The sequence below is a fragment of the Leucopleurus acutus genome, assembly GCF_964270905.1.
Source record: "Leucopleurus acutus genome assembly, chromosome: 1".
Taxonomy (NCBI): Eukaryota; Metazoa; Chordata; class Mammalia; order Artiodactyla; family Delphinidae; genus Leucopleurus; species Leucopleurus acutus.
The window spans coordinates 199,372,458-199,491,498 of record NC_139142.1 but is presented as its reverse complement, the minus strand read 5'-3'; the positions used below and the strand labels follow the sequence as shown (position 1 = coordinate 199,491,498).

Genomic DNA, 119,041 nt, shown 5'->3' with positions numbered 1-119,041 from the left:
TTGAGTACAGTTCCCTGTGCTATATAGTAGGTCCCTGCTGTTTACCTATTTTATGTATAGTGGTGTGTATACATTCAGCCCAAACTCCTAATTTATCTCTCCACCCCCGCCAACAGGAAACGCCCTCATTTTATCCCATTGATTTATGGGCCTCATCAGTGAAGTAAGTAAATAAAAGTAAACAGAAAATACATTTGAATAAATTACAGCTATCATGTTGAGTTAGAAGATTTTTCGATAAGGAAGGGACTAAAAGAAAATAGTAACATCGAGAACATACTGGTTACTTTTTAGTTTTCAGTTGATTAAAAGTATGAACTATCTTGGAAAAACAAGAGAGTTTCAAGGCCACAGGAGCCATGATAAATCCACATATTCAGGCCTCAGCAAAGAAGTGAAAGGACAGCTTGAGAACCAATCAGCTTTCTGGAAAAAAATTAATATCTTCAACCGATTGCTTAAGGAATGCAAAATGTTAACAGCATCTCATGGCAGATCTTGGCCCAGAGATGAGCTAATAATGACTGTGAGGTAGTGAGAAAAATACTTTCATGGTTTAAAAAGAAAAAAGAGAGAGAGAGTTTAAGATTCTTATGTTAGCATTTAAAAAATGACAGACGATGATACAAACATTTCTAAACCCTGTGCTTACTTTCAGACAAAAGACAAATGATTATTTATCTGGAGCTCTGTGGCCTTTTAAACCTCAGAGAGTATTTCATGGTTACAAAGTCCTCTGTTTTTAAAATTCCTTGACTGTGTGCTGGGAGCTAGAGAGGATTATTTCAGCCCAGAACACTTTTCAGTTGCTATGGAGAATAACAATGAAGGTGGATAAAAGTGAGAACTTTCTGTCTGGCCGATTTTCAGGAAAACCAAATTAGTGTCGCTAATGAACCTGACTTTTTATATCAATATTGACCAACTGTCTTAGAATTCTGAGAAGAACCTTAGAATCTCCTACAGCCACTTGTCCTTTAAAGGACTGAGCTAGGTCAAAAAAGTTCCCCTTGTAGAATGGAAAGGCTTTTGTGTTAGGTCAAGACATTTTTTCCCCCAGAGGATTCTGTGACAATTGTTTTATCCACATCTCAAACCAACGATTTGTTGAAAAGATAGGCTCATTAGAATTTTATTTTATAAGGTGCAGAGGTTTAAACGATTTCAGGCATTCGTGAATTCATAAATAGATTTTTCAAAGAAAAAGTGTTTGCTGGAGGAATAAAGTTCTTACCTGGGACGTAAGTGGGAAACTTTAAGTAGCTATATACATTCTGATCCCAGAGCCTGCGGTAGAGGTCATTGCATAAGGCCCTCGGGTCCTGTGAAAAGAGCTCTCACTAAGTTATTGGGGAATAAATGACTGGAAGAACAAATGAAGTGGTGAATTTTATAGGAGGTAAGAGACGTCAAGACCCAAGATTTCAAAGTGGACAGTGTACGTGGAAACAGCACACAGGCTATAGACACACCGAGTGAACCTGAAGAGCGGAGGAAATGGAGAGAGGCTTGAGTGTGCTGCTAAGGTGCTAGCTGAGTGAGGAGGGGAAGGAAATACAGAGAGAAGGAAGGCGACATCACGAGTGTCCTCAGCTGCTCATTGGATATGAAAATTGGGAACAACCGGGTGAGAGAATCCCAGGCCCACACTGATAACCCTGTCAGAAATACGGAAGGCTGACACTCCCAGAAGATGGCCGGCTGCTCTGAATTACACAGCACGGAGCCCTCGGGTTTAGCTAAACTGTCAAGGGAAGGGCCTTGGCCTGTTTCTCAGGAGCTCTGCGCGGAGATTACCTGGAGTTAGAGTCCAGAACCAGCGGTCCAACAGAAGAGCGAGGAGGCGGTCAGGCCCGTCAGGCCCTTCCGGCCGTGGATCCGGAGCACGCAGAGAAGCAAAGGGACTGAGGACCGGAGCGCGGCACTGCGAAGCTCGCTGCAGGCTCCCGCCCCTGGCCTGTTGCCCCGCCCCCCGTTCCCAGGCTCCACCCTAGCTAAGTCTCGGGCACTTGGTTAGGAGGCAACTAAGGGAAAGCGGCCCAAAACCCACTGAGCAAATTATCCAGTCCTGCCATCACCTGCTACTATTAAGAACCTCCACTTTGCCTTATTTCCGGAACTAAGCCCTTGCTTCCTGGCCCACCTCCAATTAGCAGGTCCCCAAATGGGCCCTCCCTGCCCGAGTCCCACTACATAACCTTCTCGGTTTCGGCAGAACTGGATCTTGATTGGCTGTGACCAGTGGTCCCAGGACAGTCCTCTGCTGGGACTTTGGTATCCTTTACCTGATTCCCTGATGGATGTCCAGGCTGGAAGTCCCGTATTTCCTAGTCTGAGATGCCCTGTGCCTGACCCTCCTCATAGGGTCCCAGCGAGTTATCTCCTGCAGAAATTCTTAAACACCCATCCCTAGGCTCAGCTGATCCCAGCGCCTCCACCAGCCCAGCCACAAGCCAGGAGGCTCCCAACTACGCGAACTTCTCCCCCAGGTCACAGCCTGTATCATTTGCCCCCCAAGGCTTGCTCTCCTCTCACAGTCATACCTAAGTCAGCTAACAACCAGGTTCCTCGTCCTGTCCCAGGGTGAGACAGCCATTGAGGTGGGGGGTTGGGTGGGGGAAGGAGAAGCCTGGAAGGCAGGCTGGAAGGCAGGCAGATCCCAGGGAAGAAGCAGGAAGCGAACACGGCGGTGCGGCTTCCTTAGCCTGGTGTGGGTGGGAGCCGTAACTCTACATCCCCAGCCTGCCTGCTTCCCCAGCAAGCCTGAAATCAACCTTCCTTAAACACCATTATACTTGCAATCCAAACCGACCTCTAGGGGTAATGAGTTTCAGGTGTGAACTAACCCACTGTACAAAGAAGGAGCTCATTGACTTCTGATTGACATTTACAAGGATTTAACCCGCATGTGGGACCAGTCTCACCTGATGCAGTATCTCCTGATACACAGACCCTTTTTTTGTGCTAACGCGGGAAGATGTAGTGGATGGGAGGTGGGAGGGAAGCAGGAAGACTGATTAATCCATCCTTCCTTCAGCTCGGATTCTTTGCCTTTTGGGGTGGCCTGAGTTTCAAACTTCTACCTCATGTCAGTATAACGTATTTACATGTGTACTCTGCCTTGACCTGGAAAGAATTTAAAGGGGCCACCAGGTAAAAAGAAATACAAGATGGCAGCTGCTTAAGAAGAGACCGAAACAAGAGTAGAACCATCTTGTATCGTTCAGGGCTGCCATGTACAGTTTTGCAGGTTGCATACTGTACGACTCTAGGGCTCATCATTCACTTCCGTAATCACCACAGATTTATAGATTTATTAAAACACTTTTCCAGCAAATGTTCTGAGGAAAGGAGGCTTTGAGCTTGTGGTAGGACTGCATGTGTTCCTCTTCCTCCGCATCCAGCCTACCCCTGGTGGGGCCATCTCTGGCTGTAAGATGCGGTCCTACAATCTGAGCTACCTCTGGGCCTCACTTCTCCCCACGTCCTCCCTTTATGCTGTCTTCTTCCCTCTTTTCCAAGACTCTAATCTCTCTAAATCATAATTATAATAATGTTTATTAACATTTTGGAGTGTCTTTAATGCCTAGGCACTGGGCTAAGAAACCTTACATGTATTTTCTCATGTAATTTCAACTGAACCTAATGAATTTCTCACTGTACATTTCAGAAATCCCCGGGGTCACACAGCTAGTAGATGCCACCAGAAATCCAGGCCTGTCCACATCAAACTCGGTGCTTATACCACCAGGCAGCTGTCTGTTGCGATGTGATCCCATGTTTTTATTTGTAAGTCCAAGCTTCTTTTTACAATGAAACCTGGGATACACAAAAGAAGCAGGCAAGAGTACATCATAAAGAATCCTTTTCCATATACGTCATTACATAGTATCGAGTAGAGTTTAAAAATTTTTTTTAATTAAAAAAATTTTTAAATAAAAAATTCATGTGATAGAGCTAGATTAGAAAAAATAATAATAATCTGCTACATTGTGATTTTTGCATACTCACCAAACCCCCTTCAGCCCAAAAGTTCTCAGGAAAAAAATTTTTCAGAAAAAAAGTAGAACTTTAAAATAAATAGGTCCTCAGGCTCTCCTTTTCTGTATTACTTAACAGGACTACCCACTAGGCATCTGAAACAATGCTACTCCTTCTTCAACTGCTCTCTCAGAGGAAAAACAGAATATTCAATTAACAAGGCAGCATCTACAGAGTAAATACTAGTTTTATTTCTCTCCTGATTCTACATCAATGTATTTCCAACAATTAGAAAATGTCAACTGTTTTAAATGTAGACATTTAGATTATCTTTGATTTGGAAACTGATAGTAAACATGATTTTTTACAAAACACACATCTCATGTGCAACTTTCAAACAACATCTCTTTCTCCTTATGAAAAACCATGTATGATTACTAATAGAAAAAAAAACTGTAGAAAATACCTAAGAGCATTAAAAAAAAAGAGGGTGGTCTCTCCACCAGAGATAACAGATGGATTATGTTGTGTGAATGGTTTTAAAGCTCACTGTTTGTACTCATTATACAGTGTCGGTCCTGCTAGAAATGGATATTATTTTATTAGTCATTTCAAAAATTCACCTTTCAGTTTGGTTTTGATGATCCTCATAGCTGGCTTTCCACATCCTTAATTTCCACTCTTTTTATTTCCTGTCTCTCCATAGTTCTTTCTGTGGGAAAGGAGCTTTGAGTGCAGACGTTGCTAGAGGTCTACCCGATATCCATTCCTCCTGCCTTCATTTGTTGGGCAGCAAAGTGCCCAGCTAAAAACTCTCGCTTCTGCAGACTCTTTAGAAGAAGACACGTGACACAGCTTGGAGATGACGTGAGTGGCAGGCTGCTGGGGGCATCAGAGAGGCCCTCCTGCCTGAGGTGCAGAAGTGACATCACATGTGGCCCAGGGTGAGGTAAAGAGAAAGAGAACAAGAGCCTCCCCCTTCAAGTGGAAGCAGGAAGACAGAAGAAGGGGAGCCTGGGCCCTAGAAGTATCATCCAGGTCACCCCAGGAGCCCTGGTTGCCTATCCTTGGAGCGTTGGTTGAGTGAAATCCACAAACCCCTATCTGTGAAATCCTTTTTGTCACATTCTCTGTTGATCTGCACCAAATGCAAACACTGGTACCCCTTGAGACAACAATGATACGTCTTGCCATCTTTTTCTGCCTCTTGAAATGACATTTGCAGACATGGAGAGAGCTCATGGAAATGGAGAGTTGGAATGAGGAGGCCTGGTGGCCAATTAATTTCCCAGCTACTTCCTGAGTCACTCTGGGTGAATCACTGTATAAACAGATATATGAGTCATCCATTTCTGTACCGCAGGTTACCACAAGCTTGGGCTATGAACAGGACACGTTTATTATTGCACAGTTTCTGGGGTCAGGAGTCCAGGCGTGGCTCACGTGGGTCGTCCACTCCCAGCCTGGTTTCATCAGGCTGCAATGCAGGTGGCAGCCAGGGCTGGGGTTTCTTTTGAAGACCGGACTGCAGAGGATCCCCTATCAAGCTCACGTGGCCCTTGGCAATCTAATGAATTCTAATCACAGGGTGACACCCCCTCATTGAACTGGTCAGAAGTAAATTACAGGTTCAGCCCACACCCGAGGGGAGGGGATACCCTAAGGGTGTGAATACCAAGAGGTGGGGATGACTGGGGCCCACAAGGTATCAAAGGGAGCAGAGCAGAATCGCTGTGCTGTACACCTGAAACTAACACAACATTGTAAATCAACTCTAGTCCATTTACAGAGCGAGAAGCGTGGGAAATGATGTGGGTGAATATGATAATTAACATTCCAGAGGCTGTGGTTTGCATCTGTAGTCTTTTCTGAGGGGGTAGGGAAGATGGAGCTTCTGACATCTTTCTTCATCTCCTAATCACTCTCCAACTGGTTTCGAAGTCCTCCTGGAGTTAGCTACAGATATTACCAATCAAAGGCTGTACTTAACATTTCATATTTACTCAGAATCTTGAGTAACAGTCTAAAACACTGGGAATTGTGTTGTTGTTTTTTTTTAATTTAACTTCACATTTGTTTGATTCTAAAATTGAGAACTTATCCTTTGTCATTTGAAAAAGATATTTCATAAAGTATATAACCATCAAACATATTTTTTTACTCCACACACTAGAAACATTGCAGTTTCTAGAATATTTTTAGGAAAACAGCAGAATCCTTATTGAACACTTTATTCTGCTTTTAAGATTGAGACTTTGGCATTCATTGTCAAACATGTCAAATTATGTGACTTGGGCTGAAATTTCTATCTTTTGATTATCCTTTAACATGATGACATTTTAAAAAAATTTCAACTCAAATATTGCCAAGAAAAAGTGATTCAACATTTATGTTGATTAAACTAATGCCATTCAAGAGCATTGTGTAAACTAAATTGTTCAGTGCTTATTACTCAATGGATTTTAGTCTCAGCATGAAAAATATCTCATATTTCTAATACTTGTGCAATCTTTAGGCACATGATATAACTTAAAAAGTTATTATTTAAGCATTTATGTACAATGTTATATAGATCATAACTATGTCAAACATATTCATGGCAAAAATACTGACTATAAAGTATTAATAGTAGTTCCCCACTGGTGGTAGGAGTATAGGTGATTTTTCTTTCCATTTCCAATATTTTCCAAAGTTTCTATAATAAACATGTATAATTTTGCGCAACAGGGAAAAAAAGCATCACTTTTAAAAGAGACGATTTGACTAAATCCATGGTTTTCCTTTTTAAATTATTTGTTTAGGCAGCAAAACTCTTCTTTTAAAAGAAATTCTTAGAAGTAACCACATATGTGAATCTGAGAAGAGTGATGATTGTGTTTTGGAGGTGTTCTTTCTTGTTTCTGGAACTCCACAACATCCAAGCGTTCTTCAGAACACATTTTTAAAACCACTAGACCAGACAGTTTCTAGAATTCCTTAGAGCTGGCTGCAGTGGTAATAGGAGCCTAACAGACCTGGGGGAAAGGCCCCACGTAGGACTTCTGATGGGATCTCTGAGCCATTTTCTCTTCATTTTTAAGATGGATATATCATCTGCCCTCAGGGCATTGGGTACAACGGCACATTGATGAGCTCAGTAAATGGACTATTGTCACACTGCAATCATTATCTAAGCCCTATGGTGTAATTCCATGAAAAGTCACTCTCCGGCCCCTCTCTCTGGCTCTTTCTCCAGGCCACTGAATTTCCCCAGGTTCTAGGATTCATGATATTCTCTCAGGCTGAAATGGTCCTTTCTCCCCTCAGCTGATTAACCTAGAGTTAGTTTTAAGACCCAACTCAAATACCACTACTTTCGAAAAGCCTTCCATGAGTCCCATGTGTGGTAGAACCCCCATCATCTGCACCTTGTGATACTCTTCTATCCTACTTGTCCAATGGTGCGTTAATTCACATGTTTATATCTTGTTTATGCCTCAGCTCACCCATTAATGGGGCACGGGTCTTAATCATTTTTATATTGCTAGCATTACACACTGTATCTGATAAGTAGTGAGGGCCCATCAACAGAAAATAGTGGCCACAAGCAGTGAACAGTAATACAGCCATTTTGCTCCACTAGATATAAGATTATTAGCAGTTGAAAACAAAGAGAGGAATCTACTGATCAATGTAGTATCAGAGTAGGTCTATGATTGAATGGACTTCCTACTGTTATGGACACAGGGCAGGAACTGGCAGTGGAAGATGCCAGCATAGGCAAGATACGAAAGTACAGAAGTGCACTTGAGTCCTGAAGGTGGGCCAAAGTCCCACCCTTTGGAAATACACCTCAAATCAATCCAGCGAGCAGTTTTCCCTACAAGGTGTTAAAATGTAAGTCATCGAGGCACGAGAACACACCGTCCAGTTAGTTTGTTAAGCTTACCTATCCAATATTGAGGAAAACCATTACTTTTCCAAATGGTTTAAATTGTTCAGTCGCTAATTACTCACAAAGCTACTGAAAGTCCGAGTAGCATACACGTGTGTGAAAAATATGGCTTTTCTTTATCTTCTTATGTCAACTTCAGTCTGACTCTCAGCCTCCACGTCGACTGGCTGCAGAGAAATTCTATCCTCAGCTGGGGCAAAAGTGCCAGGTCAAACACCCGGGAAACCCTCTAATCAGTGGTACACTCTGGTGATTGTTAAGAATCTTCTCGTCCCAATTCCTGCGGTCTGCTTTTGTTCACTGCCTCTCCTGTTTCCATTCTGCATCTGGGACTCAGAAACTTTGCTCAGACTGAAGCCTCTCTGTCTCAGTTTGAGGCACTCCTCTGATGTCTTGTCACCCCAAGAGAGCAAATTCTCCCTTCCTTTGCCTTTTTGTCAACAGATTGAACGATGATCCCTACCCGCGTTAAGGAGGGCAACCTGCTTAACTCAGCCTACAGATTCAAGTGCTGATCTCACCCAGAAACATCTTCACAGACACACCCAGAATAACGTTGAACCGATTATCTGGGTACCCTGCGGCCCCATCAAGTTGAGGCATAATATAATAGTAACTACCAGATTGACATCTGATAGTTTATTATTGAAACCCAGCTTCCTATTATGTTAGAACTTCTGGAAACTCAGCTTCCCTTGGGGGCTATGTAGCGTTTCCCATGTGAACTTCTTTATACTTTAGAGTTTAAGAGAGTGTAAATCTCAATCTATTGAGGGCCTGAATAAAACAAAAGGCAAAGGAAGGGAGAATTTGCTCTCTCTATGTGACAATCTCTGAGCCGGGCCATTGGTTCTTAGATATCCTGAGGCTTGGCACTGTGGAATATGCCTGGTTGAAGACAGTCCAAAAGAACACAGTGGCTTGGATTCTCTGAAGATCAGCTTCAGGAGAGGCTACCTGATACTGTCTGGCCTCCCCAGACTTGTATTCCTCGCTCCTCTCTGCCTGCATGGAAACCCCAGAGGATCGAGATTTTGCTGCTTGTCAAGAAAGAGACGTGGCTTTGAAACGTGAGCCAGGAGGAAGCGAAACAAGCCCGGTGCCTCTACACATCTTGATGTTGAGCTCCGAGGAAAACAGCAGCTTCCCAGGCTCCAGTTGGCCAAGGCCTCTCGGACGCTGTCCCAGATTCTCCGTCGCTTGGCAGTGGAGTCCGCATCAGCTGCTCAGGCTGAGGTCCCAAACTGGGTCTGCTTCCTTCATGCTCTGCAAGTTTGGCTTGGGTGTCCTCATTGGGTGGGGAGTGGCCCTGTGGATAGTCAAAGCAGGAGTCCCAGTTCCTGCTTTGTGACACACCCACCGTAGGTGCTTGAGACCAGCACAGGTGTATCTGGCCAGGCTGCAGTCCATATGGGGAGGTGGCTCACGGCACAGGTAGGGGGCTGGCGGGGTACGTAGGATATGGAGAAAGACTCCCAACAAAAGCAATTCTTATGTAATCCATCTCTAGTTACAGCCTACCGACACATGGCAGCAAAGGCCCAGACAGAAGCCTGGACATACCCAGAGAAAATTGCAACATTTTATTATAAGACCCAAGATCAATAACACAAACACAGAGAGACTGTAGAGGTTTAGCCCATCTTGCAAGCTGGTGTCTCCTGGACGGAGTCAAACCTTGCCAGGTAAAGGGAACGTCATATGCAGAGAAGTAGGTCCCTGGAGACTATCAATCCCACACCCTCTTTTCTTCTTCATTGGATACGTCAAATTCCCCTCCTGTGTCCCCAGTTCAAGAGCCAGGGCCTTTGAGTTTTGGAGATAAGCCCCAGGGTGGCACATGGCAGCGAGCAGAACACATTCCAGGACAAGCTGGAACTGATTTGATAACCTGTCTCTGTGCCTGACATTTGATAGGTACTTAATCAGTTTTCCTACTAGAGCCTTATTATTATTATTTCCTTTAGAGCCAAGGGTTACTCTGATTTCCAGAAAACTTGAGCAAAATAAGAGACAAATTCCTCTTTGAAAGATTTATGGCAAGTTTTCTCAAAGAAGCAGATGAAGTTTCTTTCGCTCTTTCACTTCTCAAGAGAACAAAGCTGGATTACAGAGTTAAGATGGTCACGAGCATGAGAAGGTTTCCATTTACTTCCTTTTATAAGCTGAGCAAACTCTGACCCAAGGAAACTGACATTTCCATGAGGTGAGAGTCTTTATGGTGATAAACAATTCTCTGTTGTCACCAACAGTGTAGAGAAATGGTTCTTTCCACAAAGATCTAGGGTTCTGCCCAGGACAACATAATGTCTGGCTTTTCCCCTCCTTGAGTTTATGTTCTAAGATTGGATAAGAGGGACAAATTGTCAACTCACACATCTTCATTCGTGGTGATTGTGAAGGGAATGTATAAACACTACAGCATTGGGAGAATGTCTTAATCCATTGGGGCTTCTATAACAAGATATATGGTGGTTTATAAACAACAGAAATTTATTTCTCACCATTCTGGAGGCTGGGAAATCCAAGATCAAGGCACCAGCAGATTCAGTGTCTGCTGACAACCTGCTTCCTGGTTCATAGATGGCCATCTTCTCTCTGTGTGCTCACATAATGGAAGGGGCAGGAAGCTCTGTGGGGTCTCTTTTATTTTATTTTTTAAAATTTATTTATTTACTTACTTATTTATTTTGGCTGCTTTGGGTCTTCGTTGCTGCACACAGGCTTTCTCTAGTTGAGGCGAGCAGGGGCTACTCTTCCTTGCGGTGTGCAGGCTTCTCCTTGCGGTGGCTTCTCTTGTTGCGGAGCACGGGCTCTAGGTGCACAGGCTTCAGTAGTTGCAGCACACAGGCTCAGTAGTTGTGGCACACAGGCCCTAGAGCACACGGGCTTCAGTAGTTGTGGCTCGCAGGCTTAGTTGCTCCATGGCATGTGGGATCTTCCTGCCCCAGGGATCAAACCTGTGTCCCCTGCATTGGCAGGCGTATTCTTAACCACTGCACTACCAGGGAAGTCCCCGTGGGGTCTCTTTTACAAGGGCACTAATCCCATTCATGGGGGTTCCACTCTCATGACCTAATCACCTCCCAAAGACCTCACCAATACCATCACCTTGGGGGTTAGGTCTCACATATGGATTTTGGGGGACACAAACATTCAGACAATAGCAGAGGATATAAGGGAGTTCAGAAAAGAAGTGAAGAAGTGGATTTTAGCACCTACAGTTCCTGATTAAGTAACAGAAAGAATAGAAAAACTGCAGCTTTCGTTAACTCCCATGCTGTTTGGCTATAAGGCTTTGACCTCACGGATTATGTGAGATTTCTAATAGCTTTGGGGAAAATGAAACCTCAATGTAAAGTGATTCCAGAATGGAGTGCTCATCAAAATCACAGCCTGAGGGCATCAGAATCCCTTGGGATGCTTGTTGAAATGCAGATTCCAGGATTGGACCCAGGTCTACTTAATCAGAATTGCAAGCATGGGCCCAGAGGAACTGGTATTTTGAATAAGCTCTCCACGTGACTCTTATCCCCATCAAAGTTTGAGAACCCCTGCCTAAACTCCAAATCAGGACCAAGCCCAGGCAGTCTTGCACTTTTTTGCCCTTAAAGAAAACAAATTAAGTCAACAGAAAAGAGAACATGGTAGCTTCGTAGGTTTCTTGAAAATGAGGGAACTGTATGTACATGAGCTGTAACAAGACCCATAAGGAGAAAGGTTTTCTCAACCCGCAGAGCGAGTTGAATGAGATCAGTAGTTTTTGCCAAAACCTAATCCTGCAGACCTGCCATGAATAACTTTAATATTTTAAAGCCCTCACAGCATAGCCAGGATCCCCAACCAATTCAGAAAGCCTTTCCAATGTTAGTGTCGCCTTTTGCTGAAAGAAGTTGCCGTCAGGGGTCCCTTCTAAATGAAAAACATTATTTACAGAACGCTAAAGAAATTCTAATACCAAAATATGTGCTCCTGGTATGTTGTTGAGAGGTTTGGGCAACGTTTCCAGCAGAAGTCTTCTAAAACATTTTTATGATAACATTTAAAATCCAAAACAATGTTTTAAGGAAATTGTCTTATTTGATAGTTGGAGACAATAAGAAAAACCAGAAGTATGAAGAAACAAATTATAATGTTACTATTTGGGGTCATATCTTCTCTTTGGTAACAAATTAAAAAGTAATTTAAAAAAATGAAATGATATTAAGGGTAGCTTTTCTACATCAGAAAATTCACCAACTGCTCTCCCATAACTGTGAGTCATACTACTGTATTCATGTTGTCAAGAATTTTGAACTAATAAGGAATCCTGAATAATTAACCTTCTCAGTAGTACTATTTAACATCATTTCTTCATCACCAAATTCATGGCAAGTTCTTATCTGTTTGCTCTGTTCTGTTTTGCTAGTCAAGCCAATGCCTGAGTACCACACCTAGATTCTAGTTTCATGCGTCTGGGGTGAGGTTCAGGTGATTCCAATGTATAACCAGTGTTGAGACACCCATTTATAGCCAATGCAATAGGTTTTCCTTAAGTCATTAGAAGACAACTTCTCAGCAATATAGGTGCTTTACATTCCCAATAATACAAAGGTTTCTAAATTCAGATAGGACTCTCCACCTCCAATTTTGTTATGGAGACAAGCCAATAATTGTTCTATGCATCCCACAGTTATATGACCTAAGTCTCGGGGGGAGGTGGGTCTCTGAGCCTAATTCTTACCAAGTTTACTGGAGTAACTTAAAACTCCAAATTTGAGTGTCTCGGTAAAAAAGAGTGTTATTTCTGAGGGCCTCTCTAAATGAAGCCAAGTCACACATGCAGCTTTGATTTTGTGGGTTTTAAGGCAAAGAAGTAGTTAGACATGTCATCAGGTCAAGTGGGCAGAGCCTGACATGACATCAGGATGCTGTGAAAGCAGGTCAAGCAGAGGGAGGACCAAAGAGAAGATGACTTCCTGTCAGTAGCTGAGCCAGTTCCTAAACTCCAGCCCCTGCCCACATGCATCTCACTTTCCTCCCTAATGACAATGAGCTGCTTCTCATCTCAGTGGCTTTGCTCAAGTTTTTCCTGTCTCTGGCATCCATTCCTACCTTCCCTCCTTACCCCTCGAGATACTTTCTATCATCCTGTCAGACTCTGCTCAGTCTCTACTCAGATGCCACCTCTCAGCAGCTGTTCCTGACACTCAGACTGGTTCCATAGGGAAGCGAATAAAACTTAAGCTTTGGGGCCCCTGGGAGGGGCCCCAGAAGTGCTTTCATGTGGTCATGTTTCTTAAATAAAATCTGCAGAAGTAAGACGTTTTAACCATAATTGTTTCAGACTCTCCACTTCAACTACCCTTCTGTCAAACTTCCTCTTGGGTTAAGTCCTGTTAGAGTGACCATGGGAAATTTTGAGAATCGGGGTAACCCCAAATTCCTACTCCATGCCTCTCCCATCTGGGGTTAGCAGATGCAAACTATTATATATAGAATGGATAAACAACAAGGTCTTACTGTATAGCACAGGGAACTGTATTCAATATTCTGTGATAAACCATAATGGAAAAGAATATAAAAAAAGAATGTAGATATATGTATAACTGAATCACTTTGCTGTACAGTAGAAATTAACACATTGTAAATCAACTATATTTAAATTAAAAAATAATTTAAAAAAGAGAGAATCATGGTAAATGGACATTGAATTTGGAATACACGCAGTTTAGGTTTAGTGGAATAATATGTTTACTAATAATATAACTAGTGGTATCAGTATAAGAATAGCATGTCAGTCAGGATTCAGAGAAATAGAACCAGTAGAAAATATTAACACAGACAGACTGATGGTACGTAATTGATAGATAGATGATAGATAAATGATAGATAGATAGATAGAAAGAAAGATAGATAGATGGTTAGAGGCAGGAAGATGTATATAGAGAAACTACAAGAAATTGCTTTATGCAATTGTGCCAGACTGGCCCAGCAAGTTCAGAGGGCAGCCCATCAGAAAGGGAAGGTCAGGAGCAAGGTGAAACCTCATGGGCCAAAGCTGTTAGCTACAGCAGTAGTCTCTCCCGCCAAAAAAAAAAAAAAAAAAAGCTTAAGCCCAATTTTAAGACCATTTAACTGATTAAGTCTGGCCCACCCAGAATAATCTCCCTAATTTAAAGTCAGTTGATTAGGGATTTTAATTCCTTCTGCAAAATCCTTTCCCAGAGCTCCTTGCTTCATGTTTGATTAACTGAATACTGTAGTTCAGCCTAGTAAAATTGACACACCAAAAAGTCACCTCACAAATAGCTTCTAGTAATATACCTAATCCACTGTACCAAATTATCCAGCCTTGACTGAAAGGTTGAGGACCAGGGTTTACACAGCAATATAAGTGTATTGTAATGTACATGGGACCAAAGTAAGTTGCAATTAGAGGAGAAACAATGAAATACATGAAACCAGAAGCTATAGAAATTCAATTTCCAGAGTGTAAAAATGTAAGTAGAAATTTCAGTTATCATCAATGCCTAGTCAAAATGGAAGATCTAAGTAACATAGTATATACAATGATAAAAGAACTACACTTATTTTCTTTTTTGATAGGACTGTGATATTGGAGCTTTACCAAATATACGACTTGGAATATGTAACTAGGAAAACATTTTTGGAACATTTCAATGAAACAGCAAATTCTTCCATAGATACTGGCAGACTGCAGATTTGGATGTATAGAAAATATACTTTATTTTGTCATTTTAAAATTTATTTATTAAATAATTAGGAGAAAATGCAAGTAAATTAAAGGTAATATGAAATAAAGCAAAAACCTAGCCACAAAACCAATAGAAATTATTCTGAGATCAGGATAGAAACAGGAACAAGAGAATTTTCAGATAACTCCAAAAGGAAGGAAGAGTTAAATTTCAAGTTGAAGTAGGGAAGAGACTCATAGGTTTTATGGCAACTTAGTTAATGAAGGGAATGAAGAAAAGTGAATCATATGAACATATTAGAAAAAGATTTCAATTTTTACTGATTTGACACAAAATACCAACCTCACCAAAACAATCATAATATGCCATTAGAAAAACAATATCAACAAACTGATTAGTGAGTATCATCAAATTCAAAGGTATCTGAGATTACTCATCGCACAAAAAAGAAAAAAAAGACTCAAAATGAGTGCCCTGAAATTTAGCATATGAATATTTAGAAATATTAGAATATGAATATGTATATGAATGAAATTTAATAGAAATGTTCCTATATTTGACCATAATCCTAAAAATTTATATCATGTTATCAATAGCAAGTTGTATGGTTAAAAGAACCTTTTCTAAACTATTAAATATTTTTAAAAATTCTGATCAATTGTACTAAAGACTGCATCATCTTTCTTTTCCCTTTATAAATAAAAATGACAAAACCATTGCCATATAAAGTGGTGTGATGGTTAACTTTATGTGTCCCCTTGGCTGGGCCCTGGTGGACTTTTAGTAAAGCAGATTACCCTCCACAGTGTGGATAAGCCTCACCTAATCAGCTGAAGGCCTGAAGAGAACAGAGAGCCAGAAGAGTTCTGCTACCAGACTGCCTTTGGACTCAAACCATAACTCTTCCCTGGGTCTTCAGCCTGCTGACCTCTCCTGTATATCTGGGACTTACCAAGCTCTACAGTTGCATGAGCCAATTCTTTAAATAAATCTATAGAGTATGTAGGTAAGTAGATTAAAATATGATAGATGATAGATAGATAGATAGATGATAGATAGATGACAGACAGACACAGATAACTGATGGATAGATGTATAGAACCCTTTGGTTCCACTTCTCTGGAGAACCCTACAAATATAAGGGACAATCAAAAAAAGCATTATAGAAGTATGTTATGGGCTGAATTGTGTCCCCCCCAAAATTCATATGTTGAAGCCCTAACACATAGAACCTCAGAATGTGACTGAATTCAGAGGTAGTGTCTTTAAAGACTCCATTACGTTAAAAATGAGGTTTTGGAAGCTCATATAATTCAACATCAGAAAAACAAACAACCTGATTTAAAAAAATGGGCAAAAGGCCTGAACAGACATTTTTCCAAAGAGGAAATACAGATGGCCAACAGGCGTATGAAAAGATGTTCAGTGTTGCTAATCATCAGGGAAACGCAAATCAAAACCACAATGAGCTATCACCTCACACCTGTCAGAATGGCCACCATCAAAAAGAACACAAATTGCAAACGCTGGAGAGGATGTGGAGAAAAGGGAATCCTTACACACTGTTGTTGGGAATGTAAACTGGTGCAGCCAGTGTGGAAAACAGTATGGAGGTTTCTCAAAAAACTGAAATAGAACTACCATAAGACCCAGCAATTCCACTCCTGGGTATATATCCCAAAAAAGAGAGAAAACACTAATTCTAAAAGATACCTGCACCCCAATGTTCAAACCACCATTATTTACAATTGCCAAGATACAGAAGCAACCTAAGTGCCTGTCAACAGATGAATTCATAAAGAAGATATGGTATATATACACAATGGAATATTATTCAGCCATAAAAAAGAATGAAATTTTGCCATCTGCAACAACACAGATGGACTCGGAGGGCATTAGTCTAAGTAATAAGTCAGACAGAGAAAGAAAAACACTGTATGGTATTACTTACCAGTGGAATCTAAAATATACAACAAACTAGTGAACATAACAAAAAAGAAGCAGACTCACAGATATCGAGAACAAACTAGTGGTTACAGGCTGGGGGGCAATATAAGGGTAGGGGATTAAGAGGTACAAACAGTTAGGTATAAAATAAGCTACAGGGATATCCTGTACAACATTGGGAATATAGCCAACATTTTATAACTATAAATGGAGTATAATTTTTAAAAATTGTGAATCACTATATTGAACACCTATAATTTATATAATAGTGTACATCAAGTATACATCCGTAAAAATTTCCCCCAAAATGATCTTTTGTGTCTGGATGTCCACTAGACTGTGCAGTTCTTGTGGACAAGCAATGCTTCTCACCCATATTTGAATCTCCAGGACCTAGCTCAATGCCTGGCATATGTATTAGGTGCTCATGGAATACTTCCTGAACTAATGGGTAAATGTACAAACAGATGGCTGAGTGAACACTGAAAATGGATGAAGCAAGATATTACCAGTCTCTCGAGATATCATCTTTAATTTTAGAGTTCAAGTTACAGACTATTCACATTGTTTTGAGTTCACCTGGGGAAAAAATATCCTTAAGAATCTTCTGGCTGCGGAATTCTGATGAAAACAAGTGCAAAGCCACTGAGGAGAGCACTTAAACATTTAATCCCCAGAAAGAATTTCCAGTTAAAAAACAAAAACAGGGCCTTCCCTGGTGGCGCAGTGGTGAAGAATCCGCCTGCCAATGCAGGGGACACACGTTCGAGCCCTGGTCCAGGAAGACCCCCACATGCTGCGAAGCAACTAAGCTCGTGAGCCACAACTACTGAGCCCATGTACCACAACTACTGAAGCCTGCGCACCTAGAGCCCGTGCTCCACAACAACAGAAGCCACTGCAAGGAGAAGCCCGCACACCATAATGAAAGAGTAGCCCCCGCTCGCCGCAACTGGAGAAAGCCTGAGTGCAGCAATGAAGACCCAACGCAGCCAAAAATAAATAAATTAAATAAATAAATTTATTTAAACAGAAACAAAAACAGATCAACTACAACAACCAAAACCAAAAAGAAATGCAAAGAAGCAAACAAAACAAAAACTGCTCTTCTCTGCTTTATAAAACTTCCCCCCTCCAAAAAAAATGCTTATTAATATGTTACTACTTAATTTGGGTACATATATAGATACAGGTGACTTATCTATTTGATTGTATGTTTGAGTGGATAATGTGAGGGTGTGAAGCATAAAACTCAGCACCCTGCCGAATACAGTTTCTTGAAAGGATAAGACATTTAAGTCTGAGATATATGTTGTTTGAAGTCCAAAATATTTTCTGCAAAAACGCAGCTCTGAGTTATGATGAAAATGACTTGTGTAAAGAATTTGTAAATCGTGCCCACTCATACACTCCTCTTTCACATCTTTCTCTTGTAACTTAAAAGAAAAAAGTATGTATATATGAAGATTTTTTTCAGTATAATTAACCACATGCTCCTTTGACACCATAGCCATTGTTTCCACTGGAACTTCCTCTAATGGAATATGTTGTGTTCTTACCAGGAAAATAAAAGCAATTGGTTTTCTATTGTCTGAAGCATGAGAGTTGTTTGTTCTCAGCAAGCTTTCCCACAATTGCCCACCTCTCTCATCCTGTTTCTTTCTACCTGTCACCTATCTAAGGTGGGGTATTGCAAACCTCACCTTACCTCCTACACAGTACACTACTTCTTAGTCCTTTTTGAATTACAGACTCTCTTGAAAATCTAGCTATTTTCTTCCCAGAAAAAAAAAAAGGCATAAACACAAATAGAGACATTTTGCATACAATTTGGGGGGGCCTTCATAGACCCCTTAATGCCATCTAAGGAGTCCTGTTTAGGGACCTCAGGTAAGGAATTTCTGCCCCTGAGCAACCCCTTGGAAAAGGCAAGAATGAGCTGGGAGCGTGGTGCCCATGCAAGATGTGACACCTCCAATGTACTTCACAATGTACATAAAGCTTTATCTAAGGCAAAACCTTTTAAGCAAAAAAGAATTGTTAAAGTGAGAAAATGATATTAAAGACCTAATTCCCAATGACAGCGCCTTTGATTGTTGAATTCTGAAATAAGTCAGTGTTACAGGGGAAAGATCCAGGGAAACTGGCCAAGTCATTACAGTAAAAAATTCATTTTATGCACAGTGTTTTAACAGTCTTTTTTTTTCCCAAACAGATGAAGAGTTTAAAGAATTCCTCTACTAATAATATCATTTATTTTCAGAGTACAGTGAAGTGTAAAGTAAATGGATAAATAAATCTCAGTTAAAAGAAAATTTACACTTACCAAGATCACCAAAATACAAATCCATTAAAAATAGACCTTGTTTTTTTTTTTTTTGCGGTACGCGGGCCTCTCACTGTCGTGGCCTCTCCCGTTGCGGAGCACAGGCTCCGGACGCGCAGGCTCAGCGGCCATGGCTCACGGGCCCACCCGCTCCGCGGCATGTGGGATCTTCCCGGACCGGGGCACGAACCCGTGTCCCCTGCATCGGCAGGCGGACTCTCAACCACTGCGCCACCAGGGAAGCCCTAGACCTTGTTTTTGATGTCTATTTCACATTATCTAAATACATCCAGTTATGCAAATTTATATTTTTATTTCACATCTTTGCATTCTTGATATACATAAAACAGGACAAAGAACACATTTGCAATATTCAGCCTGGAAAATCCTGCTTGGGGCAAACAAGATTCTCAGCTGCCTTATTCTTTCCGCACGTGTAAAAATAGAATTCTAAATCATTGGGGTAGAATCAAGATGGGTGTAAGAAACAAAGTGACTAAATTGCTGTGTCACCCCAGGTTCTTTGTACTTGGCTTTTGAAATGCTCATCTAATTACTGAATAACTGTTCAATGGGTAACAGCTCTTTGGGAGCTCCTTAAACGATTTCAAGAAGCTTAGCCGGTTGTTTCTGGGCTTCTTGTAATCTGTATGCAGTTGACACTAGCTACACACCAGTGCTGTATATTCACCTAAGATCTTTTTAAACATAGTAGTCAATGTTGCTATCCCTTTTTTGTGAAAATATCTTGCCAGGCTAGAAAATGAACAGTTATTTTTTCCATGAGGCAAAGGAAAAGGACAGACCAGTGTAATACAGCACTAATTTGAAAGGAAATAATCACATTGAATGAAAGACTTTACCATTTTAGTTATAATCTTATGAAATTCAAATATACCTAAATCGCACCGCGATTCTAGATGACTGCGTGTTCATTCTGTTCAATGTTGCCCATGAGATCTTTTGTATCACTAGTTCCTGGACTCGATCCACTATTAAAATAGAGAGTGTTCTCAAAAGTGTCCTCTCGAGGGAAAGGCACACGTCTTTTCTTATAAAAGAAATACGCAGCGAAGCCAGCACCCGTTATGATCAGGAGGACCACTATGACTACCACTCCTGCCACGTTGGAAGATGGTTTGGAAGGGCCCATCTTCCTTGGGTCAGCTGTAAATAAATAAACATGTTAGGAAACGAGTTAAGGGGAGGCAGAGAGTAGAATGCTATGGAAACAATACAACTTTCTTCTTAGGAAGACTAAAATTCACAAATTTTCTTTCCAGTGACATTTGCCAAACAGAATGCAGGACATGAAAACAGAAGTCCATGTGATACAGAAGATTATTTTACATGTTAAGATGATTATGCAGTTGCAAGAATATTTCATGTATCTACGTAGCCCTGAACTGGTATAATATTTTATTTTATTTATTTTGTGTGTGTGTGTTCATGTGACCCTTATTTTATTTAAAAATGGCCCCAAAGCCCAAGAGTAGTGATGCTGGCAACTCCAATATGCCTAAGAGAAGCCATAAGGTGCTTCCTTTAAGTGAAACGGTAAAAGTTCTCAACTTAATAAGGAAAGAAAAACAGTTTGCTGAGGTTGCTGAGATCTACAGTGGGAATGAATCTTCCATCTACGAAACTGTGAAACAGCAAGAAAGTCGTGCTAGTTTTACAGTTGCGCCTTAAACTGCAAAAGTTACGGTCACGGTGCAACATTTTATCATTTTAAAATATTTACACCTGTTTCAAAATAATTCGGGGGAAAAAAGAAAGTGAGTGGTGGAAATCTGAACACACGAGTATTAGTTCACAGACAGCACTTACGAAGTTAATAAGGGGGCTTTAGGCAAGCTATAAATCTCACTTTGAGTGTTTTTGGCAGCAAACAACATGAGTGAAAGAGGATCAGTTCCTTATTCAAGCTGTCCATAAAATTAAAACTTAAAACATTGCTTAAAAAAAAAAGAAAAGAAAAAAATCACAGGGATTTCTAAGAGAAATTTCCTCGGTGGATTCTCATAGGGCAACCCTTGGTAACAGAGCAATCAATGTCCTCTGTAAGATCTATGATAAGAACACCCACCTGACGCCAAGGCCTGCTCTCCTAGGGCATCACTTAAGGAAGGTCGATGTCATAATGACAAAGGCTAGTATAGCTCAAGAAATGCGACTGAGAGTGCAGGGCGGATAGGAAGGGATTACTGTGGTTTTTAAAACAAACAAATTTGATTGATATATTACTGATATGGAAATTAAAATTTCAAAATGGTCTTACCTTTTGTTGTAATTAATGTATGAGTAGGTTCAGCATCAACAACTGTTTGTAAAATAAGAAAATAATTAAATACTGTTTGTAAAATAAGAAAATAAATACTTATGAAAAACCCATAATAGTTGCATGTAGATAGTGAGCATTATTTGGTTTACAAATACATCAAACCATCCGTGTTGGATTGATGGTGATATATGATATAGACAGACAATAAATAGATGATAGGTAGGTAGATAGATAGATGGATGATTGATTGATAGATAAAATCAGCATATTTATACAGATTGATCTATCTATCCATCCTATAACAGCATCCTATAGCTGCATGATGAGTTTGAATACATTGGAAGATCTGAAAATATGATCTCCCCGGTTGCATTTGAGCCACTGATACTCACCCTCAAAATATACCCAATCTACCCATAAATAATGTATCCTAGGCTAGCAGTTTTGAAAATGGCTCACTGAAGCATAAGGTACTACAAGGCATTTGAATGAAAAATAAAATAAGATTCCAACATTGCACCAAAGGGTGTGGTATCTTAGAACAGAGCTTTCAAAGAATGAAGAACTACGCAATTCTAAAATAAAATAAAAATCTACTGGGGATGGAGTGTTAATTTATCCAACTCATTTATTTAAATCTCTTATCTAATTTATAATTTTGTCTCTTGGGAAAGATATTACATGAAGTAGAATAGCATAAAACATTATGGAAGTCCAGAGAGTATCACAGCATGGGCATATAATATTATTAATTCCCCCAGCCCCTGTCCTGACATGGTCTGTCATTCAATCTCCGAAGGAAACTTAATTGGTGTTACATGATTTATTCCCTAATAAATTCTCATTCCTCCTCACCGTCCACTTTGGTTTGGCCAGGGTAAGTATTTCACCCCTTCTTCTCGCACGCCATAGGCCTGGCTCTCCAAACTGCTCACAACTTCGCAAATCCATATGCATGGATATCCCATTATAAATGTATTGATATACCAAAATCATTATGTCAGTTACGCAGAAAGAGAGTGTTTTGTGCTCACTCAAAACTGCAGACAGCAACTGATCACCACGGCAGATTGGATTTCTCACTTATAAAGAGGGAGATGGACTTCCCTGGTGGCGCAGTGGTTGAGAGTCCACCTGCCAATGCAGGGGACACAGGTTCGTGCCCCGGTCCGGGAAGATCCCACATGCCGCAGAGCGGCTGGGCCCGTGAGCCATGGCCGCTGAGCCTGCGCGTCCGGAGCCTGTGCTCCGCAACGGGAGAGGCCACAACAGTGAGAGGTCCGTGTACCACAAAAAAAAAAAAAAAAAAAACCAGGGAGAGGTTTCAAGGAACCTGTAATGGCATTATATTGATAATTACACACCTGATATCAATATGTGAAAGAGATGGGAGCCTGGAAACACACATACCATAGGACAAATTCTAACTTACATTTTGGTCTTTTACAAATGTATCCTTTGTAGGAAGAACAGTGAATATTACTCCAAAATCCAGAAGATGCATATAAAGCGACACAATCATTTCTTTCTCCAGAGGGATCTCCTGTCTTCCAGTTGACAAAGGAGAGTGGGTTGTTGTTTATCCATAGCCACATTCCTGATTATCAGAGAAAGCCAATAAAAATAGAAGTTAAAAATAACTTACCTTAAAATAAATTCAACTTATTCATGTAAAATTTCTAAGCATGTTATTTTATACTGCAATCAACAGCTGTTTTACAACCAAACTTTTCACAGGCAAGATAATAGTAACTAGTTGTTACAGGGAAACTAAGAATGTGTTTCTCATGTAGTTTTAGTTGAAAATTTATTCCTAATTAGTATAAATATGTAAACTTATCCTCCCCTAATTGTTTTTTTCCTGGCAAGAGATAGAAAATATTTTTTAAAACTTCTTTAACTTAGCTACAGTAGATATTCTTTAATTAGCAACTTTCAAGATAGCCTAATATGTGAGTCATTTAAATTTTCACTTCTTACCTCAAATGAAAATATGAGTTTGAATTTCCAAACTCTTCACAAATTAATCATTACTTAAGGCAAGACTTTCTAGGACTGAAAACTTGTTTTACCTACAACATTTTGAAATGTTTGTGATTCAGTAATCATGGTGCAAAGATTACCTTCAACGTTTCTATACAATCCTATCCAAAAGTTGGCTTTGCTTTGAAGCGGCTCAACTCGATATGACAGGAAACTCGATTCAGCAGCACTTTCAATGGTAACCAGAGAGGAACCTGCAGAGTACAAAAGGGCAAATATGATGGCAGTATATTTAAGTAGTTGAAAATATTTTTATCATGATAGTATTGATATTAAGAGCAATAAAAATCATCCCACTATCTCCACTTAAGGAGAAGAATTGCAAAGAGTGGCCATTTGGCTTCTAAGAATTTGTTTCCATTCTGAAAATATTATTTTTTTAAGCATCATTTGTGTAAGCACTTAACGACTCACTGCAGGATATACAATGATGAGTAAGACACAGAATGTTTAAGAAGGTTATGGTTCAGTGGGTAGTAATGAGTTGAGAGTACAAAGAAATGTATTAGGAGAATATTTGTTTTAGGGGAAGAAACTAAAAGGGAGCATGGAGGAGACAGAATTTAAGATACTAGGGAGCATAATATTTCAAGTAGAAAGGATAGAAAATAATTCCAGGAAGAGGAAGAATAAGAGAAAAGATGAAGAGAAAGGGAAGCATAGAGCTTCTTCATGAACAGAGATCGCTCACAGATGCATGGAATTCTCCATATTTAGTTTTTAGTAACAGGATTTGAAATAGATAGGTAGGTAGGTAGGTAGATAGACAGATAGACAGATAAGGCAATTATTGGGGTAAATGAATAGTGTTAATAGATAGTTCAGTTTGGCTGGATGAATCTGGTCAATGGGTGAAAAAAGACTTGGGTTAGGTCTCACTGCAGATGGTAGGAGACTGGTATTTAGGGTAATGTGGTGATTAAAAAACAGTTTTTTTCAGGCAGCAGAATGATGCAATGCACTCTGGAAGTATTAATCCAGCTGCACAAAAAGGAGAGAGGAAACAGAAAGACTGCTTACATGACTATGGCATTGACAACCCAGTCAAAGATTGATTCAGAGCCAGCACTGTATTTTATAGTTAAATTACAGAATTTTAAATAATAACAACTTAAAATATAATTTAAGCAGTTTATGCCAGACATTTTGCTTTGGGCTTTATAAGCACGATGTCACTAAAATTTTACAACAATCTTATTAAATTAGTACTACTGGTACTCCATTTTACAGATAAGGAACCTAAAGTCCAGAGGGTAAGTAATTTACCAAGATCCTAATGATAGAGGAGGGCAAAGTCATGGCATGATCCAGGCATCTGGACCTTGAGGACCTATATTTAACCATATGCTTGCACCCCATGTTACTGGGTCCTGGATTATTCTCTTGATGACTGTTTTCATTGCATAATTTCATAATCCACTATTAAACATATTTTATAGACAATAGCCATTTCAATATATTTGTGACATATTTTGATGAATGTGAATCATTCATTAACAGGAAAATATAGTTATCTAAAGTTGAAAACGAAGTTTCTACACATTCACTGCAAGATTTTTTTAAAAAAATACTCAGCAACATGAAAGAAGAACATTTTTTTAATTAAGAGAAAGCAGGTTTCAAGTGACATCATAAGGACTGGCAGAGTAAGTACCCCTGAAATTCCTCTCCTCTACAAAAGCAATAAGAACACTAACAAATTTTTCAAAATCAACTTTTTCAGAACCCTGAAAGTTAACCAGCAGCTTGTAACAATCCAGGAAGCATTTATTCAAGAAAATGCTTGACTCTCAGTAAGAAAAGTAAGCTACATGGTGTTTTAACTTGTCCTAATCCCATAGCTTTATCCCTAGCTCTGTGACTGCGTTAAAAACCAACGGCCTCAAAATCACAGTGAAAACCAGAAGCCAGGAAGACACTGGGAAAGTCAGAATGGGATTGGGGTTCTTTATAAGTCACATTCTCAAAGAATTTCCATTATTTGATCTCTCTGACATTTCCCTGGAAAACCTCACTTGCCTTGATTTGACCTGACTCAGAGCTCATCCAATGTAAACAGCCTTTTCCTTGGGGGTATTTGTCGAAAACTAACCGTGGCAAGTACCTAATATCACAGCTGCCTGAAGCAGTGTGGGAAACAATTTTAGGTTAACAACAAGGTAACCAAAAAACTAAAAGGAAAAACTATGGAGTAAAATGTCCATAGGGAGCTTTAAGAAGCATTGACCTATTCCTGGGAGCCTAGAAGGCCACAGACACACATTGGGGTGTGTACACGCCCAGGACTATATGCATGCCCATGAAAGATCTGAAAAGTCCCTACGCTCTCACCTCTGGCTGACCCTGAGGGTCTGCACAAGCAGGAAGTGAAGGCTAAGGCAGAGTTTTTAACTGCCTATATGAGTGTTGAAGGCATGTCTTCAGACCGAGCCCTTCAGTAAAACGTGGGGAACTTTCTGGTTCTAGGCACTAAGGAAATACGTTCCCAATCATTAGCTGACCACTAAACTAAGCAGGCAAGAGACTTCAGTAACCGCACTTGAAAAAGAATACAAAACTTTACAGAATTCATGAGGGAAAGTTACTAAACAAGCAAATAACAACAAACAGCAACAAAAACAAACCTGGTGGAGTGGAAAGAAACTTATTTCCAGAGTTAAATATTCATTTTTCAACAAAAAATTATAAGAAATGTAAAGAAACACGGAAATATGACCCATACCAGCAAAAGCAGCAGTCAATACAAACTGTTCCTGAAACAGCCACACCTCTGACTTACTGGACAAAGACTTTTTAAATCAGCTATTTTAAAGATGTTTAAAGAACTAGAGGAAAAAATGTCTAAAGAACTAAAAGAAAGTATGAGACAGTTGCTCACCAAATAGAGACTATTAATAAAAAGGTAGAAATTGTTTTTTATGAAATAAAACTCTGGAGTTAAAAAGTATAATAATTGAAAGGAAAACTTCACTGGAGAGGCCTAACAGTGAGTTTGACTAAGCAAAAGAAATAATCAACAAACTTGAGATTATCCAGTCTGAATAATGAGGGAAAAAAAGAAGAAAAATTTACAGAGTCTCAAAGATATTTGGAACATCACCAGTCAAATCAAGATACACATAATGGGAGTCCTAGGAGAGGAATGAGATAAAGAGGCAGAAAGAATACTTGAAGAAATAATGGCCAATGGCTTCCCAATGTTGATGAAAAACATTAATGTAAACATGCGGGAAGCTCAACAACATCCAAGTAAGATAATCTCGAGAAGCTCCACATCATAATCAAACTATCCAAAGATAGAGAATCTCAAAAGTAATAAGAGAGAAGTGATTCATCATGTCCAAGAAGTACTCCAATCAAAAGACAGAGATTGGCAAAATGAATAAAAAATAAAAATAAATTTTAAAATAATACAACTATATTTTATCTACAAAACACACATTTGAGATTCAAAAACATAAACATGTTAAAAGTAAAAGCATGGAAAAAGATATTCCATGCAAATAGTAAATAAAGAAGAGCTGGAGTGGCTATACTGATACTAGACAAAAGACTTTTAGACAAAAATTGTTACTAGAGACAAATAAGGATGTTTTATAATGATTAAAGTTTTAATTCATCAAGAAGATATGACAAATATAGACATATACGCACCGAACAATAAGGCCTTGAAATACATGAAGCAAAAACTGACAAAGTAGACTTCTCCTGACTTCAAATTTAAAGGAAAAACTCATAGGGAGTTTTTAAACTCCCTGTGGCAACATATAAGTCTCCTGAAATTCCCTTCTCCCACATACACACCAGTGAACACCTACACATAGAGCAATTCTACCAGTAAAATCCAGAAACTCAGTGACTCCTACATATAGGGCAACTGAGAAAACACAAACATCTAAATGAGTAGGAAAGGCTGAGACACACTCTCTTCATAAACCCCACCCATGGCACAGTGCCGTATAATCAGGAGGGAGCCCCTAATGGCCAGCTTCTCCCTGAATAGAGAAGGGTTTCAACCATACATCTAGCACCCCAAATTTTTAGGCTCTTGTTCCTCTATTTGAAGGAATAGGCCCCCCAAATGCCTAACTCTGGAAGCTAATGGGGTTTGCAGCCACGAGACCCGTAGGACCACAGAAAATAAAGCAGCCGTTGTTAATGGGCTACGAACACCTGCCATGGCTATTCTCCCAGGGCTCAGCTAAGAGGGAACAGATAAAACGCCCGTCCCTCAGTCTTTCCCTAGAAGGGGACTGCCTGCATACTTTACAGCCTGCTGCCTGGGGGGTCCAGCTGCTAATGTGCACGCAGCAAGGGGCTAGCTGTGATCCTCCTGGGGGGGCTGGTGGGCCCTTCTGCCACCTTCTTTCTCCGACTTGCTGCAATGATAAAATCAGGTCACCAACAGGTCTCTGGAAGGAGCTTAGACACACACCTGGCTTATATACTTTCCCAGGTGCCCGAGGGTCCAGTTTCTAATCAGTCTGCTTTTATGTGCTAACTGTGATCCTCTCCTTTGGGATATTATCAGGTATTGGCACACCCTCAACCACTGGGAGCCACTAAAAACAAAGACAACAGCTGGTATAACCACAAAGTTTTGAGTGACAAACAGGAACTTGGGCTGGATTGACTGATGAGGTTCATCTCCCACACAAGACCACTCAAGACTGGGAGAGGTGCCTCTTTTATCTAATGTGCAGAAACCAACACAGAGAGTCAAGGAAAATAAAGCAAAAGCAAAATATCTTCCAAGCAAAAGAACAAGATACATCTCCAAACTGATATTAATAAAACAGAGACAAGTAATTTACCCAATAGAGAGTTCAGAATAACAGCTATAAAGATACTCAGTGAGGTCAGGAAAGTAATGCATGAGCAAAGTAAGAATTTCAACAAAGAGAGAGAAAATATTAAAAAGTACCAAAGAGAAATCACAAAGCTGAAGAACACAATAACTTAAATGAAAAGTTCAGTAGAGGTGTTCAACAGCAGACTAGAAAACTGGAAGAAAGAAACAGTAAACTCAAAGAAAGGGCAGTCAAATATATCCTGAAGCAAAAAGAAAAAAAGAATCAAAAAGAGTCAAGCTAGCTTAAAGGACTTATGAGACAACAGCAAGAGGATCAATCTACACATTACAGGAATTCAAGGAGAAGAGAGAGATGGGGGCAGAAAGCTTATTCAAAGAACTAATGGCTGATAATTTCCCTAACCTTGGGGAAAGAAACAGACATCTAGATCCAGGAAGCATACATAAGGAGTGCCAAATATAATGAATATAAAGAGACAAACACTGAGACACATTATATTAAATTGTCAAAAATTAAAGACAAAAAGAGATTCTTAAAAACAGCAAAAGAAAAGCAACTTGTTACATAAAAGGGAACCCTTGTAAGACAAAACAAATTTTTCAGGAGAAACTTTGCAGGCTGGAAGGGAGTGAGAAGATATATTTAAAGTGCTTAGAGATAAAAGCTTCCAGCCAAGAATACTCTACCTAGCAAAGCTGTCATTCAGAATTAAATGAGAGATAAAGAGTTTTCAAGACAAACAAAAGCTGAAAGAGTTCATCACCAATAGACCAGACTTATAAGAAATGTCAAGGGGAATTCTTCAAGCTAAAATGAAAGGACACTAATTAGTAATATGAAAATGTTTGAAAATATAAAACTCAATGGTAAAGGTAAATGTATAGGAAAATCCAGAATATTCTGATACTATAATGGTGGTAAGTAAATCACCTATAACTGTTGTATAAAGGTTAAAAGACAAAAGTATTAAAAATAACTATAGGGCTTCCCTGGTGGCGCAGTGGTTGAGAATCTGCCTGCTAATGCAGGGGACACGGGTTCGAGCCCTGGTCTGAGAGGATCCCACATGCCGCGGAGCAACTAGGCCCATGAGCCACAACTACTGAGCCTGCTTGTCTGGAGCCTGTGCTCCACAACAAGAGAGGCCGCAATAGTGAGAGGTCCACACACCGCGATGAAGAGTGGCCCCCACTCACCACAACTAGAGAAAGCCCTCGCACAGAAACAAAGACCCAACACAGCAAAAATTAATTAATAAACTTCTACCCCCAACATCTTAAAAAAAATAATAACTATAAATACAATAATTTGTTAACGTATACACAATATAAAAAGATGTAAATTGTGACATCAAAAATATAAAAGGTCGGGGGAATGTAAAAATACAGACTGTTTGAATACATTCAAAGTTAAGTTGTTATCAGCTTTAAATACACTGTTATAACTCTAAGATGTTTCATGTAATCTTCACAACAACCACACAATAAAACCTATAGTAGATACACAAAATAAAAGGAAAAGAATCTAAGTAATACTACTGAGAAATCATCAAATCACAAAGGAAGTGAGCAGAGAGGAAGAAAGGAACAAAAGAAAGTCAGGACAGACAGAAAACAATTAACAAAATGGCAATATTAAGTGCATACCTACCAATAATTACTATAAATATAAATGGACTAAATTCTCCAATCGAAAAACATAGAGTGGCTTAATAGATTAAAAAAAAAATAAAAAAAACACAAGACAATTATATGCTACAAGAAAAAATCAACTCAAAATGATTAAAGACTTGAATGTAAAACCTGAAATCATAAAAATCCTAAAAGAAAATACAGGCAATAAACTCCTCGACATTAATCTTTTTGTATTTGACACTAACAGCAAAGGGAAAAAAAGCAAAAATAAACAAATGGGACTACATCAACCTAAAGAGGTTCTGCATAGCAAAGGAAACCATCAGCAAAATGAAAATGCAACCTCCTGAATGGGAGAAATTTTCTGTAAACCACATGTCTTAATAGAGGTTTAATATCTAAAATATACAAGGAACTTATACAACTCAATAGCAAAAAAATAACCCAATTCAAAAAATGAGCAAAGGACCTGAACAGATTTTTTTTCCAAAGGAGACTTACAAATGGCTAAGAAGTACAGGAAAAGGTGCTCAACATCACTAATCGTCAGGGAAATGCAAATCAAAACCACAATGAGATATCACCTCACACTTGTTTAGGCTAGCTATTATTAAAAAGATAAGAGATAACAAATGATGCAGAGGAGGAAGAGAAAAGGGAACCCTGCTAGTGTGAATGTAAATTGGTACAGTCCTTTTGGAAAACAGTGTGGAGGTTCCTCAAAAAATTAAAAATAGGACTACCATATGATCCAGCAATCCCACTTCTTGGTATATATCCAAAGGAAATGAAACCACTATCTCGAAAAGATAGCTGCACTCCATGTTCATTGCAGCATTATTTATTATAGCCAAAACATGGAAACAACCTAAGTGTCCATCAACAGATGAATGATGAAGAAAATGAAGTATGTATATACAATGGAATATTATTCAGCCTTTAAAAAGAGGGAAATTCTGCCGTTTGCAACAGCATTGATTAACCTGGAGGGCATTATTCTAAGGAAATAAGCCAGACAGAGACAGACAAGTACTACATGATATTACTTATAGGTGGAATTTAAAAGTCAAACTCACAGAAACAGAGGGTACAACAGTGGTTGTCAGGGGGTTGGGGGGTGGGAGACATAGAGAGATGCTGGTAAAAGGGTACAAACTTTCAGTTATATGATAAATAAGGTCTTAGGATCTAATGTATAATATAGTGACTACAGTTGATAATACTGCATGGTATCACTGAAATTTGCTAAGAGATTAGAACTTAAGTGTTCCCACCACACACACACACAAAAAGGTAAATATGTGACGTGATGGTCATGTTAACTTGACGGTTAGGAATCCTTTCCCAACAAATATGTGTATCAAATCATCATCTCTTACACTTTAAATGTATTACAATTTTATGTCAACTATACCTCAATAAAACTGAAGAAAAAAACTAAACATAAAAGTAAAAAGAGGTGAAAACTCCAGACTGACTTTTGAATGAACCTGAAGGAAATGAGCATGTAACCCTTGCTTGCCACTGTTGAATGAAGAGCCCTGACTTAGGGCATAATCAAAATTTAGCCACAAAGTAATTCAGTCAAGTGTTCGGTGGGATTTAATTAAGTAGATTTTTTAATGCACCCTGAAAAGTTCACTTTATTTGACATTTTTATTTCAGGAGGGAAACTGTTCATCTATGTCATGTCACTTGAGTTTTGTTTCGTATTTATTCACACAGATAATCAGATCTAAATGCTTTTCTATTCATGGGAAAGCAAAATGGTTCCTGGGCACTTGTGAAGCCTGAGCCGATCAGTGATAAAAGATGAACGCGACACTCTGAATAATAATCCTAACAATTTAGAATATTGGGGCAGAAAGACTCGTTCAGCGAGTCACTGCTTTCTGCCAGAATCCTTTCACCTTTTGAGGCTACAACGTTAGAAATTATATTTGGGGGGCACGATGTTGACCTTTCTGTTACAATATAAATTATTAAGACAAAGAAACAAGTAATTTTACTTTCCTTAGGTTTTTAATATACAGTGTTACTAGCATCCTGGTACCCTACATAGATGATTGTGGGATGTTCTGACGGTAAATGTGGTACTTACCCATTCGAAGACATTCCAGAGAAGCTTGTCCCCAGTTCCTTGTATATGAAGACTCGATATAGTAGCAGTGACCATGGAAAGGAATCCACGCTGTATGCTCTGACTCGGGGCATCTACCAGGCAGCTGTGGAGGTTCAGTGGCAGGGATTTCTGTTAATAAAAAGACATTTCAAATAAAGTAAGACCTGAAGTTTCCTTAGTACATGGAATAATATATCAGCCATTAAGGAAATTTTCATCGCCTATCATTATTTTTTTTAAGCGCTAATGGTAATCATTTGGATATGCCAGTTCTATTATTGAGTATTCTTTTTACTTTATCATTTTTTTTCATACAAAATGTATTTCCATAGAAGGTACTATGGTATAACGGCGGTCAATCACATTCATAATTAAGCATGAGGATCTATAGATAACCTACAAAGACATTAATAAGTTCCCCTAAAAGGTCAACCATAAATAATTTGCAAAGGCAGTCTTCCTTCTAGACACTTTTCTTTTTCTAGGAGCCTAGCCCTTATAAAACCTTCTTAGCTATGACTGACATTGATGTTATAACTAAATGGTATAGGTAGAATTCTAGGACTTTACCACTGTCCGACTCTATAACTGTATTCTAGGACTGTATCAGTGTATTATCACTGACTCTGATGAACCTACACATATTCTGATAAAATTATTTTGATATAGCTGTGCTGTCAACATCAAAAGTAATCATCATTTCCTGAGGACTCTGACATCATAGATTCAGAGGCCTATCCCAATAATAAAAATTCAGAAATGTATAAAGAGGAAATAAATTCTAGCAATGAAGAAAAATTTCTCTCTCTGTTATTTTGATCTCTATATTTGTTTATTGCCAGGTCAGTCTTTGCTTAGGTGAAGGAATGTGTTTTATCTTATCCTTAAGCCACCCCAAAACGTGTGACTGTTTAAGAATATCAACGGTGGTTGGTATCAGCTTATTGAGAAAATTTCAAATCCCTTGACTGTTTTTGTGGATTCAATTACCGTCGGATCTTTTGCAGAGAAAATAAAAACTTTCATTGCAACGTGCTGTCTTCCAATAGCCGTCAAGGTCCATATAAACACACGCTGACTTCAGTCTGGGCTCATCACTGGCCCAGTTAGTGTATCTCACCCTCCATTTATCGGTCCAAACATATTCATTATTGGTCTGCAAGAACAAGAACAACTATTAACGTGGAGCCTGGCTTCGTTTAGAAAATACCAAAAGAACCCAGCAAGGAGTAAAAAGTATAGTTAAGTCTGTGATTTGACAATCTTCAACATTTGGGAATTAAAAGAACATTATAAATTTTTTCTACCAAATCAAATTCAGGAATTGCGGCCTTTTTAAAGAAAAAACAACTTCTTAAAGCTCCCCATGAAGACATCGTTGGAAGCTATTCTGAAAAACACAGACTTAAAAACCTATGTCTTATTCTAGAAAACTCTCTTTATTTGCAGGCCCTCAGTGCAAAAGAGGGGTTTTACCTTTGGAACAAATAAAGCACGTATTATATTATCACTGAAATGATAATAAAAACGAAGTCATTTTCCTTGCACTCATGGACCCGAGAGAAACACTTTTCTAATCTTCTTACTGTTTGGCTGTTGAAACAGGGCCAACAACAAATGACTTATGCAAGGTGATGTGGCTGGATAAGAGAGGAGCCTAGGTCTCTTACCTTCCAGTTAGGTGGTCTTTCAACCAAAATGAATCTGATGGCATCTTTTAAAGATAATTGTTTTATTCAATTTGCATACTGCTTATTAAATTTACTGGGGCAAATTTATGGTCACATACAAATTAACTGACAACATCAAAAAGACTACTTATCAATAATGTTCTTTTGACGGTCTAAAAGAAATTTTACAGGTAAAACCTCACAACGGATGCTGTATAACTGTAATCAGAGATAAGTGAATTTTTAAACCATTCAAACAGCTGTCCCCTTTTTAACTGCATTATTTAATTTACCAAAGCAATTACCAAAGATTTAATGACAAAATCAAAAGCATGCATTATCTCGAGTTAGAATTTTGTGGTATTCTACCATATTTAATCAAATAATGCTGGCATAATCATTAACTCCATAGGTGTAATAAATAGAACAGTATTGTTTTAGCTATAAATGTTGGGATAATGGAAAGCTATTTAATCTTTCTAACAATAAATAAAAGCCTATTTTAAACTCGTAAGAGAATTGGGACCATATTTGTGAGAAGAAAATATATGAATTATCAAGAGAATTAGTTACTAAAAATAGATCCAACATAGAAGTAAAAATGCCGTGCTTAAGTTTAAACACAGAAATCATTGTGTAACTACTTAATTTTAAATGTTTACTAACCTACTTGGGAAATACGCATTGCAAGAAGTGTAAATGTTGAGCTCTGCATCATGGTGGAAGAAGTTCTACAAAGTCTGGCACCAGTCTGCTTTCCAGTTCTACCCCCTTACCTCCTTTTATTTCTTCTTGGCACTCCTTCCTTATGAGCCACCATCCCAGACCACATCTGTAAAGTTTGACTTTCTCAGAGAAGCCCTGTTGGTCCTCTCCCCTTGCACAAATGATCGCTTTTCTCTCCTCTCCCAGCACTTTGTATATACCTCTCTTTGACACTGTATTATCTCTTGATTACTTGTTGACATCTCTATTTGTTGTACTAGGACGTTTGCTGATTGACTAGTTAGATGGATGGATGGATGGATGGAGGATAGATGGATCCCCTGGCATCAGAGAAGACTCATTGTAGGAAAATGTTGGCAACTCCCACACCACTCTTAGTTCTGTGTCTCAACCCTCACTCTACACCATCTTTTGCCAACCTTCCTTCTCTGTTATGGAATACAGGGAATTGACCGCAATGAAATCTGTCACACACGGATGGAAGCGGCCCAGCTTCAGAACAGAGAGCAACTCTAGAATGACTTTCCACAAAAAATAAGGAATATCCTCATCGCCCAGGAACTATGCCCCTGACGCTTTCTTAATTCCTTTCTTAATTCCTATCCATAGTTGTAATCATGACACTAGAAAGAAATAAGTTATAAATAAAACTGTTTAGATGCAGAACTTAATTTTCATACTCAAAATATACAGTAACACTGTATATTAAAAACCTAAGGAAAGTAAAAATAATACTTATCAGTTAGGTAAGTCTTACTTTGATTTCTGACATAACATCACTAACTTGCTAGATCCTTGCACTGGGTCCTAGAGAGATTGGGTCTTGTACATGTCAGTATCATTTCCAAAGCCCAGCAGGCTTTTACACACAAGTGTTCAACAGAATGAACAGAAGAGAATCATATTCAATCACAATTTATCGATCATGTCAAGTCGCACACGTTTCCAGCATCTCACCAGGTTACTGTTCAGGGCGATCCACACAGGTTCATTCAGCGTCTGCATCTGCATCCACGCAAACGCATTACTATAGGGATCTAGAATGCTAGCGATCAGGGAAGTGTGAAGCTTGCAGTAATCATCTGCTTCATGCCACTGCAGCTTTAATTTCATGAGTGAGTAGCTACTTTCGCCATATTTAATAAAGCCATCTGTTGGAATTGTTGTTGGAGAACTAGGCAAGGAAGGGTCTGGAATAAAAAATTATTTCCATTAACATTAAACATTACCTGAGCGCCATCCGTACATGACTTCTATACCTCACACATCCTAAAAAGAATCTGAACAGCACCATTCAAACTGTCAGGGGTTAAACATATTTTCATGAGCCATTTCACACCAGAACACAAAGTTCTATTTTTTAATCAGTATGCCTCACTGAATTAAGTCATTTCCAAATGCTATTTAGAATATTAAGGTAAATACACGATCAAGTTTCTAAACTCTAAAACCAAAAAGACTTGCAAATACTATGAGATCTAGTATCTGGATGAAAGACACGCCACAGTTTAATCTCATAAATTAAAGAACATCTAGCATCCTGTCAACACGAATCTTTTTTTTTTTTTCCATCTTGGTCAAATTTTAAAGTCAAGAACAGTCTTCCTCTCCTCCCCTCCCCCCACCCGACTCTGTTCCATTCCACCCATGAATTTGCATCTATTTGTATCTATTTGACTTCACCTGTGAGTCGTGTACCTTCAAGAAATTGGTTTATGGTCTGGAGTGAAGCCATATAACAGTTTCCACTTCATTTGACCTTGATCTCAGGATCAAGCTTTAATCTTATGACGATTTCCCATGTGAGCCCCGTATCTTATCCAAACTGAAGCCTTTGCAAGCTGGCGTCACTCTGGCTTTCTGATCTTTCCTCCTCAATCTCTCAGCATGCGTTTCTAATAACGACTCTAGACTCACCCATACTTTGGGCCACTTACTGTCAAGACCCCAAAAAATCTTGTTTCTGGGCACCTTAGCTGATGCCTTAGGGCAGAACAGAGGTCAGCGGATGACAGCCAGAGGGTGAAATCTGGCCTGTTGTCTGTTTTTGTAGCCCATGAGTTTTTAAATGGTTGGGGAAAAAAAAACAATGAAAAATATTTTGTGACATGTAAACAATACGTGAAATTCCAATTTGTGTCCATAAATAAAGTTTCAGTGGAACTCGGCCACGCTCATTTGTTTACATACTGTCTATGATTGTCTGCGATCACAGCAGAGTTGAGTCATTGCAACAAAAACTTCATGGTCTACAAAGCCTGCAATATTTATAATCTGTCTCTTACAGAAAAAGGTTGCCAACCCCTGGTCTAGGGTTTTAGATGTCCCTGCCTACTGATGTTGTCTTGGCCAATTCTCCAACCTGTTCCACTGCATACCAACCCAACCCACCATGTGCCCTGTTCTGTCACTCCAAGAATGCCAAACTTTCTTTTGAAGAATCTGGTAAGGCAACAATTTTAATTCAGCAAGGAGGGCAGCCTCCCCTTTCTTCTGCTGTTGCTGCCACCGTGTGTTGATAGAATAGCATTAAACCAAGAGACCCAGCCCCGGATCCTTACGTGTTACAGCCAGTAGGAAGTAAACAGTCTCATCGTTTCCCAGCTTGGAGAGAGCTGGGTTTGTCTTAACAACATGGGAAGAGTTTTGGACCGCCAGAAGTGCCCAATGAAGCTTGAGAGAAAGCTTTAAGAAGCTTCACCAAAGGCTGTACGCAGCCAGGAAATTAGCTCATTTATCCAATTCGCTTGTTTATTAAAACACTCAGAAAAAATTATAAGGAGAAAACTAAATCACTGAGGGGTTACTTTCAGGTGGTTAGATTATGGGTAATTTTTTCTCTTTATGCTTTTCTGTATTTTCTAAAATTTCATCAAGGGATTGTTCTTAAGTGTTTTATATTCGTATGTATTCATTCACGTTTTTATTTAGGTATCTTTATATATTTACATGAATTCATATATATTCATTCATACATACTCATATATATGAATAAAAGCAACACTGTTTTACTTTTCATTTATTTAATTTTATTCTTTTGGCCACGCTGCACAGATTGCGGGATCTTAATTCCCCAACCAGGGATCAAACCCAGGCCCCAGCAGTGAAAGCCCTGAGTCCTAAACACTGGACCACCAGGGACTTCCTGAAAACAACACTGTTTTAAAAAAGTACTGAACACACATTCTTTGTTGAAATTTTAGAAAATATAGAAAAGCATAAAAATGAGAAAAAAATTACTTAGAATCTAGCCACATCAATATTTTAGTGTTTCCTCATAATTGTTATATATATATAGAGAGAGATATAGATGTATAGACATATTATATATAATATAAATGCAAATATATATACATAGAGAGAGAGCGTTAGAAAGAGACAGTTTTTGATAAATGAAGAAAAATACAGTAGTACAGTGAAGGAACGAAAGGTCTTAATCCCACGATGCAAACACATCCACTATTCCTATTTTGATGCATTTCCATCGCCTTCTTGTTCTTTTTTTTTAAGGGGGTTCAAAGTGTTTTTTGCGTCATCAGTAGTCTACAAAATTTCATATTCTGCCTTTTTCACGTTAACACTGTCGACCTTTCCTGAAACCTAAGTCATTAAAAATTGTCAAAATATCTTTTTTTGGCAGCAAATATTCTATCCCTTGTGTTTACAGGAAGAAGAAAAAGAAGATTTTAAACAAGTTTAGGAATCATCATTCCCTCCTGGAAGGGGACTCCCCTCTTTCCCCAAAGTGTGGAAGCACAGATGCATTACCAGTGGCCTAAGATTCTGGTGCTCGAAGGGTGTAGCCGAGAGAGAAAAGCGGCATGGCCTGGACCTTCTTTTGGATCAATAGGAGGTTAGAATTCCTGCAGGACTTTGCAATCATCTGAAAATATCTTCAGTGATTTTCAGTCATTGTCAGAAATTGATATCAGTTCCCTGATTCCCCAGAAAGTATAGAAAAATTTGTTAGATCCGGGAGATTAAGCAGCTTCTAATTCAAGCTCCTCTGAGAGCTCTGCTCAGGGTGACAGCAGCCCACCTCAACCTCAACCCTCATCTCTAATCTTTTATTTTCTGAACCTCTTCTTATGTAGCCAAATGTTTCTATTCTAATTTCACTCGAAACTAAAATGCACACGACCATAATCTTGATTCTTGGTCGATATCCACATATCTGTTTTATTTTCCTTGCACCACAGTTAGGCTTCCTAAGATGAAAAAAGGACCACAAATAAGACATCTACATTTTTAGAGACACAGAATATATAACAAGTAATGAGGCATATAGGGTGTTTTGGGGCAACGGTTCTCAAATTACACAAATTGAAGTGAGGTATCCCTACTCTGACATTTTTTTCTTTTAAGGTAGAGGTAAGCAAGCATCCCAAATTTCTAACAAAATTAGAAAAAGTTTCAACCTCTAGTTTAACCTGTGCAAACTTTCTGGTAATGGATGAGGGGGCACATTCATGAATAAATTACGGAAAATATCCTTTTTGTCTGTCACAGCCATCCATGGATGAAAGTGAGAATCAAATAAACATGTTGGTGGGGACTTCCCTGGCGGTCCAGTGATTAAGACTCCGTGCTTCCACTGCAGGAGGCGCAGGTTCGATCCTTCGTCGGGGAACTAATGTTCCACATGCCACACGGCACGGCCAAAAAAAATTTTTAATTATTTAATTAAAATTTTTTTTTAAAAACAACGTGTTGATGTGCAAGGGAAGGGTCACTTTTTTAAAACAAAACTTAATTTTTTTAGAGCAGTTTAAGGCGCACAGCAAAATTGAGAAGAATGTCACTTTTTAAAAAGTATGGAAAAACCCCACCTCTTCCAGCCCAGCGTGGTCCGGTAGGACTTACCGGGAGGTGTTCGGCATATATAACCTCGCTTACTGTCACAGGTGTCATCCATCCATTTTCCTGCGTCCCTTGACTTCCCTCCGATAATAAGAACACAGTCAGCCTGTATATTCATGGAGAAGAAAAAAAAAGCCAAATGGGGATGGATAATTATTTAAACCAATTCATTAATAAGCAAAAAAAAAAAAAAAAAAAAAAAAATCCTTTATCCCTAACCTCCAACTTTAAGGATAGTCCTAATTCATCTACAGCATGTTTAATTCATCCCTACTTTCCATGCTACTGGCCAACTTTCACGCAGATCCCTCACTGAACCCTTGCTATTTTAATTGAAAATTAAGCAGAATTGGATAAACTTTGGAGCTGGTTCTGAGAAACGCTGCTGTCAGAAATCTCATTAACTCCCTGAAAGCTACCACAGCTTTCACCAGGGCCAGAGACATCTTCTCAGCCTCCAGCCTCATTATCCCATGAGCCTCAACTATCAGGAACCCCTAACCGTGCATTTCAAAGAGTCTCTGCTCATTCCCATCCCCCTTCTTAGCTATTCTTATCTTTCATTATCCTGGCTCAGCCTCTCTGCTCTAAACCAGGAAACCTACACAGAACAAGCATGCCTCCACTACACAATGCATGTGAACATTTCTCTCCCACTCTCTTTATCAAACTACATTTAATCCTCTCCATTTTATAAGTCCTGAAATTGTAACAACACAATACATGTGTTTTGATTCCAGTTTTGTGGAATACAAACTTTATATTTTTACACACACTAAGAAAAAAATCTAGGAGTAAAACCAACAAAACAGTGTTGTTGTTTTTTTCCTGGAAGGTGAGTTTACAGATATTGTTTGTTTCTGTTGTTTCTCCTTTTCATTATGTTCTAAAAACAGAAAAACTTGTGCAACATTGAATTTTTTAAAATGAAACTTACCACTCATCCAGGAAATCTTTCTAAGCAAACCCTGTCTCACTCCAGTCTACTTTTCAGCCCTCATTTATGTAATAAGGATTGAAAGAATTTCTCCCCCGAAAGTCACTTACCCACAACCAGAATATATCTACCCTACACAGAGCTACCAAATTAATTATCATAAAGATGCCATCTTGATAAGATTGTTTTTCTGCTCAAAACTTTTTTTTTTTTTTTTTTTTTTTTTGCTGCCTATCTGACAAAGTCCAAACTCTTTCTCAGGGCATCTAAATTTCTCTGAATTCTGCTTTCCACGTTCTAAAGTTGACGCCTATTTCTTTTCTGCATGACACTCCTACTATATTTAAAGCTCTTTACTTCCGCCCAAACCCATCTTGTGCCTTTTTCTTAAAGACTTTATTCACCTTTCCCACTTAACACAACCGTCCCCAGCCTCTTGCCATGATTCCCTAATCATGATGTTTTAAACTTCTTGGGAAGAAGACCCACATTCTTCTTCACATGCCTCCTTTCCATCAAATGAAGAGCTCCACAGATATGTGCTGCCTGATTAGATCACTACATCCCATGGGAAGTTTCTTTCCTCCTAACTACTATCATGCTTTATAGCTGATCTTCTCATTACACACTTTCATATTGTTCCTCTCGTCTTTCTTGTAGAAAACTTGGGGTCTAGCTTAGGTGTAAGCTTCTTCAAGGTAGAATAAAATCTTATGTGCCTTCATGGATTCCACAATGCCTAGTATGGTGTTTAACACTGATTAGTCAGCTTCAATGATATAAGATTAAAAACAGGGAAATAAAGAAGCAATTGTCATGTACCACAATGTTCATTGAAGCTCTATTTACAACAGGCAGGACATGGAAGCAACCTAAGTGTCCATCAACAGATGAATGGATAAAGAAGATGTGGCTCATATATACAATGGAATATTACTCAGCCATAAAAAGAAATGAAACTGAGTTATTTGTAGTGAAGTGAATGGACCTAGAGTCTGTCATACAGAGTGAAGTAAGTCAGAAAGAGAAAAACAAATACACTATGCTAACACATATATATGGAATCTAAAAAAAAAAATGGTCATGAAGAACCTAGGGGCAGGACATGGGGAGGGGGAAGGGTAAGCTGGGACGAAGTGAGAGAATGGCACTGACATATATACACTACCAAATGTAAAACAGATAGCTAGTGGGAAGCAGCTGCATAGCACAGGGAGATCAGCTCGGTGCTTTGTGACCACCTAGAGGGGTGGGATAGGGAGGGTGGGAGGGAGACGCAAGAGGGAGGAGATATGGGGACATATGTATATGTATAACTGATTCACTTTGTTATAAAGCAGAAACGGACACACCATTGTAAAGCAATTATACTCCAATAAGGATGTTAAAAAATAAATAATTTTTAAAAATGTTAATTTTTTTAAAAAAGAAGCAACTGTCTGTGTCTTAGGTTAATGCACTTAGCAGAGTGTTTGACACATAGTTAGCCCTCTGCAAACAGTAGCTCAATCATGATGATGACGACAATGATAACTTCAGAAGCAGTAGGAGCTTGCTGAACTACACCCCAAATACTACAACACTTTCAAGAGTTTAGGGGTAGCTGATGCAAAGAACATTGCTAACTCTGGGTTCAAGCGTACATGCTGACGGCAGCCTGGGCCCATACTGGAGCTGGCTTTCCCTATTCCTCGCTACCATCACCGTCTATGTCCTCCCACCCCCAACCCAAAGATGAAGAGTTCTTAACTGAATGTATACCCCTTCCTTCAAGGCTGGCTCAGTCTGAAACAGTTAAAATGTGCAAGAATGAATCGGATCAAGGAGTACTCTGGCAGAATTTTTCACAGAAGATTAACCACTAATACATCGACCTGAAGCAAACCGACAGCGTATGGAGAGGTGACGGAAAGCGATATTTACATCTTCATAAGAAAGACTACTCCTTCTCCCACCAGGGTAACCTTTCCCCCAGTTTGTGTAATGCACTCCTCGGCCATCCGTCCAAAGGAACGTGTGCTCTGAATTGACATCATTCAGCCCAGTCCAGGCGTGAAAAGTGGAGTTTTTCATATGATACGTAAGGAATGCTGAAAGAAAGTTTCACAAGATCATTGTGAACTTTGAGGGGAAAGACTCCAATATCAAAAATACTCAGAATACATTAATTTATAAATACCGAGCATGTGATCAATGTCTTTATTATCATTTAAAAGCACTTACCATGAAAACAAACACATTCTAACCTGAGCAGCATGTTATCACGTCAACTTTGGACTTTGTTTCTCATAAGAAAAGTCTAGGTTTTATCTGGGTCACTGCAGATAGTTGTATAGGTTGTGCCCTACCCAAGGACCCTGGGGCGCTGGGCCCGGGGAGGCTGAAATCCACCCTATGCCCCACCCTCCGTTTTGTACACCCAGATCTGGGTTATGGCTGCCTACCATCCTGCACGAAGAGGTACATTTTTCTAATTTACGCATGGTCATCCTGTACTAGTTAGCACGTGTCCTGTTTCTATAAATAAGATAACCTGATTATACTGGGTTGACCAAAAAGTTCGCTCGGGTTCTTCTAAAACGGATTAAAGACCTAAATGTAAGGCCAGACACTATCAAACTCTTAGAGGAAAACATAGGCAGAACACTCTATGACATAAATCACAGCAAGATCCTTTTTGACCTACCTCCTAGAAGAATGGAAATAAAAACAAAAATAAACAAATGGGACCTAATGAAACTTAAAAGCTTTTGCACAGCAAAGGAAACCATAAACAAGATGAAAAGACAACCCTCAGAATGGGAGAAAATATTTGCAAATGAAGCAACTGACAAAGGATTAATCTCCAAAATATACAAGCAGCTCATGCAGCTCAATATCAAAAAAACAAACAACCCAATCCAAAAATGGGCAGAAGACCTAAATAGACATTTCTCCAAAGAAGATATACAGACTGCCAACAAACACATGAAAGAATGCTCAATATCACTAATCATTAGAGAAATGTAAATCAAAACTACAATGAGATATAATCTCACACCGGTCAGAATGGCCATCATCAAAAAATCTAGAAACAATAAATGCTGGAGAGGGTGTGGAGAAAAGGGAACCCTCTTGCACTGCTGGTGGGAATGTAAATTGATACAGTCACTATGGAGAACAGTATGGAGGTCCCTTAAAAAACTAAAAATAGAACTACCATACCACCCAGCAATCCCACTACTGGGCATATACCCTGAGAAAACCATAATTCAAAAAGAGTCATGTACCAAAATGTTCATTGCAGCTCTATTTACAATAGCCAGGACATGGAAGCAACCTAAGTGCCCATCATCGGATGAATGGATAAAGAAGATGTGGCACATATATACAATGGAATATTACTCAGCCATAAAAAGAAACGAAATTGAGATATTTGTAGTGAGGTGGATGGACCTAGAGTCTGTCATACAGAGTGAAGTCAGAAAGAGAAAGACAAATACCATATGCTAACACATATATATGGAATCTAAGAAAAAAAAAAAGGTCATGAAGAACCCAGGGGTAAGACGGGAATAAAGACACAGACCTACCAGAGAATGGACTTGAGGATATGGGGAGGGGGAAGGGTGAGGTGGGACGAAGTGAGAGAGAGGCATGGACATATATACACTACCAAACGTAAAGTAGATGGCTAGTGGGAAGCAGCCGCATAGCACAGGGAGATCAGCTTGGTGCTTTGTGACCACCTAGAAGGTGGGATAGGGAGGGTGGGAGGGAGGGAGATGCAAGAGAGAAGAGATATGGGAACATATGTATATGTATAACTGATTTACTTTATTATGCAGCAGAAACTAACACACCATTGTAAAGCAATTATACTGCAATAAAGATTTTTTTTTTTAAAAAAAAAAAGGCATGGAGATTAAAAAAACATAAAGGATGCTATGGAAAAACCCGAACGAACTTTTTGGCCAACATAATAATAACTAGGGGCCAAAGAGAGCTCTTAACCTTAAAAAGTTCTGAAAATAGAAACTATCTGTCAAAACGAAAAAGCATTAGGCTGTCAAATGATCACCACCTTGGACTGACAAACCAAAAGAGCTACCCGAATGGAACTCCTCCAGGACAGCCAGTTCCTAAGGGGTCAGCAGCCATCCACATCCACTGCGCATGCTTGGACCCAGGGGGCATCCTGGTGCTAAGTGCTCACATCACTGGGAGAGAAATTCAGAGAAAGCAGGACAAATATGGCCTCTTGCTTCTTTATCAATTCTGTGGCAGACAGGATGGTGGCAAATATCCAGAAACTCTAAGAGGCTTAAACATACATGTTCCCCAACCCTTCTCCAGCAGCCCATCCCCATGCCTGCCACACCATGGCAGCCGCCTTCTGAGGCCAGCAACCTCACCTGCCAGGAGCTGTGGACACCAAGGACACTAGATGGGACCGAGTGAATGAGCACGGACTCTACGGGACAATTTCCAAACTCTGCTTAAACACGACTCCTGAATGCAAATAGGAAACCAAATGACTAAGCACTTGGGTTACTAATAGAAAATGTATAATAGAAAGAAGGCCACAGAGATTATCTGTTTATTCATGAACAAACAGTTCCACAGAAGGGTCATTGCTACAGGCTTAGTCTTCGGCAGAGTAATAGACGCCACGACACTGCTCAGAGATCTGCTTATTTCTCTATTAACTCAAAGTAAAAAAAAAAAAGAAAAGAAATTTCTTATAATATTTTTCAGAAAGAAAAGAGCATGGGTAGATATTTACTTTGGTTTTTTTTATTTCCTAAATAAGATCATAGCTCTTGCCTTATCCCCAACTTGAAATGAAATGTGGAAAAGCTCTACCTGCCAATATTTCAACACTGACTTGTTTTCTGCCAAGAACCACAAAAAGAATTCAACAGCGTGTGCCTGTGTTGCCAGGAATAATGTTAGTTTATCTGAAAATTGTTCCCTTCTGCACATCTCTATGACCCAGGTTCTAATTTTGTTATGGCAAGAATCAGCTCTTTGTGGTTAAGAGAGGGAATCAATTATTGTGTTTCTCTGCTGGGTAGCTAAGCCCAGAATGTGGTAGACCAGTTAGAGAAATGTGAGTGTTATATTCCTGAATTTTTTTTATTGTGTGCTATGGTTTGACACTTTTCTTTCAGTGTCTGGCAAGCTGCTGAACTTGTCAAAGGTTCTCAGTGAAAGCCTGGTTGATTTACTGAAGAATGTGTTCCAAGAAAGCACATGGTAGCATTTATGGAGTGAAATGAACACTTAGGAGAGCGCCACAGAGCGTTCCAAGGTCTTTCTTCTTTCTTATCTTTTTTGAGGTATATCATTTTTTCCCAATAAATGATTTTGGAAGTCAAAGAACCTCAGAACCAAAAGGGAACTTAGAAATCATCCAGTCTACATCTTTCCCCAACAACATCTCCTAAATTCCTACACACAACAGATATGTATTGGGCATCTTCCATGCTACATACCAGTCAACACATGTGACTCTGCAGCACCCATTTCAGTACCTTCCAACAAAAGCATTTTCACAGCCCTTTACAAGAACTCACGAAGCATCCCATCCAATTCGTTCTAATTGTTAGAATAACCTCCTAATTTTGAGCCTACATTTGTTTCCCTGTAACTGCCACTCATGGGTTCTAAGTCTTCCTTCTTTAGTGGGACGATCCTTCAAAGTTCACATCCTCTTTTCCAGGCTGTGAAACCTACTGTCTTTCAAACCGTCCTCACTCGCTGCTGGCTGTGGTTTCCAAACCTTCATCAGTTTAGCTGCTGTCATCTGAAAGGCCCGCAGTTGGTCAACATCATTTTTAAAGTAACTAATTTAACCTAATATCTACTTCCAGTAAGGTGGCCCCAAAAAGACCATGTGAAAGGGGTCAAGTACCTTTCTCTTGACCACAGTATACTGAATTTTACAATCTGCTGTATGTAAGTGGTGTGTTTCTTCATCCTGTTCTTCAAAGCTCTGGCTTATCCTTACGTTTTATCAAATTTTTTTTTCTCAATTTGTTCAAAGTTCATATTGAAAAATTAGTTTTATTGCATTATAAATTCTATATCAAGTGACTAGAAGAGCAGTAAATGGAAAATGAGCAATTTCTAATTTTATTCCTGGAACTACTCTTCTTCTTTGACTCTTTGGTGAAAAAACTGGTTTGGCAGAAACAGATGGAATTGAAGCTGGAAGACCCAGTTTGATTCCCAGTCCTACCCCTTGCCCTGTAAGCTCCCTGATCTAAGGCTCCCTGAGCACATTTCCTCATTCACAAGGGACTAATGATTCCTGCTTCATAGACTTGTTAGGAAAATGGAAAGGCAACGTACATGTAAAACGCTCAGCATAAGGCCTACAGCTAATAAAATAGCTCCCAACATGTGCTTGTTGTCCCTTCCTAGTCTTTACTCTGGAACACCGAAAATTCATTTACTATAAGCAACATTCTACCATTTTAGGGGAAAAAGTTACATATTTATGTTCATCACCGACTGTAAAACGGCCCACACACCTTGCTCTTTTTCATTGTGTATGGACACCAGATTTCCTCCAAATCCTATGCAAGCTTTTCGTGCCTCTTGCCAATTTTTTCTTTCTTCTTCAACAAATCCAAAGATTTTGAAACACTCAGATGGAAAGAGAAAAAAATCATAGGGATTAGATAAAGATAACAGTATTTGCTCTAAAGAAATCAAAATGATCCATGAAGATTAGAGCTAAATATACATTTGCTCACAACTAAATAGAAATGCAAAAAATTGTTAGTTTTAGGGCTTCCGTGGTGGCGCAGTGGTTGGGAGTCTGCCTGCCGATGCAGGGGACAGGGGTTCGTGCCCCGGTCCGGGAGGATCCCACATGCCGCGTAGCGGCTGGGCCCGTGAGCCATGGCCGCTGAGCCTGAGCGTCCGGAGCCTGTGCTCCTCAGCGGGAGAGGCCACAACAGTGAGAGGCCCGCGTACCGTAAAAAAAAAAAAAAAAAAAAAGGAAAAAAAAAATTGTTAGTTTTATTACCCATCAGCTTTCTTTGCAAAGTTTTTTCTCTCTTGGGACAAAGGGCATGACTATTTGGGTAATACCGTCAAGTTTACTATCAATTCCCACAGAGAATTTAACATGGAATTTCCACATATTCTTGCCTAAAATTTTTAAAGTGATGAGCCAAGCAAACATTAACTTGAAGCTGAAAGATTTGCATTGCTACTCTGCACACTAGTCAGTGACGTGACTACAACTAAGTTTTCTTAGTACCTTGTAATTATAAAAATTCCAACCTTCCTTACAACCTCCTGGGACCGAGGGTGTGGTAGGGAGAGCCGTGGCATTGATACTACTGTTATGGCGTTGACAAATGAAGGCATTTGGAGAACCACAGTTAATGTCATTCCAGAATCCTGACAAAGAACAGAATAGTCAAATTAGATTTACATGCTTAAAAACACTGTTTTTTAAAAAAACTTTTTTAAAAACACTTTTTTTTTAAAAAAACACCTTTGTATTGAAGTACAGTTGATTTACAATGTTGTGTTAGTTTTGGGTGTAAAGCACAGTGACTCAGTTATATATATCAAATTTTTTTCCATTATAGGTTATTACAAGATATTGAATACAGTTTTCTGTGCTATACAGTAGGTCCTTGTGGTTTATCTATTTTATATACAGGAGTGAAAAACACTTTTTAAAATGTGTTTAGTTTACAATAGCCAAGACATGGAAGCAACCTAAGTGTCCATCAACAGAGGAATGGATAAAGGAGTTGTGGTACATGTATACAATGGAATATTGCTCAGCCATGAAAAAGAATAAAATAATGCCATTTGCAGCAACCTGGATGGACCTAGAGACTGTCAAACTGAGTAAAATAAGTCCGGCAGAGAAAGAGAAATATCATATGATACTGCTTATATGCAGAATCTTAAAAAAAAATGATACAAACGAACTTATTTACAAAACAGAAACGGACTCACAGACTTAGAAAATGAACTTATGGTTACCGGGGGTGGGGGGTGGGGGGAAGGGGGAGGGTGATAGTTAGGGAGTTTGGTATTGACATGTATACACTGCTGCATTTAAAATAAATAACCAACAGGGGAAAAAAAGATAATAAAAAGCTTACCCCCCCCCAAAAATAAATAAATTTTAAAAATGTGTTTATATTTTATAAGGATTCTCAAAAATGGTTTATGCTACAAACATCATTTTTACACAAGAGAGAAGAAAGATCTATGTGATACCCTTTTGCGCTTTCACTTAAACCAATAATAGTTCAACTTTATAGAGAGTTTACTATGAGCAAAGCACATACTAGATGTTGCAGGTTATTATCTAAATAGCCAATAATTGCTAATAATAATAATCTCATAAACTTTATATACAAAGCATTTGCTTAGTGTTTTAGATGTATTATCTCAATCTTCTCAACAACTGATACATTCTGTTATTATTCCCATTTTACAGATAAAGACATAGAGATAAAGGAGATAGATAAACATTCTGGATACTTTCCTCATTCAGAACATGAAAACATGTTTCATAAAATGAGAAGTGAGAAGATTGTATCATTTAATTAGAGTGAATGTTAAGCATCCATTCTCCTTACAAATTGAACTGTTATGTTGCTAAAATCAGAATTCTCCTTGATTCTCTCTCCTTTTCTTGTCTGATTTAAGCACACAACTTGCTACTTTTAGCCTAAGGACGTAGCAAATGACACACCACACCACAAGGCAGATTCAAGAAGATTGTGATCTTATCTACCTGAATTTGAATACATGGTGACACAGTTTTCATCATCATTTGCAAAATTGGGTTCCCCTGTGGCCCAAGCCACATAATCCACTTTGCTTCCGTCCATCCAACTGGAAAAGAAAATTCAGCCGTTTAGCAAAAATCCAATCAGAAGAGTTGGCTACAGCCTAGTGGTGGGAACAGGCAAGTCAATCAAGATGAAGACAGCACAGCATCCGAAGCAAAGAGAAGAGAGGTTTCTAGAGAGAGCAGCAGGAAACCCCCACAGGTCATGGGCGCTCCCCCGGGGAACTGAGGTCTCCTGTAGTAACTGGATGCCTGGCTCGTCTGCTTTCTTTTCCCTCCCTGGAAGAAGTACTTTTATTCTTGATGTGAGAGAAGAAATGGAGATCCCAGTTACCCTGGAAGTGCACCAGAAGTAAACATCCTCCCATAGGACTTCTTAGGCATGAGTCCCACAAAACAAAACCACCCACAGACAGACGGAGAATACAGAGTTTCTCACTGGGCCTCTTCTCTGATTTTCATGTTTACTCTGGTTTCCCCTAAGGTAGGTGAGCCAATACTCATTTCCATAAATTATGGAAATTCGGGGGCCGTTCGTGAGCTGGAAGGAGACCAGGAGATCACCGAATCCGACCCTCTCATTTGGAGGATGGTTAAAACGGATGCTTGTCCAAAGGAGCATCACACATTTCTGATCTTTAAAAATAATGAGAGTGAGTTTGGGTCTTTCTTGCCAAAAATGGCAACAGCAGTCACATGGAACATATGTGGTTAATACATCTATGCAGGAGCCAGGAAGACACACTTGCTCTTCAAACTTAGAAGAACGTGGGTACTGATGAACAAGGAAAGAAACCCCCCAAAATGTACTAATTTCCTCCCTCCTGCAGCTCTTGCTGGTCCCTGAACCTAATGAAAAACAGTATAGTCATTCCTTTGAAGGGAAAGCATTTCAGGCAGTTGAAAGAGTACTTCAAAAGCAGTGCTCCGAAAGCAGGAAGAGGGGCAACACGAAAGGCCCCTTTGGTTCTAGGCACCAAGGACAGTCCAAATGGGAATAATTTTTCAAATAGCTTCAATATTCATATCTGTATAATACATCTTCCTAGCAGACGATTTGCTAACAGTTGATGACCTCCTGAAACAAAGAGAGGTGACATTTTGCAAGATTCAATCAGAGTCTGAGTTGTTTGAGATTTATAATGTTGAAATATTTAACAGGATTTTAAAAAATTGGTTTTTGTTTTTAAGATGCTTTGTAGGTGGAGAGCCCAGCAGGATTTTTTTTTACATTCATTCAGCAGAACCAAAATCTGAAAATCACTTTTTGTTGCTCATCACAGCACTGTCCTAAGCAAAGCTGTTTTATTTTGATTTACTTACGTAAACTTTTTATCCAAGCTGATCAATAAACCAATAAAATATGCTGGCTGTGCATCATTCCTGTTGACCTAGAACATGGAAGTTTACATGTAGTTCAATCTGTACTTAGATGATAAGCAAATTCTTAAATAAAACCTACAGATTAACGAGGCAGGCTATTTGGGGACTTTTCTAAGGAGGCATTCAGACAGAAACTTTGTTGTATATTCAATGGTTTTCATAGAAATAAAAGGAAAAGTATGCACATTATATAACAACCTGCATTTATATAGCAAATACCTTAAGACATTCTCTGTAACATCAGATGTCATTAGACACTATTAAAGACGTTCTTTAAAACAAAGTAGCCATTTGGGATTATGTGTCTAAGGAAAGACTTCTCCACCCACAAATATACCGGTGCAATATTAGGAAAGATCCTGAGAATTTCAAACCACGGTATATCTACGAAGATGGAGATAAGTCATGCTATACTCCAATACCTTTGTGATCAAATGAATTTTTATTCTTTCGTTACTGTTGAACTTATTTTTTTCCTTCTCTCCCTCTTACCTCCTTTCTGGAAAACAATAAAGATGCCATGAAGATTTTTAAAGAGAAAGATCAAGCCAAGGACGCTTGGAAACAAACCAATTATACCTTCACTGTTAGCTGACAATTTTGGCACAACCAAAAAAGACTTTTATATGAATAATCAAGCTGTACTATCTATTAACCAAGAATCTGGTTAAGATTAAGACATAAATTATAATCAACTTGCACTAAACACAAAGGGTCCAGGATTGATATATATCAACTAGTTAAGAATGATAATCTTTGAAAATCAAATTAGTGAACTCAAAGCCATCAAGTCTGGATTCTCCCAAAGCCCAGGCTAAACACTGTTTCTGGGTTCTCTGATTCTCCACTGAATACTCCAGCAATCAGGTCATTCACTTCTGCGATGGCCAATACCCAGCACCCCTGCCCTGACACTCACATCTTTACCCCTGACCTTAGGAGGTTCAAATTCAGCACATAATTGGAAATTGCACCGTGGGGTAGCAATCATAGACATTGTCTTTGCTTAGCACATGTCACTGTTCCATTCTTAAATTAATCATATGCTTACATATTTCCATAGAAACTTCTTTTCGCTTTCACTTCGGATAGAAACAAGATCACCAAAATTCCTCTTGCAAAATTCTCGTGCCTTGTCCATGGTTTCCTTCTCTTTGCTAAAATAATACTGGTAGTCTTTGTAAATAGCCCACCCATCGTCAGTGACTGGTGGATCTGAAAAATTAGTGGAAAAAAGGTGATGAATTTTATTTAGACAAATTCAAGAATCTGGTATGTATGCCACACAAAAGTGAAAAGAGCAGAGTAGCGCTATCAGAGGTATCTGCAGCTCTGAGAGCTCAGAAGGAGAAGGAAGTTGATGCTAGTACAGACTGAATCACCTAAATCCAAGTATCGACTTTCCACTAACTCTGTAAAAAACAGTTACTTTTCTTCTCAGCTAAGTTCCATGATCATTATTGGGTAAAAGAACTCCCAATGTTACATTCATCGATAGGAGCTGGAATGACTGACGTACACGCACCCATGATGTTTTAGGTTCGAAGAGTGGAAACTGTGAGAAAGCTACTTTCATCTTAAATCTAACAAAGAACTTGTAAAAGATGGACTTGGGTGCTTCAATGTGTACTTGAAGAACTAAGGAATTCAGGTACCAGGAGGGCTCCGAAGGCTTTTTCCCAACTATGGAATTCCATGATTCTGTGCTATAGTAGTTTGAGTAAAAGCCCCAAAGATGCCCAGGTCTTGATCTCTGGAATCTGTGACTGTTATACAGGAAAACGTACTTTGTAGACATGATTAAGTTAAGAACCTTCAGGTGGAGAGATTACCCTAAATTATCTGGGTGGGCCCTAAATGTAAATCGTCAGTATCCTTACAGAGGGAGATGTGAGTACAGAAGAAGGTGGTGATGTGACAAATGGAGGAAGATGCTACACTGCCGGTTCTGAAGATAAAGGGAGGGGCCGTGAACCAACAAATGCAAGGAATGCAGCTCTAGAAGCTTGTGACAAGGAAGGAGATTCACCCTTAGAGGCTCTGGAGGGAGCATGGTCCTGCCTATCCCTTGATTTCAGCCCAGGGAAACTGAGTTCACATCTCTGACCTCCAGAACTGTAAGGGAATATATGTGTGTAGCTTTAAGCCACCAAGCTTGTGGTAATTTGTTACAGCAGCCATAGGAAACTAATAAATGAGGGCCGTAGATTTGATTGATGAAAGCTGAGAAGTGATATTAACATGCCTTACGTTTGTGCATGGAAGTATCTGTCTGGAGGAGTAGAGCCAAACTTTCATGAGATTCTCAAAGATATTAAGAACCTCTTCTCTCCACCTTCCTAGGGTAAGGTTTTTGGTTTGTTTGTCTGTTTTGGTTTTGGTTTGTTTGTTTTTTTCCATTGAGAAAGGAAAGAGGAAAAAAATGAATCTATTTTCTATTTCTATCAATATAGAAATCAGGAAAAAAGGAAACACCTACTGTCTTGAGGAGCTGGGGTTGGCTCAGGCTTTGGTGTTTGTCCTGGAAAACAAAAGAAAATTAGATATAAACAGTGCTTGAACTTGTGCTATTACATATCCTTCTTGTTTCACTATTTTCACGGGTCAATATAGCTAAAAACTTAACTGCTCTCTCTTTCTCTTCCTCCCTCCCAATCTTCAATTCTCCTATCAGTTGTGGGGGAGAAGAATAAAGAGAAACAGAATTAGGAGTTAAGAATTAATCAGATCAGGTTCAACAATACCACCAGAAATTAGAAGACAGTTTTTTAGGCCCCAAAAGTAACATCATAAAAAAGAAAGAAAAGAACATGAGTTTTGGAATCAGAAGGTCTAAGTTCAAATCCCAGCTTGGGGGTTAAATGTCTTACCCTTAACTTTCTCAACTGCAAAAAGGAGTTAGTCACACACGTAAAGAGATGGGGTAAAATGTGAGTTCCTTGTGTTTAGAAAGTACTCAATAGATGTTCGTTTTGCAGTGGTGCATCTTATAACGAGCTGTGAAAGTACTTAAATTTTCATTATTTGAAACCATTAAATACGAACTATTTATTTACAAAATACAGTTTCTTCAAAAAACTTATTCTTGGGGCTTCCCTGGTAGCACAGTGATTAAGAATCCACCTGCCAATGCAGGGGACACGGGTTCGAGCCCTGGTCCGGGAAGATCCCACATGCCGCGGAGCAACTAAGCCCGTGCGCCACAACTACTGAGCCTGTGAGCCACAACTACTGAGGCCACACAACACAGCTACTGAAGTCTGTGCGCCTAGAGCCCGTGCTCCGCAGCAAGAGAAGCCACTGCAATGAGAAGCCCGCGCACCGCAACGAAGAGTAGCCCTTGCTCGCTGCAGCTAGAGAAAGCCCGCCTGCAGCAACGAAGACCCAACGCAGCCAAAAATAAATTAAAAAGAAAAGAAAACTTATTCTTACTAAATGTTTGTTTTATGAAACACTACATAAAATATTTTTCTTTCCAAGTAGTTACTAATACTTGGACTTTGCTGGAATCCAATAGAAGGACTCAAGTTACTTAGCTTTGGGTTTAATGAATTTAACATCTGTAAGAACAGAGCTACTAATAATACAAAAGGAAATCAGTCTTTGGTAGCTAAGAGACTTTTAAAGAAAAACTGGCCACTATTTATTCTTCCATTCTGAAAACACTGGAAACACTCCTCTAAGCCAGAGTAAGGAAAATAAGCAGACAGACAGTAGGAGAGTGACACAGTATCTTCAGCGATGGAGCTGGAACAGTAGCCAAGGATCCCCGACAGCAGGGGGCGACGTGGTTCCATTTATCTGTCCACAGAAGAGGAAGTGATACATATTTTGGTTCAAGGGTGGACCTGTTTATCTGAAAAGAATCTGACTTGGACGTGTGGAACTTTCTGAGTCACAAATCATGACGGATGAGTATGCATTGATCATTTGGGGCCATCAATAACATGGTGGGTCTTACAGCATCAGGGGCCTCAAAATGGTACCAGTTCTTTGACTGAACATTCCTTGAGAAATCCATAAGCAGCATATTCAGGCTGAGGGAGACTTTCACCTATTGGATGACTAACGTGGGTCAGAGGGTGGAAATGCCCAAACAGAAACTGCACCCTCATTACTCTGCTTACAGAGTAGGACACCTACCCACTCCCATGGCTATAGGACCTGAGCGAGAAGCGCAGCTCGTGGGAATTATTTTGGAGGATGTGACTCTGGTCCAGGACTCCCGGGTGGCCTTTTGATCTTCTGTTCCTTTGGAACGTTTATCTGTGCTCAGCGACTTCATTCTTATCCTGTGAAATGATGGCCCCTGCCAATTCCCTTATTTTGTTTGTTTGGTTCCACAGATAAAGGGAAGATATTGGGATCACTGGAGGTTAGTTCTCCAATCTGAGATAAAGGAGAGGACAGATCATCATACCTTTTCGTATCTGGCAAATCCAGTTGTTAAGATGTTCACAGTTAATATCGTTCCAGGACATACCAGGGTCACCTTTCAACTCACCACAATACTCAACATTTTGATAATTATTAGGTTCTCCATAAGCCCAATTTTCATATGAAACCTATATTAGAAACATTACATTACAACCATTAGCCATTTTTATCAGCCAATGTCAATCAACCATCCAAACACAAAAGGAAAGATGTTTACATTTCTTAATCGCTTCAGTTTTTTTTCACAATAGGTTTGTTTTGCAAACAAGTTTTATGAACACACCTGGGAAAGAAATAGCTTTCATTAAATGAAACTTCTGAAGTCAAATAGAGTATGCTATTAAGTATTATAAAATTTTCTTTTCCCCTTATTAAATAGAATGGATCCAGGGCCATGAAAGTGGGATTTGTATACAGGAAAAACCTGGCAAAAAGTTCCACTTCTCAGTATTGGGAGTTCCTCAATTTATAACTCATTCTTAAGGGATAATATTTCATTGTGATACTGGAAACTTTCTTTTTACTAGAGGGGTAGGAGAGAGAAATATAATTAGTTCTCCTTACAAAAGAAAAGACTTATGAAATGTTACTAAGGAAGCTACCAAACGTTGCCAAAGTGAACAGTGGAAATAAATGGAGGGCTGGGATTAGGTCCTCTGCGGAGTTCTCAGAGTGGAATCATAGCCCCCAAGGTTTTAGAATAAGCATCATGATCTATTTTCCAGAGATCTAAATACAAAATCCATGTTAACAATGGAGCCATCAAGTAATCCACCCTACCGAGCACCTTGAAAAGTTGCTGATGGGTTGGGACAGGAAGTAGAACTGAAAGTATACAGAATCACTTCCTGTGATGACGGCCAGCACGTGCCACAGCCTCTCACTTCCCTGTTCCTGAGAATGGAGAAGTCTGACAAAGCCTAATGGTTTCTAATGGAATATCAAAAGTTGTTTCCATACCTCCTAGTCTACAAGAGGTCACAAAACACTCAATTTTTAAGAAGTCTAGCTACTTGCATACCAACTTGGCATGAGAGAATGAAGACATTATTTTATATCAATTAGGGGAATGAGTTTCCTAATTTTTTTTCATCCAGTCCACCATGTTCCACCTTGGGTGAACAGGAGAACTGTCCTGGGACAGGGGCAGAATAATGGTCCTAAAGTAGCATTCATTTTGCATAGAAAAAGGTCTCTAGCTCTCATAATAACCCATCTTACCAAAAATTTGGAGTAAGCCAAAAGGTTAATACCAAAATAAATACATGATAAAGTAAGAAAATGATATGTTAAGTCAAATTACTCACAGGAGATCCATCACTCCAAGTAAAGCCCTCAGAAGGACTTCCATATGTCAGTCCCAACCAAAAGAGTTCGTGGTAGCTTCCACTAGCTCTGCAACATACAAGATATAAAGGGAGCTTATGAACCAAGTTTGGTTACCTATGAGTCCTAATCCAATTTGAAAATGACCCCCAAAACATAAATTAGTTAGTACACAGGTAAAGGGATTCAATGACTAAATGTAAGCTTTATGCAACAGTTGTGCATTTTGGTACAACCTGTAAATATCCTGAAAACAAGCTGCTGTTTGAAAGAACTGTAAAGCATTGGAAGGTACTCATTCATTTATTCATTTAACAATATGTACTGAGTGTCTTATACGTTTATAGAGCAATTCATCACAGGATTTACATCTATAAAATTAAAGCATTTAGAAGTGAAACTAAATCAAAAAGTGCCCACGGATTCAGGATAGGATATATGTATCCAAAGCAGCATAAGGAGCCAACAATTCTGGAAATATGAGAATTTTCTCAACATCATTAACACCCAACGGGTCAAAGAAAGGAGTATTGTATAGAAAAGCTACTTACGTTATTAATCGCCATATTGTTTGCTGTTCCTCCTTATTATTGACACTAGCTAGATCTCCACCCAGAGCTCTACAAAAATCTCGAGATTCAAACCATGTTTTCTTCTCATGTTTTCCTTTTGTAAACAGCTAAGGGTGATACAGATTCAGAATTTATTTTACACTTCATAGCTTATCAAACCAAGAGAAATAATCTACTTGTGATGAGATTTCATTTATAGAAAAGCAAGACATTACAATGGCCCCAGTTTGGGGGATGATTTTGTTGAGAAAACCTTAGAAAATGAACTTATTTTATGGCACCTGGAGAAGTCAGATTAAAAGCTTTAGGCGTATGCATTTGGCATACAGCTTCTTGTAGAAGATAGGATTAATTTGGTTAAGTGTAAAAAGTAGCATTGAGATGGAAGAGAATGAAAAGAAACTTGATATAGAGAAAGTAAACATGAATTTAAAAAATTTAAGGGTAATAACCTCCCTAAGATTGCGTCACAGTTCGTTATCCTGCTTAGCTTAAACAATGAATAACGCGGCAGCCTTCCAACACTTTGTTGTTATGTTCTTAAAACTGCCTTTCCCTTTTTCCTTATGGATGTATATTTTAACAACGATTGGAGAACGTGTCATGACTGACACTTACCGGGGAGAGCATCTAAAAAGATGGGATATAAGCTAAACTAAAGCGAAGATTTATAGAATGTAGAGAATATGTCATATTATCCACAGTGATAGTATGGAAAATATCCATCAGGATGCAAACAGTAAAGGAGTTCATTGTATCCACCAACTTTTATAATTTTCATTCATTATTTCTCATGAGACGTGGCGCCCACCATTGCACGCTTGTAGAAAAAGGGATTTGCTTCCAGTGGACTATGGTTGCCCAGTTGTCACAGAGCAACCCAAGGCAATCTTCACCTTGACCTTACTTGAGTTATCTGGATACAGGTAACTTGAGCAACTTTCCACTGCAGTAATTCTCAAGACTCCTGTGAATATCTCAAGTTGTTACATGGTGATATAAGATTTAATTTTCTTAAATCAATTTACTAACAGCTGAATTTTATGACTAATTCTCACATCTTAATATGTACAAAGATGGTCTATATGTTTTCAAACAAACCCTACCCCAAGCACCTCTAAAACCATAATTTCTAGGGAAGCACATATTTGGATTCGTTGAACATCCACCTGGATAACATCTGCTGGAAGCCCTGGTTCACTTCCCAGCTCTGGAGAATTCTACTCCTTCTCTCAAAAATTCTGCAGCTCATCTCCACAGCCTGCCACCCTCAGGCGAATGGCTGTGCATAGGCCGAACCTGGCCTTTGTGCAATAGCTCAAAAGTTTCCAGAGGCAGCAATCAAATACCTGATTGGGTTTGCATTAGTCCTCAATCCATTTGTAAAATCCTCTCCTGTCTTGGCTCAATATGTTCCCTTCTATGTAAATTATGCTTTCAGCTTTGACTGGCTAATCTGGATTGAACGGCTAATCTGGATTGAACAGCTAATGAGTCTCTGTTGCTGCTAAGTAGAAGTTACCAGCTCAACTAGCCCTTGAGTTAGAGGAGACTAAACAACCTCATTCTGACACATGTTAGTAACTCAGGTTCTTCATCAGCTTTGCCTAACTGTCTTACAAAACATACCAGGGCCATATGCCTCAAAGGACTGAACAAAAGAAATCCAGAGAACTGGCCTTTAGAGAATAACGTCATTAAGTGGTAGAGAAGTACATTGCTATATTTGGCTAAACCCAACCTTCTCTAGAAAGAATATGATTTACAAGAGAGAAAAAAAACCCAAATGCTTAATTCACTGGGGTATGGGGTATGTTTTTTGTTTGGGTGAACTTGATTGCATAAGGAGAAAACAGATGGTCCAGTCTAGGAATGTATTGGTTGATAGCAGGATATCAAATTGTCATTTATAGGTCACTGAACGGCCATGTGCCCCTACGGGAAGTCTTTCATCTCCCATCAGGCAGGGTTTAAATCAGAACAAGGGAGTATACCCTCTAGAATCCCAGTGTGACATGATCGCAGATTCGTTTATCAGTGCACTTAGCCTATAGCTTGGGCTCCAAGAACAGAGCCAAAATGGGATGCAACAGGCTAGCAATGAGGGGGAGCAGAAATTTTCACTAAGGTAAAAAGAAGTGCGAGCTCATACTAGGGCAAGCAAGCATGGGAGAGAGGAAAGGCGCCAAGAGTGGGAGGTGAGGAAGGAAAGGAGGTGAAGAAAGGCTGCCGCGAGTTGTGTTTGTGGTATGGGTTGTGTTTGCTGGTCTAAAAGCAACTGGTCCTTAGCAATCCACCCAAGGAGAGCTCTTTAAAAGCAGTGGATGCCCCAGCCCCCTGCCAGATCAATAAACTCAGCATTTCTACAGGTGGAGCCTGGGCACTGGTTTTGTTTCAGTTCCTTAGGTGATTTTAGGCTGAAGCATACCCCAATTCTTTAAGAGCTCAGCAATTGAGACTTACCTTGAAACACAAGCTTGTTTTACCGGAGGTGCCCCAATCCTCTGGACATTTGGGTTCCGGGGTGGTTGTAGGCTCTGGTGGGCGAGTTACTCCTTCTGCCCAGTGTTTGCACACAAATTTTGCCTTTTCTTCACATCTCAAGACATCCCACAAGCCCCCTGCAACCCCAGTTCTCATGGCAACACACCCGGCTTTCCGTCCTGCAAGTAACAAAGCAGAATTCACTCAACAAGTGATTGTGAAAGCCAGCTATGTTCACGGAAGACCGTTCAACCCTGAGCCTCAAGCTGTGGGATCGAATCTACCTGTGCCGAGAAAATGTAGAGGATCCTGCAGCATTTGGCTACTGATTTGTGCTATTTTTGAACCATTATTTACCTTTTATTTGTGTGGCCTGTATCCCCAACTGAATTATAATCTCAAATGTCAGGGTTTTGGTAATATTTTGCATTTCTAATATCTGGCAGGGTGTCCCCCTCAACACAGACATTTAACAGTACAATAGTTTTAGTATGATAAAATTTACCGTAATGACAAAAATAACGTTTTGGGTTTCTTTTCCCAAGGAAGTTGATTTTTTTGAATTTATTTTTTATTTTATATCGCTGTCTAGTTGATTTACAATGTTGTGTTAGTTTCAGGTGTACAGCAAAGTGATTCAGTTATACACGTACATATACCCAAAAATAATGGGGTTTTGATGTTTCTTTCTTTTTTAAAAAAAATTATTTAAGATCTGTTATTTTTCCCCCTGGGGTCCACGTAGATATCTGAGAACAGAAGTTCTTTGGACTTCAAAATGAGACACGTCTGAGCTAGAGATTTTAGATCAATTACTCAACTACTATGAACCCATTTCCTCGTCTTAAAATGCAAATACTGCCACCTACCTTACAGAGTTGTGATGCACGCCAGCTTTAATGGATAAAAAAGTACATAAAAGACAGTGTGGACTACACTAAGCTTCATGGTTTGAAGCTTTCTGTTTTACCGTCATCATTATTTCGAAATAGTAATTAAGATAGAGCTTTGGAAACATTAGGATTCCTTGCTGCTAAGATGAGATAGTCTTTGGTTGCTGTCCTTTTAAAGGCAGTAAATGTTTAGAAGTAACTCTCCAAGTTCTGGGGAGGTATATTTTTCCCAAAGTATTTTCTGTAAGATTGCTAATTCCCTATGACTCGGGTTTGATCCATTTTTATTCCCTAAGGATGTTACAGGATTAATCTCTCAGAATCCTACTGCTAAATGATCAACACCAGTGAAATGAAGGAGTTTTGCCTGGAGAGTAAGAATTACCACCCTTCAAAAAAACAAAAACGTGCACACAGCTCTTAAATGTGCACACAGTCTAAATCCGTGCTTATAAATTTTTCAAGTTCCAGTTTCCACCTCTTTACAATGAGGATACTTAAACTTACCTTGCAGGTTTCCTATAAGGAGAAAATTAACTCCAAGGCATATCAAGGGCTAAACGGGGTAGCCCATTCAAGATATTGAAATAATGAGTTCCACATAAGCACTACATCTTGTTCCAGATTTAGCGCAGTCATAATTCCATTCATAGTTAAACTGAAAAGCTTTATACCCCTTGAGGACAGCTTTAAGTTCTCAGAAGTAAGTTAACCATTTGGAATCTTTATGACCATTTAGGATTTCATCACTGTTTCATAAATACTTCAAATAGAGCGGTACCGGATAACCTAGCAGTTTTCTCTTCCCCCTTTTTTTTTTTTTAGACCACTGCAAACTAATGGGAACATTTTTAAAAGGAAAAGGAAAAAGAGAATGAAATATGAGATAATAAAATCTAAAAAGCACAGTTAATTTACATAAGTCTGTTTGGAAAGGTGCTGTGAAGGAATTACAGGCTTGGCCCGATGGACGTGTAGGGTAAATGGAAACTCAAGACCAAAGTGCTGGGACTTCCCTGGTGGTCCAGTGGTTAAGAATCCACGCTTCCACTGCAGAGGGCAGGGGTTCCATCCCTGCTCGGGGAACTAAGATCCCTCAGGCCACATGGTGCAGCCAAAATAGCAGAAAAAAGAACACAGATTCTTGGTCCGCTCTCCAGACCACCCGAAACAAGACCGAAGCTCTGAACATACCTGGCATATCTGAATTCCAGTGGGTGAACTGAACCCCTTCCGCGATGGTCCACTGAAAAGTTCCTTTGTTTTGTACATCTGAAAGTCCTATCCAAAAATATCTTTCAGGCCTCAATCCAACCCAACTAGTCAGAAAGGCTTGTTCATATCTTAAAAAAAAAAAAAAAAATGAACTAAATTTTAGAAAAATGTGAATTTTTCTAATTATCCACATGAAAAGTATCTCAATTGTATGCCTGAGCTATGCTTCAGTTGGCAAATCAAACTTACTGTGTTCTATTTATGTGTCATTTAAATAATGCAAATTTTCACTAAGGAAATGTGATCTTATGAAGGAAAAATATCATACAGCTGATCGAATAAAATCATTCAAATGTACCCAAACTATTTTTCTCTGTTGCTCACCAGTCCCTCTGCTCCTCCTCAAAGTGAAAGAGATCTCAAAATGCAAAGGAGAAAACTATCGCCTTTTAAAATACATTGTTTGAAAATCAGTCCACTTTTCAAATATTTCAAATGCTCTACACAATTCTTGGTGAAGTAAGTGGAGAGGTTGTAACATTATCGAGGACAATACAATTAGAAAATCTGTGTGGATTTTCCACTCAATTTCATTCTCATTTTTCAGCTCTGAAACAAAAGAGAAAATTATCAAGAAATACAGAGAACTAGAGATTCAATCTCTAGAAAGAACTGGGAGCAGAATCACAAATTCCAGCGTTCGCTCTCCTCTGGATCCCGTCCTTATATTTGACGTAATCTGGTAATAATACAATGTAGTTGGTAAGGCAAACAAAATTTGTCTTAATTGATAAACAGACAATGGCGCAGCAACATATGCAAAATAATATCTCTTTGGAGCAAAAGAAAAGTGATGTCCAGAGTTTCCAGGAACAAAGGGAGCCGTAGATGGCTCCAGGGAGAATAGAGAGAGAAATGGAGAGAAAGCCACAATAACAGAACATTTGTTTGACCCTAGTCCGAATAATTTCATTCCCTAAACTGAACAAACCAAAAAAATTAAAAAGTAACAACTCAATTTTTCTTAAGGCCCCAAAACCAAATTGAACCACAGAGTTAGTGAGCTCCTGAACACAAGTATCACAGAAAACACATAAGGAAAAGCAAACTTAAAATAGAAAATCTAGGGAAATCTCTATTCCAGTAGACCAAAGACCAACAGTACAGATCAGAACATGCTCCCACAGTACTTAAAAATGTACAGCTCACTTCCAGGTCATAAGATAAAAATTATCTATGATCTTATTTTCAGAGGTTAGCATTGTATCAGGGTATTACAATGTATCAGACATTTAATTATACATGAAAAAAGAATGTTGAAAAACAAGTTCTTTTATAAAGACTATATAAATTCTATGACATCTTTCACTTTATCAAAGAATTTTTAATATCAATAGCATCCTCTACATTTTATTGGGTCTGTATTGAAAGGTCAATAAATATAACTTACTGTATTAAAACTCAATGATTTTTACCTATTTACTTCCAATCAAATGGACATTTTAAAAAATTTCTTTTAAGTTTCTTCTGTGCCTGATCCAGTACTTTGCAAAAAGCAGGAGAAAAATAAATACTAAAACCTAAAGAAAGATGGGACTCTAGATGTTAAAAGTTACATAAAGGGCTTCCCTGGTGGCGCAGTGGTTGAGAGTCCGTTTGCCGATACAGGGGACACGGGTTCGTGCCCCGGTCTGGGAAGATCCCACATGCCGCGGTGCGGCTGGGCCTGTGAGCCATGGCCGCTGAGCCTGCGCGTCCGGAGCCTGTGCTCCGCAACGGGAGAGGCCACAGCAGTGAGAGGCCCGCGTACCGCAAAAAAAAAAAAAAAAAAAGTTACATAAAATTCTCTGTGTCCACATCATTTTCTGGACCTAATAATCTAGTAAAACTAGCAAAGCAAAGCAAAACAAAGAATGGAAGACTGGAAAGAATGAATAAAATATTCAGTAAATCTCTCTGCCTTCTTTTTTGTTGGAGGTGGTAGTAAAGATAGAAAGTATGATTTTTGACATGACAAATTTTACTTACTTTTTTTGCTTTAAAAAATTTGAGATCTGCTACAATTTAAAAAAGTTAGATCTCTCATGGAGCTCAATATCAAAAAAACAAACAACCCAATTAAAAAATGGGAAGAAGACCTAAATAGACATTTCACCAAAGAAGACATACAGATGGCCAAGAAGCACATGAAAGGATGCTCAACATCACTAATTATTAGAGAAATGCATATGAAAACTACAATGAGGTATCACCTCACACCAGTCAGAATGGCCATCACCAAAAAATCTACAAACAGTAAATTCTGGAGAGGGTGTGGAGAAAAGGGAACCCTTTTGCACTGTTGGTGGGAATGTAAATTGATACAGCCACTGTGGAGAACAGTATGGAGGTTCCTTATAAAACTAAACATAGAACTATCAAATGACCCAGCAATCCCACTACTGGGCATATACCCTGAGAAAACTGTAATTCAAAAGGACACATGCACCCCAACGTTCATTGCAGCACTATTTACAATAGCCAGGACATGGAAACAACATAAATGGCCATCAACAGACGAATGGATAAAGAAGATGTGGTACATATGTACAATGGAATATTACTCAGCCATAAAAAGGAACGAAATTTGGTCATTTGTAGAGACGTGGATGGTCCTAGAGTCTGTCATACAGAGTGAAGTAAGCCAGAAAGAGAAAAACAAATATCGTATATTAACGCATATATGTGGAATCTAGAAAAATGGTACAGATGAACCTATTTGTAGGGAAGGAATAGAGATGTAGAGGTAGAGAACGGACATGTGGACACGGGGGGGAAGGGGAGGGTAGGACAAATTGGGAGATTAGGTTTGACATAAATACACTACCATGTGTAAAATAGCTAGCTAGTGGGAACCTGCTGTATAACATGGGGAGCTCAGCTTGGTGCTCTGTGATGACCTAGATGGGTGGGATGGGGGTGGGTGGGAGAGAGGTCCAAGAGGGAGGGGATATAGGTATACATATAGCTGATTCACTTCCTTGTACAGCAGAAACTAACACAACATTGTAAAGCAATTATACTCCAATAAGTAAATAAATAAAGTTAGATCTATAAACAACATTTACCAGAGCATTAGCAAACTGTTCTGAACATTGTTTTATGCTACTGAAAGTAGCAAAATATTTTATTGTGTTTTCAATGAAGAATCCAAATAAAAACATGATTTTTAATGCTCCTATATTTACAAACCACACTTCAAGATTCAATGGAATTTACTCAGAAATTTAGAACACATTGATATGCTTTTTTGGAAATGGTTCATTATTTGATACATTTTTTTAAAAACATGAAAATAGTTGCATACCTGTCTTCAATAGTTGTTAGGTAAGCCTTCTCATTCACACAGGTTTGGTTTGCTTCTGTAAATGTTGAAAGTGTGTGTCCAATCAAATAGCAGTAGAAGCCATGTCTTTTCCAGCCCTGTTGATGTTATGAAGCAGATTATCATGCATATTTATTATATAATATTATTTTAATAATTCCTCTATGATGAAACACAAATTGATAAACAATAGAAGTGTGTAAAGAACACAAATAAGAATAATTTGACATGCAATGAAAACAATTTATGTGAATAAGGAAAACAGGAGTGCATTGTTCCTCAAATGGAAATTATGATACAAAATGGGGTGAGGGGAGTCATTCTCTCCACTTCTGATGCAACTTCCAACAAAAATGATTTGTGACATGTTTACCCAAGAAACTGAACAAAATGGCTAAGATCTCAGTTTTAGAATAGGTAACCACAGGAAATAATTTGCAGAGTAACAAGCCTAGTCATCTATTGAAGCCAGTAGTAGATGGTGAGTACAAAGCTGTACCACCTGGTCACAGGATAGTACTTATCAAACTTTGGCAACATGATTTGATGTGCTTCCTCTCCCACACTTCAAACACACAGAAATAAAAGCATGCTAAATAAAATCATAACAATAAACAGAAAATCCATACTAGAGTTTGGGAGAAAGAAGGGGACATCTCCAGGTATCAAAAATAAATACTAGAAAACTAAAGAGCTGGGATGGAAAATGCACAAGCTGAGACTGTAGTTGCCTGGTTATGTATCAGACCAAGATTAAGGTCCTGGAGTCTAGGGGCTGGGGTATTAATGTCCATACAGATTAGGATATTTGGCCATCAGCCCACCTGAGGCAGGGAGATAGAACTGAAGTCCTTGTGTAAAGATGATACCCACGAAGGGTAGCCCCTCTTTGAAAGGAGAGCGAGAAAACTCCACCCACAGAAGGAGGAAATGACAGAGATTCTTGTCACCTGCCTGGGGTTCTGAGTGAAGGAAGAAAAAAAAATTCTTCTGTTTGAAAATAAATACCAAGTCTGTGCCACAGATGGGTGCCAGTGCCAACTTTACACTCTCCACATTGTATGAGAATCTAAGCCCAAAAAATAAAATATAAAATGTAGTCTACAGAAGGAGGACCTTGCAGGCACTTTGGGAAGTCAAATGTAAAACCACATGACAGAAATACGTCCACAATCCAGGTCATGCAAGACTATGACACTTGAGGGTCAGGGTGGGGATGGGATGGGGACGAATTCACAATCAAAAATTATAAACCATGTGAGAGAAATGCCTCATTTTAAGGGAGAGTCAACAGTTTAACATCATAAAACAATCTGGAAAAAATATAAAAAGAAGCATGTTGAGATGATTTAAGTGACAAAAGAAGAAACAGAATCAATGATGAAAGATCAAAATACTATGAACAAAGAACGAGAGGATGCAAACACACACAAAAAGGAATTTCTAGAAAAGAAAAATATGAAGTTAAAAACTCAATGGCCAGATTAAATATAGAAAATACGGTTTCAGAAAGATTAGTAAATTGAATGTAGGAGAGATGAGAATATGAAAAGATGTTTTAAAAATCATATTGATAGAAAATATAAATGATAGAATGAGAAGGTTGAAAATCAACCTGAGAGAAGTTTCAGAAGCACTGAATAAAATTAATGACTGGTAATTTTCAAGAATGGAAAGATACAAATCCTCAAAATGAAGAGGCACACTCAATACCAAATGGAACCAATAAAATAAATCCAAAACTGAACACACTGTACCTACAGACAGAGAAAATGAGATCTTAAAATCAATCAGAGAGAAAATACAGAGTATCCACTTTTTAAAAAAAGATTTAGTCTAGTAGGAATTCCAATGGCAAAAATAAAGGCCAGGAGAAAATGAAATAATATGTAAAGTGCTGTCAGAAAACAGCTATCAATCTAGAATTCTAAAATGACCTACATAAGTTACTACGCAGGGTGAAGATGAATTCAAGAGTTTTCCAAACAAAGACTGAGAGTTTTCCACTCCCAAATCCCAGGGAAAGAAATTCTAAAAGATTTACTTTGGAGAGAAAGGAAAGACAAGAGGAGCAAGTGGGCTAAAAGTCTACACTGAGCAAAGAAGTCAATGAATGTTAGTAAATCCAGGTCTAACTGCCTGGACAAATAGCAAAGATACCTAATTGGTGGTGGGAAGTTAAAGAATGGAATAGTAATAAGATCCGTAGTTTAGTCAATAATATTGTATCCATGCCGACTACCTGTAGTGATCATGTACTCTGGTTAGAGAAAATGCTGTCATTGGCTGAAGTGGAGTGGAGGATACAGGGGAATTCTCGGTACTCTTTTTTTCAACTTCTTGTGAGTCTAACATTACTTCAAAATTTGAAAAATTTTGAATGTTTGAGTGGAATAATTAACATTCATTTTGTTCATGAGGCAGAGAGAGATATTGGTTAACTTCAAGTCAGGAATGCATGTTAAAAATATAAGGGGGGGCTTCCCTGGTGGTGCAGTGGTTGAGAGTCCGCCTGCTGATGCAGGGGACATGGGTTCGTGCCCCGGGCCGGGAGGATCCCACATGCCGCGGAGTGGCTGGGCCCGTGAGCCATGGCTGCTGAGCCGGCGCGTCTGGAGCCTGTGCTCCGCAACGGGAGAGGCCACAGCAGTGAGAGGCCTGCGTACCGCAAAAAAAAAAAAAAAAAAAAAAAAAAAAAAGCAAGCAGCTGGAGAAAGAGGTTCCAGGGAAATACCATGCAAAAGATAGTTTCTGTGGCAATATTAATATTATTTAAAATTGACTTTATGATAAAAAAGCATTACTATGAATGAAGAAAATAATTACATAGTTGAAGGACTGATTCACCAAGAAGATATAATACAGATCAAAGTACATAAATCAAAACTTGATACAATTACAAGGAGAATATTTTGTCAAGCAGACAAAATATTAGAAATATAGAATATCTGGATAATATAATTGCTAAGTTCTATCTAGTCACCATATATAGAGCCCTGAACCCCCAGATCAAAGATCATTCTGTTCAAGCACAGATGGAATATTTATAAAATATTTATAAAAACTGACTATGGGGGCTTCCCTGGTGGCGCAGTGGTTGAGCGTCCGCCTGCCAATGCAGGGGACACAGGTTCGTGCCCCGGTCTGGGAAGATCCCACATGCCGCGGAGCGGCTGGGCCCATGAGCCACAACTACTGAGCCTGCGCGTCCGGAGCCTGTGCTCCGCAACGGGAGAGGCCGCGGCAGTGAGAGGCCCGCGCACCGCGATGAAGAGTGGCCCCCGCTCGCCGCAACTAGAGAAAGCTCTCGCACAGAAACGAAGACCCAGCACAGCCAAAAATAAATAAATAAATGAAATTTAAAAAAAAAAAAAAAAACTGACTATGAACTAAATAATGAAGAAAGTCTCAACAAATAACAACAAAAACTTTATATAAGCACAATGCAGTGAAATTTAAATCAACAGTAGCTCCCAATTATTTAGGAACTAAAACACAAACAAACCCCCATCACCACCAGCAAATTCTACCACTATGAAAACACACACACACACATTTCTAAATAATTCATGGGTCAAAAAAACCTTCATGGAAATAAAAAATCTTTACAATTTAATCATATGAAAACACCACATAACAAAACTTGGTGGCTGGTCCATCGTTTCAATTCCACCTTTTATTTCTGTAAGCATTTTAATACACATTCACTTTAATGTCATCTCCATTAATTCCACCATCTAAGCTCCTGGTGGTATGTTTTATAATTTTGGATTTCACACTTGTCTGTGGGATTCCCAATCAGCCTGGGAAGGAGGACTTCTGCATAAAGAGGATGTACATTTGCGTCTGTCAGACATCCAGGAATATTAGCAACTTGAGACCACTTCATGTTAATTTCTTAGATCAAGGTTTCCCATACAGGTAGCAATGAATTGAAAACTGAATCCCAGAGCTTTATGACAGAAGGCCTGTAGTTTTGAATTCTCAGAAATACGCCTACACCACCAAGTACCCAGGCCCAGACAAAAAAACTATTATCTTCCTTTGTTGACAAGTGGATTTGTTTTCTAGACTTTCCAGTGATTTGAGGAAATCAGGGCCTAGAGCATGTGTTTTTAAACCAGCTAAATTAATATCTCTGAGTTCTTGTATCTTCTCCTGTTTAGTTAGAAATATAATGTTTATCTTTTAAGATCACTGAAAGCATAATAACCACACTCAACAAACAGCTGGCCAATATTTTCTTCTTATTATTATTTAACCTAATGATTAAATTGGATTTTATCATTGTAGACATGACAGTTCACAGAAAAAATATACACAAAATTTTGATTGTGTAGAAGTAATAAAATTTGAGGATTGGTTTATTACTTATAGAAAATTACAATAATAGACAATCTCCTGTACCTGCATATGATTAGGCAAAGAATATGTAAGTATATTGGTAGTGAAACCAGCAGTGAAAGTGTACTTGGCAGGAAACGTGGGTTCTAGCCTTACCTCTGTGTGACTCATACAAAGTTATCACTTCTCTGGGCTGAAATTTCCAGAACGCAAAAATTAAAAGGGGTTCTTCAAGCATCACTAAGATCCTTTCTATCTCTCACTGTATGATTTTCTGGGTTTGCTCTATTTTTCTTTATGGTTTAACTGGTCAGTACTCAAGTATGTTTCATGAATTCTGGTGTTTGTTATGATTTGATCACAACTTGACACTCTTGGACAGAAAATCAGTTTCTACTTTATTTTTATCCAAGAGAAGTGAGAAAGGAAAAAAGAGGAAGATGGGCAACTCAGCGATCAAACAGGAAAATGACAACCATATGCCCCGTATTTTGCTTTTAGAAACAGCTCCACAGAAATCACTTACTTTAACCTCAAAGAAAGATAAGACCTGCGGGGAGGTATTACTAACTGTGCTGCAGGTGAGAATAAAGCACGATAGGACTGCATGGTTTGACTTGGTTTAACTGAGTTACTACCTGGTACTACCAGCTAGAGTCTAGACCTCCTGCCTCCCAGACCCTCAGGGATCTACTGAGAAGACTCCCCACCAGAAACAGGCTCACCAGAAATATTATAAATGGAAAAAATGACTAAGGATTGTTTGCTATCTGTAAATTAAGGTTATCCACTGGAAATGTCCTTGATGACCCATCGCGTCATAGACTACCACTACCTGTAAGGTGAAGCAGTTGGCCCCTATTATTAAGTACCTTCACAGACAAAAATAAAGCTATCACATCATATCTGCTGATCTGAAACCACTGCGTGCTTTCTGTACTCACTCTCCGGCAGCCTGTTTCCACTTCCACTATTCCTGGAGTTTGGGCTTGTGATTTCATCTTACAGATGTAGCCAAGAGACTGTTCACAGGCCCGATCTGCCCAGTACCCATCCTAGAGAAAGCAAAGGAAAAAAAAAACAAAAACTCAATGATCATCAGTTGTTTGGTGCTGTTTCCTCATAACTGCACCTCTGAAAAGGGAAATAAAGATTTGAGGTTATTAAGAGAAAAAGGCATCTATGAAAAGGAAAGGTAAATGGACATTTTACCAGGAAACTGCAAATTTGACTTTGGCTACAAAGATATAAAGAGATTGTAGCCCCAGTATGTATTTTATATCTTTGCAGTCAAGCCACTCTGGAGGGGGATCTAGAGAGAAACGAAAAATGCTCATAAGCCCTTAAGAGATGGTCCCAACAGAAGGTTTACCTCCTCTTCCATCCCTATGGGCAGCTGTTTTCAAGTTAACTGAGTACGTTTAAAGCCACCCAGAAAGAAGGCCCAACCTGAAAACACACCTGAAACCAGTTTTCTTCCCTCCATTCTTCCCATTTCTATTGATGAGGGTCCCCCCGGAGCTAAGGTACCATATTTCACCCTACTTCAAATTCCACCCTTTCTGCCTTCCTTAGAGATTTCACGTTAAAAAACTTCTCTTCTCCTTCCCTTAACTGCTAAACACCTTGAAAAATGTTTTCTGTACCCACTACAACCTGGTACTCAACTCTTCAGCCAGTGTAATATTTGCAAATTGCAGATTATGTTTGGCTACTCCCAGGCTAATGCATGTTTTCTCATGGCCAGTATTTTCCCTACACACCCCTCTACCTCTCACTCCATGCTTTCAGCCACACTGTATTTTGAGTTCCCTACAAGTAGGATGCTCTCTGGTTTCCCCTTCCCAGGACACACTTCTGCCTATTCTTTCAATAATTAACACATACTCTTTTCTTAAGCTTTCAGTTTATCACCATAATAACAACCACAATGATAAAAACAGTAGCTAATGAACATTTTGGTACATGACTCTTTTTGAATTATGGTTTTCTCAGGGTATATGCCCAGTAGTGGGATTGCTGGGTCATATGGTAGTTCTATTTGTAGCTTTTTAAGGAACCTCCATACTGTTCTCCACAGTGGCTGTATCAATTTACATTCCCACCAACAGTGTAAGAGGGTTCCCTTTTCTCCACACCCTCTCCAGCATTTATTGTTTCTAGATTTTTTGATGATGGCCATTCTGACTGGTGTGAGATGATATCTCATTGTAGTTTTGATTTGCATTTCTCTCATGATTAGTGATGTTGAGCATTCTTTCATGTGTTTGTTCATTGCAGCTCTATTTACAATAGCCCAGAGATGGAAACAACCTAAGTGTCCATCATCGGATGAATGGATAAAGAAGATGTGGCACATATATACAATGGAATATTACTCAGCCATAAAAAGAGACGAAATTGAGCTATTTGTAATGAGGTGGATAGACCTAGAGTCTGTCATACAGAGTGAAGTAAGTCAGAAAGAGAGAGACAAACACCGTATGCTAACACATATATATGGAATTTAAAAAAAAAAATGTCATGAAAAACCTAGGGGTGAAATAGGAATAAAGACACAGACTTACTAGAGAATGGACTTGAGGCTATGGGGAGGGGGAAGGGTAAACGGTGACAAAGTGATAAAGAGGCATGGACATATATACACTACCAAACGTAAGGTAGATAGCTAGTGGGAAGCAGCCGCATAGCACAGGGAGATCAGCTCGGTGCTTTGTGACCGCCTGGAGGGGTGGGATAGGGAGGGTGGGAGGGAGGGAGATGCAAGCGGGAAGAGATATGGGAATATATGTATATATATAACTGATTCATTTTGTTGTGAAGCTGAAACTAACATACCATTGTAAAGCAATTATACTCCAATAAAGATGTTAAAAAAAAAACAAAAAAAAAACAAAAAAAAACAGTAGCTAATACTTACTGAGCAGGAAGTTTGGGCCAGGCACTGTGCACATTATACACCTTAACCCATTTAATCCTTATACCCACCATATGAACTGGGTATGATTATTATTATTATTTTACAAGTGAGGAAATAAGCCATACATCAAAACCAAGTCCCTGAACCACCATCTTCATTCTCTATTAACAAAAGATCACTTGATGATATACTTCAGTCGCTAAAGGGATATTTAAGACACGGAAGCCATTTTTTCATATTTGGCATCTCTTTGTAACCTAAAAAAAAATCTGTAGCTCTCCAAGCACAGACTCTAGGCTGTTGGACCCAGAGGAGATCTAGCTAGGTCTCCATCCACTCAGAGCAACCAGCTAAAAGTAGGACCAAAGCTCTGAATTGATTAATCAAGCCATATAAAAACACGTGCCACCACCTGTGGAGAACAGGGAGCCCTCCCACACCATCAGTGGGAATGTAAATTGGTGCAGCCACTATGGAGAACAGTATGGAGGTTCCTCCAAAAAACAAAAATAAAACTACCCTATGACCCAGCAATCCCACTCCTAGGCATATACCCAGAGAAAACTATAATTTGATATATGCACCCCAATGTTCATTGCAGCACTATTTACAATGGCCAGGACATGGAACCAACCTAAATGGCCATCGACAGAGGAATGGATAAAAAAGATGTGGCACATATATACCACAGAATTAGCCATAAAAAAGAACAAAAGAATGCCAATTGCAGCAACATGGATGGACCTAGAGATTGTCATACTGAGTGAAGTAAGTCAGACACAGAAAGACAAATATATATCACTTATACGTGGAATCTAACAAACGTGTACAAATAAACTTATTTACAAAACAGAAGCAGAGTCACAGATGTAGAAAACATATGGTTATCAGGGGAAAAGGGGGAAAAAGGGGGAAGAGATAAATTGGGAGATTGGGATTGACATATACACACTACTATATATAAAATAGATGACTAATAAGGACCTGCTGTATAGCATAGAGAACTCTACTCAATACTCTGCAATGACCTATATGGGAATAGAATCTAAAAAAGAGCAGATATGTGTGTATGCATCACTTTGCTGTACAGTAGACACTAACACAACACTGAAAATCAACTATACTCCAATAAAAATTAAAAAAAAAACAAACTTAGAACCAAGCATAGGAATGATATAAGCGTTCGTTACTGGTTAATTTCCTCTTTGAAATGAAAGTTTCTGTCTGTTGCTTTTCTAGTCCTTTTGAGAATTTGGGTGTGCCAGACAATTGAGAGGACTCAAAAAACTGAATCCGAATTCTCGTTCAACCTTGATCTATGTCAATTCAGTAGAATAGAAACTATGGAAACAATCGTACGTAGTAAGTGGGGCAGAAGGAAAATTTCCCTGTGGCTTTCGCTAGATATCAGTAACTAAAGTTGCCTTACTTTGCCTTTCATCACCACACAGTCTTCCTGCCTATTGTTTTCATGACTTGGTTCTCCACGAAGCCATTTGGTAAATGTTACAGGGGCTCCATCACTCCATTCAAAGTACATTTGAATCTTGATGTCATTTAAGCCAATCCATAACTCATCACTTGGCTCTAAACAGGAAGAAAAACACAGAAGTCATCTACCCAAAGTTTTCTTTCTAAACATCAGAAGGTTATCAGGAAAAGAAGACCCGTTCTTTATCAACAACTCCCTTGATATTATCACTAGCATGAAAGACCATCCTCTTGAGCTTCAAACGGATCTACCTCTGTAGACTGAGATGTCAACTACATTTTATGTTGTCGATTTTTTTTTTTTTTTTTTTGTGGTACGCAGGCCTCTCACTGCTGTGGCCTCTCCCGTTGCGGAGCACCCCCCCGGACGCACAGGCTCAGCAGCCATGGCTCACGGGCCCAGCCGCTCCGCGGCACACGGGATCCTCCCGGACCGGGGCACGAACCCGTGTCCGCTGCATCGGCAGGCGGACTCCCAACCACTGCGCCACCAGGGAAGCCCCTATGTTGTCAATTTTAGTTTAAAATGTGTAATGTATTCTTCACATTGTGGATATGACTGTATTCTTCTGTTGTGTTACTGCAAATTCTATCTCCTGGGAGTTGTTAGAAACTGAAGTGGGTCTATCATGATCCTCTATCTTGTGAAGCTGCTTTTTTGTTATAAATCATTTACCGACCACACTCACGGTGCTGGAAATACGGCAGCTTCTTTATACATGAATCTATTTGACTACTATTAAATCTTATTGAATGTTTTAAAATAATAAAAACTAAAAACCACTCCTATTTTACTGACGATGTTATCAAGAACATTCTAGGTGTTTCTGTTCAAGTTTAATCACTGTAATAGGAGTGAAAATGATCCATACAGTGAGAAGATACATAAATGAAGGGCTGGGCTGCCTTCTGGCATTTAGCACTTACTTATTAGTCTATGTATATGAATGAACCTGCCACCATTTTCACTATGAAACACCAGAAAAACCCAAATAACAAACAGAAGTTAAAATAAAAACAACCAGGTATAGATATAAAAGAGGACCATTCTGTTTTGAAAATTCTATGAAGAGCATTATTGATTTTATCAGTAGTTTTAATTCTAAGAATTCTAAATATCATAAGTAAAAACGGGACCAAATAGAAGGCCTGAGGTCTCGTGACTAAAATCACACACATTTCCATATTTTAAAAATTGAAGGAATACACAATTCAATATCTATTTAAGTTTCATATGTTCTTTAAACAGTTAAATAAAATTACTTGCCCAAAGTTTGTAAAGATGATGTTGTAGTAGAAAATGAGAAATATGCCACATTGTATAGGAATTTCCCTAAATGGTTTAGTCTCTTCCTCCTAAAAGTGTCACTCAACTTTGCTTTTGGAGAAGTCCCTGACTGGCCTGGTGCCAGTCCCAGCAGATGTTTCCAGCACCATGAAACATGAATGGCATTGCCAGGATGATCCCTTTTCCTTTCACTTAATCTGGCAGATCATGTTCTTTGGGCAGAAAATATAGGCTCCAAAATGACTTCATGTACCCCTCAAGGTTTTTAGATTCAAGACCAGTGAAAACCTAAACTCCCAAGTCCCACGATTATAATAAAGTATTAAGAGTTTCTGATAAACATTTTTCTCACTAAACTGTTCTCCCCCTGTAGCTTCTGTACGCACAAGCTTGATCCTACAAAAATATATAAGATGCGAGCATAAAGTTGTTAGATGGACTTATCAACCTGTTAGGGAAGCTGTCTTTGTTGATGGAGTCATAACTTATATGTGTAGGTCCCAATGTATCCCCTGTATTTCCATGATTAACATGAAAGATATCAACTCAACTAGCTACAAAAAGGTTTTCTAGGCTTCTGACTTAGAAACAATCATTTTAATTTTATAACGTTCCTTTACCTTTATCAATATGATTTGTATTGTTTTAAATAAATAAATCTTTATCAATAATAAAAAAGAGAAGGTTTCCATAGTGAAAGTTTACTAATTCTCCAGCTGAGTTTAAAAGCAACCTTCGTCATCCAAACTCCTAAAATAACTATAGCAATAAATATATAAGGTTCTCCTATTACTAGACCATATTATATAAAGTAGAGCAAAATTTGCACGTTAGCCCTACAGCCTCTTAACTAATGTGTTTCCCACCGACTCACTTGCAAACCTTATTCCCTACTATAAGTATCATGCCATCTCTGTCACGATATTATTCAGATACACTGGTTTTGATTACATTAGTATTGTGTAGTCCAGATGCTCCAGGACAGGTAAATGTAGAATAATCAAGAAATTATTTACGGACTGTAGCAGAATATCATCATCACCCTACCGAACTCAGTGAGGTGCGCAAAGGAGAAAGGACTCCGTTCAGCACTGGCACTGACAGCAGCAGTGCTGGGGATGTTCTACATCTTTTTCTGAGACTACTTCATTCTTCTCATCTATTTGTTCATTGTTTTTTTTCTTCTCCCCTACCCCCGCTCCTATCCATTTTCAGGCAGTAAGTGTCAGGAAGCCGTCCCCACCATCGCCACCATCCATTTCCTCTTGTTTTGCTCTCTGGAAACGAAAAGGTCCAGCTATTCTGCAGTAGCATAAGTGGAAGCAGAAAACGATCATGGTTGAATCAGCAAGTACGGCTGAGTGCCCGTCATCATTACTTCCTTCCTCAGCCTCCTCCTCTTCAGGATAAGCATATTCCCAATTCGCTTTACTCACTTTTGAAATGTTTTTGATAGGGCCAATCTTTTAAAACTTTACCATATTGAGTTACCACATTTTCTCTTCGTCTCTTAGAGTCCTAAAATGGAGATGCAAATTTCTTGAAAAGGTTTAGGCCACCATCTAACCACTCCAATCAAATAAATTCTTTCTTTCCCTGCTCGTCATTCTAGCAGCCTTAGCTAGATTAATACAGAAAATAAAATTCAGAGGATGAGATGGCTCATTTAGAGACCTTTCCTGTGAGACAAAACATGGGCCTTAAAAGAGAAAATATATCCGTACACACAACTAATTCCAACTAGTGAAATATTGTTCACAAATTTAAGGTAGACTGCTCTGAATCCAGATTATATATAGAAACACAGTATTTTTTTTTGAAACACAGTATTTTTAAAACTATGCATAAGTTGATTCTGTATTAAAAAAACTCATGTGTTCTCTTAGTGGTAAAAATTCTTTAAATTACTATATAATTTTAATATTTGAGGCAAGATTGATATTTGTTACTAAATTGTTCATTGAATTGTTAACTTGAATTTATTAGATTTAACATTTATGATTAAATTTTCCGAAGATGGGTGGTAAGTCAGGAAGATGAGAATCAAGTGTATTACAGACGAAGTTCCTACCATAGCCCAGCTGGGAGATAATAAAGTCAAATTCCTCGATGCTGTGTATACTTGCTAGGTCACCACCTTCCTTCCTACATGCAGTCAATGCATCTCTTTGGAGTTTCTTCTCTTCTCTGTAAATCTTGTAACAGTGACCTGCATACGGCCACCACTGACTTGGACAGTTGGTAGGCACATCACTTTCTAGAAAAAAAAAAAAAAAAGAGTTTGGAAAACATTTAAAAGGAGCTTTTTTTTATTGTTTTAAGAATTTTTTAATTTCACGATATTTTCTATCATTCTCTACAGGAAACAGTTCATTAGTCATAGGCAAATATAGCTGATATTTATTTTTCCATTTTTTGGCACAGGTATTCACAAAAGATAGACGAGACTGTGTTTGCTTTTAGACTAAAGATGATATGGAAGTCATCTTTCATTTTAAAATAAAGCCAAATGAGAAATCTGTTCTTATTTTCAACTGTACCTACCACAAGGCCACAGTAAGATACAATAGATTGTCTCATTTCGTCCGCATTTTATCATCGGCAGACCTGTCCTAAGCATGTTCTATAAATACTGGAAGCACAAGAGTTTTGTCATATAACGTATTCATTCCTCAGAAGATTTCAAGTTACCTCTATTCTACGGGCATTAGGAAGCCACCCATTCCTCAGAGGATGGGCATGACTCACAAGGCAGGCAGGAGAAAGACGTGCTGACACAGGGCCTAGAATGGGTGGGGGGCGGGGGGGGGCGCCAAGGAGCTTCTGAAACCATGGCAGTGTGAGCCGGCCACCTGTGCCTTTGAACTAACCCACTGCCGTCCACTTGCTCCCAAAAGATGGCACAGAACTGCAGAAATCACAGGGACTTCGATTCCAAAGTCTTTCAGGCAAAATCTGAACCTGCCACAAGCTGTGTGATGGTGGGTCAGTCACATCACATCAACCAAACTACCCATGTATGTAAAATATTGTAAATAATATGAATACTAGTACTAATATTAAACTACCCATCCTCACTGTGCTCTGCACTTGAGATAATATGACTATAAATTACAAATACGACAATAATGTTTAATCAAACCAGTAACAGTGACCAAGGTCCTAATTATTGCTACTAGTAGTCAGGGTCAAATTTCATGACCTTGATTATACATTACAAACATGACAGTAATGAGCTAGGGAAAGTGACAGTAACAATGTTCGAAGGCAAGAGACTCGCTTCATTCATCCTCATATAGGCTCTGAAATGGCACAGGGCCTGGCACAGAGTAACTGTCATGAATTGTTGGTCAAGAAAAAGAATTGAAGTTATATTTACTAGACAACAGCTTATTATGACCATTTTATGGATACTATTTCAAACAGCAATTGAGCAATATATCTTGCGTAAAGAGGGACTATATTGCCAAATGAATGTCAACTTCCATATTTAAGTTTGATACTAAATGTTCTCAAATGTGCTGCCTTAGTAAAGGTTCAGTACAGGGCACCTTTGTTATCCGTTTCATGTATCAGTTCCATAGTCTCTCAAAGTCTGGGAATGTCTGCATCACCTTCGTATAAGCTCAAGATTCTGTGTACAGTCATTCAAGTAAATAGGCAGTCCTGAGATCCAAACACTGTATTATTATAACAGAAAAATGCATATTTTTAGAAAATCTATTCCTTCTATACAGTTCCAGTGGTGACCAAAAAAAAAAAAAAAAAGTTAGTATCACTCTGGAGCCCTCTTGTGGGATATTTTAATTTTGCTGCTCAAGAAGTTGAAAATGATGCCAGCACATGCTGAGGGCTTCAAAAACTAAACAGATGCACTTTAAAAATATTTCAAAACATGAAAACAACCGCTGTAGAGGCGTCCCCTGGGGCAGCCACGAAAAATGGCTTATTCCTGCACAGCAACACTGTCTGACTGAAATATAACATAATCCACAAACAGGAGCCACGTATGGAATTATTATACATTTGCCAGTTGCCATGTTAAGTACAAGTCTCAAGAGAGACAGGTAACTTCCATTATAATAATACATCATATTTAACCCAATATAGCCAAAATACTATCATATCAATATGTAATCAATTAAAAAATAATGAGATCGTTCACTTTTGTTTTTCACGCTATGTCTTGTGAGTCCAGCGTGTATCTTACACTCACAGCGAATCTCCGTTGGAACTAGCCGCACTTCATGAGCTCAGTGGTCACATGTGGTTAGTGGCTACTGAACTGGACAGTGCAGCTCTAGCAACCTAGGGATCATGGACGCACAGGGTGGCATTGCAAAGACAAACAGGGGACGAGGTGGAACCCTTGCCCAAGAAAGTCACCAATAATGTATGCTTCATAATCCTAACTCTGATATGCTTTTCCAAGCTCTGGTTCATTTGAGTTTACAGATTAGATAGAATGATTAATCCAGGAAGTATAGAGAAATTCAAAAACCAATGGGAAGTGAAAGTTAGCAAGTGAAGCAAGTAAGGCATGTAACCGAGCAGGACCCTAGGGGGCCTTCCTGGGACAGACCCCTCCGCCATATCCTCTGCTGTAGCTCCTCTCTGAAGGACCCAGATAATAGTATCTGAGGGACATTTCCTGAGTTGTTTTACAGATGCTAAAACCACCACCAAATGGAAGAAATTAACTACTTGATGATCAGGAGCGTGTTGGCACCTAAGGATTGATAACATCAACCCCTGGGACACTGCTATGTTCCCTCACCATCAACCAATCACAGAATTTTGCACAAGCTGATCACATACCCTGCAACCCACCTCCCTCGCCTGGACTTTACAAATGCTTTCCTGAAACCCATAGGGGAGTTCAGTGTTTTGAGTACTAGCTGCCCTGGACTCCTGGCTTGGCACCTGCAATAAACCCTGCAATTTCCTTCACCACAACTCGGTGTCAGTAGATCTGGCTTTACTGCACGCAGACCAGCAGACCCAAGTTTGGTTCCAGGAACAGGCATAGCACAGAAATAAGAATCATGGACTGAGTGCTTGACAATGTGAACAAACATTCACAGGAAGAACAAATGTTAGTATTTCCACTTAATAGACAGGAAACTAAAACTGGGGTGTTAAGGAACAAGGCCAGTTACAGAATTCTACCTCCTCACCTCAGACATGATAAAACCACCATTCTCCCCACCCCCTAAGTGGTATTTCCAAACCTTCTGAAGGAGAATTATAGGAGCTCTTCCAAGAGGGAAGGATTATATCAGTACCACTTCTCGTATGGGAGGAACAGAGGAGACGAAATACAAAAATGACTGAGGTTTCCCTGAGGCGTGCCCGCAGCCATAAGGGTGACCCTGTAAAGTATAATCGAACCCAATAATGGGACCCTCATCTGTATCCATTGGAGAGCTCCTCCATGTTTGTATCCATCAAAATGGCAAACACACCCACCCTTTGATCTGGCAATTCCACTTCTAGGAATAATCACACACATCAAATGACACATGTATAAAGTTACTCACTGCGGGATTGTTTGTAATAATAAAAAATTGGAAGTAAACTAAAGTTCCATTAACAGGGTACTGGTTAAAAAAAATATCATCTCTCCCTGCAATGGCTAACGTACAGCCATGAGCACAGAAGCTACCTATGTACTGTATGGAATGATGCCCCAAATTGTTATTAAGTGAAAAAAGTAGAGCAAAGTGTATCATATGCTGCCATTTGTATAAAACAGACAAAAAGAATTACAAACATATTTATTCATGTATTCATAGAATAACTAGGTAAGGATATACACCCAGACACAGTTATTCAGAGAGGAACTGCAAATCTGAAGTAAGAACTGGAAGAAATTATTATTATTTATCATGTTGTACCATAGACTTTCTAGCCATGTCGATCATATTTTAAAATAAATGAAATTGCTTTTAAAAGTCAAGGAGCAAAAAAAGTGAAGAATGCCACGCTGTCAGATTTCCCAAGAAGAATATATATATACATACATAAATGACCATGAAGTATTAAGTGTCTCTCCAAAAACAGGTGATGGTGAAAAAAATGTATCAATAGTTAGTTTGCTTTTTGTCAGTTTGAAGAAAAAAATGCATTCTGGGCTCAGTAGCTTAATTCTTCTATAAAATTATAATAGAGAGCATAATTGCATTTTTTCCCGCTGGTCTAGCCTATATATAAAATTCAGTGACTACTTCTGGGATGTTTTATTCCATTCTGGTGAAGACTTCAGTGTATATGTTAAACTAAATAACACTGGCGCCCAGATACGTCATTAAATAGTGAGGACTTAATAAAAACATTCCTTTCGGATACTGATTTCCTAGCTTGGATTCCAGTTTTGTCACATGTGCGTGTTTTTTATATCCTCTGAATATCTTTTTCCTCATCTAAAATGTGTGAATAATAATACCTACCTCACAGGGCAGCTGTGAAGATAAAATTTTTATTAATACTGTGTCCAAGGCTTTGCTCATGCCCAAACACTCCAGCACGCTCAGGAAAGGTTAGCAACCACCAAAAAGACATTCTGTAGGAATATCATTAAGTTGATACCATAAATGATCAACAAAACCTGTCACTGCCTACGGTTAGGACTAGACTGTAATTTGATCTTTAAATTATAATATTTTATACACTTCAGATCAAATAGATCACTTACCTGAGGGGATAACAAAAGAATTCAAAGTTGTGTTGCCCTTTTTACAAATATAGCCTAGCTTCTGAACACATTGCAGATTTTCCCATTTAGCACTTTTCCCGGGATTTAGTGACACACAGCTTTTTCCTGGTTCCGCTGATGGACTTCCTTTGGGGAAAAGAAAAAATAAAAGTGGGACTATTATAGGAATTGCAAGTAAATAGACCCCCCAGAGCCTCGTGCGTTTATCCTTGGCATTTAATGGATCCCCACCCTTTCTGCTACACATTCACAAATAAATATTTAGTGCCTGCAGAGCAAAAGACATGTTGGGTGTCTATTTGTTTTCTCATGGTTGGATCATTCCAATACCTGAAATGTTGATTATATAAGTTTACTTCTTTGAAATAAATTTTTCCCCACAATATCAAACAATAAAGCTAAACCTTAAACCCTGAACAATCTTCACACTGGGTTACTTTACGTATGATGGGGGGTAAATAACAAAAGAATACACGACGTTCCAAATCAGCTATATTCAACATTGTCGATACCTCCCCAGAAACCTAAGGCAAGCTAACGGTGGACCAGCCAGAGAATTCTGGACATGGGAAAACCTCCTCCAGCTAGAAAGAAGAGGCAGGAAAGAAGGCAACGCGAGGAGAAAGAGAAGCAAAGAGATGCTAGAAGCAGCAATGTGCCACAGCAAACGCTGATGAAGTACTCCCAGAGCTCAGACTCTCTCTCAAGATTTTCAGCTCAGCCTACTGAAGAATACTTCCAGCAGCTAACCTCTCATCTCACTGCTTACTGGAAACGGATTAAAGAACGAGGTCAGGTCAACCTTCTTAATGCAATCGATACATGCATAGACGCCCGCATTTCTCACGCTTTTCCACCACTTGAATAAATGATTTTGAAACCAGTGCTCTAAAACCTTACTCCATCTCACAAGAGAAGACAGGGTGATGAGTCACATTTTGTCAATGATTCTCCTTTGTGACCTCCGACATCTTTACGACCTGGACCTGGACCACACTTTCCCTTCCCGAAAGATGGGAATCACATCACCTGTTCCATAAAGCCTTTGTCAAAAATTTTTGGAAGTGGCTTGAACAGCACACAAAGAAAAAATTGTTAGTGATAAGGATAAAGATGTTTTTTAAATGTGTTGATAGTATGACCAAAATTCCAGTATAACTGAACTAACAGATCAGGTACCAGTACTAGAAAGAAACTTTCGGAAACAATAATGTATTTTACAGCTAACGGTTACTATTTAATATATGAGCTGGTAAATCATAGTAATACAGTTATTTATCAATAGAACACAAGACCTACTTTAACAAATCAGCTCTTTGTCTTTCAATGGTTACTATAGTTATATATTTGAATTCACACGTCTATACCTTTTGCGTAAACTATCGTCACTTCAAATGTAGATGTATTTTAATAGGTGCTTTACTTGTCAAGTACTCAGTTGAAGGCTGATTGAACAACTTATACAATAACAACTTCAATGGTCCACAAGGTTTCTAATTTTCATTTGAAGAAACTCTCCTATTATTTCAGAAGGTGGTTTAATTTTGCGCCTACTTCTCAGGAATTGGTTTAATAAGGAAGGACATTTCTTTTCCTTTCCCATTAATATTCCAATTTTATTCCTCACTTTCCCAGAATCTAGACCCCTCAATTTTCTCACTGAACTCTCAGAATGCAAGTGGTTAAATATTACAATAATCATCACTTAAAACTGAGTAATAAATAAAATGATCTGCCTACAATAATTAAGCAGCAAAGAATAAACTCTAATCCCCCAACAAGTGATTATTATTGTCTAATGATCTGACCGAGCCAACCGGCATTCTCCAATAGTGTGACTGAGTCAGTAAGCTGACATATGCAATTCTCACTCATAAATAGCACCTCTTATATTCCCTTGCAGCAGTGTTTACTTCCCATATTCCAGAGGAAAGCAGAGCTGACGCTTAGTGACAGCCCTGCAAACATCATGCCTTGAAGGAGGACATTGAAAGTCAAATTTCATAGTAAAATCTAATCAGTTTAAACCGACGTATGGGCTCTAAAAATTCCCTCTCATGTTTTAGCATATTCTGAATATTATCTATTTATTTCAAAGTTTTTCTTTCTGATACCATAAGTCGGTAACATGGAAAATGTGGAGAGTTTAATTTTCTAAGCCAAATGCAAAAACCATTCGATGGCTTTAAAAAAAAAGAAGTTTGACCATATGAAGAAACACCACACTAGTATTTTCCATAGCAGAACTGGTAAATGAAAATGTGACCCGTCCTTTCTCACACCTACGGCAGACATCACTAATCCTTACCTGCACACTTTCCTAATAAATCAAGGTTAGTACAGGATGGGGCCTGGGTTGGGAGTGGAGAATCATACTCAGTAGAGTGCCTTAAGCAGCCACTAACAATGGTTGGTATTGGTGAATAAGATCAAGACGTTTTGTCATCATTGGTCCTTTTGTTTTCTCAGAATAATTTCTGTATATGTAAAACATCTTTATCATCTAGTCTCCTTTTATGTTCTGTTACCTCTATGTTACAACAGTACAGAAATAATTAGCTCAGAGTATTTTCTGTCCTCCAAAAAATGGGAAAGCCGTTGAAGGCTTGATCATCCCCTGTGTTTTTCTACAACTAAACTACAAACTGTCAACAAAACTGCTCATGAATGATTATGCTAGTACGGAATATTACAATCTGTGGCTGGTATCATTTTTAATCCAACTCTAGTCGATTAAAAATAGGAGAAAATGGCATCAACGTAGACCTTCAGATCATTATAACGATGACAGAAATACTGCAAATATCTCATGGCTCAAGATAATGAGAAATTCTCCAGCCTAAAACAATTTAAATTTCTTAAATTCATAGTGTGTGTGCAGATAGAAATAAATATGTATAAAATCTTTGAATATACTATGTAGCATTATATATTATATATATATCATAAATATAAAATCAAATTTTTGAATATAATACCTAGCAAATCAAGGATGCTCTGCGAATATATACTTTAACAAAGTCCTCTATTGACCTGTGTGAGTATCCTTCCAGACAAGTCCTTATCCCAGAAAGCTGGAATAACCTAATGGTGTTAGAGTATTCAAATCTAGTTGGCAGGTTTCAAAGCAAGGTGAGAAATAAACTGTACTTGATGTAATCTCCCAGTTCTTCTCTTTGATATCTACATGTGAGCTGATGAAGGTCTCCATGGTACCTAGCTAAATTAAACGCAGATGAATTCAACCAGCTTAACGCCACCAAGTTAATCAGACGAGCTTAACCCTACCTGGTAACCAGTTCAAGTATCGGAACGGACTGCCCCCACTCCACTGCCATCCACTGTTGAAACTCAGACTGTTCAGTCCAATCCAGAGTCCGGAAGTCAAGGAACTGGTTAACCCTTTAGGACAAAAGCAAAACAAAAACAAAACTGACATTCGGAAAAGACGGTGAAATCAAACTCAGAATTAGGTACTTGAATCAAAATGGACTAGAGAGAAGTAACGAAGATCATGCCGAGCATGTCTCCTTTGATCCTCTCCTCAGCGGGAAGCAAGTACAACCGTTACCTCCACGGGCATGTAAAGAAACAGAGGTAAGAACACAGATAAGCCAGCAACGGTCTCGCTAAGCGTCTAAGGATCGTGTGAATGTGCTTCTAATTTGGAGAAGACTCTCTTTGACTATCGTCAAACAAAAACATGTCTACTTCATTTTAGAGTAAAACTAAGATTTCTTTTGTACCAAAGTCACCGTTTTCTATCATGAACAAGTTTAATACGCACTTCAATCTATTTCACTCTCGTAAGTTATTACCCGACCTCATATTTTAGAACTTACGCTCAGAATTTTACTCGATGACATTTTAAAACATCCATTTTTTTCCTCATTAAGATGATGATTAAAAACTAAACACTAAGTGCTTGTGCTGCTATGAATAACACGTAGGCAGCTAATAAATCATAATTACAATGTTTCAAAGTCTGTGCTAGGCCTGAGATGCAATAAAAAACAAAACAGAAGCAACATGGACCTCAGTCCGCCCAGGTTAAACAACTCTAATGTGTTATTACCTGTAACTTTTTAAAAACCATGGATTTGCTGTTCTCTCTATATTCTTTTTAGTTGATTTAAAAGAAATAATGGAAAGGAAAACTATCGTTTGTCTTAAATAAAATACCAACCTGAAGTGTCTATAAACATAAAGGGTAATCATAAATGGACCACTTTATATCTACTGTTCTCTAGAGGATATATTCCCCAGTCAAATTTTCCAATGGTGAGAATAACCACTTACTATATTCAGGGCACTGTTTTCGCTCGTTTTCAATCCTCACAAACTCTAATTAGGTACTGCCATCTCCATTGTACAGATTAGGAATTTGACACCCAAATAGTTTAGATGACATGTGCAGAGTTGAAATTTAAACCTAGGTTCTTTTTGGGATTTAATTCCCCGACCAGGGACCAAATCCACACCCCCGCATTGGAAGCACAGACTCTTAACCACTGGACCGCCAGGGAAGTCCCTAAATCTGGGTTCTTATGACATCAAATCCCAGACCCTTTAGCTCTGATGCAACCAACTAAGCTATCCAAATTCACCGAAATTTTCCCCAAGTTTTCATTAGCTGATATATACGCACATTCATGTCACAAATTCAAATGAAAGGGGATTACAGTGACTCGATGCCCCAGAATTCTATCTCACATTTTTTGCTCCCCAATGCCATAAAAGCACAGATCACGTTCTTGGAGAAATGTGACCGGAATGCTGTCAGTTTATTCAGCACCTGGCAGAAAGGCACTGACAAAGGGAGAACCCGCTTGAGGATACTGACTAGGTTGATATTGATTAGGTAGGTTGATGCTTAATGAACTGAACTGAATCCAATACTGGAGTTATTTACTGAAAAGTAAACCCTATTGCGTAATTTCTTTAAAGTAATAAAAATGGGATGAAATTAACTACTAGCATGTAAAAAGTCAGTGAAAATTAATTCAGATCCACTTATCTTTATCAAGTGTTGTAGAAAAAAAAAGTCTGAGTTAGTAGAGCTCTCGCCCTTAGGTACTTTATACACTTTGAGAGGTATCTCGTCCAGGGCCTTCATTTTACAGATGAAGAAACTGAGGACAGAGAGGTTAAGCAACTTGTGGAGAGTGAAACAGAGGATGAGTAAATTAGGACTTGCACTCAGGGTTCACTTTGGTGTTTCCAGCGAATTCAACCCTTGCTTAAATTAAATTTGCCTGTGAGTTACTATTATTGATATAATATATTTTCCAGATAAGTTTAGATGTTAGAGCACCTTTAAATAAAGAACCATGAACTAAAAAGATATTTCTGATAAATGTCATCCCTCCCCAAACAATAGTCCATGGCAGAACTCACTCTGGCTTACCTGTGAAGACTCAGCATTTGGGTCTCCAAAGTTGGAATTTTACCAAAAAATAAAATACGTATTACAAGCTATGTCAAGGGAGTGACATTAGCAAATGGGAAACTCTTAATACTCCTCTAGCCTTAAATCTCTGCAATGGGCGTCATCGACTATGACTGCATTCACTACAAAGCAAATGCTGATCACGAAGTGATAGAGATTCATTCACAGCAAATCAGTTTTATAGTTATTCATCTCATTGATGGGTTCCCTTTAGTTCATTAATTATTTTACATAGTTATTAAAACTCTTTTGAGTACTAAACTATTACTTATGTCTCTTTAGGGTAAATTAAAGAAACCAACAAAAACGGCCACCTCACCTCATTCATGTAAATAGATAACTTATAAGGTGTCAGGAGGAGACGCCTGTCTACTAGTCTGTACCTTAGAAATGTCATTCTGGGATCAGTGTCATGTTGATACTATATTTTATGTTAATAATTATTCTATTAAATACCACTGAACATTGATTTTTTCATAAATTATTTTTCTTATTGAAATATAGTTGACATACAATATTACATTAGTTTCAGGTATACTACATAGCGACCTGACATTGCATACATTATGAAATGGTCACCACAATAAGTCTAGTAACCATCTGTGCCCATACAAAGTTATTACAATATAATTGACCATATTCCTTATGCTGTGTATTACATCCCCATGACTTTGTTATATAACTGGAAGGTTGTACCTCTTAATCCTCTAACTATTTCACCTACTCCCCACCTGCCCTCCCTTATGGCAGCCACCCATTTGTTCTCTGTATCTATGCATCTGTTTTCATTTTGTTTTGTTTTCTAGATTGCATACGTAAGTGAGATCAAGAGGTATTCATCTGTCTCTGACTTACTTCACTTAGCATAATACCTTCTAGATTCACCCATGTTGTCACAAATGGCAAAATTTCATTTTTTATGGTTGGGTAATAGTCCATTGTATGTATGTATATATACCACATCTTCCTCATCCATTTGTCTATCAATGGACGCTTAACGTTGTATCCATATCTTGGCTATTGTAAATAACGCTGCAGTGAACACTGGAATGCATATGTCTTTTCGAATTCGTGTTTTCGGTTTTTTTCCAGGTAAATAATCAGAAGTAAAATTGCTGGATCCCATGGTAGTTCCATTTTTAGTTTTTTGAGGCCCCTCCATACGGTTCCCCACAGTGGCTGCACCAGTTCACATCCCCACTGACAGCACATGAGGGTTCTCTTTTCTCCACATCTTTGCCAACACTTGCCTTTTGTTGTCTTTTTGATGATAGCCACTCTAACCGGTGTGAAGTGGTATCTCACAGTGGCTGTGATTTGCATTTCCCTGATGCGTAATGATGTTGAGCATCTTTTCATGTGTATGTTTTCTTTGAGAAAACGTCTCTTCAGGTTGTTTTGGTTTTTCTCGGGCTTTGGGGGTCTATTTTTGATGTTGGGTTGTATGAGTTCCTTGTATATGTTGGATATAGCTATTCCCCAAAATCAAATATTCTGGTATGTTTTAAAACTTATAATAAAATACACATATCTAAGTTTTCAAAACTATGAATTTTTGAACAGAACTGTAGGAATAAATAATAGATTTTGCCTGAGTTTGCTTAATTAAATTACTGCGTTTGGCATGATGAGGAAAGATGGTCACTCTTTAAGGAAATTATCCTTTGAGACTCTCCTTATCTACTCTAGGTACTCCTAGGCTTGTTTTGAAGAATTAAATTAAGTAATACTTCTTAAAACAGGGCCTAATACACAGTATATGCCCAATAAATGTAAGCTATTGCTATTATTAATATTATTATTATTAGTCCATGTTGAATTCGGGTTGGCAAAAAGTGTGATTTACAGATTTCAAGCTTTGTGTTAAATATATCACTTAAAGCTGATGAGTGTCATACACAATTTTTTCTCTAATGTGTTTTTAATTTTATAAAGAAGATGGCCAAATTTTCATTTCTTTTTTTTTTTTTTTTTTTGCGGTACGCGGGCCTCTCACTGTTGCGGCCTCTCCCGTTGCGGAGCACAGGCTCCGGACGCGCAGGCTCAGCGGCCATGGCTCATGGGCCCAGCCACTCCGCGGCATGTGGGATCCTCCCGGACCGGGGAACGAACCCGTGTCCCCGGCACCGGCAGGTGGACTCTCAACCACTGCACCACCAGGGAAGCCTCCCAATTTTTTTAGTATTATTACACAAAGCATCAATTCCACCTGCTAAACTTTTTAATGTTTAATTTTCCTGCATGTATCGTCTGAAACAGTTTATACCTACTTTTGAACTTAGTTGTAATAGAAGACGTATTACTGTCCAATAGTACACTGTATTGTTCTTTTCTATACTGTGGTCCAATTTGTTCTCCACCCAGCACCATACGGAAACTGGCAAAAACAATCAAAGTAACTAGCCAATTTCACTTCCTATATCTTATTTCAGTTCTATAAATCCTAATCCTATGCATACATAGTTATAAATCTGATTCAGGAACTGAGGATTCAATAGGGTGTTCCAACATTTCTGAGGGTAGAAGAGATGATGAAATGACTCTGGGTGATATAAGAATTGGCCGCTGGGCAGAAGCTGTTAACCCAGCAGATAATGTGAAATCAGATTGCCAGTTTAGAATAAATTTACTGGAGCAAGGAGCTGCTGACACCTAAATTAAAGGTTCTCTTTAGTGCTTTGGGGGCCACCAGATCCTTGCTTATTTTTAAGTGAGACCCAGGCAGAGCGTAATGGAAAGACAGTGCTGAATTCCAATTCAGTTATTTTCAGAATGGGTGGCATTAGGCAAAATTCCTACCTTCTCCCTCCTAATCTGTTATCTATAAAGTGGGGACAATATTACTCATTTACAAGGTTGGTGTCAGCTTTAGAAATAAAGCTCAGTGTCTGACACACAACAGCTGTTTAATAAATAACAGCTAATTTGATCTCAGAGTCATAAGAGGCTTATACCTTTTAGAAAAATGAAATTTACTACTCAAAATTCTCACATAAAAGAAATCATATTTTAAAAGCGTAACTATGTGTGGTTTTTAAAAAATGTTAGCGCCCTATTTTCCAGAATGGAGTAGATGACAATCCCTCACTCACCCCAGGATTTTCTAGTCTTCCCCAATATATGCCGAAAAATCCCAAATGTCATGAATATCTTCCCTCTAGAAAGCAAAAGTCTGGTTTATTTTTTAAATTCCCCGTCAGACTTTTTTTTGTCCCCTAATGCATGGCATTTTTGACTTAAAGAAAAGCAGGAAATATTACAAATCTCATTCGAGAAGTCATTCCTACCCGGATTTCAGTTAAAATTTGCTGACTGAAATTCCGGAGGCTTGGATAAGATTCAAATAAGTATCTGAGGTGAACTCAGCCTCCCAATCTCTTAGGGCTTGTTTGCGCTCCTGGGGACACAGTAATAGCCCTTGCTGATTAGAGAAGCATTTCCTGCAGCCAGAAGGCTGATAGCGGGGCCAGGAATGAGGAAGTGAGTGGCCCAGAGACGCTGTCCTGCTCACAGAGCCTCTTTCCCCTAGCAACTGGGGAAGAGTTCAAAAGTAACCTGTGCTCTGTCCCTTGGCTTCCAGAAAGCCAGAAAACAAGCAACCCTCAGAAGAGTCAAGATAACACAACCCGCAAACAGATTCCTTAAAAAAAAAAGCCAAGTGAAACCATTTCAACTCTGAGGTTTCTCTAACCCGTGCAAGCCAGCACAAATCACACCAGGATTGTCTCAACTCATTCTCTCTCTTCCTTAATCACCTACATAAATTTTGTCTTATCTCTGTCTCTGTTTTCCTCTTTTTCTCCTTATTTTTACACATGGTTGCAAATACTGGTCCCTCTGTACTTTGCCCCAATACTGCATACAAAGACCCCAAGGACCAACACAAAACAGAATCACTGAGCAGACAGAGGCGTAATCCCACCTCTGAGCTCACGAATGCCCATAGTGAGGTCGCGTTGCTTTTCTGTTGTCAATCTCTTTAATGATGGCTGAAAGAGAATGGTGGCTTGCAGCCTATACTGAAAGCAGAAGATTTTTAAATGCTATACTTGGTACAAGAAAGATTTCATTACAGTGGAGCTAGTACTCATGATTTAGTCCTCAGAAATGGACTAGAAAAGTCTTTCTTACCCAATAATGCTTTGTGTATTTCACAAGGTGGTGCTAAAAAAAAATTCATGTTACATTTTTTTCTGCCCAAAATAGAATGCAATCAACATCTTCAAATTCAATTAAAAAATAATAACTTATAGGAGAAGTGTGTTCCAGTTGGTGGAGAGGATCACCCGCAAAGAGCTGGAGAAAGGGAATCCTAGGTGATGAGACAAGGCTGGGGACAGCTCTGTCCCCTGTAACAGTTCACACACACTCTCCCACTGCAGCACAGCAGCCTCAGGTAATCGCCCCCAAGGTCCCCCAGCTTCACAGAGCCGGGGCCCAGGCGGTCAGGCTCCTGAGGCTACGCTCCTTACTCCTGAGCTCTGCTGCCTGCTATCCAGGCAGATGCAATCTGTAAGCTTTGCTGATACAGCAGGTACTGTACCCAGTGCTTTGCCAAGTGGGGTCCCCATCCACTTGCCCTAGAATCACCTGGAAATTTGATAACATGCAGATTCCAGGACCCCACATCATACCTACTGGTCTACAGTCGCTGGGGTTTACACCCAGGCAGCTTCACTTTAACAAAGTTCCCTGGTGACTGATAAGCAACTTCACACTTAAGAACCACTGTCTTCTCGCCATAAACTGACCACTGGTCCAAACGTGAGGGTGAATTTCTAAATAATGTTTTTTCTTGTGCTGCATCCTCACTTGTCAGTCAGCAAACATCCCTTGAGACTGTCTTCCCGGAAGGTTCTGTGTGAATCTCTTTAGGGGTTGGGAGGACATACATATTTACAAGACATTCCTCACTTTCAGCCATCTGCCTCTCAAATCCATTCTCTACACAGCCTTCAATTTGCTTATAATTTGTATTTATTTGCTTGTTTTCTTGTCTATGTGTTTTCCCCATTGGACTTTAAGCTCCATGTGGACAGGACATGGCAGGCTTTGGTCACTGCTGTGTCCCCAGGAGCTAGCACAATGCCTCACACAGAGAAATCACCCATCTTGTAGAATGAATGAATGAATAAAAATCGAATGTATTTATAGTCTTGTAGGGGAAGTGGGACATATGTAAGTAACCACTGTAAAAGTGGTAAACAAATAAGAGAAAAGCAGATGGAAATAGAGAAGACTGCATTTCAACTGTATAAAATGTGGGGAATTCCAGGTACAAGAAATGCCATGGGGACAGATGTGGAGGTTAGAAAGTATGAGACATAGACGAGGAGCCCAAAAGTTTTCTCTTGTCAAGACTGCGAAATGCACAAAGGGGAACAGCAGTCAGTGGACAGGTGACAGCCCCTGAATGTCAGGCAAAGGTGTGTTGTTAATTATTTGATAGGCGATGAGAAGCCACTAAGAGTTTTTGAACATGGTGGTCACTGGATCCGAGATACTTTCAGCTAGTAAGCAGGGTCAGGGTGAACGGGAGGGAGGGGATTAGAGCAGGGAGTCGAGGATGCTCTATCTCCCACACTCGTTTCTGGTCCTGACCTCTCCGCTCCTCAAGTGTGGATTGCAGAAGCTAAAACAGACCCTCTCATCTCAAGCAAACATTAGCCCTTTTCATCTTCACAACCTCGTAAGAACAAATGCTAAAAAAACAAACATTGTAGAAAGAGTATCAGTAAGACCTGAAAACCATTAGAGTCTGGGAATTTGAAAGACAGGAGGCAAAAGGACGGCTCTTCACTTGTCCCTGTTTGTGGTGGCAGCTCTTCAGTTTATCGTGTTAAATTCTCCCACGCTAATGGAAAACCAATGGCTTCAAGCTATAGACCTAGAATATTTGACCAGTATAGCACCCGTGTCTTGTGTCCAAGAACAGCATCGCTAACTGATTGTAGCATCTTCTACTCTGAGCCCAAATAAATCCTCCGAGTCATTCTCAGCACAAGTTCTAGACACTGACACAACGGACAGAAGAAAGTTGGCTCATGAGCTGAAACCTATTCGCCATCCCAGGTGTCTTTTTCGGGGTGCACGTTTGTCAAACCCTCTGCACCATCTTCTTAGGACTGACTCTATCATGATGTCTCGAATTATTCGTGTTGTATGCTTTTAAGTTAAACTATACGGAAATAAAATAATCATGATTTCACAACTCTGTTTTCTTTTCACATCTTTACCTGTCAGGTATGTCTGCTCATGTATCTCTGTGATGCTCAAGAGTTCGGCATCCTGTTGCTGGCAGCTCTTCCTCGCCTGGTGCCAAGTTAAAGCCGATTTGGAATTTATCTGGTAGGAAATGCTGGTCAACGGATCTTTATTCCATAAGCTTTCACTGCCCTCGACTGTAAAAGAAGTCAAAAGGAATTGACTACATCATGCGTGGAAAGAATTTTCAGTGAACAATATCTTTTAAACAATCTTGGTAGCATTATTGCCTAAAGCATTATCTTTCCCTTATTTTCTTTCTTTTAATCAGTTTTAAAGTGACTATGAGATTTTCTTTACTCCTGAAATGAAGAGGGGGAGTTTTCAAAGATCGACCGCATTCCATCTCCTTCATTTGCCTCCAGAAAGACAGGGACTCACCATCTCTATTTTTCCATTAGGACATTTGAGATCAGATGAGTTGGGAAGTGAGACAAATACACAGACTAAGAATAGAGATGCCAGCCCAACTTCCTTAATCTAGAAAAACAATAATAAAGGGAGAAGAGAAAATAAATATGTCTTCTCTCAGCAATGGATATTTCACCTGTACATTCTAGTTTGGTCTTTTTAGACCAAAGACACAGGCATGAGAGGGGAAGGTCATAGATTCCACAGACAGACTGACCAGGACCTGCCTCCAGACTCTGTCACTCACTGGTGAGTCACCCTTAGTTAAATTGTTAGCCACCTCTGGAGTCTCACGTTCTTATCTCTAGCACGTATTAAACATAGGCAGCTCCTGCCAATAGCTGATTGTTAGCTGTTCTTCGCTCAGAGTAAAACACTTTTTAATTCAAAATTTTTTTTTTAATTTTTTAAATTTTTACCTTATTTTTTCCTTTGCTATTTTATGATTCCCAATATACTCTATAAACGTGGCTACAGTCTATGAAAGGCCAATAATATAGATGGATAAATATTACTGATTGCATTTTACACATAAGATGTTTGAGAAATGAGTCAACAGATGAAATATTTTTGTGTTATTCATGATATAAAAACTTCTCTTTTGTCTTTTTAATAATGTAAAATTCTACTTACAAGTCATGTGAAGTCATAATCCTTTCATTTTTTTATAAGGAAAAGATTACATAAACTCAAATTTTCTGAGGAGTATTCAACTTGCTAACAAACTGGACAGTTGTCCGTGTGTATAGAGCCTACACCATATATATGCATACAGCCAACATTATACATACACATATAGCCCACACTTTATATATGCATGTAATTGTGATTCTTTGTATCTGAAGTGACCTTTTTCATATACTTACCACATACTATGATATGAAATTTGTGGTTCATGAAACACCAAAGAGGAAGAAAACTATATCAACATTTCATTTGGGCAACAGCATAGACATTTCTAAGACGTTTTAACTACAAAATTATTATATATTCACATAAAAAATATATTTGAATTAGTAATGTTAAATTTAAATTACCACAGTCTGAGGTCTTACTAGTTTAATGTGCAAATGGATTCTTCGCCCTGTAAGTGAGATCACTCAGATGAGACTGGTTTGAGGTTTACTTGAAGTCGGAGCTATTTTAAATAAATATTTTTAGAAATTTGGAGGTTTTGCTTGTAGTGTGGTAGAAAGTGTGAGCTATAAAAGAAGGAGGGGATGATTTTCTCATCCAGAAATGAAGGAAAGGGCTACAAAGGACCAAAGAAAGAAATGCAATTTGCTGCTTCTCTTCATTTAAAGAAAGGGTATTTTGTATTTTCAATCAAGGGATTAAGACCTATTTCTCAATGCATGCATAGGTTTGCTGACTCTCTATCTCCCCAAGTGGTTCAAATTCCCACAGTAAACCAGCACAACTGACTCTGAAAGCTAAAATTGCAAGCTATGGGGAATTGAGAGAAAGGAGTCTTTTCCTTTTCCTGTTCTCCTGATACTTGAAAATAAACGTCTAAATAGAAGGAAAACATTACAATAAACACTACAGAGGGCAGTGAAGAGCATGTACTGAGTGTCACTAGGTCAACAGCTGGGACCTCGTCTTCCTGTATTGAATCTGCTAGTTTAAGGCTAACATCAAATAAAATGTTCTTTTGAAAAAAACACACAAAGCAAAGACAATGAAAGAGTTTGGGAAAATGCAAAGCCCTTCAAGAAAGGCATGGACTGTATAAAATGTGCTTTAAAATTGTAATGCATGTTGAAATCAAAAGTGTTTTAAATTTCCAGTTATTTTACCTTTACAATGAACTAGGCCAAATATATAATTTGCTTTGGAAGACATAAATTGGAACCAATGAGACTAAAAGCTTATTCTAGAGCCTACCCAGTTTATCTCTAAAACACATGTCTAGCCAAGGTGTTGGTTTTTTTTTTATGATTAGTGGCTGGCCATTTGTCCTCCATTTAATGATCCATTAAATCATATGTGCAGCAAACAACGTCCCTGTCAACACCATGTAAGTGCAGGATGTTACAGCTGGACCTGTGAGATCTGTAGCCCCAAGACACTCCATGATAACGGATTTAGAAAATACCATTCCTACAAAGTCCAGAGGAAGATGTTTCTCAGTCACTGAAAAACAAATCTTGCTTTATCTTATGAGGAAAATGTTCAGTTTTGTTTTCAGACAAAAAGCCTTCTAATATAGAGATCAGACATCAGTCAACCTTTCATGGGAATCAAACCTTTAAAAGTTGTTATAAAACAGAAATGCATTTACCTCACCCAAGAATGGGAGAGCGGTTCCACCATGAACACAGGAAGACTGAGTTTTTGTGAGTATTCACCCAGAACTGAGGGACTGGACCCAGAGGGGAATTACAATAATCCATGGGGCTGAGAAATCAAATTAATTTTTAGTAAGATGTTTAGGGATTAAAAATCAAAAGAGATAAATAAGCACAATTCTTGGAATTCTGTCTTTAACTTGACAGACTAAGATATGTTTGTAAATTGGACTGTTTTTTACAATAACGCTTGGGATACCGCGATGGTATGTGGATGTGTGATCCTGAAAGTTTAGTGGGGTACGCGGCACTATTGCAACGCAGGTGGTCTCACAATCAGCCCAGACTGTATCTGAGGCTCTGACCCAGCGCCCGCCCCTTGGCAGGACAGCAGGAAACAGGAGCTCTGATCCACAGAGTCTGAAGTAGCAAGTGGTTGGGGTAAGAAGTTCAGGGGGAAGGAAAGGAAGGCCGATGCTGGCAGCAGGAGGAGGGTGTGGGTGATGGAGAGAGGGAAGCCAAGAACCCTTCCTCCTCTGTCTTCTTCAGCCACATCCCTGCCTTCCAACACGAATGCCCTTGTCCACCCCACCCAAAACCTGCTGCCCTGCTTCTTTATAAATTCTAGAGCATGGAAAGGACACCAAGAATTTTTATGGCCCCCTCACTTCAATACGATGCAATGCCACTTATTCTGCATCATTGCAATAAGACTTACATTTTCATTTTAAAACCCCTCCAAGCATAGACATAACTGACTTCCATTGAAGCTATGTTAAATTAAATAATAGTCTTCTTAAACTTAATTTAAGAAGAGTAGCATTACTATCATTTTCACAGTGAGGAACCCTTTTCATTACATTGACACAAAACTCAGGAGCCACTCACATCTCTCTCTCTCTCTCTCTCTCTCTCTCTCTCTGTCCATCAAAACCAAGGCTGTGGCATTGCTTAAATTCTGTTTTTGATCTATAGTTTAATAAAGGTAAATCATTGGGGGGGTTGGAAAATGGGATGCCCACCTGTGGCATTAAGTATATATTGCATCATATACAGTATAATTTGCCCTGAAGTCTTAGAAAATAACTGACAGTAACAGTGGAATTTGAGGAGAAGTCGTAGTTAGTGAAAATAAAGGGGTCATTTGAGGCAGCCTAGGGCTGAGAGTCAGAAGATCTGTGTTCTTGTCTTCAGCCAATATGGATCACTCCCTCCATTATAAAATGGGACAATGACATCTGTAGAGGGTGTGGTGGGGTATGATGAGATAGGAAATGAGAAGTCACTTGGAGGAAGAAATGTTCTCGATAAACACAAAGTCTGATCACTAGGTTGCATACTAAACGTGCCAAAATTGTCTTGATGATAAAGTTACTTACATTTCAATGGACAATATCCAAATAGCCTATCCACGTCATAATCTGTAGTGGTTCCACACCAGAGCCATCCGTCTGATCGCCCAGCAGTTGTGCAATCCGCATACCACTTGTTTTCAAACTTGAATGGAAATGCACAGGTTGCCCCATTGGCATTGCCCAGGAGTGTGTACATGGCTAGAAGAGACACATTGACTTGTACTTAGAATGGATGTGAATCTCCTGAACGATTACTTTCCAATCACAAGGTTACTGCAAGGATCGGTCTTACGCTTCTGATCACAGCTCTTACACTAACACAGGGAATTCCTTTGTATTTCCCTTCTCTTGCGACTCCTGTCTTTTGCTGGATATGTGTGTCCTTGGGAAAAACGCTAGCACCACTTCTATGCTGCTGTCTTTTGCAATAAGATTTTCCTCTTTGCTCTCTTGAGCCAAAAACAGTCAGCTCTACTGACAACAACTTTGACTTCTGCATTTCCTCCAAACAGGGAAAAGGCCATCCTTCCCCTCGGCTGGAATCAGAGAATTACTGAATCTCTAGATTGAAAAATAACCTTATAGCTGTGTAACCCAAACACACAGTCAAAACTTCAATCCCCTCCAACCACTCCTGTCCAGCCAGACTCCGCTTGAGTCCCTCAACAACGGCTACGAGAAAGGGTAGGAACTTTAGCATAAATCTCACATCATGGAAAGAAATCACTTAAAACCCTTAGATACTATCTATAATCAGTATTTGTCTTTTTTAAAAAAATGAGTCCAAACAGATCAAAATGTGAAACTCTAGGTTCACCTAGAAAGGAAAGTTGAAACAAATATAGAATTGTGGACTTCCCTGGTGGCGCAGTGGTTAAGAATCCGCCTGCCAATGCAGGAGACATGGGTTCGAGCACTGATCTGGGAAGATCCCACATGCCACGGAACAACTAAGCCCGTGCACCACAACTACTGAGCCTGCGCTCTAGAGCCCGCGAGCCACAACTACTGAAGCCCGCGCACCTAGAGCCTGTGCTCCGCAACAAGGGAAGCCACCACAATGAGAAGCCTGTGCACCGCAACAGGCAAGAGCAGCCCCTGCTCGACGCAACTAGAGAAAGCCCGCACGCAGCAATGAAGACCCAACGCGGCCCAAATAAATACATTAATTTTAAAAAAAATAGAGAGAATCGTTATGGATCACAGTTTGGCGTAAGTCAAAAGGAAGCTCATATCTCCATTGACAACCAAACCACTCAAGTAGCTAAATGCTCCAGTATGTTCAGTCTACCTTTGTAGGGATGCCTCTTTGGGAGATAATAATCCTCTATATTGAAATATTCAGTCTCTTGTGACAAGTTTATATTTAGAATTTTTTCTAGGTAGGAATACTCTTTTCCTAATTAAGTTTCATAGATTCTATGACTTTAAAAAGTTCTTTAAAGACATCTTGAAAGTCATTAAGATAATATAACATTTGTAAAACACATAGCACAGCATCTACCATATGTAAAGAGCACAACAAAAAAAAGCTACTTACCTCCTTTCCTTTTCCTTTGCTCGTACTTATTTTGTCCACCTTAAAAGCTAGGTTTATTCTCGGTTCCCTCAAAATGACTCTTTTGCCAATTGCCCAGCTGTTAGTAACTTTAAAATGTGATTCTAGCTTTTGTTGCACTAAGTTACAGGACTAATTTTCCGAATCATAGATTGTATAAAGAACATGCTGGATTTGTAATAATTACACCATTGTTCCTTCATACGAAGAAAGCGTGATAAGACCACCTAGGGCTAGTGGTACTGTTCGTTCAGCTAGCCAAGGAATTCTCAGTGCTCAGTTTACAGATGTCAATCAGAAATGGCTTTTTAAGGACTAACTGGATTTATTAAACAAAGCACTGATGAGGCCAACTTGACTCACAAATCACGTCACTGCACTCAATTGACTCTTCCTCTTGAGGGCCACACTTCCAATCCTCAGATCCGTCCAAGTCTACAAAGTCTGAGTCGATCACTCAAAATTAAATCCTCGGCCTCAGACAGTTTTCTTCCCCAAGTGTTCTTTAGAGAGACAAAGACTCTGCATACATCCTCTCTGCACTGTCTTTACTTCTAATGCATATTCCAATGAATCGATTGCAAGATCACTCTGAAGGGCTAGATCTTCTAGCAGGAATATCTTAAGTATTGGGAGAGACTTAGGGAGTATGCAAAGTGTGGTCAATGGACCATCTGCATCCAGCCACACAGTATTGATAAAAATAATTCAATAGATCCCTAGGCCCTTCCCCCAATATGCTAATTTAGAATCTAGGTGGGGGGGGGGACCTTGGGATCTGTATTTTTAACAAGCTCTCCAGATGACTATTAAGCATCTTAAAGTTTGAGAACCACTATCCTAAATCCTATGCATATTTTTCTCAAAGCAAACAGAAGATCAGAAAGTAGGGGCAGGGGGTGGAGAGAGGACTACAGAACTTCAGCGATATCTTTTAAAATAAAATGAGAATTCTGATCTCTTAGCACCAAACTTCCTTGTGTTGGATTCCTCAATTAGAACGACTGTCCCACCTGTGGAATTTGACTCAGTCAAGTTTGGTTCACCCTTGTCCTGCCCTATAATTTTCCGACAAGTTTCTCCTGAAATGCTGTGCTACTTAGGTTGCCTCCTAGGTAATTTCTAAACCTACATTATGTTCCGTAAAAGCCTTGGGATAACTTCTTTCTGAGCCCTCCTTCGCACTCTTCTTCAGTTCCTACTCTCTTCTTCCCTTTATAGAACATAGAAGGAAAATGGAAAGCTGTCAAATCATCACCTTGCAAAGAGCTGAACTCCGATGATCTGCGTACCTGCCGTAAGTTAAGTTCAACCAACATTTGCAGCCTCAGTAACATAGTAATTTTGCAAACAGCTTAATCTCTTGCCCCAAGAGGCAGGCTATTTCTCTGACCTTGAGGTCGTTCTAGATCACACTTCACAGAAATCAAGTGTCCAAACCTGGAAAGTGGTTACAACATCATCTGACTCAAGAAGCCTTTGTAAAGGGCTTCAAGTTCTTTTTTGGCTTTTGTTTTATCTTTTTTCTGTGCAGCCACTAGAGAATGAAATTTGGCCAAGATGAGAGAAGACTAGATACTCTGATTTTATTTAACCTTCAAGAGTTGAAGGAACCAACTACATATACAATTATTTCCTGCCCCACGGGTGCTACCACTTTCTCAAACAGCAGACTGAAGACGCTGAAGGTTAGTTTATAAGCTAATTCCTTAGCTTTTCTAATTTGCTGATTATTACATAATGTCTCTAAATACCCATAAGGTAACAAATAAATTAGAAACATTTAGAAACCAAAATTGTCAAGATTTCGTTTTACACAGTCTGAACTGGTAAAGAATGTTGTTCCACGGATCATTTGTTCAGAGGTAATGTAAACCAAAGGAAAAGAAACATTTCGTTAAACTCTTATCACGACAATCATACAGTGTAAAATGGAAGACACCGGGTCAAAGATTACAGTGAAAAGTAATTTCTAAAAATGGTAACCCACTGTTAAAAAAAAAATCTTAGCAAAAGTTACAAGAAATGTCTTCTCATTAATCACAAATAGCTAAAGTATCATTTAGGACTTTGAACCACATTCACTCATTCACAGAACACATAAGAGTTCCAGACACAAAAGTAATCAATTAATACTCTTCTAGTACAGACTAAACAAGAATATGCTTATTTCCTTGAATTCGTTTCCAACTAAGAGGATGAGAAAGACTTGACAGAAAGGAAAAAAAAGAAAATTCCAAGCTTCTTACCTTCATAACCTCTAGAGCATAAATCATCTGTGGTTCCGTAAACTTTCCATCTGCTCCATAAACCTGATCCCTTGTAAAGCATAATGTTCTTTTCTTGTCTATTGCCATAGTTAAAAAATAAATCTTCTCCCTTGATTCCCAAAAGAGTGTCATTTTTGCACTCCCATCTCTGAAATTCACTCTTGGAGTCACAGGCATACAGAGTGACGGCAACCCAGTCACTTTTTGATGGTACCCCTAAGCATAACTTCAAGGCAACACTCATGATCTGCGATTCAGACACCCATCGGAATTTCTGCGCTTCGCTGTCTGGGTTGCAAACTGCAGTTTGAACTGCACTGGGAGTTAATGCTTCCACGCAGCGCCTGTGATCTTCATTGTATATTAAAAATTGCCTAGTGTCTGTTAAAAAAAGAAAGAAAGAAAGAAAGGATGCTTAAGTGGATACATAGGACAAAGACAATATTTTAGGTCAAAAGTTCTCAATGTTTCCATTTCCCGAAAGACCTGTGATCACAGGAAAAGGGTTGAAATTGACTCAGCCTGGGCCGGCTCTGCTCCCTCCGTGGGTCCCTGAAGCTGCAGAGAGACCGGGTTGAGGGGCCTCTTGGGAGCATGTGGCTGGAAATCTTCAAGATGTCCTAGTTCAGACAAGGAACCTTATGAAAAGACTTAAATGCCTTAAATGCACACAAACTGTAGTGGAGTAAACACAAAAGGTAGGTAATGGAGGAAGAAATAATACTCATCTGAGAAAAGCAAATTTGGGGATGAATACAATAATTTATAAAATTAAACACTTGTGTATCCTGGAATAGAATTTTGAAGTCCTACTATCCCTACCCTTTTTGAGATAGATGAAACCCATACCCAGTGATTCTAACTATAACATTAGTAAGGTTTTCCGTATTTAAAAAAACAATTTTGGGCTTCCCTAGTGGCGCAGTGGTTGAGAGTCCGCCTGCCGATGCAGGGAACACGGGTTCGTGCCCCGGTCCGGGAAGATCCCACATGCCGCGGAGCGGCTGGGCCCGTGGGCCATGGCCGCTGGGCCTGCATGTCCGGAGCCTGTGCTCCGCAACGGGAGGGGCCGCAACAGTGAGGGGCCCGCTTACCGCAAAAAAAATAAATAAATAATGTCCAGCAAATTTGTGAGCTAAGTGTCTTCTGGGAAGCCCAGAGGTCTGGGCAATGAGAGAAGTTTTTTTGTTTTCTTTCCCATCCAATAATAGGTAACTTGGACACCTAGTGTCTTTCATTTCATTGGCATATTCAACCTAACCTCTGCATAACAAAAAGATACAAAAATACATTTGATAGTGTTATAATTTGTGAAGTTTGCAGTAAAGGTTGAATAAATGTAGGTTTTATATCATTTAAGGTAGTATTTATGAGAGTAACTTTATAAATAACAATTTTTTTATACTTGTAATTTGGGGCTGGTACTTTAAATAAGTATGTATAGATAATTTATGCTTACAGTACATAGCTGCTAGCTGGCAAAACTCAACTTCCTCTTGACAAAAAGAAAAAAAGAATAAAAAGATCTGGTAAGCATATTTTTGTCCTTTAAATCAAAATTGGTTTCATGTTTCATCATGTAAAGTTTTTTTCTTTTTTGTCTATTTTTTTAATAGACAAATGAAAGGAACTGACTATTTTTGTGGCACAAATATAAATTAAACACTTTTTGTGAAGTTTAACTAAATTCTTTCTACTTAAGAGGTTCTTTCAAAATGAGCTGGGATAGTATCACAGATGTTTGAGTGTCTGGCTGAATGAGCTTGGTATTTTTTTTACACTTGATTTCAATTTATTTTTTTAATTGATTTTATGGAAGTATAAATTGATTTACAATGTTGTGCTACCTTCTGCTGTACAGCAAAGTGACTCCGTTATACATATATACATTCTTTTTCATATTCTTTTCCATTATGGTTTATCCCAGGATATTGAATATAGTTCCCTGTGCTATCCAGTAGGACCTTGCTGTTTATCCATCCTATATACAATAGTTTGCATCTGCTAATCCCGATTTCAATCAGGTCATCCCAGCGAAATTATCAAAGTAATCACAGTGCCACTAAGAGAGGCCTTTGCTTCCACAAGCCAAATTCTATCTACTGTCCTCAGCACCCCGTGGGGTTGGCTCCACTTACACTCGGAGATCAGTCTTGGACTATCAACTTCAAGGTCCTAATGGATCTTTGCCTGAAAAGACTATGTTCTCCGGCTGCCTCTGCTCTTGTCTACACTTGTTAGAGACCTCTTGCCTCTGTCTTGCCTGGGTTCCTAATTCAGTGCTCCTTCGAACCTCTGCCTAGATTCCTTGGCTGGGTTCCTCACGTCTGCTGGTTTGATTTCTTGGAATCGGGACTCGCTAGAGCCTGAATTCAGAAGATCTGCTTCTGCTGGCACCTTTGGGATTGACGCCTGTCAACAGAACATGCGGTGTCAACCAAGCTCCTCCCATCTAACTGAAGGCCTTCCCAAGCCTGATCTTTGTGAGGCAAAATGAGGAACTCTGTGCGTTGGTAATAAAATTAAAATGTTAATAATATTTTGTTTTGTTCACAGTAAAACCCAGGAAATAAGAAGATAAAATGTTCTTTAGAAACAGTGATAGGATAAATTACCATACACAAATGTAAATGTGCTCATCTAAAAAGGTACTGAACTCTGAAAATGTTACCATAGATATCTGTAGACTCAGCTATACTGCCCTTTACCCTTCATTTGTGTTGGCTAGTCCACCTGTTATTTTCCTATCTAGACTTACCTTCCACATTTCAGTTTTTCTCAGTACCATCCCAACAATAAATCTCTCTTCCACCTCCTACTTCAGCCATTTGATTTTACTGCTGAGTGGCCAACACTTAGTAACTGTCTAAATTCAGTCAACCAACGAGTTGATAACCAACCATTTAAGGTAAGGTGCTTGGAAGTCATATTGCATGAATAGTGTTCCTCTTTCAGAATTTTTATACTTACCTGACTTTTATTTCGTGTACTTAATTTTCATCTGTCGTTCCATCTTAAGTTCACTCTAAATATGATGGTATTTAATGAGCAAACATCCAATATTCTCTTTTTCATTAAGGGCACCATCATCCACCTAGATCCATAAGCCAAAAACCTAGGAGTCATCTGGATTTCCAGCTTTCCTTCACTTTCTAGGACAACAGTAGAACCTGTTGGCTCTACCCCAACACATACCATGATGGTTCCTTTTATGTGTCAAATTGGCCAAGACATGGAATGCAAATATTTGGTCAAATACCAGTCTGGATATTGCTGTGAAGGTTGTTTTGGGAGGTTTTTTGTTTTGTGTTCTTGTTCTAGATAAGGTTAACATTTAAAGCAGTAGACTTTTAGTAAAGCAGATTACAGTCCATACTGTAGGTGGGCCTCATCCAATCAGTTGAAGGCCTTCAGAGAAAACAGACTGAGGTCCCCTCCAGAAGAGGAAATTCTATCTCTAGATTGTCTTTGGACCTGAACTGCAGTATCAACTCTTTCTTGAGTTACCAGCCTGCCAGCCTCCACCACTGCACGAGGCAATTCCTTAAAATAAATCTCTCCAAAAAGATATTGACAGATAGATGACAGATAGATAGACAGATAGATAATAGACAGATAGATGACAGATAGATAGATAATAGGTAGATAGATAGATGATGGGTAGAGAGAGACACACACAGAGATACACACACAAACACACACACACACACACACACACACACACACCCTACTGGTTCTGTTTCTCTGGAGAAACTTGACTGATACAAATACCCTAATCCATTCTTTTCTCTTCACCTCCACTGCCACACCCCAGACTAAGCCACCATGTTCTTCCTCTGATCTTCCTCACTTTGAAACTGGAATCATCAGAGATAATGCCTGATCTCCCAGTTTCCTGGTTGACATGGGCTTAACATGTCACCTGACTCCAAACTGTAAACCCTACCTAATGTCATGGAATGTTTCTACTTAGCCATATAAAAGAGTCAGATTTCTCTCTGTTTTGCAATCTCTTTAGCAGATTGACGGTGCATATCACAGTCGGCTTGAATAGTTATTCAATAATAAAATTATTTTTTTTTCTTCTACTTTCAGGGAGAGGTTTTCTAGGTTGGAAGAGATTTTGCTTTTTACCGTATCTCTTCCCACATTTAAACCCTTCAAGAGGACCACTGCACACATGGGAAAAAACCCTCCAGTCTCCATGTCACAGCTTACTAGATGGGGCTCGATCCAGCCCTGCTGACCCTCTGCTCTCACCTCCTCCCACCCTTGTTCTCACTCACCACCTGCCAGCCACAAAGCCTTTCTGTTCCTCAAGAACCTTAAGCTCATTTTCACTGTAGAGACTTTGTATTTCAAGTTCCCTCTTCTTGAAATACTCATTAAGGTTCCAACTCAAGTGCCAAATCCTTAGTGAGCTAACAATCCAGATTTGACTCGTTTATTCTCTATATACTATTCATAACCATCTTAAAATATATATTTTTAAAATTTTGTTTACTTGTGTTTTGTCTGTGCCCCTACTGGAATGTAAAGTCGCTGAGTAGAAAGACTTATCGTTCCAATCCAGTACTGTATTCTCTCTTTTTGGAGCATAATAGTCCCCCAACAAATATTAGTTGAATGAATAAAAGAAGAGTCATTAAATCTGAAGCATCTCCTGACTGTAAACCCAGTTACATTCTTTAATAGTTGATTAATGATGATGATTCTATTTCATAAGACTTTTTCCCTTGAAATTTTATTTTTACCAAAGAGTGATTTATAAATGTTTATACTTATAAAAGGAGTACTTGGGGACTTCCCTGGTGCCGCAACTAAGGAGCTGGAGAGGCACAACTAAGGAGCCCACAAGCCGCAACTAAGGAGCCCGACGCAACGAAAGTACTCCTTTAAAAAAGGAGTACTTGGAAATGAAAAGCTTCTATTTCAGTACAAACTTATCTCTTCTTGCTTCCTTTATTTATCTTTGACATTAGGAAGCAGTGCAAGTTTGATATTGCCTTCGCTAGACAATACAAGGAAATGTAAAATCATTGCTTTATGATCCTGCATTCATACATTATTCTTCTCCTCAACTAGTCAACATGTAAGTTTTGCTTTTATCACTGTCTCTGTGCAATGTCTCTGAGTTAAAATGTCATACTTCTTCCTCTGAAAATGATTCAAGACCTTGACCAAAAGACAGCTTGTGGCATTTTTGTCACTATTAACCAGACCAATGTTTCATTTGGATAAGCATTCGATTTTTGTTTTCTATACTAATTATGTTTTTGTAACAGAAATATTGCAAAGCTGAACAAATGATAACAGATGATACTTACACATTAGAAATGTATTTACAGAATTGAAGAGACCCGTCATCCATCTTAACTCAATCTTACTAACCTCACACTTATTTTTCAACAAATAGGTGCTGGGCACCATGCTAGCGACAATGCAAAGACAAACCAGACACAAATTCCCTGCCACAAGGAGCCCACACTTCAAGGGGAGAAATATCAAAGGTCAAAAGACATTTAGGAAAGAAGCAAGAAGTTTCCACACAATGCCTCAGGTTAAAAATGGCTGAAATCTAGATATCCAATATCACAGGTACAAATTTTCTTTTAAGCACATTTTAACCATTTTAAAATGATAACATTGAGCAAGTCATGAAATTTCCAAACTTACTGGCAAAGAAAGTTACGTTACTAAAGGTGACAAGTTAGAGATATAACTATTATATGCTGTACTTCCTTATATGTGTTTAGGCTTTCCCCACCAAGAATACATAAAATGCTGACATGAAAGCATAAAAGCTAATAACTTACGGAAGACAGAGAAGCTGGATAAGAGGAAAATAAGTGGGTATTCTGTAGCAGATGCTACCAGAACCATTTCTTCCTGCCTTTTGCCATTTCAGTGAGCGCCAGCCCCGGGCCCCAGTGGCATCACCACATCTCTGGGCCGGGGGGCATTTTCTGGCCATCAGAGAACGCTTCACACACTGCGAAGACCAGTAGGGTCAGAGAACGAACTCCTCCTAGGAGTAGCCCTTTGCCAGTGACCAATGGCTACAGACGAATAAACAGCCCCAATCTTTGCACCGTGGGTAGGATGATTCTGAGGCGCATATCCTACATTGTCACCCAGGGCACCTAGCAAGGCTGAGCTACAGCTGTCCACAGGGGCCATGGCTCCTGGACCCACCATGGACCAGCGGCCTTTATTCTGGTCTCAGGTCCGCACCCTTCAGCTAGTCTTTCCCAGGACTGGCTCCCAAATAAACTACTTCACTCAAATCATTGTCAGCGGTCACCACCTTGAGCCATCCAGACTAAGAATCTATCTATTAACCCCTGTAAGTGAATGTACACCCACAGATGTGTCTCCAAAGAACTGAAAGTAAGTTAATAAATATTTATTTTTATAAATTTACAATGTTTATAAGTTAAAAATAAATATTTATTATGAACCTAGTATATGCAAAAAAAAACTACAACAAGTGCTGGGGGCAGGGGAAAAAACTAAGGATCACACTATTAGGTTTAGCGATGTTGAACAAAAGGATAAAGGAAAAATTGAGAATGACTTTATTTACCACTTCAATCTTTCATTCATTCATCAAATCTCCAGAGAACCTACTAATTTAAGTCCCTGCATTTGGCTATCTGGGGAGGTCCAAGTATGAATCCAATATGGGTTGTGACCTCAAGGAAAGAATAGAGGCTGGGAAAAGAAACTCTGCCAACTTCCTGCCTCCCCTCCTAAAGACAGGGATATCTACACCCTCCCTGGGTTCGTTCACTCCCATCTCAGTAGCTCTCCCTCAGCCTGCTGATCCCTTTACCTGTGTCCTGGATTCCATCCCCTCCTGAGGCTCTACTCACTATCCTTCCCTTTCTCCCCTATATCCTCAACCTCAAAATGCCAGCCTCTCCCCCAATTTCAAGACAAACAAACAAAACCTGTAGGTAAGACGTTGACTCTACACAGCTTTTTCTTCTTCCACTCAAACACACTAATTAATCTTTATGTATCATGTTCACCTGATTGTGACATAATCGGAGCTGTACTGCTCACTGGCTGTGTGACCTTGGTCAAGTTTCTAAACTACTCTGTGCTGCCTTTTTGTCCCCTCCCCCCACAAAGAATGAGGAGGAAAGCACAGGACCTGCTAGTTGTTGTGAGAATTAAATGAGATCATCTAAATAAAGCACTGAGAACAGTTCCTGACACAGAAATTGCTTGATACATGTAAGTGTATTCTTATCACTAACTTGGGAAAATCAGTCTTAAAGGCAATGTGAAATGGTCCAGAACAGGATGAAACCGGAGAAACAGAGAACCTTTGCAGCAGCCCAAAGAGAAGGACAGAAGGACAGAGACAGTGGAGATCCCCAGAGTTTCCAGGTGATGTGGTGGAGAGAGGTATATTCTTCCGGGTCAGCAAACTTGCAGGCAAATGCTCGTTCCACCGTTCACTAGCTGTGTTGCCTTAGTTAATCATTCTAGTCTCAACTCCAGATCTGTAAAATGAGTATAATAATGCTCTCTGATAGAGTTGCTTTGAATTTTCTAAATGAGATAATTTAAGCAAAGCACCCAGCATACCATTTTGCAGAGAGTAAACCTTCAAATGTTAGTGTCCTCTTTCCCATCTCCAAGTGAAAAGTCTAAACAATTGATACAAAGAGAGGGACTAAGTAAGTCCTTCTTTGACAGACTGTTGTTTTGAAGCACGTTTATGTCCTTCCTGATGGACACACTCCAGCTGGTAAATTACATCTCCTTCTTAGCCTCAGAGCCAAAAGACCATGGTCAAGAATTAGCTCTGGTCCTTAATGGCTAGCTGGCTTCCAAGCCTCAGTTTCCTCCTGTAGTAAAATGTGGACTGTAACACCCACCCAACCCATCTCACTGGGATCCGATTAAGGATCTGATTAAGGAATTGCAAGCAGTTACTTAAAGTGATTAAAGCTCTGAAAGGGCTCTGTGACCTTATCTTGGTCTGTAATTAGAAGAACCTGTCCAACAGTGCTTACTTCTCTGTCAGTTTCCATTCCTTTTGAAAGGGCACTTGCCTTCCTATCTCCTTTTACTTTCACTTTTATTCTACCTGATTTCCACTAGTTCCCTCTATGGACCCATGTAACCATATGGTATTTCCATTCAATAAAGCTTGATGGTTGCCAAGAGGCAAGAGGACACTGCCGTTCTCACACTGACATCCGTTTCCCTCTCTCTGCCATGCAGATAAGAAGCCACTTCAGAAGCTACTTTCCTGTGCAACTCCCCTTGTGATCTGTGGTCTCCTGGTTCTCCCTTAGCTGCTCAAGATTCAGTCTCAGACCGGGTTTCAGGATCAGTGTCATCACTGTAATCTCCAGGTCCCTTTGACGACGAGGGTCTTTGTCTTAACTGAGGTTGAGTGTATTTGATTCTTTTTTTTTTTTGACAGGTTACCTTCTGTATTTTCTTTTTTTAAAACTTATTGAAGTATAGTTGATTTACAATGTTGTGCTAATTTCTGCTGCACACAGTGATTCAGTTATACATATATATATATATTCCTTTTCATATTCTTTTCCATTATGGTTTATCACAGGATATTGAATATAGTTCCCTGGGCTAGACAGTAGGACCTTGCTGCTTATCCATTCTATACATAATAGTTTGCATCTGCTAATCCCAAACTCCCAGTCCATCCCTCCCTCACCCCCCTCCCCCTTGGCCACCACAAGTCTGTTCTCTCTGTCTGTGAGTCTGTTTCTGTTTCATAGATAAGTTCATTTGTGTATATTTTAGATTCCACATTTAAGTGATATCATATGGTATTTGTCTTTCTCTTTCTGGCTTCTTTCAAGCGTATTTGATTCTTTAAAGCTCACATTTAACCAGTGGTGACTTTTCCTACCTAGAAATTAGGCCCAACACCCTCAGAAGCCACTGAAATGTCACTCAACAAAGCAATTGTCTTCTTGCCTATATCTGGAATATCCTACATCCACAGATCTTCATCTCTGAATTATAGAAAAATCAGAGGTTATTTGGGACAACAACATGAAAAATAGACAACTATAAGAGCAATTGAAAAAAGAAAGATGACAAAAATTTGGTTTTGGTCAACAATGTCTGAAAGTATGTCTTAAATCTGGTATCCAAAACAAGTCATATGTATGAAGGAAGAAATAAGAGACTAGAAATGAAGAAAAGTTAGAAAGAAAGAAAGGAAGAAAGAAAGAAAGGAAGGAAGAAAGAAAGAAAGGAAGGAAGGAAGAAAGAAAGAAAGAAGGAAAGAAAGAAGGAAAGAAAGAAGAAAGAAAGAAAGGAGGAAAGAAAGAAAGGAAGGAAGGAAGGAAGGAAGAAAGAGAGAGAAAGAAAGAAAGAGACAGACAGAAAGAAAGAAAGACAAGGAAGGAAGAAAGAAAGAGAAAGAAAGAAAGAAAGAAGGAAAGAAAGAAAGAAAGAGAGAGAAAGAAAGAAGAGAGAGATAGAGATAGAAAGAAAGAAAGAAAGAAAGAAAGAAAGAAAGAAAGAAAGAAAGAAAGAAAAAGAAAGAAAGGAAGGAAGGGAGAAAGACAAGAAGAAAAGTAGAAATATTATAAGGAAAATTTTATGAAAAATGAAAACTAGTAAGGGAATAGGCAGTGGGCAACTGTTCCCTGAAGATGTCCAAGATTGGTATGAAACCAATCATCTGTGGAGCAAAAACGCATTGCGTCTGTTTGATAGAAAGAACGCTGCCCTGGGAGTCAGCAGGCCTGAGCATTCAGCAGGTTGTGCCACTAACCAGTGAGACCCTGGAAAGATCACTTAACCTGTCAGGACCTCAGTCTTCTTACCAATAAACGAGGAGGTTGGATGCAGTACAGCAGTGGGCTAGAGGTCACATTCACTCTGTTAGTTTTTGTTTTTTTTCACCCTCACGGGCCAGTGAGAGCCTCTTACTGACACCTCTTCCCAACTCTGCTTCCAGTGGCCTCACGTTGGTAGTTTGAAATCAACCATGGTGGGAGTCTCACACCGTGGAAATCACTCCATGCCACAAATCAGTGCTTTTTCTCTTCTGAGAACCAACTGTTACGTTTACCACCACTGCACTGCCTGTGAGCCAAACCGTCCCAATTTCAAGCTAAACCTCTGTGCCTGAGCAACTCTCACTGTATCTCTACCACGATTATATCCCCCACTGAGGTCTAGACGTTGGCACAAGAACTGAATGCGGTTCTTCCTGCTAAAGAGATCACTCTCCCTCTGCTATGCTTGGCCACCTGGCCCCATCCAGGTACAACACGGGGTCTCGTGGTGTTGATGATGCAGGATGTTCTCAGGGAAGTGGGAGAAAGGATTCTGGGTTGGAAAGAAACCACAGGAAGCAGGGAGATCTTTTTTGGGGGGTTGTATAAATGGGAAGGGAGTCCAGGGGAGGGGTACGGAGGGTTTGTACATTCTTTATTCTACCGCTAAGTAGGCGCTCTGCTTTATCCAGAAACCTCCGTTCATGTGCCACTGGGCCAAGAAAAGGCCAAATAAGAATTAAAGGCTCTCAAGTTAATAACAAATTTTCTGGAAAGAGCTCCCTTATACATGTTTTTGTTTTTGTTTTGCTTTTATTCTTTAAGTAAAGATCCTTCAGCACTCTCCTGCTTCTCCCATAGTTGTGTCTATGAAGAGGAAGACATTCATCAGAGCAAAAGGCATCCTGCTGTCTCCAGGAAGGAAAACTGCCTAAGCAAAGTGAGAAAGACTTTTTGCCCCCAAAACATTAAGAGCAAATTTAAAGAAACTTAGGGAATTCCCTGGCAGTCCAGTGGTTAGGACTCTGCACTCTCACTGCCGAAGGCCCTGGTTCAATCCCTGGTCTGGGAACTAAGATCCCACAAGCCACGAAGTGTGGCTAAAAAAAAAAAAGAAGAAAAAAAAAAGAAATTTAGGGGCTCTATCTGTGGTATCTGTGCTGCCCAGTATGGTAGCTATTAGCCCCAAGGGTCTATTGTACACTTGAAATGAAGCCTGTCTGAACTGAGATGCCCTGTAAGTATAAGATGCGCATTGGATGTTGAAATTTTAATTTTAAAAAAATGAATGTAAAAATATCCCAGTAAATTTTATATTGATGAATGTTGACTAATAATATTTTAGATACATTGGGTTAAATAAAACATATTCATAAAATCAATGTTTCTTTTTACTTTTTTAAAGGTGGCTGCATAATGTGGCTGACGATGTACCTATTGGAAGGTGCTGGGTTAGGGTCCAGGTCTCATCCAGTGTCTGTCTGAAGACCTTTAGTGACAGAGAACTTACCCCTAAGCAGAACATTCTATTTGAGACAGCGCAACCGTTAGAAGATTTTCACTGCTCTTAGTTTTAACCTTTGGGGTCACAAAGAATATATTAATCCTCCTGCACAAGACTGTTTTTCAAGATGAAGACAGGGGTGATGTGGAGCTCACCTGCCCTGCTGTCACACTCCTCACTGTCTGAGCGATGCGCTCTGCAGCCAGGACTCAGGTAAAATGTGCCCTCAGGCTCCAGGACTCTTTCCTCGGCATTGTTTTTTTGGGAAACTTCTCCTTTAAATGCTAACTCTACTGCTTGTATTGAACAATTGATTGCTATCATGGGACTAAAAAGAAGTCACTACTATTGACAGCTGACACTTAGGACGCAACTACTTTGGGTCATTTAATGTTCTAAATATTTTACACAGTTCAACTCATTGAATCATTGCCACAACTGGTGAGGCAAGTAATACAATGCTCCTTACTTTACACACACAACAATTAAAGCACAAAGAAATTAAGCAGCTTCCTGGCAGGGGCCAGGTGCAAACCATACTGCCTTTGCTTGTGTTTTTATAATCCCCACTACTTCGGGCTCATGGTGAGTTAACGCTTTCTGTGATGGAACACTGTCCCTGGGAGGCTTCCTGGTGGTGGGGAGTTTCCGTCTCCTCCGTGTCCCCTACTCACACCCGCGTCCAACTCAACAGGGCATGGAGTGCCCTTTCGCACAGGCTGGGCGCAGACGGCGTTTGCTGATTTGAGAGGAATGAAGGGGGATCGGGGAGCCAGCATTTCCAAGTTGAAATCCCGTTTGTCCCATGTAAAAAGAGACCTGGAAATAAAAATTCCTCCAGGCACTCTCATTCCAAGGGTAAAGCAGGTTGAGACTGAAATAGAAGAGAGAGTATTTCTTCTATTTCTCCATAAAAGAAATAGAAGAGAGAGACTCCATAATGTCTTTGGGCTTCTGAAAAGCTCTGAATCTATGCCTCACGAGCAATCATCAGTCTCCAGGAAAAAAAAAAAGGGTGTGAGGGTGGACAGGAATAAATCAGTTTGAACAACTTAGAACAGAGATAAGGATCAACGTGGAACATAGATAAGGATGAACTCTCCGGCAGTAAAAGCTAGATCAAACGGTTCATCCACTACTGAGTGAAGTAAGTCAGAGAAAGACAAATATCAAATGACATCGCTTATATATGGAATCTAAAAACAGGGTACAAATGAACTTATCTACAATACAGAAATAGAGTTACAGATGTAGAAAACAAAAGTATGGTTACCAGGGGGTAAAGGGGGGGAGGGATAAATTGGGAGACTGGGACTGACATAAGCACACTGCTGTATATAGGACAGATAACTAATAAGGACCTACTGGATAGCACAGGGAACTCTACTCAGTACTCTGTAATGACCTATATGGGAAAAGAATCTAAAAAAGAGTGGATATATGTAGATGTAAAACTGATTCACTTTGCTGTACACCTGAAACTAACACAACATTGTAAATCAACTATAATCCAATTAAGCAAAAATGTAATGGCTCATTCACAGAAAAAGAGATGAGTTCTAAAACTCCCATGGAATCTTCGGGCGGGGGGACGATCTGCAATCCATCCTTAGACCTACCATGAAGAGAGACACCAGTGCCGCCTTCCTTTTGGTCAAAAACACTCAGAAGTTGTTGATGGGGGGTTAGATAGAAACTGAAAATTAGAATCGGCCAACCACAGAGGAAATCGCTCTAAGAATAAAGCGGGGAAGAGGCAACGGCAGATGAGAGAAGAGGTAAGACGAAGATGGGGCTCTGTGGCGCTCAGGTCAGGCCGCCCCTCTGCCCTGCCAAGCGGCCGCCTCCTCCGGGTGCCCCGCTTCCAGGCCTGGGGACCAGGCGGAGGTTTGCCGCAGAGCTGGTGGTGCGGCAGTCCTGTTTTCTCTTCCCCGCATGTGTGGAAGAAATCCCTCAACCCTGACCCAGAGGGGAGGGGGTACCCCAGGCCCCAAGTCAGAAAGCTTCCAGGTCAGAGCCCACTTACCCAGGAGCTGCACGGCAACCGGAAGGAGAGAAAGGAAAGACAGGAGCGCGGACAGCTTCATGGCCCAGGGTTGATCCTCTTCTTGCAGGGATGGAGAGCAGAGAGCCGGGAGAACCAAGACAGTGAGGGCGCCGGCTCGCCCTGCCCCTCCCCCCCTCTCTGCACAACCGGCTGAAAAGAAGCTTGGAGGCAGGGCCCACTTTTAAAGGGCTTCTGAAATTAGGGAAAACCTCCAATAAGGAGATATCCTGTCACATGAGGGCGGTTGGAAAAACAGGAATTCAAAGTTACAACTTTGCTTTGTAAGCTAACTTCTGAGAAGAGCAGACACAGGGGAAGGGGAGAGAGGACACGTGGGGGGAGAGCGATGAGGAAGATGGGGGAGGCGAGAGGGGGCCAGTGAGAAATGAGCAGCCGGGCCGGCCTGCAGGGCAGTGGGAAGTGAAACTGCTCTGGACCTCCTGGTCCTGCTCGGAGGATGGGGCCGTGGGGAGGGCAAGCTGGAGGCCACTACCTGGCCTGGAAAAGTCAGGTTTCCTCTGGGAAGCCACTCGGCAGACAAATCCCACCGGAACATGGTAGAGAGGGTAGGCACTAAGAAAAAGGACAGTTTTCTGGGGGAAACATACTCTTTTAAGAGCTGAAACGGACCCACCTCGTTCTCCATATTCAGTGCTTAGAGCCTCCTTTTTCCTTAGAAATCTTCAAAAGAAACTTCACGTGGAGCTTTGTTCCTTTTGGCTAGAAGAAAAGTGAAATAGAGACTAAGCCTAGGAAAGAATCTCAGTCATAACAGGAGGGAGAAACTTCTAGAAGTCTTTTTCTAGAAATTTCTCTAGAGAGCCAGAGAAAACAGTGACAGGGTTTGCAGTAAAGCCTCGCTGCCCATCCTCGACCATAGTGATCTTCTTCAGGTTCACTAGGGTCCTCTTGCTGGCAGAAAACCTGCTCATTTGGTCAAAAAGATGTATATTCATTACAAGATAGGCAGAATACTTTCTTTTAAAAAAATGGAAACAGGTATTTCATTAAGCACCATATTAACCCTAAACATCTATTTTGTTATTTTTTCAGAAGTGAAATATGAATTAAGAACATTTTGAAGAAGATATTAGTAATTAGATAGCCAACCCACAACTGGCGTGTGGGAAATGTTAGCCAGTCAAAAAGAAGCTACTGGAAACATTGTATTCTTTGAAATTTTAAATGAATAGTTTGTCTTCAAGTGGAAAGCTCACACAAAGATTCACACCTCTGTGATAATGTTATAAACTTTGCTTCCTAATAAAAAATGTGACATTGTTCTCTTACTGAATTTTTTTTTTAGCATTCTAAATTTAAGATTATTCTGACAGGATGAAAAAGATGGTAAAAATGTAGGGCACAAGAAAAATGTTTCTTTTTTTGTTAAGCTAACTCTTCACTGACATAAAGAAGTTGGTTACAAAACAGAGCAGATGAAACAAAATGTTGTTTTCTAAAACAGTGCTTCACTGATTTATCATGAGAAAAAAAATATTTTAAATGAGGCATTCATGGTTTTTAAATGTAAATCAATTCTATAAATTAAAAAAGTTTGGCCTAATTTGGATTTCTATTAATTTCAGAAGCAAATAAAACTTAACTGAATTCTCCCTACACTCACATTCAGGGTTTTTTAAATTACACAAGTGTGTCATATGGCCAACCAGGATCAGTGGTAGAATCTGTGACTTTGAAACAAAAGGAGGCCAATTGTCCCACAAAGAATTTACCCCATAACACTGACCTTACTGAAACAAAGATTTAACAGGCTAAAAGAAAAAGAAATCCAACTCTTGGGGGAGTGAAGGTGGAACTGGAAGCTCTAGAAATCCATCATTCTACCTCAACAGCTACTGAATTGGCAGAAAGTGTCTGGAGGAACTATTTTGGAACTCTAGACTCTAGTGGAAACCTGGGAGCATCCGGTGGAGAGCTTGGTGGAGAGGCTGCTAAACATCAGTGAGTTTCAACCTCTCCCCTGTGGTGGTGGCTACCACCCTCCACTCCCCCATCTTTGTGGCAGGTAACAGTGAGGGTGGCAGACTGTTTGGTGCAGCTTGCCAGAACCAGGACAGACAGTCAGGAACTTGTCCTCCAAATATCAGAGTTGTGTGTTCTGAAGGCTGACTGCGCTCTTCATTGCTTTCACCACTTCTGTTCAACGTAGTACTGAAAGTTCCAGCCAGAGCAATTAAGCAAGAAAAAATTAAAAAATAAAAGCATCCAAGAAGATGTGGCACATATATACAATGGAATATTACTCAGCCATAAAAAGGAATGGAATTGAGTTATTTGTAGCGAGGTGGATGGACCTAGAGTCTGTCATACAGAGTGAAGTAAGTCAGAAAGAGAAAAACAAATACCGTATGCTAACACATATATATGGAGTCTAAAAGAGAAAATGGTTCTAAAGAACCTAGGCGCAGGACAGGAATAAAGACGCAGATGTAGGGAATGGACTTAAGGATGCAGGGAGGGGGAAGGGTAAGCTGAGACGAAGTGAGAAAGTGGCATGGACATATATATACTACCAAATGTAAAACAGATAGCTCATGGGAAGCAGCCACATAGCACAGGGAGATCAGCTTGGTGCTTTGTGACCACCTAGAGTAGTGGGATAGGGTGGGTGGAAGGGAAAGCAAGAGAGAGGGGATACGGGGATATGCATATGCATATAACTGATTCACGTTGTTATACAGCAGAAACTAACACACCATTGTAGAGCAATTATACTCCAATAAAGATGTTAAAAATAAAACAATAAAAATAAAAGCATCCAAATTGGAAAGAAAGGAGAAAAAGTATCACTCTTCACAGATGGCATTATTTTATATGTGGAAAACCCTAAAACTTCTACAAAAAACAAAAACAAAAAGAATGCTAAAGCTAATAACCAAATACAACAAAGTTGAAGAATATAAAATCAAAACACAAAAATCAGTTATGTTTCTATACACTATTAATGAAAAATCTGAAAAGGAAATTAAGAAAACAATTCTATTTACAATAGCATCAAAAAGAATAAAGTACTCAGGAATAAATTTCACCAAGGAGACAAAAGACTTATACAATGAAAACTACAAAACATTGCTGAAAGAAATTAAAGAAGACCTAAATAAATGGAAAGCTATCCCATGTTCATAGAATGATAAACAAAGCACTGTTAAGATGACAATACCACCCTATCTCTTAGAATACTATCTCTTAGAATACTATCTCTTAGAATACTACCCTAAGAGATCTACAGGTTCAATGCAATCCCTATCAAAATCCCAATGATTTTTTTTGCAGAAATAGAAAAACCCATCTTAAAATTCAGAAGAAATCCCATTTAGCCAAAACAGTTTTGAGAAAGAACAAAATTGGAGATTTCACACTTCCTGATTTCAAAACTTACTACAAAGCTACAGTAATCAAATGGTGTGGTACTGGCATAAATGAGTCATAATGACTAACAGAATAGAACAGAGAGGCCAGAAATAAACCCTCGTATTTGCATTCAATTGATTTTTTTTTACAAAGGTACCAAGGCCATTCAATGCAGGAAGGATTAAAAATGGATCAAAACCTAAAGTTAAGAGCTAAACTATACAATTTTTATAAGAAAACATTAGGAAAAAAACTTCATGACATTAGATTTGGCAAATGATTTTTTCTTTTTGGACATGACACCAAAAGCAGAGCAACAAAAGAAAAAAGTAGATAAATTAGGCTTCATCAAAATTAAAAACTTGTGTATCAAAGGATACTATCAAAAGAGTGAAAAGCCGACTCACAGAATGAGAGAAAATATTTGCAAATCATACACCTAATAAGGGATTAAGATCCAGAATATATAAAGAAATACAACTCAACAGCAAAGCAACTTATTCTTAAAATGGGCAAGGGACTTCAATAGACATTCCTCCAAAGAAAATATACAAGTAGCCAATAAGCATGTGAACAGATGCTCAATATCATTAGTCATCAGAAAAGTGCAAAGAAAACCACAGTGGTATAACGTTTCACATCCATTAGGATAGCTATTATCAAAAAACAAAAACGGAAAATAACAAGCATTGATGAAGATGTGGAGAAATTGGAACCCTTGTGTATTGCTGGTGGGAATGTAAAATGGTATAGCCACTGTGGAAAACAGTTTGGCAGGTCCTTAAAAAGTTAAATGCGGAATTGCCCTATGATCCAGCAATTCCACTTCTAGGTATATACACAAAACAATTAAAACCACAGACTCAAACAAATATTTGTACACCAATGTTTATTGCAGCATTATTCATAGTAGCCAAAAGGTAAAAGCAATACAAGTGGCTAGCAGTAGATGAATGAATAAACAAATGTGGTATATATATACAATGGAATATTATTCAGCCATAAAAAGGAATTCTGATATGTGCTACCGCATGTACAATCTTGAAGTAATACAGAAACAAGAGGACAAATATTGCATGATTCCACTTCTATGATGAACGTAGAATAGGCAAATTCATAGAGACAGGAAAAATAGAGGTTACTGGGGACAGGTGTGGGAGGGGAGAATGAGTGCTATTGTCTAATGGGTTCAGAGGTTCTCTTTGGGATGATGAAAATTTCTGAAAATAGTGGTGATAGTTGCATAACATTGTGAATATACTTGCAACCACTGAATTGTACATGAAAAATGATAAATTTTATGTTATGTATATTTTACCACATTAAAATGAAATCCAACTCTTAGCTTTCTCTTTATACCCTTCTACTAAGTTTTGGTTCTGGTTTTTGGTTTGCTATTGATGACAGTGGTTGTTTTCAACTAGTACTTCCTTCAAGCTAAAGAAGGATTTCTATAAAATAAAGGAAATCCTCATTTTTTCTAATTGGTAAGACAATTGCTGAACTATT

The 119,041-nt window shown here is 39.2% G+C and overlaps 1 protein-coding gene across 2 annotated transcripts; it reads right to left on the bottom strand.

Annotated features, from left to right (window-relative positions):
• Window positions 1–5,565: 5,565 nt before the first annotated feature.
• MRC1 (mannose receptor C-type 1) lies at window positions 5,566–114,285 on the bottom strand. Of its 2 annotated transcripts, none has more exons than XM_082844930.1 (30): window positions 114,140–114,285; window positions 100,804–101,205; window positions 97,021–97,194; window positions 92,912–93,076; window positions 84,515–84,628; window positions 81,206–81,352; window positions 76,583–76,768; window positions 73,162–73,319; window positions 69,757–69,867; window positions 64,451–64,566; window positions 61,084–61,232; window positions 58,976–59,175; window positions 56,492–56,619; window positions 55,922–56,009; window positions 54,598–54,742; window positions 52,657–52,698; window positions 51,229–51,392; window positions 50,118–50,185; window positions 48,738–48,838; window positions 47,232–47,374; window positions 46,495–46,609; window positions 41,900–42,066; window positions 39,043–39,145; window positions 35,137–35,369; window positions 32,774–32,939; window positions 31,763–31,912; window positions 23,294–23,407; window positions 22,603–22,767; window positions 21,168–21,209; window positions 5,566–5,927 (listed from the first exon to the last, which is right to left on the bottom strand). In XM_082844930.1, exons 1-30 carry the CDS (start codon window positions 114,198–114,200, stop codon window positions 5,896–5,898), a joined length of 4,149 nt encoding a protein of 1,382 aa, XP_082701056.1. In that variant the 5' UTR covers window positions 114,201–114,285; the 3' UTR covers window positions 5,566–5,895. The 2 variants fall into 2 exon arrangements, with proteins under 2 accessions (XP_082701056.1, XP_082701055.1); XM_082844929.1 differs by lacking the exon at window positions 5,566–5,927 and adding an exon at window positions 18,982–20,053.
• Between the last annotated feature and the right edge of the window lie 4,756 nt (window positions 114,286–119,041).

Bases quoted from the DNA above. Each gene is read 5' to 3' on its own strand.
- MRC1 (XM_082844929.1), bottom strand. From the start codon at position 114,200: ATGAAGCTGTCCGCGCTCCTGTCTTTCCTTTCTCTCCTTCCGGTTGCC. The intron at 56,010-56,491 runs GTAAGTAGCTTT...TGTATGTTGCAG, and splicing joins ACAATATGGCGATTAATAAC to AGCTAGTGGAAGCTACCACG. The intron at 35,370-39,042 runs GTAAGTCCTACC...TTTTTATTCCAG, and splicing joins TATATGCCGAACACCTCCCG to ACCCTTCCTTGCCTAGTTCT.